This window comes from Kogia breviceps, chromosome 11, assembly GCF_026419965.1.
Source record: "Kogia breviceps isolate mKogBre1 chromosome 11, mKogBre1 haplotype 1, whole genome shotgun sequence".
Classification (NCBI taxonomy): Eukaryota; Metazoa; Chordata; class Mammalia; order Artiodactyla; family Physeteridae; genus Kogia; species Kogia breviceps.
The window spans coordinates 88,827,352-88,971,530 of record NC_081320.1 but is presented as its reverse complement, the minus strand read 5'-3'; the positions used below and the strand labels follow the sequence as shown (position 1 = coordinate 88,971,530).

The following is a 144,179-nucleotide window of genomic DNA, read 5'->3' as shown; positions in this document are numbered from 1 at the left end:
CACATAGTGAGAAGCTGGTTGCTTTTATGGGGCTCAAAAGGATACCTCCTAGGCCAGGTATGTCCAACAACGTAGCTGCAGCTCCCCAGCCAGGAAAGGCCAAGCTAAAACGCCGGGCCTCCCTCCCCAACCCAGAAATTGGAAACTCACTTGCCACATGAGCCTAGCAGAGCAGGATCTACTGCACTGACCCAGTGAGAGAACTAGGCCACCCACCGGGGGGCTCCCTGTGATTGGTACCTGCAGGGAAGCATTCCAAGCTGAGCCTCCCAAGACACACACTCTGTCTGCTCAGTCTCCTCGCCATTAACAAGCAGAGATTCCCCTAGGCTGGTCCTCACCGGGCTAAATGGGGAGGAGAAAGGCTGATTTCCCCGGACAAAGAAAGTCACTTTGTCCAGGAACTTGTCATAGCCAAAACGGGCCATCTCTCCTCTCTGGATTCTACGACCTGCCACTAAGATGTGCCAGGGGTGGTGAGAGAGAAGCGACACTGGAGTCCAGTATAGTCCAAGCCCAGGGAGTGGAGGGAGCCTGGTGGTCCACAAAGAATGCTTCAAACCGCAGAGGAGAAAGAGGACGCTCTCATGAAGACACAGGACCCCTCAGCTCTGCCTTAATCCTTGGGGCTTAGGGATACTCTGTAGCCATTTGGTTTTATTTTGTCTTGTCAAGGTAGGGATGGGGTAAGAATCAGAATGTCATCTATCACCATGTCCTTACAGGTGACCCACCCTGGTGGTTTTCAAACTATGCTTGAAGGAGCCCCGGGGTGCACAGGTCCTTTAAGGGGCGCTGAGGAGCAGACTGAAGGAGCAAGGTAGGGCCCTGCTACCCTCCACCCCACCTTAAAAGAGTAATTCCGAGCTTATCTATTCTATGTGTGGGGCTTTTCGATTGAAGAGAGGCTCTCACGGATCCTTAAAAATTTTTTTTTTTTTGGATACTTCTTGCTTTTTACAGGAGAAAATAAAACCAAGGCCCAAAGAGAGAATGGAATTGGCAAAGGCCACCGAATGGGATGTGATGATCTCCTGAGTGTCCAGCCAAAGTTCTTTTCATGCAATTCACCAAACTTCCCTTAAAGCGCTACTTTAAGGGGAAAGGCACGACACAGGAATATTGGAAGTGAGAGGTGGGGGGCAAGTACTCTCTAATTGTGGATCATAAGAAATGCAAATGGATGGGGGTTTTTTTCCCTGGACAGGAAGCACACACAATCCAGGCTTGAACAGAGCACCTGGGACCTGGGCAGGTACACGTGCTAGGTCGTTCCCAGGTCAGATTGATGACCTCCACATCATCAGGCCCAGTGTCAGGGCCGTCACAAAGCCCCGAAAATGCTTCACTTTCCTGAGCCTGTCCGTGAACTTGAGCATAGAGACAATCCTAGGGGATTTACCTGGCTCAGGTATGGAATCTTTCAAAGCCCCAGACGAGAAGGCCCCAGGCAGGGCCCCAGCAGGGCTGAGTCAGTGTCAGGAGGAGACATGGTGTCAGCGTCTAGCTAATGCGCAAATAGATCATGAATAATTTGCTGGAAGCAGCTGAAGGCCATACGCATTCTACAGCCATCAAATGTAGACTGTACATTGTTTTTAAACTTATTTCATTTTCTCTTTTGCCAAAAAAGGGGGGAAAAAAGACACAAGTTTTGGGCCATGAGATCAACCCACTTCATCTGCTCTATGTCCCTGTGTTTCTCCAGGCCTGGACTTTTATTGGTGTTTTGTCTGCAATGGGCTTTGGCCATGTAAATGCAAACAAAATGAGGTAACTCACACTTAAATCCTCTGGCTATATTGTGGCTGAAGGCTAGTGCCTCTGTTGGCAGAGATAGACACGCAGGCAGGCACCCCAGTCAGGTGGTGGCCATCAGGCCGGGAGCCAGCATGTTCCACAGATTAGGGGTTCAGACCAGTGGTCTGGGATGGGGAGGCTCGGGAAGGCAGGACAGGATGAACTTAGCTAAAGCCTGTGGGGTCTGCTTCGCGACACCGGGCACTGAGAGTCACTACGTCCTGAGCTACAAGTGGGGCCCCCAGGAATTCACTGCCCTGAATGGACCACACAACCCCTGGTAAGGAGAAATGGCCAAAAGGAGACCACAGCCCGTCCCCGCTCATTCTTGCAGAAGTGAAGGAAGAGAGAAGAGCAGGAGGGGGCCGGGCACGGGGGTGGTGCAGTGGGACACAAATAAGGAGAGAGGTTGGACGTCCAGCAACCGGGAGGCTGGGGACTGAGCCAAATTTGATTTAGAAAAATAAATGTGACATTTCTTACACCCAGATGACATGGATCAAATTCACACTGGTTATACCTGCTTTAAGTGTATCAAACGTAAAGTTTGCCAGCGGTCCACACCCACAGATACTAAGCACCCCTTTTTTTTTTTTTTTGTGGTACGCGGGCCTCTCACTGTTGTGGCCTCTCCCGTTGCGGAGCACAGGCTCCGGACGCGCAGGCTCAGCGGCCACAGCTCACGGGCCCAGCCGCTCCGCGGCATGTGGGATCTTCCCGGACTGGGGCACGAACCCGTGTCCCCTGCATCGGCCGGTGGATTCTCAACCACTGCGCCACCAGGGAAGCCCCCAGCACCCATTTTTTTATCAGCTCTTCTGCTGTGACTCTGCTCAGCCCCAGCAGATTCCCTACACACCCGGGCTCACTGACACTCCAGATCCTGCAACAGGGGATGGGCAGATTCTTTCTGCCACAAGGGAAATTTGGGGCCTGGCTGAGGCCTTTGCATTTAGAAAGCCATTGGTAAACACCTGAAATGCTCCCAGGTGAAGAGTAAACAGAACTCTCCCGAGATGAAGAGCGGACACAGTGGGTTTTTCCCTCCTTCCATGTATTCACCTATTCAACCCAAGTTTCTGGGGCCACTTCACTAGACACATCCAGTGCTCACCAGTGTCTGTTTCTTTTCTTCTTCCTGGAAGCAGAAGACCCTCTCACAGTTAGAGGGGGCGCCGCAATTAATTCTAGCCAATGGGCTGTAAACAGAGGTGATGAGTGTCACTTCGGGCTGGAGCATTAAGAGCGGTTGGGGGACCCTCCTTCATCCCCTTCTACCACAGCATCAAGAGAGACCATGCTCGGGCTTCCCTGGTGGCGCAGTGGTTGAGAGTCCGCCTGCCGATGCAGGGGACACGGGTTCGTGCCCCGGTCCGGGAGGATCCCACGTGCCGCGGAGCAACTAAGCCCGTGAGCCGTGGCCGCTGAGCCTGCGCGTCCGGAGCCTGTGCTCCGCAACGGGAGAGGCCACAGCAGTGAGAGGCCCGCGTACCACAGAAAAAAAACAAAAAAGAGAGACCATGCTCCAGACGATCTAGATACAAGTGACGGAGCTTCCGGAAGCTTAGGACTTTGAATGACTGCATGGAACAGAGTCTCTGCCCCTGACCTGTGGTGGACAGGAAGCATGAGCAAGACATAAAACACTGTATTAAACCACTGAGATTTCAAGGTTAATTTTTTTTTTTTTTTTTTTTTTGGCGGTACGCGGGCCTCTCACTGTTGTGGCCTCTCCCGTTGCGGAGCACAGACTCCGGACGCGCAGGCTCAGCGGCCGTGGCTCACGGGCCCAGCCGCTCCGCTGCACGTGGGATCTTCCCGGACCGGGGCACGAACCCGTGTCCCCCGCATCGGCAGGCAGACTCTCAACCACTGCGCCACCAGGGAAGCCCATCCAGGTTAATTTGCAAGCTAACCTAACCTAGCCTGACTACTACAATGGCCAACCCCATAAAACCTGTCCCCAAAACATGAGTTTTGGGGGGAGGGTCAGAAATCAGCAGGATGGAGAGAGAATGGAGAACACGGGGAGAAAAACCACAGGAAGCAGGGCCTGGGGGCTGCCAAGGGGAACTTTGCCAAGTTCACAGTCTCTGGAAGTCAATCCCGCCCTGTCCCATCTCAGCCAGCAACTATCCCCCACCACCTGGAAATGCCCTCTGCTGTGCCCCCGCCCCAGCCCTCCCTGGCCATCCATCAGAGCTGCGTGAGGGGTGGGAGGGACCACCTGGGGGTGGAGACATGAGCAGCTACATAATCCAGGGGGCCCGGCGGGAACTGAAATATGAGTCCTCTTGTTCAAAAGTTAGGAAGAGTTTCAAGATGGTGATGGTCTGAGGCCCTTCTAAGCGTGGACACCCACGGAGTGGGGAGGCCACAAGACAGAGGTACAGGCAGGGGCGAGAGCCTCACACGGGGTCTCCGAGCCACTGTGGCTGAGTCACAGCACCCTGTTCCTAAAACACCCCCAGGAAAAGCAGCAGCTCCTGGAGAAGCCCAATGGGACACACAGCCAGGGAATAGCACACATGCGCCCCCCGAGGCCAGGCCTCCCCCTGCACCCCGTGTCAGACGGGATGCTGGGGGAGCTGAAGCCCTGAGCTCAGCCCCGCGGAGGCCCCGGAGGTGCAGGCGTGAGGTTCAGACCCGCCGCCTCCCAGGGGCTGCCGCCATCAACAGGGTGAAGGAGGATGAGTCACTGTCACACGGCCAGGCCAGGAAAGAGGCCGCCGGGGCTGAGCTCTCTGGCAACCCCTGGGCAGCACTAGGACATCTCAGCAGCAGCGGGCTCAATGCCGGGGGCGGGCGGAGGAAGTCACAGGCTGGGACGGCACCCAAGGGCTCGGGAACCTTGCCCACCCAGAAGGACCACATCCCCACAAGCTCAGGGCACATTCCCACCCCTCGCTCCCCCCCTCTCTTTGGTCCAAAGCCGCCACCTGAGGTGGGGAAAGAGGTCTGGTCTCAGCCCCAAAGCCGACCTACTTCATGACCCTCGGCACGGCTCCCCTCTCTCTCCCAGCTTATTTCTTCCACAGTAAAATCCAAAACTGGGTTCTATGATCTCAGAGGCACTGCTGTCTCCAAAATCATGATTGTTCCTGAGAGAAGTCTTCCTCGAGTGGGACAAGTCCCGCTAGCCTTGGGGACTGAGTTCCAAGCCCCCCCTAAGAGCAGACGGGGAGACAGAGCTGCATGACTTTACCTCCCTCCCAGCTTTTCTGGAGCCAACCTCCTTGCGGGGTCCCGGGGCCCCTCTGCTCAGGCACAGGTCATGTGGTGCGATTTCACACCATGGGGGCACCCCAGGCAGGGGTTCTGCCGTGGAATCAGCCAGAAGCTGCCGTCCAGCTGGCAATGTGTGGGATCTCGGACAAAGGCCATGTGTAAATCACCCATAAAATCTCTCTCTTGCTCCCCACCGAGCTCTAATGGACCCCACAGAATAATTTATGAAGCCCAAGTGGGGAAAACTTCATCCCTCACCCAGGGCCATAAAGCATAGGGTCTCCTGCCTTCCCCAACAGTTCCACGGGCCCCAGGCTGGAAGAGGGGACCTCCCCTCATGCACGCGCTTCCAGCCCCAACCCAAGGGGGCTATTTCAGTCCTGTGAAGGCCCGGGTGTCACAGCCTCAGAATAAGGTCGTGGACAGAAGCACAGGGACCCCAGGGCTGTTTACCCCCATCGCTGCCCCCAGGATCTACAGCATACTCATGTGGAATTTCATAAATTTTTTCCAGATATCTATTTCATTATTAAAATCAAGGCGATGACTGTATAGAGTTAAAAAGTCAAATAGCGCAGAAATTTACACGATGAAAAGAAAAACCCCCATCTGACATTGAAATAATCATCTCACGAGTAGAATCTAGTCCCCTCTACAGATACAGAAACTGCAGGAAGAGAGAGCAAGTGGCTTGTCCAGGGTCACTCCGCTGGCCTGTAATGGAGCCCAGGCCCTCTGACCACCTGAGGTGACCGGTCCTTCGGGATGGCATTTGCTGCCCCTTCTGGAGCTGGGACGTTCAAGGTGCCTCCTGTCTAATGCCTGAGCCCCACACAGACCCGGATGCATGGCCGACCCTAAAGAAAGATGGGACTGAAGCTGGTTCCTGGTCCCTCCTGTGCGCGTGTGGAGCCTGGCGTCCGACGCCTCATCCACCAGCGGGCCCCTCTGCTCTCGGCTCGGCAGCCCCAGCTCCTCGTGGAGCTGGCTCCATCACGTCCCCGTGCACGGTTCACACTGAGAGGGTCTGAGCTGGGGCTGGAGGGACATGGGGAGCAAGAGGGAGGAATTGTCCAGCCTGGCACCCAGGGGATGGGGGCCCTAACCTTCAGAGCCGACTCCAGGGGAGGGTAAAACACAGACGGGTGGCTTGAATGAAGAATAAATGAATGAGTACCTCATTTGGGGACAAATAAACTTGCGGTACCGTCGGGCCCTGAGGTAAAAGTCCTGCAGGCCATGCGGAAGGCAGCCAGAGACCACCAGGGCCAGACCACGTGCTGGACGTGCAGGGCCCACCCCAGCTGTGGCAGGATGACAGTGTCCAGGGGGGCTCACATTCTGAGCAAGAAACCTGCGCCATCTGGGCCTGGCCCAGCCAGAGCTGTGTGATCTGGGACGAGTCCCAGAATCCTCTGAACGCCCCAAAGCACCCAGAAGTCCAGGGTACTGAATGTTAGGAGAGCCCAGGATAGAACGCTTTATGTCCTTAAACAGCATTGCAGAGAGGAGGAGAAAGTCATCTGTGATGGTAAACTTCTCCCCACCCCGGGACAGAGTCCTCTCCGCAGCCATCCTCACTCACCTTAAATACTTCCACCAAGGGTATTCACACCCATAGAAGTCTGCTCATTCCTTCGTTCAAATTTGTATTTTTTGAAAGTTTATTTTTATTTGTTATTAGACTAGAAACTGCCTTTTTGTAATTTCTGCTAACCAGCTCACGTCTAATCTCTTATAGCAGATCTTTGCCACATTTTCTTCCTCCATAACATGTAACTGCTGGCCTCCAAACGTGCCTCCTGGGCATTCACGCATGCGTTCGTGCAACACATTTAACTGAGCATCTACTAGGTGCCAGGCACTGGAGCAGAAGAGAGCATGAAAAAGACAAACCCCCCTGCCTCACAGACCCTATATTTATTACAGTATTGTTTATAATAATAATAAATAAAATACACAGTACGTCAAATGGAGATAAGGAGAAAAATAAACAAAGCAGGGAGGGGGGGTTAGTACTCAGGGTAAGGTTTTAGATAGAGTGGTAAAGAAGGCCACATGGAGTAAGGACCTAAAAGGGGGCAGGGAGCAAGCAAGTCATGCAGGGGGAGTGGTAGGTGCAAAGGCCCTGAGGCAGCAAAGGCTGGGGCACAGATGGGCTTCAGGACAGGCACGATTCTGCGGAGTCTGAGGAAAACTCCACCCTTAGCTCTCCACTCAACAAGGAAATGGGAAGGCTGGGGAATGAGAAGGACGTCTCAGAGATGCACCTTGAATCTGCTCTCATTTCTTTTATAACGTACATTCGTACTTTATTATTTGCAACAGATTATGCTGGCAACACACCTCACAGTAAAGATGACTCCTCAAGGCAGTGCCACACCGTGCTGAGGACGCTCTCCTAGCAACCGACACAACGAACACAGCCCTCTCCTCGGAGAAGAGAAGGGAGCTCACATCTCTCACTGTCCTGTCACCCTCCTGGACCCCCTCCAGCCAGTCTCGGTCAATCAATCAGTCTCCATCCTTCTTTAAATCACGATGTGCAGCTCACAACATGAAAGATGGAGAAAAGGCACACTGCGTATCCGTTCACACGCAACTCAGGTTGCCTTAACCCAGACGCGTGACCTCCATGTTGGGGAGTCCGCACACGGGCCCGCCCTCCCCCCGCATCCACGTCACCTCCAATACCAGAAACATGAATCACTCGGATCCTTTCCCTTTTTTTAAGATGTTCCCAGGAAAATCTGTATTTAATTTATGGGCAATTTATAATGGAAATAGACCATATAAAATGTATACAAATGTGTAGGACTGTATATAGGGCTTGGAAGGAGACAGTTGAGCTTAGCAATAATTAACGTGAAGGGTCTCTTCCCCGCTGCCAGGTAGACGTTTGGATTGCCTGTACTTTCATTAAACTTAAACCAGAAAGGGCTCAGGGGCCGAGGTCCAAACATTCCTCAACTCTACAGAGGACGTCAGGACACAGAGCCGACGACAATACATTTCACCAGGATTGCCAAAGCCTTGTTTAAGTTTAGAAGATGCCTGTATTGCATTACTTGGACAGAGAGAGCCAGCCTGTGCACCACAATCAATTTTCCGGAGAAACAAAACCATTTCCAACCAAACCAACCCCGAACCAATGGGAGGCCGCAAGGGTTTGCAAGGCAGGCAGCAGATACACACAGCACACCTGTCTTCTGTCCCCACTCTGGGCTCCTTGGCCTCCAAAGGCAAGACAGCTGCTGTTCCCAGCCTACGGCTGCCCTGCTCAAGGCAAAGAAGAGTTACAGAGAACTTCAGAGTTGCCAAAAGTTATTTCCAGGGGACTTTGATCAACTGATGCTGTAATCTCTGAAAGGAAACATACTTCATTTAGAAGGTATTCTTTGGTGTCATTCCCAAGGAGAAGGCATACTTGTTTTTGGAAGAACAGAGCACTTTCTCCCTCCCTCTCTCTCTCTCTCTCTCCTTCTTCTTCTTGTTAGCTCTCTCTCTCTCTCTCTCTCTCTCCTTCTTCTTCTTGTTCGCGCTCTCTCTCTCTCTCTCTCTCTCTCTCTCTCTCTCTCTCTCCTTCTTCTTCTTGTTCGCTCTCTCCCTCTCCCTCTCCCTCTGATGGTGCACAAACAACCTTGCTGAACACAGGGAAAGATCATAGAACATGCTGTCAGCCAGAAAAGCATGTTTTCAACAATGCCCCATCAGGAGCCAAAATCCTAGATGGCGGCAACACCACAGCCTAAGGGCCAAATCCCAGGCTCCAGCCTTTCTCACCCACCCCCTCGCTGGTCTCCTGCAGTCCCCACCCCCTGAGGATTCCTCCTCTCTGACCCCATTCGGGGTGAGACCCGAGTGTAATAGAGGCAGGCCCCCCTGGAACACATATGGGTCCCTCGAATCCTCTGGATGCCATGGTGAAGGGTGGTACATTTAAATAAGTTTTTCCTGGCATATTCTGACATGGCTTAGATCAACTGCCTCATTTTTCAACAATGAAAAGATGAGACAGTTGTTAAGAGTTATAATATGATTTAATATGCTATTACGCAGAGATGTAAACTATCAACGTTTAAGTTTCCAGAGAGAGACTTAAATATCAATTATATTTGAATCCAATTTGTACCCAGCTCCCCCCATGCCCCCATCCAGAAGCCCACATCACGGGCAGCTCCCTGACACTTCCATGGGCACACACAGCCCCTCCGAAAACAGCTTTGGAAATCCAGTTCCCGTGCGCTGCTTTCGTGAGAATCTGTCGCGGCCAGGGAAGCCAGGCTCAGGGAGTTCACGACGCTTTTTCTCCTTTAGATGGAGAACGATATCAAGTTGTGGAGACATTCTGGGGCTATGTCTCCGTGCTGAATGATGGGAAAGGACCGTTAAGGACCTGATTTGAAACCAGAGTAGGACTCTAGCTTCTGAACTCTCACTGGTTCGGTGCTGGCAACTTTTCAAAGTATTTTTGTTTGTTTGTTTTTTCCAAATTACCTTGTAAGGCAAAATGCAAAAACAAACAAACAAACAATTCTTTTCTGTTTCCTCTCCTTGCATTCACGTTTAAACATATGGGTTCTTCTGTCTCACTTTCCTCCCCCAAACCATTCAGCCTGAAAACCCGCAGCCCCTGCTATTGACATCTTCCCGATTCGCAGAGCCCCGTTTACGTAATGCATCACCAGCCATGCATCCTGCCTCAGTTCACCTCCAGGCCCCTGGACGGGTTCCCACACCGCGGGCCTCATCAGGAGGAAGCCTCCTGAACCCATTTTATCAATTGCAACTGCAAGATGGAAGGGAGGACAGACCCCGCGGCGGGAGCTCTGGGTCAGCTTTCACAGGACACACACGTGCCCTCACCTCCTGACTGTCTCTCTCCCTGTTTACTCCAACTAGAGCAGATCATAGCGGAAAGGCACCAGCAAGGCAGGCTCTTGACACCGCCCTGTGGTCCAACCAAGCCCCCTGTCCCGGCCAGACCCGCAGGCTCCCATCTCCCTCCATCGGACCCCGGGCAGCTTTAAAGATGATAAAGAAATCTGTGGATGGGGAAGCAGCACCGTCCTGCTCTTGACAAGCGTCTGGGGGAAGCGGCTGAAAGAACATGCGAGAAAATGTTTTGCAGGGTGACTATCTCCCGACCCCAAACTACTGCTGCCTAATATCCAGGAAACCAGGAAGTCCTTATCAAGGCAAGATTATGATTGCAATTATTTAAAAATGCACATTCCATGTTTTTCCAGGGGAAACCAGACCCCCCAAATTAACAGTAAATCAAAACGGAAAGCCATGCCCGTGCACTTAGCCGCTGATGCGTCTTAGAGGAGAGACTTTCCACGGCTGCTGTGTGTGCGTTTCTACCGTCAGTGCAGCGACTCTTCCCCAGTCGCCAAGTGTGAGGCCCTTGGGGCTGGTGAGACGCAGCCCAGGGACCTGGAAGCTTCCCGCCTCTCTGCCTGCTTCTCTCTCCAGCCTGCTGCAGAAGAGACTCGGGGTCCACTTCCTTTATGACTTGTTTGGCTCTCCAGTTGTGCTCCTGGACAGCTCGTGATGAGCAGGGAGGGGTCTCTGACCCTTTTCCTCATGTACCCCCAGCTGCCTGCACCTGCCGGGCCTCTGGCTCCAAAGGATGGGCCTGTATCTGGGTGAGAGGGAACCTCAGTGTATCAGTCACCGTGTCCCGAGCACTGTTGCCAGAGGCCAAGATGGGTTCTCGCCCCGTCCTGTTTCTGAAGTGTTGAGTCCCCTGCGCTGGGTCTGCAGCCGAAAAAGACTCTACCAAAGGCAGGGGCACAGGGTGGGGACAGCTGCAAGCACGGACAGAAGCCATCATCTGGGTCAGGCTCTGTCCTCCCTGAAAGGGGCCGTGACACACATCTCCGCTGAGGAAGGCAGACTCGCGTTCTGTTGAGAGCGAAAACTAAGTCAAAATGATCCGAATTCTGGTCTTTAGTCCCCCAGTCAGTTTCTACCACCTGAAAATCTTGTTTGGGGTCTGAAAAGGGGACCCCAGCAGAGGCAGATGAACTGTGGGCTCTGCCCCTGGAGAGGGGGGCCCTGGCCAGGCATCCTCAGCTTCACCGCCACCTGCCCAGGGCCTTGGGAGGGAAGCTGGAGGGCACCCCAGGCTGCAGACACCCGGGTTCCCGAGAAGCAATTCTCGGAGCTGTTTCTAGAAGTGACTGCTGGCTCCCCTCCTTACAAAGGGCATCCAGTTAGGCTGAGCAATGAACCGAGCAAATGCGGATTGTTCATTTAGAGGCATCGTGTAAAGAGATGGGATAAAACTGATGTTCTGCTAAAGAACGAGGCTATAAATATCATGCTGGAGGGTCTTTTCCCCCAAAGTCAGTGTCACGCCAGGAGCAGAGGTGATAGCAAGGCTCGCCTTCCCAGCCTGGCCGTTTGCACACAGAGCTGCTTCCCGAAAATCGAAGGGCGTAAGAAAAGAGGTGGGCAAAGGCGCCCCCAGTGCCTGAGTAAGCCCCGAATCCATGGGCCTTTGGAAAGACTCGAGGACCCTGCTCAGACCTAACACACCGCAGCTCCCAGGAAGCTTCCAGAATCCCCTGCAGTTAGGGGAGCGCTTCTCCTCTGCTCTTTATACCCAGGTATCACGATACCCTCGGCGACCTTTGAGGTCAACGTTAGCAGCCCCCGGGTTACAGGTGAGGAGACCGAGGTGAAAGGTCACACTGGCAGGAAGCGGTAGAGGACCAGCGCCATCCTCCTGCCGCAGCCACGCGTGTGTGCACACCACACTCTCACAAACGCACACGGCCACACACCTCACCACACTCACACTCACACACCCACCGGCACGTGCGTGCAGGGCTCTCCGAGGGACAGACCCTGGCACAGCTGGCGGCAGGTCTCCCACAGCCTCGGCTTCCAGAAGAACCAGGGCTCCCTCCGTGCTTTCTGGGCCGGGCGTGTGTGTGGGAGTGTAAGGGCTGGATCTGGGATCTGGATAATATAAATAACGGGCCACCACACTCAGATCGTCTTGTTTCCATGCAACCACAGTCCCATGACCCTCCATTACTCTCCAAGCCACTCTTGTCATATAATATATGAACTATGCATAAACATTTCTGGGTTATGATGGGTTTCCTAAAACTAAGAGAATTTCAGCCATAACACTGACATTTTGTTTCTGGAAATTAAAGCCTGGGAACAGTGGAAATAAAGTTCATCGATTTATGAATCGTGTTTCTGCACATAGCTCAGTTCCCAGCGCCTGTGGGGAAACAGAAACACGATCTCGTTTCGGACGGATGGCGTGGCCACTGAGGCCAGCAGGCCTGACTCTGCTCTGTTTTCCACTTCATACCAGGAAGCCGGACTCTCCAAATAAAGGCCCTGCTGAAACCCAAGTGAACTAATGCTTCAGGAAAGGACAGGGACACACCCAAGTAAGAGGGGCCTGTTCATTGCTCCTGGGACCCGGGCTTCCCCTGCCTCTGCCCGGCTGTGGCCCGAAGGGGACAACACTTCAGAGGTGCTGGGAGAGGAGACTGGGGCTTCATCTGGGCCGTTCCTCAGACACCAGGTCTGCACCCCGTTGTGAACCAGGCCTGGTGACACGGTGCGGGGACTGGTTGGTGTGTCGGCCTGTCCCCTGACCGTGACCTTCTGCAGATGGCGGACACGGACCCCCAACACCCAGCAAGCTGGAGGCCCGACCAGTGTTTGCAGAATGATCACTAAGGGAGGTTTGCAAATGGCTTCAGGGAGGCAAAGAGGGAGTGGTGCCTGGCGTGGAGGGAGGGCTGAGAGAAACCGGGGAAGCTTAACACACAAGGTGGGATCTGGGTCTGGACGCGAGGGTAGGATCTCATCAATGCCGGGAGAACAGACTAGGTGGGGGACCCCAGGGCAAAGCTAAGGGGTGGGGCCGGGGATGCAGAGGAAGAGCGGGAACGTTGCTTCGATGAGCGCTTTGGAGATGAGAAGGGAATCAGAGATGCAGCGGATGGGATAAAGAGATCCCTGTGATATCTAATAGATAGATGTCCTTTACAAGACTAAGGGAGTTCTGTTATATTCCTTGTGTGCTCAGGGATGTTTTATAATCATCATAAATGGTCATTTCATTTTATCATACTTTTATTAATTTATCAACATTGTACTGAAGGTACTAGCTAATGCATTTAAGAAGAATAAATAAAATATGTAAGCATTAAAAAAAAGAAAAGAGAGAGAGAGAGAGAGATCCATGGTGATGCTTCCGGGCTAGAAGGGCTCTGGAACAGCCGGGAGGGGCAGCCTGCCGCCTGCACGTCTCACTCCCACTCCTTCCTGGATGCTTCTGTCTGCAGGGTTTCCTCAGCCAGGATGGCCTCCCCACCCTTCCTCTAGGATACACCTATCCATCCCTCAAGGCCCTGCTCAAACTCCACCTCTTCCAGGAAGCCCTCCCTGCACTCCTCAAAAGGCAATAATGCTCTTCTTCCTCCCCAGTTCCTATTTCTACTGTGCACAGTATGTTCTGCCCAAGCCAGCCATCAGTTCAGGGCCGTGACAAGGCGGGGGAAGTATTTCAGGGCTCACAGTATTGCCGCAGTGGACAGTGCTCTTGTGGAAGAAGGGCTACCTCCTTCACCATCAGTTGCCCCCATGGGGTGACTTAGCCCAGGCCGAGCACACAGGACTGCAGAGAGGGACCTACCAATCCTGAGGGAGACTAGCTTGGGAGGGGGTGATCCAGCCAGCCTAGCCCCTCCCCACTTGCCCACCCTGCAGGGACGCTGCCTGCCTTCCCAGCCCTTGACCCAGGAACCAGGACTTCAAGGCTCCCATAGAAAGAGACTCCTGCACCCAGTTCAGGGGGCAGCCCAGCCTTCTGCACCTGCCCCCAGAACACCCAGCCACCCAACCTCACCAGCCCTCCACAGCTAGGGACCATAGTCAGCACTCATTCAAGCCAGGCAGTGTGGCCTGCCCGGTGCCAACACTTTCTGGCCACCATCATGTCCAGCCAGTCCAACTCCCAGGAGGGCAACTAGGCCTGCCGGCTGGCACCATCCACCCCCAGGGGCAACCTGTCTGGTCAGAGCAGCTGAAAACTGCCCTAGTTCAGTGAGCAATCCCACTGTTACAAGCTGGGGGAGGGGGAGGGAGGTGGGGGAGGGGGGAGGGGGGAGGGGGAGGGGAGGGGAGGGGGGAGGGGGAGGGGGGGGGAGAAGAGGCAGGAGGGCCGCAAGAGCTCTGGTTTTGGTCCTTCCCACTGAGGAGGAAGGTGGGAGACTGTCCCTTGCCTCTCCTGGCGGGGTGAGGAGTGGGCCTACAACAAGGGCTCCCACCTGCGAAGAAGCCAGAGCCCACCCCAGGCCTCTGGGTCCGCAGCACAGACACAGGCCCCAGGACCCTACCCTGGTCATAAGGAAGACACAGAACATGTTTCATGGATTATTTACGGGGCCAACACTCACATGACAGAATTTGTTTTTAGTCATTTTTATTGGGTATGGTTGTTTTACAATGTTGTGTTAGCCTCCACTGCACAACACAATGAATCAGCCATTGATGAGGATGATTATAATTTTTGTGACTTTCTGTTTGAATGAATTTTTGAAAAAAAACTTCAATTTTCTGCCTGACAAACCTTTCCAAGTACCTAAATAATTCTAAAAAGTCTAGTAAATTACTGAAAATGTCCTGACGAGATTATACACATATATGTAAATATGCATATACATAAACATATACTATATATATAAAACACATAGGAAAAAAAATGAATCAGCCATACACATCCAGATATCCCCTCCCTTTTGGAATTCTCTTCCGTTTAGGTTGCCACAGTGCAGTAGGTAGAGTTTCCTGTGCTATACAGTAGGTTCCCATCAGTTGTCTATTTTATACATAGTATCAATAATGTCTATGTGTCAATCCCAGTCTCCCAATTCCTCCCACCCCACCTCTTTCCCTCTTGGTATCCATACATTTGTTCTCTATGTCACATGACAAAATTATTCTTCATTCAACAAAGGGTCCTCTTAGGGAATTAACAAATTTTTCTCCAACACCTAAGTGCCCCTGGGAGAGCTAAGTAAGGCCTTACCCCAAATTCACACCACCGAGGTGTTAGTCACTCACCCTTTAGTATGAATCTTCTGCCTCTGGTAGAACTCAACTTCCTGAAAGAATGGATTCAGCGGAGGATGGATACAGGCTGGTCATTTTGGAGCAAGGGCCACAGTATGAGGCTGGGGAGAGCAAAGGAGAGAAAGGGGACCTTGTTCAGCCAGAGTGTCGAATAAGGAGGTAAAAGAAGAGCTGGCATCAGTCAGAGGCCCAGAAGGAAGAAATGAGGGTCTGAAACAGCCTCTCAGATTTGGGCGCTGCATTAGTGTGCTGGGGTGGCTGTGACAAAGTTCCACACACTGGGGGGCTTAAACAACAGAAGTTTCTCATCTGCCAGTTCTGGAGGCCAGGGTCCAAGATCAAGGTGTCTGCAGGGTTGGTTCTTTCTGGGGACTGTCAGGGAGAATCTGTTAGCTACTGGTGGTTTGCTGGGCACCTTTGGTGTCACTGGCGTGTAGAAGCACCTCCCTGACCTCTGCCTTCACCTTCACATGGCCTTCTTCCTGAGTGCTTGTCTGTGTCCAAATTTCCCCCTTTTATAAAGGACACCATCGTATTGGATCAGGGCCCCCTCCAGGCCAGTACGGCCTCATCTTAAGTAATGACATCTGTAACAGCGTATTTCTAAATAAGGTCGCATTCTGAAGTTTCTGGGGGTTAGGAATTCAACACATGAATTTGGGGGCACACGATTCAACCCATAAGAGGCACCTCTACCGTATGACCCAGCAATCCCACTATTGGACATATACCCAGAGAAAACCGTAGTTCAAAAAGACACATGCGGGCTTCCCTGGTGGCGCAGTGGTTGCGAGTCCGCCTGCCGATGCAGGGAACACGGGTTCGTGCCCCGGTCTGGGAAGATCCCACATGCCACAGAGCGGCTGGGCCCGTGAGCCATGGCCGCTGAGCTTCCGTGTCCGGAGCCTGTGCTCCGCAACGGGAGAGGCCACAACAGTGAGAGGCCCGCGTACTGCAAAAAAAAAAAAAAAAGACACATGCATCACAACACACTGCAACACTATTTACAATAGCCAGGTCATGGAAGCAACCTAAATGTCCACCAACAGACAAATGGATAAAGAAAATGTGGTACATATATACAATGGAATATTACTCAGCCATAAAAAGGAATGAAATTGGGCAAAGTAAGTCAGAAAGAGAAAAACAAATATAGTATATTAATGCATATATGTGGAATCTAGAAAAATGGTACTGATGAACTGGTTTGCAAGGCAGAAATAGAGATACGGATGTAGAGAACAAACGTATGGACACCAAGGGGAGAAATGGAGGTGGTGTGATGAAGTGGGAGATTGGGATTGACATATATACACTAATATGTATAAAATAGATAACAAGAACCTGCTGTATAGCACAGGCAACTCCACTTCACTGTACAATGGAAACTGTACACTGTAAAACACTGTAAAACAACTATACCCCAATTAAAAAAAAAAAAAAAAAAAAGAGGCACCTCTTCAAGGATGGAGCTGTGGTAGAAGGGAACTCAGCTGCGACCAGCTGAGAGAACTTGAACAAGGCATTCCCCTGCCTGACCCTCAGTCTACGGCATGTGGATGGTGGGTCCCTCCCACCTGCCTCCCAGCATGTTGAGAGGGTCCATGAGGACGGTCCTGTGCTCTGCAGGCACCAGGGCAGTGTCAAGGTCTCAGCAGAGCCTCGCCTGCCTAGATCTTCAAGGCCCTTCCTTCCATCCCTCAAAGAAGGTCATGGGCCTAGCTTCCAAGATTCCCAAGCCCCTGGGATGAGGGAGCTGGGACACTGCAGGTGCAAAAGTACGGCCTGACACCAAGTGCCCTGGAGACTTCTTAAATGGGTGAGCTCAAGGACCACAAGGCAGAGACTTCCACAGAAAAGGATTCTATGAACAATCCCAGTAAATTCCTGATGTTGCCTGCAGACAGCTTGTGCGACCAGGAAGGAATAGCACTATCTCTGCCCAAGTCAGGCCCACCCACTGCCTTCACAACAGAGCCAGATAAGGGAACACACCTCCCCAGCCCCTATCATTGGCCAGCACCTGGTAAGCCCTTAAGGAGCCTTCGACTGCAGGAGAGAAGACCCACTTGCGGAGCGAGGGCGACACCCAGTGGTCATTCAGAAAATGGCACGCTCAGGCCCAGTGGCCGGACAGGAGGGTGGGAAGCCGCGCCACCACGTTTACCCAAGCGGCTCTGCCAGATTTGCGTCCCACATCCTCCGGACTCCAAGCTGAGACGCCAAGTCCTAGGAGGGACAGCAAGGTCTCCTTCACCTTCACAGGGCCACCTGACCGCCTGCACAAATATTTAAAAGAACGAAACCAGGCACGAGAATGGGGCAGCTGAGCCCTCCTATTCCGACCACGCGTGCCAGCTGTGGACAGTCGAGCTGACCCTCTAACCGGGTTCTGTTCCCCAAGGGACACCCGCATCAGGGGCTCCCAGGCACCTCCCAGCAGGCCTGGAGTAAGGGAGCAGGGGGAACTCAGCGGCGACCGAGGCTCCAGGCCTGGCTCTGCACCAGGACCTGGGAAGCCCTCACCCCCGCCGGGACTCGCACATCTCATCCCTGAAGTGTGGGCGCAGCGGGGATACAGCAAAGCACCTCTGAGGGCATTTGCAGCTCATATGCCCTCTGGGTTGCTGGGAGCCACTTACTTTCAGACCCTGAACCTTGTTGGCATCAGGCAGCGCTGGGTTCAAATCCTGCCTCTGCCCTTAACCAGCTCTGTGGTCTTGGGCAAGTCACTTAACTCCTAAGAGCCCATTTCCTCGGATCTAAAATAGGCTCTTAAAAGAACTTGCCTCACAGGGTTACCAAGAAGATTCGATGATACAGTATATGGAAAGCACCCCACACTGTACCTTTCCCATAACTGCTGCTCTTACTATTTAAAATAAGGGTTCTTTTAAAAATATATATAACATAAAAAGAAAATAAGGGTTCTTCTTTTAGCCTCAGCTCTACGACACGTGTCGAAGACAGCTCAGTATGGAATTAAGTAATGGAAGATCAGAGAAGGCATCTACTTCCTCTGCCCTTCTGCAGAGCCTCTCAGCCACAGACCCCACCCAGCCCTGATCTCACACTCCCAACCCAACTCGAGGCCCAAGACCACTCACTGACTGCCTCAGGGTCAAGTCCACATTGATCCCACCTTGCATTCCATCCGGGAACCCCCTTCTGATGGGGTTGGGAGAGGGGTATTCCTGTTGGGCTGGGGGTTCTGCTCCTGCCCAAGTCCAGCCTCCCTGTGTGACTGGAGACCATCCCACACCCACACCAAATGTCAGCAACAGCCCTCCGAGCTCAGAGCTGGCCGCGGTCTGGGGTGAGCACAGAGGGTCTTTCAACTCAGTGATTTTAGATAAAGGAAAACAGTTGCCCAGAGCCAGTAAGTGGCAGAAGCAGGTGTAATTAAGTTGAAGTGCATTTAACTTGACCTAATCTATCCAAATATGTTATCTTTTCGACCCACAGTCACCATGAAATATAATTCATGAGATGTTTTACATTATTTTATTGGTACTAAGTTTTCAAAATCTGGTATATATTTAACACAGCACATTTCAATTTGGACACTAAATTTTCATCAAAACTACTTGATCTGTGAATCTGTTGTTCCAAACATCTTTTAAATTTTTCCAATAACTGAACTGAGTATTTTAAAATTTTAAGTTAATTCACAGAAAATTAAATAAACAGTTCCTCAGCAGCAATGACTTTTCAGGTGTTCAGTAGCCATACATGCTAGTCTACCAAGTTGGACAACACAGCTCTAGATCCTTTGAGTAATTCCTTTTTTTTTTCTGGCCACGCAGCTTGAGGGATCTTAGTTCCCTGACGAGAGATCAAACCTGTGCCCCTTGCACTGGAAGCATGGAGTCCTAACCACTAGACAGCCAGGGAATTCCCAAGTAATTCTTAAATGAATCCATACCCAGAGATACAGCCCTTCGAAATCCACGTCTTTTCTTTTTGCTCTGCCCGGGAACTCAGTGTTTCTGACCTTCATACATTATTGGGCTGGCTGTGTGTCCCAAACCCCTCCTGATGATTCATGGGTATGTGTAACAGTCAAAGTATCAAGGTCAGTATCCGTAGAATAGAAAGGAATATGGCGCAATTTCTGAGAAAGTAGCCAGGGCCCCAAAGAGTCCACACTTGTAAAGAATCAGAGGGATGGGCTTCCCTGGTGGCGCAGTGGTTGAGAGTCCGCCTGCCGATGCGGGGGACACGGGTTCGTGCCCCGGTCCGGGAAGATCCCACATGCCGCGGAGCGGCTGGGCCCGTGAGCCATGGCCGCCGAGCCTGCGCGTCCGGAGCCTGTGCTCCGCAACGGGAGAGGCCACGGCAGTGAGAGGCCCGCGTACCGCAAAAAAATTAAAAAAAAGAATCAGAGGGATAAGTCCAGCCTGCACATCTCACAGACTCGAGGGACCCAAGAGGAGGTGCCATCAGCTGCCACTCTGCTACTCAGACAGCTGTGCAGCAATGGAGGCCCACACAGAACAGTGGTCCAGACCACAGAGGCAGTAAGTGGCAGAGCCAGCACTGGAGCCCAGGTCCTCGAATGCTCAATTCTGAGCTAAGAGGTGAGACAACTTCACCAACTCCATTTCCTGCAACCTTAGGTTTCCCTAGGAAGGCTGAGTCCTCCACCCCGGGGGCACCTGGGGGGCAAACGTCCCACATGGTCTCTAGCCTGGGAGACAAGAGCCCCCTGAGGGGTGTTAGTTTCCTGGGGCTGCGGGAACAAAGGACCACATACTTGGCTTAAAACAACAGAATTTATTCAGAAGTCAGAAATCAAGGTGTCAGCAGGGACGCCTTGATGGCTCTAGGAGAGGTTCCTTCCTTGCCTCTTGCAGCTTCTGGGGGTTCCAGAAGCTCCTCAGTTGTAGCTTCATCACCCAAATCTCAGCCTACATCCACATGGTCTTCTCCTCTTCTCTGTCTCAAATCTCTCTCTGCTTTTCTCTTGAAAGAACACTTATCATTGGATTTAGGGTCCACTCAAATAATTCAGGATGCTCTCTTCATTTCACGATCCTTAACTTAATCACACCTGCCAAGATCCTTTTCCAAATAAGGTCATATTCATAGGTGCTGAGAGTTAGGTCTTAGGCATATTTGTAGCAGGGGGGTTCTGGACCAAATGAACTCCAGGGCTCACTCAGTTCTAAAACTCTGACACAAAAATGTCAAAGGGTAACTATTTGAATATCTCTAATGCATCCAGGTAGGCTTTTAAAAAAAATCAACATCCCAAGAGGTAAATGGACAATTTTTACATACAATTTGGAAGATACTCCAATTAGTAAGCAGCCATACATGGATGCTCTGCCTCCCTAATGTCAGAGAGATGCAAACCAAGACGAGTCTTAGATGTGTTTATTCTAAAAAAAATGCAAACCCAGTGCTGGCAAGGATATGATGAAACTGGGACTACACATGGACCCACCATTTCTTCCCAGGGAAAGAAAGGGAGGCACAAATTAAATTGAATTGAATTGCAGGTGGGTATGTAAATTTGCAAAACTCCTTGGGGGAAAAAGCGTGGCAACATATTCCAAGAACCTTGAAAATAAAGATGTCCATTGGCTGAAAATTCCACAGCTGAGAATTCACCCTAAGGAAATCATCCTTGTAAACAAATGTCTGTTTCACATTATTTACAAAATCTGAATATTGCAAACAACATACACTTTCAAGAGAATGGAACGAGTTTTGCATGGACACTCTGTAGCCACACACACAACTTTAAAACCAGGAAAGCAGCTAAGGCTAAGTGAATAAATCAGGATCACTGAGGATGAGGGAAAGGAGTCTTCAGAGATGCAAGCCGTGCAAGCCGTGTTTAGTTGTGGGTGATCAAGAGCGTGATGTGTCTGCTTTATGTCATAAACTGCATCTGTTTTAAGCATTTTTATACTTAAATCGCATTTTAGGATGGATGGATAGACAGATATATAGTTGTTTGGGGTTTTTTCATTTTGTTTTGTTTTGTTTTTCCTTTTTAAGAGGTAGATCCAAGAACTGTTAGGACACCAACTGCCCCAGAAGCGGAACTCCATCTCGGACAGAGCCTTGAGGGCTCCCAGAACTGGAAGATGAATCGGCAGCGATTTCTTTGTACTTCCATGAAGTCCATGGCTGTTGATACACACGGTCCTGAGTGACGATGAATGGAAGGAGGTCGCTAGGTTTTAGGTCCCAAGAGGTGAAAATGTCATGACCGCCACTCCCGGGCCACGCCCTCGCCTCCTAGGACGCGCCCCTCACCCTCCCGTGGGAAGCCAGGCGCGGGGAGCGGGCGTCGCTCTGCAGCCGAGGAGCCTCCCCCGCCGCATCACCCCGGGGGCGGCCGCGCGCGGAGCTGCAAGGCCAGTGGCACGCGACACGCGACACAACACCTGCCCCTCGGAGCCACCCATCCTCTCCCCGGCGATCGCCCCGCGCAGCCCACCCGGCTCACCGCAGCTGAGCGCGCAGCCCCTGCCCGCGCGGCCCTCCCGCCCAGGTCACCGTGCTCCCCGGGTAGGTGGCCCCACAGTTGCCCTGCCCCTTGCTCCTCGCCGCCCTCCCCACCTGCCCGCTTCTCTGCCACAGGCTGTCCTTGCTGTTCCGGACCTTCTCCCCACGGCTGGGCCTGGGGGAGCCCAAACCCACCTCTCTCTGCCCCCGGGTCAGTGGAAGATCGAATGGAAGTGCTCGCGCGGAGTTCCCGTAGGGGCAGCCGCCGGGCTCGCCTTTTCCAGCTGACCCTGCACGGGGTCTTCCCAAGCTGCTCCCCCAGAATCTTCTGAATGAGGCTGGCCCGGGCTTTCCGAAAAACAAAGCCTACCGCTTAGAACTTATTGGTGGGGGCTTTCCGGGGGCTTTCCGGGGGCTTCCCGGGGGCTTCCGGGGGGCTTCCGGGGGACTTCCCTGGTGGCACAGTGGTTAAGAATCCGCCTGCCAATGCAGAGAACACGAGTTCGAGCCCTGATCCGAGAAGATCCCACATGCCGCGGAGCAAACTAAGCCCGTGCACCACAACTACCGAGACTGCGCTCTAGAGCCCACGAGCCACAACTGCTGAGCCCAGTGCGCCACAACTGCTGAGCCCATTGCACCACAGCTACTGAGCCTGCGCGCCTAGAGCCTGTGCTCTGCAACAAGAGAAGCCACGCAATGAGAAGCCCGCGCACCGCGAGGAAGAGTAGCCCCCGCTCACTGCAACTAGAGAAAGCCAGCGCGCAGCAACAAAGACCCAACGCGACCAAAATTAAATAAGTTAATTTTTTTAAAAAAAGCACTTATTGGCGGAGAGGAAGGGCTCTTGCGGCTTCCTCTGTGGCCCCATGTCCCCAGAGCAACCTCCTGTCCCCCACTCCACCACCCTGACCAACAGGGTAAGGCTGGCCTGGCCGGGGACAGGGGAGGTAGTGAATTGAGGGGCCTCCCAGCGGAGCTGCCTTCCGGCATCGACTGTCCTTCCATCTGTGGGCCCTGCCCGCCCCCCTGACATGGAGGTGAGCCACCGGGGCCTGGGAAGCGTGAGCAACGCCAGTCAGAATGCGTGTCTCCAGGCCTGAAAATACTTCATTCATTCCTTCACTCTGTGAATGTGAGCCAGACTCAGTACTTACATGGAACACAGTCCCTTCGTATTTAAGCCTTATCAGCCATGAACTAGATCCTTTCCTGGAAGCAAGCTCTGACGAGGTCAGTCTTGGGTCCTCCCTCCAGGAGGGCGGCCAGTGCACCCACAGCCACTGCTCAGGGGCCTGGGCTTCAGAGACCGTGGGCGAGTTTCTCTTCATGGACACCTGTCAACGAGTAGGCTTCTTTATGTGGCAGGTACACACAAGGGGGAGCAAGGCTCGGAGAGGGTCCGCCGGATCCGCATCTCATGGGCCCTCCTGGCCTACGGTCATGCATCACCTTCACTGCAGGAACTGTGCGATCCACACACACCCCAGGACCCGGCCCAGCCAATACCCACACCCAGTTACATCTTCCAGAGCAGGGCATCTGCCCAAGGCCACGGGTCCGTCATAGGAATGGCCTTTCTTGTTGGGACCTAGATTCTCTTGAGACATCCTCACGGCTAAGGGCCTGGTTGGGGCACCGGCTTTGACCCCACCTCTGTGCCCCAGGCAACAGCAGGGCACCACCTGGCAGTAGTGACTGCATACAGCCTACCAACCTGCAGGCCTGGGTTCCTGCCATCTAACGCCTAGACCTAGACAGAAGTGGCTTCCAGACCCCAGGCGCCCAGGCTAGCAGACAACTCTAGAGGTCGAGGGCCAACATGCACGAGTTGCCAAATCTGCCTCTTCCGGTGAGGAAGCTGAACCCAGCCGTGGGGTGGGTCCCAGAATCTTTCCCTGCAGAGAACGCAAGCCCAGTTTGAGGTGGCTCTGAAGAACGCAGGCACATTAGAGGCTCCAGAAACCTCTCACAGAGTGTGTTCGCCCCTCTTCGGGCTTCATTCGTGAGTAGCCAGGCCTCTGGGCTCTCCAGCCATGTGGCCCCCTGCTCAGTGCTTCAGGAGGGCTCCTTGGCCTCCAGCAGCCTTGTGTCCCGTCTGCCCCGTGATCTCCGCCTGCCTCCTTCCACCTTCCAGCCCCGTCTTAGGCCTCCTGCTGGCTCGAATCTAAAGCCACGGCATCTGCTTCCGTCCTGAGTAAAGAAGACCTTGAGCGTCTGCCTTGGTGGAATCCCTTTCCAGACTCACTGATTTCTCACTTCCTCTGTGGAAGATGACTGAGACGGTCACAGCTCAAACTCGCCTCCTATCCCTTCCACACCTTTGTGAAAATCATCCCATCTCTTCCTATGTGAATTCTCGGGCTTCAGCATGCATTTCAAATGCTGCCTCTTCCACAAAGCCTTTCTGGTTCTCCCGTCCCTCTCCCCCAACCCTCCTTCCTTTAAATTCTTATGATCAGAGTCGTAACTATATTCTACACTGTGTGGTCATTTGTCCCTTATTGTTTGTCCCTATTTTCCTTTTCTAAATGGATTTCCTTGAAGGCAAGCAAGACCCATGATCTTTGCCTCTGGTAGCATTCAGGCTTGACATTCAACTCCTAAAATGTATGTGAAAATGAGTGAATTCGAATATTTTTCCACTCAGCCTAGGCCAATGCTATTCTGCTGCTACTTGGGTAAAGAAACACTAACGCAAGTGGGCAGGCATGGGGACAGGCCAAGGAGAAAGCTGTTCTGCCACCAGGGGGGCGGCCAGTGCACCTCCTCCTGGAGGTGGCTCAGTGGTGTTGCAGACCCAGATTAGAGGCCAGTGGGGGACCGAGGGAGAACTTTCCTTAAGTATTTCTACCTGGTTGCTCTAGGCTTGGCATTCTCACTCAGTAGGGCCTATGAGGGGGCAGAAAAACACTGGAGATGCAGACAAGGATGGCTAAAGGTGAGGGTATTCCAGGGTGTATTCTGGGGGGAGGAGGGCAGAGGAGAAAATTCTCCCTGAGTTCACCAAATGCTTCCCTTCCTAAGATGAACCCTTCACTGAGTTCCACATTGGGAAAATGACCCCCGTGAGTCAGATGTCAGAGTCGGGGTTCTTTGAGATGGAACTGATGAGCTTGGTGGATATCCCAGCAGAATTACCCCTGGGCAAGTGCTGGGTGTCGGTGTCACCAGAATTTGACACTGGAACACAGTGAAACATCATTGTAAATGGCAAGTGCCCTCAGCTAGAAGCTAAGAGGGCAGAACCAGAACCCCAGTCCTACCAGAGGTAACAGTCCAAGATTCTGTAAGGACACCTCATGCGACAGAGCAAGACCCCTAAAGTGGGGGACCTGATCTCCCCGTGGATCTTAGTGTCACCTGAGCCTACCTGAAAATTTTTCCAGCCCTTCTGTGCAGCTGCTCAGTCAGGATCTTCCCCGGACTTCCTAGCAGTTCCCTCCAGCCCCACGCAGGCTTCCTCGTGTGTAACAAGGGGCCAGAATGGGCTATAGGCAGATGGTGATGGACCCAAGTTTTCCCCAGAATGCCTCGCACTTTGTCTCCAAATTCTTCCTGGAAGCTGCAGGAAAGGAAGTAACCTGTCAGAGGTAGGCTTTTACCCTGTTTCCCAGAGTGAGGGAAGAGTCCTGTACCCCCTCACTGGTCAAGAGGCTGGTGGGGAAGCATGTGGCATCTGCACCCAAAGAGGTGACCTCTCGGAGGACCAGAAAGCACCAAACATGAATCTAGACTCCCAGTTACAGGGACAGTTTGGGGACACTGAGCAAAGTCTCTGGGAGCCCCGGGCCCCAAGTACTTTCTAGATTTGGGGGAAGAGATCGAGCTCACACATACTGCTTGGTGACTTGGCGTCAACGTGGAGGTCAAGTCCAACAAATGGTGACTACTAACCCAGGTTAAGCGTGGTGGGAACAGCCTGGCGTAAGTTGCACCTCTAGCTGATCCTCTGCTCGGCCAGCTGTTAGCGGGTGACCTGGACCAGTCATTTCTCCTTTTTGAACCTCCCTACCTTCCCTAGCAAAATAAAGGCTTGAACCTATGAGGTCACTGAAGACTTTCAAAGTGGTGGTAAAGCATCTAATTCATAGACATCCTGTTTGGGAGTCTCCACTGTTCCCCACTTCTGTTCTCATGAGTGTCTGCATTGCCTGGCCCGAGTCTGTCTACATTCCGACCCCTATAGGCACGTCCAGGCCAGTGTCCTGGGGAGGAGAGAAGAGGAGGTGAGAGCCAACCCCCACCGAGCTGTAGAGCAAGGACACTAACAAGTGCTGCCTATGAGCAGCTTCATCTCTCCTCCCGTTGCCCACGATGAGCTTGACCTTCTGACAACTGCCTCAAGGCCTGACCGACACACAAACTCGCCCTTCTGTCGAGCTCTCTGAATAGCACGCTGCGAATCACGGCTCCGTCTCAGCCGGGCCCATTTTGTTCACTCAGCCCAAGGAAGAGGCTTTGCCTACGGATCTGTGTGAGTTCTAAAGACTCTGGCCCAAACCACCTGGCCCTCACCCATCAAGCTTTTCTAGGGTCTGGCTATGCTCATTTTCAGGCATTTTATGAGACGTTTAACAAGTCTGGTTATCCTTCTAGAAGAAGGAAGTCCTGGAAGAAAGTCCACATGAGCCAAGAAACCTTAGTTTTCCTTGCCTCGGTGACTTCCCCTCTCTGCACGCACCTTGAACTTGGGCCAGGAAAGTGTACTTAACCTTATGGCCTGGGTTCTCAGTCAGGATCTTCCCCCGACTTCCTAGCAGTTCCCTCCAGCCCCACGCAGGCTTCCTCGTGTGTAACAGGGGGCCAGAATGGGCTGTAGGCAGATGTCAATGGACGCAAGTTTCTATGGGGCCAGAAAGTCAAGATCTGAGAGGGAACCTCAGGACACGTGTCACCTGCGACCCTGCCTTCTTCCTCCTCAGAGGGTGGCGCCCAGCGTTCCAGGCCGTGGTTCTGCCCGGCTGTCACAGAGGTAGCCACTGTTCTGGCGCTATCCAGGATGACCTATAAGTCATTCCGTAAATGTCAACAGGTTTCAAATTCCAAACGCCCTTAACCAAGGGCGTGTCAGCCCCCCCGCTGCCCTGACAGTGGTGTTTCAGTTCAGGGATCTTGCACCCTCCCTTAAAACAGGGAGAATTCTCAGCGCGCCACGGCAGGGGCCCTCCAAGCTTGTTACCTTAGGATTTGTTTTATGACATGAGATGAATGACCTCAGCCCGGTTGTCTGGTTTCCTGTCGGCAAAGAAAAAACGTTAGGGACGAGGATAATCGCCACATGCAGAGTCCTCCTGTGGAGAAGGCTGCTCAGTCACCAAGCTCCCCGCAAGCATTTTCAACAGCTCCAGTCGGTCTGTCCCCACTTTCTCACATGTCCTAAGCTGTTAGGAGCAGTTGTGGTCTCCATAGCAGCACGTGTGAGGCCCAGTTGCCCACTTCTCCAGGTAAGAGTGTTTTCCAGTGATGGCCACGTGGCCGTTTTCACCCACACGGGGACCAATATTAACCCCGCTGTGGGAGCTCACGGAACGCAGCCTGGCTTTGGAGGCCATCTTTGGCATGGCTCTTTCTCCCGCCACGCGTGATCCAATGGCCTCAGATGTAGGCCTACGGTTGTGGAGCCCGTCCTGGCCAGCCCTGCAGCAGCCTCTGAGGAGGGCAGCAAAAATGTTTCCCCTGGGCCCGGTTATGGAGCTTGTCTCCTTTCCAGAACATGCCGTAATGGACTGAGCCCTAAGCTCGGCCCATTCTCCCCTTCCTGGCCCCCATAATGGTCTCAGGTGGGCAATGTTTCTCACTGTAAAAATGGGAGGTCCGTCCTGTTAACCTAGCTGAATGTTATGGCTTGGCTAGCTTTAATGGCCCGGGTGGTGTGAGTGGAGTGTAGTTCTTGGCTTTGGTGACAAAGAGCCCTGACCACAGAGTCCCCGCTGGTGGCCAGACCCCTGCTGGGCCACAGACGCTGATTCTAGATGCTGGCTTCTCCCCACTGAGGACCTCAGGCCCGCAATTCATTATGAGGATTTTAGAAACACCAAGAGCATCAAAGAAAAGGAAGAATACAGTTTAAGTGTAAGTATTGGCTCACATAAAGGAGATCCTTAAAAGGGCCCCTAAGGAGACAGGATGTGCATGTAACCACTGACTAAAACTTGAACTGCTGTAAAAAGCAAAAGCCCCTAAGTAGCGTGTATAAACTGATGGGCGTAAGTGTTCAGAGAAGGGACAACAGCGCCGAGGAGAGTGAGAAAGTCTTCAGGAAGGAAGTGGCAACCCAGAGCCTTCTTGGAAGGGGAAGGGGCTCTGAACTTGAAGAGCAGAGGGTGTAGTGCGCCCGTAGGGTGGATGGTGGCCGTGAGTCAAGGCTGTTGCTGCCCGACTATTGGGAGTGAGAGGAAAGGCTTATTCCCCCACTCCTGATGCCTCCTTCCATGTGGGAAGAGCTCTAATAGCAGTGACACTCAACATTTCTCCACCCCCTTACCCATCCCTCCCCAGCCTGGGGTAAAGTGACCCCCCTTATTAGTGGGATAAAGAACCAAGCTGCATAGCTGGGACCCGGCCTCCCTTCCCTTCCTTCCTCTCCTGGGAGTAGCCTGGGTTTCAGAGTCTGTGCTTCTCTGGTTGCCTCCCGGCCATAAAGTCTTCCCTGGGCAGCAGCAGCAACCCACGTCTCCCCCAACGATGTGGCAGAGCGGCGGGGGGTGAATAAATTGCCCTAATGCTAAGTCACTGGTTGGAGGCTATAGCTTACGCCCTCTGTAAGCCCTACACGCTGGGCTTCCCGGAGAAGCCCGGCATCCCCGCTAAATGTGCCCGTCCGCACTACCAGTCGGTTCAAAGCCCAGTGCTACGTCCTTGGCCCCTCAAGACTGGGGGCAGCTGGCAAGGAGTGGCCACTCCCATCCTCCCTTCTCCCCAAGAGCGCATGTGAAGCTCGTTCTTGGATCCCATGAAACTTGTGTCCTTCAAATAAAGTCCCTTTTGACTTGAGTTGAATCTGAATACGTTTTTGACCCTTGCACCTAAATCTGTCGCAAGGTGGAAGTGGCAGGGATTGGCTTCCCCGGTGGCCGAGCCCCTACTCTTCCTGTTTGTCACCCTCTCGGTCTGGGCGGAAGCAGAACCAGGTGGATAGCGCCCCCTGCTGACCAGCGCTCCACAGTGAAGTGCAGCCTGACGGGGGCGGGCGGAGAAGCAGCCAGCTTGGGGCCATGGACCCTGTCCCACCTCTACCCCAAGGCAGGGATCTTCCCGCCCAGCTGATGGGCGCCTGGGAAGACAGGCCAGGCTCAGGCCCTGTGGTGCCAGGATGGCTCCTGCCAAGATGCCTGTTGCCTGGGGACAAAAAGAGGGAGAGTTAAGTTGACCCCAGACTGGGGGTGTTCCCAGGATGGTGGACTTCCCACCTCGAAACCAAGAAAGTCTTGGGCAAACCAGGGCAAGTTGGTCCCACTACAGGGAGCTTAGGTTCAAGGAAAAGAAGAACCTGGACTCCAGCCTAATTTACGTCAGGACTCACCCCTTTTGGTAAAACGGATATAATGTCAATCTTGAAGGGATATCATGAAGCTTAAATGAGAATGCAGGGAAGGTGGCAGGCGTTTACCTTACTGGAAGGTTCTCTAACTAGCGCCCGGCCCTACTCCCAGCAGGTTGCCTTGATTTCGTGTGAGATGACTGTTCTCCTTCCCAGACTCGCAAGTCAGATTATAACAGCATTGAGGTGGGTGGAAACCCCATTGGGTCTACATGCCCTTCTCTACCCTCCCGGAGCTCTTTGTACCAATTCCTTCCCTGCAGCGCCCCCCCCCCCCCAGCTAGGGGCCCACAGCTTACCTGTGCCTTGGGGCATCCTGTCTACCTCACAGGGTGTGATTTGGGTGCCTTTGTACATACTGCTTCCCTGCGCTCGTTTTCCAGGCCTTCGCACAGGGCGTCCCAGGGCTGGGCCTGTGGGGCTCCTGTTCTGGGCAAAGAAGTGGATCTGGAAGCAGGTCCGGGTTTGGATTCATGAAAATAAGTATAGACTGAGGTGCATCGCCCACTGGTAATCACTGTTATTCTTAAACGGAGGGTTCGGAAGGGCTGATCCGGGTTTATAGTTCTGTTGTTCACCAACTGCCTAACCTTGATGCCAGAACCTTCTCCTGTTTGTCTACAATGAATGAATAGGCAGAGCACAGAGGAATTTTTAGGGCAGTGAAAACACTCTGTATGATATTATAATGATGGATATATGTCACCATACATTTGCCCAAATGCATAGGATGTACACTACCAAGAGTGAACCTTAGGATAAACTAAGGATAAACTATGGGCTTTGGCTGATTAGGATGCGTCAATGCAGGTTCATCCATAGCAAAAGATGTACCACTCTGGGGAGGGATGCCGATAACGGGGAAGGCTGTGCATGTGTGAGGGTGGAAAGTATATAGGCAATCTCTGTAACGGCCTCTCAGTTTTGCTGTCAACCCAAAACTTCTCTAAAACATACAGTCTTTTAAATAAATAATAAACAAATAAGAATACAGGAGGAGATGATTTCTTCTAGCTCAAGTGTCATATGACTCTGATTAAAATGATAGTCCCATTAGGCAATTCAAAAGGAATTATGTCTAGAAATGTGAAAGCTAGCAGCCAGCCTGAGGAGGAAGAGCACTTAAGGAAACATTCTGGAACATCCTGCTCCCACCCGGGTCTGCTGGCTGTGGTGGTAAGTGACGGTGATGGGACACAGCAGTGTTTTATGAGAGCCCAGGAGTAGGGAGCCCAAGGAGGCTATACATTAGTCATGTCTGAAAATCCTCCTCGCTGATACTGTGTGCCAGAAGAGCTAGCCACCGCCACTTGCCCAGATGAGGGACTTAATTGATCCAGGGAAAGGAAGCTTCAGCCAGCACTGTTTTACTTGCTCAATGGCAATGGCTTTTTCCAGGGAGGAAAACCCACATAAAACTGTTGGAAGTAGAATTCTGGATCAAGTCAGGCCCTGATGTGTTATTAACCCATTATGCAAAATTACATGGTATCCATTTGGTCTCCAATTTGAGAGAAGCCGCTTAATGCCCTCCCCCCGCAAACTAAAATCCTAGAGAAACTCAGGAGAACAAAGGGAAATCTCCCTGCCTCTTCCCTTTCACCCTCTCGCCTCCTCTCCAGTCCCCACACGCTTGAATAGAGACACTGGTCGGTTACTCTGGACATCAGTCGTCCCATGCTTAGACCCGGGCTAAGTGCCAGAGAGACGTACAAACACTGCTCCTGTCCTCAGTGTCCCCAGCTTGAGGGGAAGGACAAACACACAGGAAGGGAAAGAGCATAATTAGATGCTGGACTGAATGATACAGACAAGTGGTTCGCAAATTCGAGTGTGCATCAGCGGCCCCCGGAGAAGGCTGGGCCCTACTCCCAGGGAGTCAGGTTCAGTGGGTGTGGGCTGGGGCCCAGATGTTACATTCTGACAAGTTCCTAGGTTATGCTGGCACTGCTGGTCCAGAAACCACACTCTGAGAACCAGCGAAACAGACCACCCTACACCTTGCTGTCCAGCCGAAGCACGTGGGGGGCTCATGAAAATGTAAACTCTGAGTCCGTAGGTCCAGCATAAGGCCTAGAACCTGCACTACTAGCAAGCTCCTAGGTGATGCCAACGCTGCTGGCCTGTGGACCACATTCAGTGGCAAAGGTGCTCTGTCTAGACCATCATGGAAAATGGGAGAACAAGGAGATGAGTTGGGGTTGATCTTGGCAGGGAAGGGTTAATGGGACTTGCTGGGACTTGAAGGAGGGGCAGGATTTAAATAAATGAGGGCAAGAGGGCATTCTGGGAGAGAATGCCAGAGTAGAAGCAGGGAGGTGGGAGTGAGAATAACCAGGGTAGAGAAGTGGCCCCAGGCCACTGTCACGTGCTGGCATCGGTGACAGATGGAGGCCTGGGGCTCCGCAAGAAGGCGCCTCGCTCCGCTCACCCTCCACCCCACCGTCCGCATCCAAGAGGCTGTTGCTATTCCAATAAGTCCACCAGCAGCTGGTCTTCATGATGGAAATGATTATTGTTCTGCAGGCCCCACTGACAGCTCCCAATCCTGCCAGCTTGGCCAACTTGGATGCCTGTCACCTGGCTTGTTGTAATGGCTTGTTGTTTGGCAGCCTGAAGGAACTCCCACTTTTCTTTTTCATTCTCAAGCCAGAGGAGCCTCTGTCCTCCAAGAGCTGAGTGTCTCAAAGGCACAGGGGGTGGTTAGGAACTTCTCAGCAGGCAGCCAGAGCCAACCAGCCTGTTTTGGTAGGGTGCTTACTCCTGGGTCCCTCTCCTGATTCAGTCAAGGTCATGACCAAATAAGGAAATAAGAGCCCTCTCTTTCCTCCCCTCCCTTGTTCTAACAAAACGTTCACCCTTTTCCCACAGAGCTGCATTTTGTGGGTGCAGGAACACGAAGGCATACGTGTAAAAAGTTTGGAAACAGAAATAATATTTACTGGGTACTCTTCATTTCCCCGGGGCTACCATAACCAAGTACCACAAACTGGATGGCTCATAAGAAATTTTTTCTCTTACAGTTCTGGACACTAAAAGTCTGAAATCCAGATGTCGGCAGGGCCATTCTCCCTCCAAAGCCTCCCGGGGAGGATCCTTCCTTGCCTCTTCCGGTTCTGGTAGCTCCAGGAGATCCCTGACTTGTGGCAGCATCACCCCAGTCTCTGTCTCCGTCTTCACATGGCCTTCTCCTCTGTGTCTGTCTGCATCCAAATTTCCTTCTTATGAGGACACCAGTCATACTGGATTAAGGGCCCACCCCTCTCCAATATGACCTCATCTTAACTAATTACATTGCAAAACCCCCAATAGGGTCATATTCTGAGGTACCAGTGGTTAAGACTTCAACATATCTTTGGGGGCAGGGGGGACGACACAATTCAGCCCGTAACAAGAAGCCCCTGTTATAAAGCCATATTAAAACATAAAGACCTTGCAGAATTTGACCTTGTCTCTTAGAGAGCTTTCGTCCTCTAAATTAAACTAGAACTATAAGCTGTTTTAAATACAATGAAAACAACTATAAATCAGGCCCTTTCTCAAGAACAACGTTGAAACAAGAGGTCAAACACCTGTCCACCCCATACCTAATAGCCAGGGATGAATCTGCAAGATCTAAACAGCAAGTCAATTGGCAGATTATGATCACTAATTCATCTATCCATTCAACATATTGGAGGCCCTTCTGTGGGCCAGGCACTGTTCTAGGTGCTGATGATACAGCAGTCCACGAAACAGACAGAAACCTCTGCCCTGGTATCGCTTTTTGCCCGGGGGCAAGAAGGCAAGCAGACCAAATCGATAAAAACGTGGTATTGGGTTGAGAGGGAAAAATAAAGTGAGATGAGGATTGGGATTTGCATTTTAAGCGGGGTGGTCAGAGGAGGGGACAGAGGCAAGCAAAGGCCTGAAGGACAGGAGGCTCTGGCCTTGGGGTGGGGGGTGCAGACAGCAAACAGCAAGTACAAAGTTCTTCAACAGAAGCTTTCGCGAGAACTCTGCTTCTTACTCTGTGATGAGCCACCGCATGCTTTCAAACACTCACATGACAAGTGTTTATTTAACTGAAGAACCACAGACCCACCAGGATGAGAGCCTTTGAGGCACTGAGTAGTTAGAGTCAATGAGGAAGGTCCCAGTTTTACCTGGGAATAAAGTTACTGGGTTAAACTCAAAACTGGTTAATGTCCTCCAGGCCATAAAAACCATCAAATTGGGGGTTATCACTTCTACCAGGCTAAAATCATTTGCATCTCCTCTGGACAAAAATCTTCAAGTTATGTGTAATCTCACAGAGTCCAGGCCCTAATCAAGAGTAAATAGGAAATAAAAGAAAGACGCAACCCTGGAGAATTTAAACAGATAGTGGGTAGGTCTGTTAGGCTGTGCTCAGTATGATACTGAAAGGCTATGCAATCCTCCTTTTGCCTTCTTCATAAATGTTGGACCCTTTTTCTTAACATAAGACACAAATTTACATATTGGCAGCTGTGGCTTTCAATTTTCCAAATGGAGTGTGCTATTAATATTAATCTGCTTTTCACCATCTTCTGTGTCTGTTTTCAGTCAGGCAGGAAAATTACCAACCAGCAATTCTAGAATTACAATAATGTTCCATTATAAAAACTAAGTATATTTTAATACTCTTTTGATACTCACCTTTATGGATACTAAAACTTTTTATGAGCAATTTAAATTTTGTATCAGGACACACACACAAAAAAAATCCACATATCTGCTTTGAGTTGAAGCCAGCAACAAAAAAACTAATTGACACTAACTGAACTGCGGTTTTGAATTTTATATGGATTTTGGGCATAACTTTGGGCAAGTTACTGAATTTCTTAGCCTCAGTTTCCTCCTCTGAAAAATAAAACCTTCATCGCTTCACTGTTGTACATGTGATTGTGCTGATAGACAGAGCTGGGATTATGCTGCTGTGTTTTCACTCTGTTAAATGCATATTCACAGGTCATAATTTCTGCTTTGGGGGCTTTCTTGTAGGTTTCTTCTTTTTATAATGTCTTTGGCTACATGGATGTGTCCTTTCATCTTCTTGTGATTGTAAAAAGTAAAAATCAGGTTTTTTAATCTTACCAATTGCTTTTTTTTTCCAAGGAAGAAAAAAAAGTTTTACTCATATTTCTCATCCTTCTATCCTTTTGTAAAGAATGAAATGGTGTTTTCTGAAGTACCCTCAACATTAGATGTGAAATTCAACAAATCTAAATCTCTTTCTCTCTCTCTCTCTCTCTCTCTCTCTCTATCTCCTCTCTGTCTCTAAATGCCATTTTTAACTGGAATCCCCTTCCCGTAATTTAGTGTCACATTTTTGAGAAATATAGAAAACAACACAACGTGCATTTATCTAGAAGCTGTTAAAATTACACACTTAGCTGATGTACCAACTGTTCTGTTAGCTCTTCACTAGGTTCTTGGAAAGTTACACCATATGTTTGTCAATAATTAGTTTTTTAAAATAACAACCTGTTCACCCAAACACGTTAAATAAATATGCCATAAGAAGTGAAAGTTCCACATCACGGCTTCAGGCAGAGATGCACCTCCCGTTTACTCCACACAAGTTTCTTGTCAGAGAACATGACGTGAGCCAAATTGGAATCATGCTACTTATTTGGATGGAAGCAGAAGAGGCAGCAGTTGTTAGCACTCTTCCTTCTGTGTTTGTGTGCTATTAGGTGTTTTGAAACACTCTCATGTTTAGCCTTTAATTTGCCCAAAAGTGTTATAACTTCATTAAGTGCATTCTGCATGCCAGAAGACCATGAGACCCGAATAGCTTGAAAAAGTTAAGACTGGTACAGAAACTCTGAATATACTTAAAAACCATCGAATTGTACACTCTGTATCTCAATAAAACTGTTTTTTTTTAATGGTACAGAAAAAACAATGAGTAAAGGAAGCATTCTTGCCATTACAGTTTATGTAACTGTTGTAATTATGTAATTCCAAATTATTACTTATATAAATTTGTCTTTATCAGTCAATTGATATATATATTTTAAAAATTTTATTGGAGTATAGTTGATTTACAATGTTGTGTTAGTTTCAAGAGTACAGCAAAGTGAATCAGTTATACATATACTTATATCCACTCTTTTTTAGATTCCTTTCCCGTATAGGCCATTACAGAGTATTGATTAGAGTTCCCTGTGCTTGACAGTAGGTCCTTATTAGTTATCTATTTTATATATAGTAGTGTGTATATGTCAATCCCAATCTCCTAATTTATCCCTCCCTCCCCTTACACCCTGGTAATCATAAGTTTGTTTTTACATCTGTAACTCTATTTCTGTTTTGTAAATAAGTTCATCTGTACCCTTTTTTAGATTCCACATATAAGCGATTTCACGTTTGTCCTTCTCTGTCTGACTTACTTCACTCAGTGTGACAATCTCTAGTCCCATCTATGTTGCTGCAAATGGCATTATTTCGTGATATATTTTTCCATCTGCAAAAAGTATTTGGGTATCTTGGGCTAAGATGGAATTTGTAATTTTTCCAATTAAAGTGAATGTAAAATGTTTCCATTTTATGGCTTTTCACTTAGCAGAAGCACTTTCAAGGACAAATTAAAGTTGTTAAGAAAGACAGGGGTTTAATTATTTGAAGCTTAGAGTTAGATGTTTAAGGGGGATTATACTTGGCAGAGATGGAGATATTGGGATGTGTTGGTGTATGCTGAATTGATCTGTGCTGAGTGGCAGGGCTGAAATATATTCTGCCCATTGAGAAAGACGAAGACCTGCAGAACAGCGGAGGGCTAAGACGATGTACAGTGTTGGCGGGGGAAGGGGTAGAGAGGCCAGTGAAAGGCAGAAAAACCAGAAAAAAGCTAGAAAAGGGCAAACAGATAATGACTAAAAGCTGACTTGGAAATTTCATTTGCTCATGCAACAGCTGGGCTGTGGTTTGCTATAAAGGAAGTCCACATGCTTCATTCAGTTCCAGATTTCAGACAAAAAAAACCTCCGTGCTTAAGAGTTAAAAGTTATTTTCTAAACTCAAAAGTAATTTACATCCATTTATTCTCTTTCTGCCTTGTTTGTAGAGAGAAAAAAACTGAAAAACAACATAGTTTGGGCACTGTTCTTGTAGAAAAAGAGCTCAACAAATACTGAAATGTGGGAAATATAAACAACAGCAAACGTAAAATAACGTCTTTTTTAAAAGGTACATAGCAGGACTTCCCTGGTGGTCCAGTGGTTAAGACTTCGCCTTCCAATGCAGGGGGTGCGGATTTGATCCCTGGTCGAGGAGCTCAGATCCCCGCCAAAAAACCAAAACATAAAACAGAAGCAGTATTGTAACAAATTCAATAAAGACTTTAAAAATGGTCCACGTCAAAAAAATCTTGGGCTTCCCTGGTGGCGCAGTGGTTGAGAGTCCGCCTGCCGATGCAAGGGACACGGGTTCGTGCCCAGGTCCGGGAAGATCCCACATGCCGCGGAGCGGCTGGGCCCGTGAGCCGTGGCCGCTGAGCCTGTGCGTCCGGAGCCTGTGCTCCGCAACGGGAGAGGCCACAACAGTGAGAGGCCCGCGTACCGCAAAAAAAAAAAAAAAAAAAAAAATCTTAAAAAGGAAAAAAAATTTTTTAAGGCAGATAGCAAAGGTATTAGTCAATCAGAAATTTAGAATCTGAATGTGTAATGTCGAAAGTTTTGAAGAAAACACATGAGGAAAATATATTATTCTTTAGTTATTTCCAGTAACTTGAGAAAAGTAAGTGTCTGGGTTCCAAATCAGCAAGTGCTGATTCTGAACTTCAGTGACTTTTTTCTGATAAAGGATGAAGAAACGTTGAATAATAAAACCCTACAAACCAAATTAAATTTTTAATAAGCTTTTTTTCATATTACATCTGATCCGTCAAGAGTAAAGAAAAGAGAATATAAGCCGAGAGAAAATAAAGTTATTGAGCATTTTTAAAGTATTTGATTTTCTGGAGAGACTGGCTTTAAACCTTCCCGAAGTCTACGGACTTTGCTTTTTATTTTACTTTTTTAATAAGTTGTAAAATAAGTTTTTAAAATAAGTTTTCTTAAGAGGAATTTTTCTACATTTTAATGCAACTTTATACATTCTTTTAAAGACATTTCCAACAAACAGAAAGATAAGTCATATTGGAAAATGTGAATCATTCCGGAAATAGAGATTTTAGTTTCCTTTCAAACTTCATTTCCTTTTAATATTCATTCACCTGCAGCCCCAATTCTTCATGTATTTTGCCAGATATTATTTATGAACTACAAACGAGGCAATTACGTCCTCTGCTTTATGAGATCACTTAAACTCAAACAAAACAAAACAAAACAAAACAAAACACCCTTTTGAGGGTGATGATGGTGATTGCATATGAGTAGGCCACAGTAGCTAAGCTAAGCCCTCCTCTGGAGACACTGGGCAAACATACTCTTTTCTCCTGATTAGGGCAATTTCCACCCCAGAACAGTTTTTTCCACAGCAATAATAAACTAGTTTGGGAGATCTCCAGATACAGGTTCTGAATCTTTGAAAGCCAAACCTCAACAATAAAAACACACACACACACAAATGTAGGTGAGACATGGTGACTCTGGCTCGTTTTCCCTTCAAATCCTTCCCAGCTCTTGAAAGCTTCATCATAGCCTAAACGTGCGTTGCAGCACCCAAATAAAATAGATTTTTTTAAAGCCTTCTGTTTACGAAGTGCTTTTTGTCAGTTTCTCACCTCTCTAATCACCCCCATTCCAGTCGCAATTTATTATACAGAGTGTGAACAGTTCTTGGCTTATAGTGAGTATTTAGTAAATGTCGATGATGGCTATTATTAGTGTCATTATCCAGAGACAAAAAACGATGCTCCATATTTAAATCTTAACTCCCTTATCAATGATTACTAGAGAAAATCAAGTGTAAGCTGAATTCTTTCAAATTGCTCTCATGCAAGACATGTGTTTATTTTTAAGCCCAAATGTTATGTCTCTCTAGCCTAGCTATATAAAATAGCTTTGCTCTCAAAGTGAATGCCATGGGGAGAAAATGGGCAGGGGACTCTTGTAGATTAAAAGAACACAAAGAGACTTAACAACAAAATGCAATGTAACTTGATTGACTCCAGATCCAGAAATAAAAATCTACACAAGACATTTTGGAAACAATTGGGGAATTCGAATATGGGCTGGGTATGGATGATATTATAGAATTATTAGTTTTATTAGGTATTATAACAGTATTGTGGCTATAAAGAAGGCTGTCTCTATTAGAAAATGCAGGCTGAAATATTTAGGAGTATTGTGATATCTGCGCAACTTAGTTTCAAGTGGCTCAGCAAAAAGTTATATATTTAAGTATAGAGAAAAAGCAAATGTGACACAATGTTAACAACTGGTGAATCTCAGTGAAAAGTTTGTGTTTATTGTACTATACTTCCAATTTTCTGTAGAGGTAAGTTTTTTCAATAAAATGTTGGGAATAAAAAAATAGCAAAATTAATAGTTTTACTGAAGAAAATACCATACATTTCTGTAAATATTTTACTGTAATGATATACAATTAAACATTCTTTTTTTTTTTTTTTGCGGTAACGGGCCTCTCGCTGTTGTGGCCTCTCCCGTTGCGGAGCACAGGCTCCGGACGCGCAGGCTCAGTGGCCATGGCTCACAGGACCAGCCGCTCCGCAGCATGTGGGATCCTCCCGGACCGGGGCACAAACCCGTGTCCCCTGCATTGGCAGGCGGACTCTCAACCACTGCGCCACCAGGGAAGCCCATACAATTATACATTCTTTTTACTTATTCACACTTCATAAAAGCATACCTACTCAACATACTCAATCTGAAATTAACTACCTTAAGTACATCATTTAACTTTCAGTGCTGATGCATGAATCTCTTTATCTTAAATATAAATCAAAATAGCTTAACACCAGCTTTAAATTAGAGACAATGTGATGCCAGGTGGATCATGAGTTAATATTTCAATTAAGTTTAAATTTTCAATAATTTCTTCTTTGCTTTTCTTTTTTGTCTAGAATAGTCTGTTTTAAGCTCAACATGGCATCTTGAAATCCAGGATTTAAGTCTAATACTTTCTTGAAATCTTCCAAGGCATCATCAAAGTATCCTGTACCAGAACCCAAAAAAATGGAAAAGAAAAAACACTGAGTATTTCTATATATTATTCATAGAAAAGTTTGGATACATATACTTTTGCTTTTATATTTACAAGCTTTCAACCACTCCAACTAAAGGAAAATTTTCCTCTTGATAATGATGTAGGGATGTTCGTATCACAGTAACTTTGTGTACCCTTACAGATTAATACACTTAAAATTAGTTATGGGTTTACGTACTGGGATTTAACAGGTACATAGCCTAAATCATCACAAAATTTCAACAAAATCATATTACCTATTTTATATAATTACAGTAAAATTAAGAAACAGGAAATTAATATTCTTTTTAACACTTTAATGAGAAACGATCCTAACCGTCCCTTTAGTCCAAGAATCTAAACCCCCTTCACTTTATATTGTCTTGTATGCCTTCAAAGATTTTAACTCCGAAAAGTTTCACAGGGGACCAGCAGCATTACCCCCATTCCACAGCTGGGACGCAGAGGCACAAAGTAACGGGACCACCCGCACTCCGGTGCCCAGGTCCAACTCCCTCCCCAGTGCCCCGCTGTGGTCTGTAACACCTACTGAAAGCCTAAAATAAATTCAGGTAGGCTTCCTTCGCTCCAGGCTCTAAACCTAAATTTCACATCACTTTCACACTGGATGATTATTACATTAGCGTTACAACATTTGAGAGCTCTGAATTCACAGAATACAGTCAAGGACAAAAGGGTAAAAAAATTTCTTACCCAGCCTATATAATATCAACCCTCTGTTGTAATATGGAACTTCAAAATTGGGTTGGACTTCTATGGCAGATGTGTAGTCATCCATGGCTTCATAAAAATCCACCCTGAAGTACTTGATTTGCCCCCTGTTGTTATATGCAATAGCCAAATCCTCAGGGCTGCATTTGCTTTAAACAAAAAGTTCACATTAAAAACACAGTGTTGCCAAATTCCTCTTGCTTCCCCTTTCATTCTCTTTTGGGTGTTGTCAAACTCATAGCCTATTAACATGCAGTATCTACACACTGAAAAACCAAGCGGAAGAAACAAAGTGCAAGGAAATAAAGCAGTGGAGTCAATTTTTGTTTAATCCTGTTTTCTACATGTGCAAGGTTATATAGCACTACAATGTCAATCTGAAAAGCACATTCAAAATTACTGTGCGTTCAAAGCCCCTGTTCATTGTCAACTTGTTTTGTTGAATATAATATGAAAATGTTTATTTTCTAAAACACATGCCAGTGAGGCAGAGAAGACAGCTCAGAATTGAATGCAGCAAGCAGGGAAAGCCAGCCCCAAAGTTCAAGGGTGCTACGGACATGTCATAAAGTGAATCCGTTTTATCCTCAAATTTTTAAATGATCTCAAAACACTGAGATTTTGAATCGTTTTCCACCAGTAAAGAAACAGAGGTTAACTCTAAGTGAAAAATCAACACGGTGATCCCTAGGGAGTGCTCTCTGGGGATAGAGTGGCCCTCCCCTCCAGCCTCGGCAGGTATCCCTCCCAAGGCCAGACTGGCTTCCTGCTAGTGGGACATCACGGCTCTGGTCCACAACGGGGGTCCTGTGTGCAGAAACGGCACTGCATCTGAGGGCTCCAGAGGTGGTCCAAGGAGCTCTGAGTGAGAAGACTCCTGCGAGTGGTTAGACATCCAGGCAGCTCTGACCAGCCACCAGCTCAACAGGACACACACACACACACACACACACACACACACACACACACAGCCTCTGCTGGACAAGAGACGATCAGTGGGATCTGCTCCATGTCAGAGATGATTGATTTCCTTTCTTCTTTTCAAGGAGGATTCTCAAATTTGAACCAAACAGGGAAGATGCAGGCTAAACTCAGCTGCCATTCTCTGTTATACTCCACAGTTCAAAGTCTAGGTCTCAGAAAATATTTGTGACTGCAGTCAGTGTTATTAAAAGTTACTTCTCCTAACATCTTGATCCTTGAGATCTCAGATAGGGACTGTGATTTCTGCTGTCAGGAGGGGCATGCACAGCCTAGGGGTCTCCTTCACGTTGAAGTGTCCTAACAATGGAAAGGAATCACTGCAACTTTAGAAAAGGTCTGTTTCTGTGAGCTAGTACTGAGAGAGACTGGGTACATGGACACTTCTAGATGCCACTAGCACCACCATTAAATCCTAGTGAACAAGAAGGGACACTCCGTTTATCTCTCTCTGTTATGATATAGCTGAACTGCTGCCCAGTAAAGAGTATTAAGGAAAATGCAGCCTCAGGACTCGGTAAGGCTTTAGTCATTAAATTTCTAAGCTTCAAAACTTTGTTATAAATGTCTTATTATCAGAGGATCATCAAATGTTTGATTTAGAATTAGATCTCATTACAACAAATTCTAAAAGCCTGTTCTCCATATGGAAATAGTTTCATATTTTAAAGACATGGGTTAACAGTTAAAGCCGAATTTTTTTAATATTGAGAATTTTGTAATGATAGTGTTTACTTGGATGGAATATAACCAAATCACCTAATCCAAAAGTAGACTTTTATCTTCTTTGCACTTGCTAACTTTAGCAAAGAAAAAAAAAATATTTGGAAATTAGGTTTATGGCTAAGGCTGCACTTTGGGATATTAAAAGAAAACATTATAAACCATTCAGAGTGGCAGGCATACAAAGATTGTGAATACTGTTTCAAAATGATTCACTGACCCATTGTTTTAAAAATAAACGAACCCTAAAAGATATATTTAAGGAAGAAAGTTGACATGACAGAATTCAGTTTAACCATGAGTTCCTAGAAGAATTTTAGAACGATACGGAAATTAGAAGGTTCATGCAGGCATGCTGAGTAACCTTCTGCTAAACTTCCACAGACTTTCTTTCCTATGCTGGTAAGGGGCAGAAATTACATTTGCCACACAACAAATTTGTGCTCTCGGGCTGAGATGAAAAAAGGAGGAGGAGTAAAAAGACTAGAGGCATCAATGCCTGTTGCTGATGAATCCTTTTTGAAACCTACTAGATAGGTCTAAAAAATATAACAAACTAGTGCATATAACAAACAAGAAGCAGACTCACAGATATAGAGAACAAACTAGTGGTTACCAGTGGGGAAGGAGGGAGGGGCAATACAGGGCTGGGGGATTAAGAGGTACAAAATATTAGGTATAAAATAAGCTACAAGGATATATTGTACAACACGGGGTATATAACCAATATATACTTTCACTCGAGGTGAAAGGCAGCCGGCGCCCCGGTGTCCGGACACCTTCATGGGTGTCCCAGAGGAACGCGCAGAGGGCTGCGTTCTAGGGTGCTCCCTCACTGCCTTTCTGGAAAGACAAACGTCTGCCCGCTGCGCGGATGAGCTCCGGAAACCCAGTAAACAGACTGCACGGGCCCTGCCGCCCACCTTGCAGAGGTCCCGCTGTGCCCACGTCTCGCGATAGTTACCTCCCGGGCGCCTCTCCCTCGGAGGCCGCACAGGCGTACTGCCGAACGTAAGCGGAGTACAGCGCTTCGGCCTCTGCGTACTCGCCCTTCTGGAAATGAGCTTGAGCAAGCGCTAGGGTCGCGAGGTTTTCTTGCCCTTGCTGCTCTTCCATAGCGGTCGGAGGCCTAGCTTTCCGTGTCGAAGTGGGGTTGATTTCTGAGCGATTAGAGGCGGCACGACAAAGCTACTTCTGCACCCCGGAATTTAACTTGACGGCAAAAACTTGGGCTCTAGCAAAGGGGGAAGTTTGTGCCTTCCGCGGACCCGTCGTCTCGCGGGATTAATGACGCTGCTGGTGGAGGGCGCAGGTGCTTCGGGAAAGCCTGGGCCGACAGACCCCTGTGAAGTGCACTTCTCTTGTTACTGCTGGTCTCGCCTGCCTGTCTCCAGAAAAGCAGTAGATCGATAGTCCCAAACTGGTTTCTAAGTCCGTGATTACATGTTGCAAGGAGTTTGCCCTTTGTTACAGTGAATGGTGGGGGCAGGGGGGCGGTGCTGGAAGCGGAAAAGATGTAGGTTTGTTTTATGAATGGCTAAATGACCCACGGATTTATTGTAACACTTTTCCGGTTCCTGCGTCCACCTGCTAGAGGTTGTTCTAAGTAGGCTGTGGTTACAGTGAGACATTTTATGTCGAAATCCCATGAGCTTAGTTGTCACATGGACCTGAGTCCAATTTCAAACACTACCATTTATTAACTCCAAGGCTCTAGACTGCAAACTTCTCAACCTTTTTGAACTTCTAGAATAGTGTAAGGATTAATCGAATAGTATTTTGTGTTAATAGTCTGTGGTCGAGGACGTCAGTTTACATTCCCCGGCCCTTTATGCCAAAGGGAAACCCATGTAGTAATGTATTAAGCACAATACATTTAATCCAAGTAAAAGTTACGTAAAATGAACAGTCCTGAGAGAACAGTTACATTTAACATAGCATCAAAAAGAATAAAATACTTAGGAATTAACCAAGGAGATGAAAGACTCGGTTAGATGAAAACTACAAAACATTGATTAAAGAAAGCCATAAATAGCCAAACCATGTTCGTACTAAAGCAATCTACAGATTCAATCGAATCCCTATCAAAACCCCAATGATGTTTTTACAGAAATATAAAACTCCGTCCTAGAAATCATAAGAAATTTCAAGGGATTCCAAATAGCCAAAACAATCTTGAAAAAGAACAAAGTTGGAGGACTTACACATCCTGATTTCAAAACTTAACTAAAGCACAGTAATCAAAACAGTGTGGTATTGGCATAAAGACAGTCTTTTCCATAAATGGTGGTGGGAAAACTGGATATCCACATGCAAAAGAACGAAGTGGGACCTAAATACCATATTAGAAAATTCACTCAAAATGGACTAAAGACCTAAACGTAAGAGCTAAAGATTAAAAATTCTTAAAAGAAAACATAAAGCAAAAGCTTCATGACATTGGATTTGGCAATGATTTCTTGGCTATGACACCAAAGAGACAGGCAACAAAAGAAAAAATAAACTGGACTTTATGAAAAGTAAAAACTTTTGTGCATTAAAAGACTATCCACAAAGTAAATAACCCAGAGAGTAAGAGAAAAATATCTGCAAATCATGTATCTGATACGGGTGGGAAATGCAAAGATGGAGGTTCTGTGGAGCAGGTTTGGGCTGGTGTGTCCAAGGGATCTGACATGGCGTCTCCATCACACTTGGGAAGCTCTGGTCTACAGGACACGGGAGGGCCCTGCCCCGTGACAGAGCTGCTGGGCCCAGGCTCAGTTGCTGTCCCTCTCCGACTCTCTTGGCCGTCTTCCACACAGTCCACATGCACTCGGTGCTTTGCCTGCAGGGTGGCATCATCAAGACTTCCCTCAGCCAGCTCAGCCAGCAACACAACTATAAGATGATCTGCTGAAAGCGTCATGCTCGCCTTTAACCCCACACTGTCATCTGCCTCAAGAAGTGTGGCTACAACAACAGCCTGTGCCCTGAGAAGAAAGTCAAATAAGACTCCTCCACGAGTTCCTCCTTCCTCTGCAGGGCAGCCCCTTGCCTGAGCCCCATGGCTAGGGGGCCTCAGTAAGGTTTCCCTGTCATTGACTGGGATAGTAAAAATAAATACTAAATAAATAAATTTTTAAAATATGTGTATACACACACATACACTATACATATATATTTCCAGAATATATAGAGAACGTCTAAAACTCAACTTTTCCAGAGTGGGTGTACTACTCTGCATTTCCCCCAGCAATGTATGAGGGTTTCAATTACTCCGTATCGTCACCAACATTTTGTCAGTTTCAATTCTAGCTTTTATAGTGGGTGTGTAGAGGTTTCTCATTTTTCTCTAAATTCCTCTATATTTTACTAACTAGAAATTTAAACTGTGCCAAATAAGAAATGAGTAGATAAAATAGAAACTCTAATGTCTACTTTTTCTTTTAATTTTTGAGAAATCTCTTAAAAACAAAGAGCTCTTATTATGAAGAAAACTTACAGAACAGCAATTTCTTCAGTTTCATCTCTTTTTTTTTTTTTTTTTTTCTGGCCACACAGCGGGGCTTGCGGGATTTTAGTTCCCCTACCAGGGATCGAACCTGCACCCTTGACAGTGAAAGCGTGGAGTCCTAACCACTGGACCACCAAGGAATTCCCATTTCACCTCATATTTTTCTTCTCCTAAATTCAACTAAAATATAAATTAATGTCTTTTATTTTTAAAAAGGTTATTAAGACTATTTTTACTTTCTCATCTATACTCTTTATGTACTTTGACATTTTCTCACATGAACATATGTTAGTTTTATACTCAAAAAGCAGTAAGTGGGACTTCCCTGGTGGCACAGTGGTTAAGAATCCGCCTGCCAATGCAGGGGACACGGGTTCCAGCCCTGGTCCAGGAAGATCCCACATGCTGCGGAGCAACTAAGCCTGTGCACCACAACTACTGAGCCTGCGCTCTAGAGCCCGCGAGCCACAACTACTGAGCCCACGTACCACAACTACTGAAGCCCGCACGCCTAGAGCCCGTGCTCCACAACAAGAGAAGCCACCGCAATGAGAAGCCTGTGCACTGCAACGAAGAGTAGCCCCCGCTCACCGCAACTAGAGAAAGCCTGCACGCAGCAACGAAGGCCCGATGCAGCCAATAAATAGATAAATAAATAAATAACTTTATTTTTTTTTAAAGTGTTAATTTCTTTTAAAAAATGAACTGAGAAAATGATAAGAATAGGCAGGAGGGGGCAACATAATATTGCTATTTTCATTTTAGAAACTCCGTCGCAATATTTTGGAGCTATAACATCATCAAATTAGGTACTCTTGATTTTCCATGAAAAATCTGGGAACAATGTTTCCCCCATTTCTAAATGTGAACTCTGTATGATCTCTAAGGAGTAATTAACTGCAACCTCCAGTCATCAGACATTTGCCTGGTATCTTTAATAAGTTGTTGTTGCTTTCCTGTAGGTAGCAAAAGTGATATTGTCCAACTACTGTACCTCCTGTCCCTGTCTCCCCTTATCCACTCTGGAGCCCAATACCCTTCGACCCAAGCCCCATCAAAATATTTAAATCAGGGCTTCCCTGGTGGCGCAGTGGTTGAGAGTCCGCCTGCCGATGCAGGAGACACGGGTTCGTGCCCTGGTCCGGGAAGATCCCACATGCCTCGGAGCAACTAAGCCCGTGAGCCATGGCCGCCAGGCCTGCGCGTCCGGAGCCTGTGCTCCGCAACGGGAGAGGCCACAACAGTGAGAGGCCCGCATACCGCAAAAAAAAAAAAAAAAAAAAAAAAAGAAAAATATTTAAATCAAAACAAGACGAATACCATGTTAGCATGAGTCATAGATAAAGAAAACAGGATAAATACAATTTTTACCTCAACATTTATTATTTTTATGTTTTTTCACTAATGCCACATAACATCTAAGATCTCAGCTCTTAGAATACAAAAAGATAATTTCAAAGTGTATGTTAGCAAAAACATGTATGTAATATGTATATAAAACGTATATAAAATAAAATTAGCATTTGTGCATGACAGCGGGTCAACAATGCTATGCTGCTTGTTACACACTGCTTATTTGTATAGCTTTGTCAATCAGTTCGATCATGTCAATAGTTCGGCCTACCATGCTACTCTGAAACCTAACATAATTCAGGCCAAATTTTATGATAAAGAAAAGCATTACTTAAAGGGAGTCAGCTCATGTTTATTACAAGAAGAGAACCACCTTTATTATAATGTCTTCAATATACTGCTTCATTCTGTCTATCTGAATTCTCTCCAAGTATTTGTTATATATAGACCATTTTGCTTCTCACTGCCCCTTTAATCAGGGGAGAGAATTTGTTGGTGTTGCTAACCTGAAATTTCCTTCATGTTGAATAAAACCAATTTTCAAGCAGGACAAAGGTCTGTCCCCAAGACATTATGACAGATCCCTAAAACATACACAGATTTAAATCCCAAATAGTCATAAGCTTTTACAGTAGCTGGAAAGATATATCTGTGTGTGTACACACACACACACACACACACACACACATATATATACACACATATATATGTGTGTATATGCATGTGGGTATGTGTATGTGTATAAGTATATATACATACATACACCCATATACATATGTGATAATCTAGGTCTGCAAGGTATGAGAGGTTGTTTTTAGAGATTCTGGCGTCCTGATTAAACTGAACAAGAAGTAGTGACAATAACTCGGGATCTATCTGAAATAATTAAGTTAGAGGAGAAATTCTAGCGCTCGGGTAGCAAAGAATTAGTGGCAAATGAGAAGGCTCCAAAAGAGAGTTCCCATAAGATACGTTAGGAAAAGTCTGAGGAGCCAACAGCTGATTTTGGAATTGAAGCAAATGGGAGTGTCATCAACAAGTAACAGTAAGGGCTAGAGAATGACAGTCTAACTTTGAGTTCTCAGCCGATTTCTGGGATGAGAAAAGGAAAGAAGAGATATTCAGGCATTAGACCATGGACCAAGAATCACAACTCTGAACATGCAGTCCTGCAGGAATTCCTAAACCTATATCCCTGAAAACTTCTCCCTCGTTGATGAAGCAGGGAATAGTTTCATTCCTGAAAAGAGAAAGTCTCGTGGGAAGAATGTAATTACGTTCAACAGGAGATATATTCCCTAGGGCTGATATCTCAGTTAGGATGTTGTTTTCTGATTTGGGGGAATACTGCGTTCTGTTACAGACAAAAACAAATGAGATAGATGAAATTCACTGTCTTAAACTTAGATAAGTTAGAAACTTATGAGACATGTTAGACAAAGTAAATAGAGCATATATGTGTGACTATACCTAATATTGACAAGGCAGTAAAACTACAAAAGGCAACCAAGGCGCTAACTATTCACGGCGCACTAGGTGCGCAGAAGCCTTATCAAGTGCTCGATGTGCGGGAGGTCTTAATTCAATTACCCACCGATGACACTTATTCTGGCCTGTCCTCTGCCCAGGAAATACAACTGAATCCACGGCTGCTCGGCAGGCTCACTGGCACCTACAGCCACGACCAGGTAAAACTGCCTTTTCTATGGAGCACATGTGCCTCGCTGGCCTCGGGCGCCCTCCGCTCGATCGGGTCCCCTGGCTCAAGTCTCAGCTCTGGTCCTCTTCCTAGCCACGCTGTCGGGGGAAGGTGATGAGGCAGAGTAAGAGTCAGGACATAAGAACAGTATATAACTCAGGAATCAGGAACTGTACTCTCTCTACCTGACTGGCATCCTATACGAATAGTGTTCATCTATCCCATCACTTTCTCCTTGTTCTCCACTGTACATTTCAAGTTGATTCAATAAACCATGTGATTTGAGCTTGTAACCCTTTCTGTTCCGTGACCTCTGGAATGGCTTGCTTGGTAGAGTATTTGGAGGCTACCATTACATCAAGATAACTTCCCACAAGGCACGTGAACACAGTCAGAGACTTTGAAGATTTCTGGTCTTCTCATTTTATTTAGGCACAGCAGCCTGCTATCTGTTATGAGCTCATTTAAGCTCTAAACCTCTTCTCATAGCTCACTATTCTCCATCTGCATCAGGCTTCACTTGGCTCTAAAGGACCAGAAACATATCACACTGAGAGAGTTAACTAACCTAAGTATTAAAGCTGCAATAACAACCTTGCCTATTTCTCTTTGTTGCCTCTCCTAAATATCAGCCAAACCTCAGCAAACAACCTTGACGGAATAGTGCTTAAGTCTGGCCTGAAACCATAAAATGAGAGGAAGTAAGATCGTGAGAAATGGAGGATATTATTAGCTATATAAAACAGGTAAGAAATTACCCATTACTGATAACAATTTTTCTTTTTTAAATTAATGACAGTAAGTCAAAACAGATGCATGTTGAGAATCACTCCCCACAACCCAAGAGTTGTTTAAAGAAAGGATCCAGCTTGGTGACAATGTTTCAAGTAAAACTACAGCTACAAGCTAGACATTTTTGTACAAATGTAAAGCATCATAAATACAGCCAAGGGTTTGGCGCAATAATATGAAGAGTGAAGTGCCAAATGCCATCTCTTAGATGAAACTAAAAGGGTAGATTAAAAAGGAAAAGCTATGTAAAACTTAAGCTATTAGAAACAATTCAAATTGTAAAAAAACTATGTCTTAAAATGCCTTCTCTTCACTTCTGAAAATAAAATAGAGAAGATGCTTATTTAATTAAACACAGAGACAGTGCTCATTTTGGTATTACAACTGTTTAACCTCCATCTAATACAGGTTATGTCAGTTCCCTAAATTCAACTTTGCCCCATTCCCATGTTTCCCCCATCCCTCCCTGCTACTAACCGTGATGCTGTGAGAAAAAATTTTCTTATTTGGAATATTTCCATAGTATCATATAACCAACCACAAGATAGATAAATAGATAGATAGATAGATAAATAGATAGATAAGACAGACAGGCAGATAATATGGTCCATTGCCATACATTTATATGACAATCAGCATCATTATTTCATGGTTGTATTTTACACAAAATTTTATATATGTATACATTATGTATTTTATATATATATAGAAAATTTTTATAAAAATACAACTGAAATAATGATGCTTATTTACATAAAGTCAACATTGTTATATAAACACTCCTATTATATGCAGTTTGTCATGTCTTCATCCCACTGCACTATGGCATAAGGGACAGAAGTTATAGTTACTTATTTCCTGAGCCAGGACACAGTGCCTGCACACGTTACATGTCCAGAATTGATATTCAGTGACCGGGTTTCCTGTGGCAACACATGTCGGCAGCTTCCCTTCCCCTCTGTAAAATAAGAGGGGACAATTATACTTTGAAACTTCTAATTCCTTAAAACTTCATCACACTATAAAAACTGAAGAATGAAAAGCATTTCAAGATAAGTTTCAAATAAAAAACTTTTCTTACAATGAGAAAATCAAATATTAATACACTTATAAGACTAAATTAAGTAGGGTATAATGTTAAGGTAGATTACTTCAAAATTTAGTGCTTTAATTATTATATTACACTATTTAGATATAAAAATCCAAGCTTCTAGTAAGGTGTTATAGAATGACATCTACTAGTTACATTTAGCCTACCCTTCAAGAAGGCTGTCCAATTCAGATTTTCTGTTATCCTTTGGAGTATGTTTGGTGAAGATTTCTAGAGCAAGATTTTCATATTGCTGTTTCTGTTCCGAACTGAGGGTCTCTAAAGATTCAAGTTTAATAAAAGCTTTTGAACAAGTGCCAAAAGCCCTACTGGCACATGCACAGAGTGCTAACAGAGAGTAGATCTCAACGGCAGGGATAATGTCTTCATAGTCTCTCAGGTGAAGAGCTAGGAAAGAGAAGACAATTTGGATTTTTTAAAGCAATCATGATATCTTGAACATGCATGGGAAAATATCTATGTTAAGCTATTTCAGTTTAACCTACATGAACTTTAGCAAACTTAAAGAAAACAATGGTTAGGTGCCCAGAGAACAAGTAGGAGGAAGGAGGCTCCATGATCTCCACATTCTGTAACTCCAGAGCTAACAGCTCAGGGCCTTTAAAAATAACCATCGTCAAATGATGCACATGGCTGGGCCACTTAGAAATATATACACAGACCAAAAATAATTGGTGTCAAAACACCCATCTTTTGTTGCATATAAATATGTTAGAATTTCTGTGGATTCTCAAGATATCATGTTTCTTTTTGTTAAAAAAGCAAAGTATGAAATCATATGTTTTCTCTTTGTGTTTCTTTGAACAGATTATTGCTTTTGTTTGTCTTACTGAAACAACAGAACTTTGAGAAAAAAAGAAGTGAAAATGAGACTGTAAGTTGTCAGTTCAGACAATTTATTTTGACAGCTACCATACCTTATTTTCAATTTTTCTATGCTGGAGATATCATCTCTTTCTTCAAAATGCACTGCACAATTAATATCAGATTGGTAACCAAATTGTATCTTTTTATTCTCTAGACCTCACAATCTTAAAAATGTCTTGTTATAGTATGATATTGGAAATTTCACAAAACAATTTAAAACAACATAATCATGTATTTTACAACTAGATTCCTATAAACTGGTGTTGGGGTCAAGTATTTACGACAAAGTTCAGTGGAAGAAATTTACAAAAAGGAAATTCATTGAGTTACAATAAAGCATACCCTCTAATTTCACAGGTTCACAGGCAATAATTTACAGAGTATACATTGTTTCAGATCATTTTATCACTGAACGACAACAATATTAAAGCATATGGATATCTTCACCCAGTAGGTAAAGAATCTCAAGTTAAAAGTCCAACTGATCTTGTAATATAGTAAGTCTAGATACTGTGCATAAATTATATAAAATACAACTATTTTAAACAGTGTATAACTTATATCACATATTAATCAGTTAAAATTAATCAGTTAAAAGTCCAACTGATCTTGTAATATAGTAAGTCTAGATACTGTGCATAAATTATATAAAATACAACTATTTTAAACAGTGTATAACTTATATCACATATTAATCAGTTAAAATTCAATGAAGGTAAGTTATAAACATACAAAAATAAAAATGATTCCTATGTATAGCTGATAATCAATTAGAAAAAAAAGGTACATTCCCCAGTGCTAACAATGACAAAAACAGGAATCAGCTACAAAAGAAATGTACAGAACATATAAGAAAACTACAGAACTTTAGAGAGAAACACAGATATATAAAAGGTTTTTAAAAATTGATGTTTCTGGATGAGAAAACTCAATATTATAAACATATCAATGATCCCAATATTAATACATTAAATTAATGCAATTCTAATTCAAAATCCACTAGGACTTCACTGAAACTCTTCCCACCTTCAAAAAGATTCTAAAGTTAATCTGAACAAACAAATGCAAGCGAATATCCATAAAAGAAGAGGAATGAAGGATAACAGAAATTCCAGATATTAAAATGTAAAAGTAAGGTAAATAAGAGAAAGTACAGACACAGAGATCCATGTCTAGAAAATAACAGCCTAGGAAGAGATTAACAAAATGTGTGAACTTAGTTTCATAAAGGTAGAATTTCAAATCCGTGAGGGGTGAATACGTTTTTAATAAATGGTTTTGTAATAAATAAGAAGTTAAAATAAAATACAATATTTAATAACCTTGAAGTGATGGACTTCCTGAGCATGACCCCTATCAAGACTGATTGATAGGACTTTGTAAAAAGCCACTGTCAATATCATCATCATGACTACCACTTCTCGAGGGCTCACAGTATCCAGGCACTATAATAAGTAGATTTTCTTTTCATAACTTGCTCGCTTAATCCTCAAAACAAACCTATGAAGAAGATCCTATTATCCCCACTTTTCACAAAAAGAAACTGAAGCTTAGAGAGGTTAAGTAACTGTAACTTATAAATGCCAGGGAAAATCAACAGATATGACAGAGGGTTACTATATATAATTTCTAAAGAGCTCTTACAAAAAATAATGAATAAAGAAAAAGAAAAGTCATCACTATAGAATTCCAGAAACATTCAAATAAAAGAATTTCTCTAAAAAGGTTTCTTTTAAAGATGATGCCATTATACTATAGATTGATGATGTACTGGGGTATGACGTGTGCTGGTGATGGCTATTTCACAGTGGCCCAACCAATGTGACCCAGGGTGGGTGGTGACAGTGCCGGCAGTGCTGTCATGGCCCATCTGAAAGTGCTGTAACGATTTAGTCATTCATATGCTTTGGTTTATAACATAATTCTCATAACTATGCTCTTTTGGAGTTAACCTATCTAAACTTGAAGATATTGTTAATCCAGAAATGAAGATCCTGATACTACATGTAAATAATCTTTTGTAAATTATAGTACATAAATACAATGGCACATTATATAGGTATTAAAAATGACAACATAGATCTACATTTATCAACGTGGAAAGATAACTGCAATATACTATTGAGGGTAAAAATCAAACTCAGGAGCAACATACATTGTGTGATATTATTTTAAATAAAACTGTATACAATTTTATAAGCTTGGAAAAAATGTCTAAAAGGAGGTTCACCCAAATGTTAGCAATGATTATCTCTGAATTATAAGATTATTTTATTTTTTTTTTGTATTTTTTTCTGTTTGGGTTGAAATTGTTATGTAAGTATCATTTTTATAAAAAACATTTAACATACAATTAAATGCTATAGAAATCTATCTACTAATATGGAAATATTTTACAATATATCATTATGGTTTTTTAAAAGTACACAAAAGTATGGTTTGTTATACTCTCAATATTGTAAAAAAAAATTATTTCTAAATATATATACTTATTTTTATTTAAATATATATTTTATATAATTATTATATATAATATAATATATATTACAGATATTAAATATGTAAATGTTTATAGTTTATATTATATATATATAATATACACATACACACACACACACACACACATACACAAAAGGATAGGAACTGGGCTATTAAGTGTTTAAGTGATAGTGAATGCTATAAATGTTCTTTTTGCTTATCTCAAACTTCTGGTTTTTCTGTGAACCGTATATATTGCTTTCCATGTATTAAAAAATAAAAAGAACTTCAAAAAGGGAATGTGAAAAACAGATCATAAACAGCAAATATATGCAAATAAATCCACGGGAAAAAAAGTATTATTGAAATTAATATAAGGGCAACTTGAAGGAGCTAGGCCTTCATTCACAATTTATGATTTTTTAGACATGTTATAAACATTAGGTAATTTGCCCACCTGTCTTCAATGCACTGTCAACACAGCCCTCGTAGAGCTGCCTCTGCGCCAGTAGGAAGAAGTGGTAAGCCTCAGCCCCTCTCCAAGCATTATCTGTGAAACGACTAGTTGTAGACAGCACTTCTTCTTCCAGCAAACCAGCCAAAGCAGAAGTGACCTGCACGTAAAGCAGACCCACATTTTCTGTCAGCACAACCGTAACAATGGTCCTTGCAACAGAGATGATTTCTGAAACTGGTATATCAATACATTAAAATGGCTCAACTAGCAGATTTTCTCATTATAAAACTCTCACTACAGGGCTTCCCTGGTGGCGCAGTGGTTGAGCGTCCGCCTGCCGATGCAGGAGACACGGGTTCGAGCCCTGGTCTGGGAAGATCCCACGTGCCGCGGAGCAACTGGGCCCGTGAGCCACAATTACTGAGCCTGCGCGTCTGGAGCCTGTGCTCCGCAACAAGAGCAGCCGCGATAGCGAGAGGCCCGCGCACCGCGATGAAGAGGGGCCCCCGCTTGCCGCAACCGGAGAAAGCCCTCGCGCGGAAGCGAAGACCCAACACAGCCATAAATAAATAAATAAATAAAAATTAAAAAAAAAAAAAAAAAAAACTGTCACTACAGACTTAATGTCTCCCTTATAATTCACATTTTGTTAAATTGATACGATCAAATTTTTTCTTCAGTTTTATTGAGGTATAATTGACAAATCAAATTGTAAGATATTTAAAGTGTACATCATGGTGATTTGTATACGGATACATTGTGAAAGGACTCTCCTCCCCATAGTAACATCAAATTTTTAAATATAATTGATTAAACTTTAAGTTAATATAAGGCTCATCTACACATTAAAATAATGTATATATTCTAGGAAAGTTTTTAAAACTCACTAATTAGAAAGGATTTACCAAGTAAGGAATTTAAGCAAAGATTACAGATTAGTAAACATATATAATTTTCAATATTTCCAAGTTGAAATGTCTAAATGTGAGCAGTAATTCCAAATCAGTCATTCCTTTTCCTCATATCATTTAAGAAAATAAATGCAAACAAGTAAATTAAATGGCCTGTCCATAAAGAGAAGTTTGATAGTACTTTTTTCCTTAAACACTTCAGATGACTTAATAATGTTACTTTATGTTCTACCTTACCTCTGAGCTCTTTCCTTTAACTTTTCCTCGTTGGGCATTTTTCATTTGTTCATGGTACTGCTCTATAAGTAAAGCTGATAGTACATAGAGCTTCTTAACACGTAAAGGTTTAGTTCTTTTCTTTGCCTCTTCATCTGCAATCTTTAAACATTTAAAGAATTGGGGGGAAATATTTCTTAATCTATACTTGTACAAATATTATCATTTCTGAAATATGATTCTCTAAAAAAAGGAGGAAAGTCAGTAGGGTGGAATATAAATACCACCCATTTTCTTTTCCATAGTCCTGATAAGTACTTAGTTCTTTCTTAGTATTTAGCCATTAGAGTTAGAACTCAAAACAATTTTAGAAAATAACAGATGCTGATACATAATTAAATCAAAATGAAGAAAGCTTTCATAGAATGGCTAGTATTTTATATAACAAAGAGATTTTTAAAATAATGTTCCAAGTACCCAGAGATAAGATGGCTTTAACATGGTACAACCTTCAGAAATTTAAATTTTTTAAAATGATTCGGAGGGAAATTTTTCCTCTGTCATTAAATCGAATGGGAAAAGTATAGACTAGAATGTAAAATTTGCATATACATTAATACTGTTACTAGTCATGTTCCCTCCAAATGCATATACTATGAAAAGTGTACTGTCGAGAGTGGGATTGACATATACACACTAATGTGTATAAAATAGATAACTAATAAGAACCTGCTGAATTTTTAAAAAGTGATATATAATAAAATCTTTCTTAAATTAAAAAAAAAACAGTGTGATGTCTTTAAAACTTGCACATTTAAAAGGACTTACAGTTTTGTTATCATCAGGATTTAAATTCCAGTTAAGGGAATTTGTACTTTATGGTCCCTGAAAATTCTATAATTCTCTGTTAACTTCGGTATTAAGTAAATATAAAACTGCTTAAGCATCAATAAGGTGCTAAAAGTAATAAACAGCCTTTTTACTAAAATGTAATAATACTAAGATAACACATAGTTATAGTAGTAATAAACGAGAGGGATTTTGCTATAAGAAATATTTGTTTCTAAAAAATGGAAAATGTGTCCTTGAGTTATAAGAAAACAGTGGTAACTAGGACAAGCCAAATACTCACCAAGATTATTACATTACCTTAAACATCAGCTTAGCAGCATCATAAAAGTAACTGGCTTTCCGATAGAGTTCTATGGCATCAAGAATTTTATTCTTTTCCAATAAATGAGATGCATACCTCGCTAACAGGGAACCAATTTCTTTCATATTATGACTTTTAGCCAATTCAACAGCTTTGTTCCACTGGGGAAAATATATATATAGCATACAATTACCCAAGCATTTATAGTCAGATATGTCTTAAAATACATACAATAAAGCTTTAAGTTTATACTAACAACTAACACTATATCAAAATAAAAAACTGGTATATGTTTTTAAAAATCACTTCAAATCAGAGCAATTATAAATTTTAGGAGTCAAACATGTCAAAATAATCAAATGATCTAAGACTGGTTTGCTTAAGAAGTACATCTAAAAAAGAAAGCGTCAAAGTTTATAATCACATTAATCTTATAATTCTAATTTTTCACAAACTATGAGCAAGAAAAAGATACATTTGTTTATAGTAAAAAAATACACAATTTCAGTTAAGAAAATGTCCTATCAGATTTAACATTTAAAAGTTATTTTTATAAAGCAAATGGAGCTTTATAAAATACTTCAAGAAAATACTTAAAAGAATACATTGATAGTCAACAATTTCAACAATTCTGCATTTTAATTTTAGTTAAATTCCGGCTCTTAAAAATATCAAGTATGTGTTTTCTATAAGGGGAAAGGAAAATAGATTTGCCAAAATAAATACTGATAAAGTAACTCAATTCCTTCCTCTTGCAATGACCATTAACTGGTCCTTCTTTGGAAACAAAACCCAACCCTAATAAAATGCAGAAAATTATGAAATTACTTGCAGACAAAAACTTGCCAGACTAAACGCACAGGGTTTGTTCAGGTTCCCATACTGAGTTAGTTATGAGTGGGTCACCCTTAATGGTAGCAATTCAAGAGGTAAATGTAAATTCCAACATTTTCTCAGTCCTCAACTAAGTAAAAGACTATCTGGCTCCTTTCACAAAATTCATCTCAAGCTCTCCAACCCTTACTGGCAACAGTCTTTAAAGCATCACCATGGTGACTTTAATTTTCAGTTCCTTACTCGGTTGAGATGTACACAGGTATCCACTGCTGCCTTTGGTTGATTACATTTCAGAAACGCAGTCACTGCTTGTTCACACATTCCAGCTCTCACAAACATTTGTGCTATTTCCTGTGGACAAGATAATACTATCGATCTCATAGAACAAGGAAATCACTTATATTTTAACTTATAAAACTCCATAGGGACATAAGAATATTAAATTTTCTGGTGGCTACAGTAATTTTTCTTTTAAATGGACGTAGGGGCAGGGGCTACAAACCAGAAGAGATGCTAAAACATCACCTCCTATAAAATCTGTGCTTCACTGGCTCACAGCACGGATCTTATTTTCAACCAGGTTCTGAAGATACTGCACTCTTACCTTCTCTCAGTGCAGTAGCTAGTTTACAGAAATACCAAGCTCCAAAACAAACCCCATGCTAGTAAGTAAAAAAAAAACCCTTTAAGGCAGTTGATGTTATACTCAATGTCAATCATTAATTAGAGGCTTAAGGGAAACCGGACACTCACAGGGCTCTCAAATACCTCTATAAAGCAATGCCCCAGACAAGTTGGCCATTCATCAGTTCAGGAAGCTGGACCAAAAACACAGGAGGAGAGCCACCACACCCACCGATCATAGCCCTTGGGCTGCACTTGCCATCTTCAAAATATCACCTTTTTTTCTTTCTTAATATCTAATTGGTCAGGGTTTTCTCACCCCATCTCTACTCCTAAAATATTTGGGGATATATCATAAAAGTACAATTTTGTACCCAACTATCTTTTTCAAAGTAATGCTTACATTTTCCTGATTGTAAAGTAATACATTCTTATGGTAAAAAAAAAAAAAAAATTAGAAAATATGAAAAAATAAAGGTACACATAATCTTATTCCCATAAGAAACCTCTCTCTATATTCTGGTGTAATTTCCTAACATCTGTGTCCTATGAATATATATGTATATGTGTGTTTGTGAATATATCGTAATCATATTATATATAGTTTTGTATCCTGTGCTGTGTTCCTCACTTAAATATTCTGTACGTTTTCCCATGTTATTAAAAAGTCCTCCAAAACTTGATTTAAAATTTGCAGTACTACTGAAAATTTTTAATTATTTTAAATATTTAATTATTATAGCTATAATTACTTAGTACTTAATCAGTAATATTACTGTCCTGGATACCGTACAGCAACATTTTTTTCTGCATCATCAGACACACCTAACAGGTGACAGTATAATGTCAGATACACAGTCCTTAATCCCAGGGTTGTAAGTAATTTCAGTTTTCCTACTCAAGTAAACATATAAGATTGAGAATAGGGGTGTGTAAAAATGCCATTATTACAGGAATAATTGCTCTAATTCACAATAGAGAAAAGAACTGAATTAACAGAATTCTATACTCATCTATTAAGTAACCGACAAAATTTTGTAGCAGAACCCACAACTGACATACGTCCAGACCCTGCAGTTGAGAGCTACTACCTCTCCAGGTCTTGTACAACTCAGTGATTTACCTTTCTGATAAAACAAATAAAAAACAAGCTCATTTACATTATTCAACAATTAATTTAAAAAGCCTTAAAAAGAAAATTTAGAACAAAGTTATAGAGAACTCTGCTTTTAGTTTCTCTTTTTTTCAACATTAAATCCTTTACTGTTAATATGACCTAATAAAAGTCAAGCTATCTTGACTTTTATTGCTAATATAACCTAATAAAAGTTTATTGTGAACCTAATAAAAGTTTAAGCTATCTTAAACTTTTCTTATAGCAAATTTCAAACATACATAGGCACACACTACTCCCCAGACCCACCTCAAATCATTGTGAAGCGAATCTCTGACAACATGTCATTTCATCTGTAAATATTTCATGTGTTCAGCTAATTTTTTAAAGCAAGTTTACAAAACTGACAAGCCTACACAAGACTGTGATCATGTTAAAATAGTAGGAAGATGACTGATTTCTTCCTCTCCAGTTTCAAGCATTCTGTAATACTGGTAAATTGTTTTAATAACTAAAGCATCATTCCATGCCTAAGAAACTGTAAAGTTTTAGTTAATTTTTAACTCTCTATATTGCAGAGGATATTTCCAGACTACGACATAAAAACCTTATAAAGTAACCTAACAACTCCGAAAACTGAAATTTATAATACCTACTGGAAGCAACTTGTGGTTTTCTGGAAGTGAATTGGCAAGATTCTCCAATCCCTCATAATCCTCTAACATATAATAACACTCAGCTAAGCGTTCCTGGTTCCGGCCTTGTACATAATATTGTACAGCATTCAACCTATGGAAAGCAAAAAAAAAAAAAAAACCTTTTAAAACTAATGTGAATCTGCTCATAAATAAGCACATTTACTAAAAATGTTTTCATTAGAATGCCAGCACTAGTATTATTCTAATCATCTTTAGTTACAGAATGTCTTTGAAGCATATAAATTGAACAAAAAACAAAACTAAAGACTGCATAGCATATTTTAGTTACAACATTCTTTGAATGTTCTTAAGAAATATGTTTTACTCTGATATACTGTTGTATTTCCAAACACTGACATAAATAAATAAGCATACTGATCAAAATAACACGAATAAAAGTCAATGATTTCTGAAAATAATCTATAATAACAAGAGAAAATATAAACCGTGGCCTCAAACAGTAGAAAGCTACCTGGACCTACAGTATAAGTCTTCTGGGTTTTGAAACTCCGAAGTCTTACAGTGCTTACCTAACAGCTTAAAGGATCTCTTGCTCCTCGATGTGAATCCAGAGCTGTGTGAACTTTGGGATCTGGAAGGATGGTCTTCCTTTCCCTAGCATTATTTCATAGGGAGGTACGCAGGCAGCTACAACTGTAAGTGCCAAATGAACGGATGAGGGGCCCAGACAGGTTACCTACCACTTTTGTCGATCAGCAAAGTAGTCTCCGATGGCATCGTGGGCTTGTTCAAGGACACTGTCATCCGCATCACCAGATCCAGTTTTCAGGAGTTGGAGTACTCGAAACCAATCTCCCAACTTCAGCCGGAGGCCAATAGCCAGATCTCTACAGAAAATGACATTCATTCAGTCATTCATTCAACAGGTCTCTATCAAGCGCCTACTATGTGCTAGGTTCAATTCTAGGGTACTGAGAATACACAACAATGAAGAGACAGATAAGGTAACTCCAAACATTTTAGAAATTTTGCCTCACCGGGTAAGAGGCAATGGGGAGAACCTGCAAAAGGAAAGAGGAAACAATTTCCTGCCTCTTGTTTTCCTAGACTTTCAATTTACTTGGCAAAATAATGACTTAAATAATAATCACTTCTTTTCATCAATTTCTTAAGACATAATCAGACTTATTTCATGTTTACATGTTTGGTTTTATATTTCTTTTCAGGGCTTGAGTTGTATTAGCAACCTCCTGAGAGTACAAATAATAAAAATTAGATATAATGTTCACAGCTGAAATAAAATTCATACAGTACTTTATATAAATAAAAATGAAATATAAAGAATAAATCTCAATCCCTAAATACCTTTGATTTTGATTTCATGCTCCTTGACAAGTGAAAATTAAATAATGGCCTAAACCAAAAAAGAGAACCCAAATAATGAGTGGTGTAATAAATGATAAAGCCTCCAGTCTCTGCAGTCATATGAATTTTTTTCCTACCAAGTGCAAAAACTCTCTCATGGCCAGTCATTAATATTACATAAAAACAGAGAAGAAAGCTGCCCCCAAATTACAAAGCATAAATTAATGAAAGTCATGTAGACTATCTAGGTTGTAATCCAAACTGAAATTATCTTCTGAAAGAGATGGTATGATACATTTAGTCTATTTTACAATCCTCATTTGTGAAAAAAAAAAAAAAAAAAAAAAATCACAAATTCTGTTAGTAGCCCGGATGCCTGCACCTTTATCACTTACCTTCTGTCCATATCGAGATACATCCTTTCAGCCTCTTCGAACCTGCCGAAGTAGGCAGCCACTTCCGCCTGCTTCATGGACTCGCTCTGCAGGTTACCCAGGCGCTTCACAAACTTAATGCCTTGGTAGTCTTTGCAACGCACAAACGCTTGCTCTGCGGTGTGCAAATTCAGCTTCTGAAGAGCTGCTTCAGCCAGCAGGCGCCTTTATTAAAAAGAGAAACAGAAAAGCCGATGGTGAATCAAGGGTAAACAAGTCTTGAATCAGAATTCAGTTATTACACCTATTGTTTCTAGTGAAACATGGTGGACAGTGATTAATACATTTATACGTTTCATATAATATTATGCTTATGTTGAATACTTCCGAATCTAAAATAAATTTCTAAATTTTAAAAAGAAGAAGAAGAACAGAGGCCTATTCCCATCAGGAGCCTAGTATGAGAGCAGGGGACGACAGAGCTGAGACTTTCCGCCTGAAAAGTTGAGAGGTCTTATTTATTTATTTTTAAATACCAAAGTCGGGGGTGTGGATTATCCTCTATGAATTGAGATGCATCCTCAATTCCAACCTTCTCAATCAGAGCTCGGCTATCTCTCAGGGACCGAATCTCAAAGTTAATGATATAATCCTTGTTTGGATATTCTGGATTCTAAAAGTAAAGATGAAAAGAAAGAAATTCAAATAGTTGCCTTTAGAGTATGTAATTTTTTTTTTACAGTAAAAACAGCAAACAAATAAACAACTGCATCATATTATGAGCAAAACTGGGAAAAAGAGAAATTGCCATGTGTGGGTCTTTTGAATTATCTGGAAAACACCCACAGTCCACAAGTGAAGTCCCTCCAGAGGCAATCAGGGGAAAAGGGGACAGTCGTCAAAGGGGTCCCTTACAATCATGCAGCCTTGTCTCCCTCGGCTCAAAATGTCTTTCCCCAGGAGCTACTCTCTTCCCATCCCAAGTGCCGCCAGCCTCCACTGGAGCAGAAAACACCATGTGCAGGGCCTCTACCCCTCACTCCTTAATCTACTCTTTCTTTCTATTATTGAAAAAAAAATTATAAACAGCAGCTGCTCTGACGGTGGGTATGGACACATTTACTGGGAAGAGGCATGCGGGAACTTTTCTAGCATGACAGTAATGTTCTGAATCTTGACAGGGGCTTGAATTGCACAACTGTATGCATTTGTCATAACTCACTGACTGGTACACTTAAGATCTGTGCATTTCATTGTATGCAAATTTTATTTCAAGTGAAAGAAAACTAGAAGCAAATACTGAACTTGAATTAGTAAACTTTAATTAATGATATGCATGCTAAAGTGTATACGCACTAACTCTGAAATATGTATATTAAAAAACAGGACTGATTAATGGACAGATAGAGAGCTGGACAGAAATATGACACGGCAAGTAGAGTAAAATGCTAAATAGAATTTAAGTGCTGCCCACACGCTGTTGGGCAGCAAAGTAATTATTTTTTTTAAAAAAAAAGAAAAAGGGCTGGTTTTCATCACTACTTTCCTCTTATAATTTAGCAGCCTGACAAAGAAAAAAAAAAAAAAATTTAAAGGCCGGTCTTGCAGGAAAGAACTAGCTAACAGCCAGAGAAAGAAAACAAACAGTTATAACGAACTCACCGATATTCTATATATTCTAAGTAACGAAAGAGTGAAGCATACAGGAAAATTAGAGCCCCTATGTGTAAAGGAGCAGTGGCTCCCGTGGACCAGAGTCTCCGAAAAGGTTAACTGAGCCCCACACACCCCTTCCCCGCCCTGCAACTGAACCCCTGTATCTAGAAACTGGAAAGTTCTTAGGGAACTACCGTACCAAGTCGGATGGAAACAGCATGAGGTTTGGACTCAAACAGCCCTTAGCTCAAATCCTAATTCCATCCCTTGCTGGTTATGCGGCAGCTCTTTCTAGAACCCGCCCTACCCCACTCCCTACCCACCCAGGAAGCCAGGGCCATCTTCCCCAAATATAAACCTAATCGTATCATTCTCCTGCATTACTCTACCACCGACTCCAGGATCAAGTCCAAACTCCACAGCAAGGCATACGAGGTCATTTATGACCTGGGCCCCCTACCCCATTACCTCTCCCCAGCCTTATTTCTGCCAGCACTACAGTTACATACACCAGCTCTGAAGCCAGAAAGCTTGGAGTCAAACCTTGCTTTTGCCTACTGCTAACCGGGTATCACTGGCAAATCAGCTTATTTCTCCAAGCCTCAGATTCTTCCTCTGAAAAAATGGAATAGTAATCCAACTTACTTCCTGGCATTGGGAGGATTAAGTGAGATAACACATATCAAACACTGAGCACAATGCCTAGCCGTGTTATTCACATTATTCACTGTCTCAGAACTGACCCAATGCTCTCTTGCTTCAGGCCTTTGAAGAGATACACCTACTGACTGCAACACAGCACCCCTGCCTCTCCTCCAGTTGCTGAAGCTCTTGTCTATTTCCCCAGCCCCTCTACTTGAAGCCAGGAACTGTCTTACTGGCTCTCAATAAATATTTGCTCAGTCAATGAACAGATGAACTTCGGGTAAATCATTTTCAGCCACTAAGAGCCTTCCTCACCTAAAACTGAGGTCTGTGTAATATCTACCAGGTACAGCTGTAATCACAAACAAACATCTCATACGAAGGAACTTTAGTGAACATTAATTCCCGTCCTTTTCCTTCTGCACTACCTTCTTCTCTAGTCCTCCAAGAGATTTCTCATGTTATTTCTTTTTCCTATTTTATTGAAATATAATTGGCATGTAACCCTGTATGAGTTTTAGGTGTACAACACTCATGTTGTTTCTTAAAACTGTGTGCTCGAAGGAATCCACAGTTCAGCTAAATACTTCCTGGGTCAGCTAGACCTCAGAGGGAACTAAGGTATGACAGTATTCTTTTCTTTACGGCTTTGCATGTAGTAAGTCAGAGAGATAACAAAATTGTCACACAGAACCCGGTTTTCCCTCACAGTTTAACAACGCCTGCCAGCAAACCAGGCAACAGTACTGTAGTTATTCTTTATCCTAGTATTAGATATGCATAAAATGTGTATCAAGAATTTTAAAGTACATCTAACCAGTTTAAATATGTGTTCTTAAAAATTCTTCATAAAAGTCAATATAATCATCAGAGCAACACATCACAGGCATTTTTAAGCATTCCAGAATTTAAGGCAGTCAGCAACTATGAGCCTTTCTTGAAAAAAATTATAATGATGACATCCAGCCAACTAAAAGATTAACCAAATTAAGAACTCATGTAAAGAGAAAATGTAGAAAAAGACTGGTAATAGCTTTCATTTAAATATAAGACTACATATGTGGAAAATTAGGGTTACAAAACAAAATGTAAATGTTCTAAATCCTGACAACATAAAAATAACAATGTGCCTAACAAAAAGAAGAGAGAAAGAGGGAGAAAATGTAAAAACACCATCTTTTAGAGTGGACAATCAATACTATTAAAAATTCAGATGTCGTTTAAAAGCAATGACCTCTTAGTTTTTCAGCTTTTTCTTAACCCAGAAAAACTGTCATTTGTGGTAAAAAAAAAATTAATGTTCTACAATTCCTTCAGATTCACTGTCACATTATTGAATTAAAATTAAACACTAAACAAGTAAATTGTACAGTGATGTCATTTTTATAAAATTACTTCTGTTTATTTATCTAATCTATCAAATCTATCTTTCCACATACTGGTTACAGCTATACCGAATAATGTTCTGATGTTTATCTAATGTTAATCATTAGGAGACCTAGATTGTAACAGAACTTCAGACCTTCCTTTTTGACTTTGACTGCTGATAGTTTTGAAGCCTCTCCCTTCCCCCTTCCCCTTCTGCCTCCCATCTGGACAAGATGATAAGAAAGTATAAGTGTTCCATCCTTTGGTGACGTTTGGTGAGTTTCAAACCACACATATCTCTACCTACCCATGGGAACCCTCACCCTAGGCCCACCCTCTAACTGCCCAAAAAACCCAAGCCAGTCTCCTTTCCCTGCTCTCAAATCAATTTTGGAGCAGCTTGGGAAGCCTATCCTTTCTCCCCTAAAAACTCATTAAGTTTGTAAGACCGTTTTACACCCTTTTGGTGTATCTGTGGTGTCGTCATCACTCTTTACATGCAAACCAAATTTTGGGTGGGGGCCATTCCTGCTGTGGCAGGGTGGTCATGACAGAAAACAAATGGTTCCCAATAAAAGAGCTGCAATTTACATGTCAAACCAAAATATGAAACCATGTTACAAAAGGCAACTAACTTCTGGAAATTTAAAATCCACTATTCGAATTCCAAAAGACATATGTAGTACATAGAAAAATAAATATTTTGGAGAAAAGGAAGGTAAACTTTCCATACATTCTTAGAGTAAAAAATTTTCAAAGAACGTTCAATGAAGGCCAAAGTAGGGATTCAAAAATTATCTGGAATTAGAAATAGATTATTTTATAAAACCTGAAAAATAAAATAGGAGAACAGTGGACCTCCAAATAAAAAAGTTACACAAATATCCTAGAACAAGAGAAAGACTACAGAAAATTATCAAATATTTCTTCAGTATCTCTGTTATTAATATAAAAATAATGAAAACAACTAACTACCATTTATGAGCTCTCAGTCATAGCACTGGGCTGTTTTTCACTCATTATCTTATAAAATAACAATCCTGTAAGACAGGTACTATTATTAGCCACATTTTATAGAGGTAAAAACAGGCTCATAAACAGGAAAGGAAAAATGAAACTTGAAAAGATGAAGGAACCTGTCTAAAGGTTGTATAAGTGATAGAGCAGGGCTGGAACTCCTCAATGCATACTCCTAACCAGGACACTACACTGCCTGGTACAAAAATGAATCCCAGTCAAGCCAGCGACAGAAATATAATTGTTTTTTAGTAAGAATTACCTTTAATATCTCATCCAAAAGAACAGATTTAATTTCTAAATCCTCAAAATTACAAATATATCCAGAAGTCTGAATGGGTTCCTTTAAAGACAAAAACAAATGTTATGTTTAACTGTACAAAATTTTCCTTCCTTACCATATCATGATTTTAACTTTTATTATCAAAATTTTCAAAACAACAAAAAAGGAGAATGTCATTAACACCCATATACACATCATCTAAATAATTATTAACATTTTAGAAATATGCTTCAGTCAATTTTTTGGCTAAGGTATTTTAAAGTAAAGTAAATTTAGACATGACATTTCACCCCTAACTATTGCATATCTCTAAAACATAAGGATGTTCTCTTACATGGCCCCATTACTATTATCACACCTTAACATAATCAGTATTAATTCCCTAATAGGATACAGTATCAGTTCAAATTTTCTGAATTAGTCCAAAACTGGTTTATACAGTTTGATAATTCTTATCAATTCCATGCAACATTAAATTTAATTCTTAATGAAACTGACAAACACTATATTTGTATCTAAGTACATATATCAAAGTCCCATCCCATACTGAAAAGTATGTCCTCTGTCACATTAGCCAGAGGGCATCCTTAATAGATTCATTTCCTACATAAGAAGATTTAATTTGCCAACATGGAAACACATGAGCCTGCTATATGTCTGTTTCTTGTCCTAGTGTTATACAGGCTTGTAGAAATAAAGTATGGTAAATGCACATTATAATGTAAAGTAGTTGTCCTAAATCCCTAGTAAAAGAAATACACTCCCAATATCCTTAATACCTCCAAGAACACTGTAAAACTAATAGGATAACGTTGCCTGATAATGAACATAACTCCAGAATGCAATTTTTTAAAATATGTGTGTGATGTCATAGTGAAATAGAAAGTAACCTAAATCCAAATGAAATAACATATCAAATTTATAACTCTGAAAGTTAGTGCTTCATATATATAATAGAAACTACAAAAATTATTATCATGGGAAAACACTAAAAAGATGAAAATAAGAAGTAAATACTGAATCATATTTAGTTTGCATTTAATATGTCTAAGTTTGATAATGAGGCTCTTGTAGGCATATTATATGTGTTTATTGGGTTTTTAACTGTATATTTTCTTTAAAAGGTAGAAATTGACTAAAACTATATGAGAAAATTTTATAAAATCCCTGAATTTCCTCAAAAAAATTATATTACATATAGGCAAACAGTATGCTTTTATGAACAGAAAAAAATCAGAATAAAATTTAATTCACAAAAAAAGCACATGTAACGAAATATTTCTTATAAATTATAGGGGCCTTTCATATACTTTATTTTGGTACTACATGTAAACTAAGTGTACCCTTATAAAAAGGTTAATCACTGGAAATTTTTTTATTTTTAGCTAGATAAGTTAACAAAGCAAGAGGGTCAAAAGATAAAGTCATAAAAGATGATCCGTGGATAAAAAATAATACCAAAAACAAAGAGAAAAGGAGAAATAGAAGGATAAGGAGAGAGATCGGGCAGCACCAAGATGGCACAGGGAGACCCTGAGCTCAATTCCTCCCACAAACACACCAAAACTACACCTACATATAGAACAGCTCTCTGTGAAGATGACTTGAAGACTAGCAGAATGGCTCTTCTACAACCAAGGGTGCAGAAAGAAAAAACACACCGAGTCTGGTAGGAGGGGAGGGGAAGTGATCTAGCCAAGACCCACACCCCTAGCAGGCAACCTAGAGATGGATGGGCTTATCACAAGCATGGGGATCTTCCCTAAGCAGCAAGGGGTTCACACCCCCCACTGAGCACCCCAGCCCTGGGGTCCAGCTCTGGGAAGACAAGCTCCCTTGGCTGATTTTTAAAACCAGTGGGGTTTAGACTCTGCTCTTAAAGGGTGCAAGCACAGTCTTGCTTGCAGAGGCAGCAGATTGAAAAGTGCCTGGAACCCTGACCCGCCTGCCAAGGCTGCACCAGCACAGTCTCCCAGCCTGCACTGGGCTGCAGCTCTAGCACCCCCCACAGAGGTGGCAACCACCAATGCACCACGGGAGAAGACATAGCATGCACTGGGCCCTGGCTGTAGCCCTTCCGGCTCCAGCCCCACCTTCTGCCAAGACAGCAGCCCCAGAAAGCCCCGGGAGAAGCCCCCACCTGTGCTGGGGTCCAGTTCTAGCCCCCTACTCCCCTCCCCAGCTCCAGCCCATCCATCCAAGGCAATGGCTCCAGCACACCCTAGAAAAAGTCCTGGCCTACACTCACTTCAGAAGCAGCTCTCCCACCAAAGCGACTGGGCACACACAGACTGCATACAGATGTTCTCACATAAGGACACACCTTAAAGGATGGGATAGGTAATTGTTTCACCTAATTTCATAGAGCCAAAAAGAGAAAGTAAAACAAAATGAGAAGATAGAGGAATATGTTCCAAATGAAAGAACAACATAAAATCCCAGGGAAAAACCCTCACGAAACAAAAATAAGTAATTTACCTGATAAAAGAGTTCAAAACAATGGTCTTAAGAGTGCTCACCGGAATGTGGGAAAAGAATAGAGGAAGACAGTGAGAACTTCAACAAAGAATTAGAAAATATGAAAAAGAACCAATCAGAACTGAAGAACACAATAACTGAAATGAAAGCTACAGGAGAAGGAATCAACAACAGATTAGATGATATAGAAGTATGCATGAGCGACCTGGAAGACAGAATAGTGAAAATCACCAAGAAATAAGAAAATATAGGAAGGGAAAAAAAACTCACTGGTAAAGGCAAATATATAGTATAGGCAGTGGATCAATCACTTTAAAAAGCTAGTATGAAGGTTAAAAAACAAAACATTGTAAAATCAACTATAACTACAAAAAACAGTTAAGGGATATACATAAATATGTAAAATATCCAAAACATAAAACGTGGGGGGGTGAAAAAATGTAGAGCTTTCAAAGTGCAATTGAACTTAAATGACTATCAGTTTAAAATAAATAGATATATGGACATATAAATATAGATATAGATATAGAAATGTCATATATATATGAACTTCATGGCATCCACAAACCAAAAACCTACAATAGATACACAAAAACAAAGAGACAGGAACCCAAATATAACACTAAAGAAGATCATCAGACCAAAAGGAAAGAGACTAAAAGAAGTAAAGAACGGAGAAGAAATACAAAAACAACCAGAAAACAAGTAACAAAATGGCAATAAGTACTGTACATATCTATCAATAATCACTTTAACTGTAAATGGATTAAATGCTCTCATCGAAAGACATAGTGTGGCTGAATGGATTAAAAAAACAAGACCCATCTATATGCTGCCTACAAGAGACTCACTTCAGAGCTAAAGACACTCACAGACTGAAAGTGAAAGGATGGAAAAAGATATTACATGCATAAAAATGAAAAGAAAGCTGGGGTAGCAATACTCATATCAGACAAAATAGACTTTAAAACAAAGAGGAGGACTTTAAATGAAGAAGAGGATATGACATTCATAAACATATATGCACCTAACATAGGATCACCTAAAAATATAAAGCAAATATTAACAGACATAAAGGGAGAAATTGACAGTAATACAATAATATTAGGGAACTTTATTCCCTACTTACATCAATGGAAAGATCATCCAGACAGAAAATCAATGAGAAAACAGTGGCCTTAAATGACATATTAGACCAAATGGACTTAATAGATATCTACAGGACACAAACACAGCAGAATATACATTCTTTTCAAGTGTTCATGGAACATTCTCCAGGAGAGATCACATGCCAGGCCATAAATCAAATCTCAGTAAATTTTAAAAGACTGAAAAGATTTCAAGCATCTCTTCTGACCACAACAGTATAAAACTAGAAATCAATTATAGTAAGAAAACTGGAAAAAAAAACAAACACATGGAAACTAAACAACATCTAAACTAAAAAAATCAACGGGTCAACAAAGAAATCGAAGAATCAGTACCTTCAGAGGGTCAATGGAGATGAAAATGATCAAGCAGGGAATATCAACATTAAATACCCATTTCCTGGGCTTCCCTGGTGGCGCAGTGGTTGAGAGTCCGCCTGCCGATGCAGGGGACGCGGGTTAGTGCCCCGGTCCGGGAAGATCCCACGTGCCGCGGAGTGGCTGGGCCCGTGAGCCGTGGCCGCTGAGCCTGCGCTCCGCAACGGGAGAGGCCACAACAGTGAGGCCCGCATACCACAAAAAAAAAAAAAAAAAAATACCCATTTCCTAATTCTCAAGGAAAATATGCTTTATCAGTGAATTAGAATTTTGCACACAAATGGAACCCTTTTCTGTCACATCATCTGAAGAAAGGTCTACAATTTAAGGAAAGGTATGAAACTAGAATTCATAATAACACTCAAACGTATAAAAATGTATTCAGTATCAACCATCAAACAACAGTTTACCTCCTGAATAATAACACAGAATACTATGTCCTAAAGGAGTTCTAGTAAGTTCAGTTTTGAAGAGTATGACCTCACATGCTAGGGGAGGGACTAGCAGAGGAACTAACCAAACAGGGACCACAGGCAGGGTCCTCATGAGTGAAAAGAACAGCACAGCATGGTTTATAAAGAAATCCAGTCAATGGCGATGTCATAAGAAATTCACCTACCTCTAAATCTAATAGAAATTGAAGTCCTTGCCAAGCCAGACAACAAACTCCAAAACTAAATAAATAAAAGGTTGTTCTTTTAAAACTACTTAAGAAACACTTTCCACCAGGCAAAGATTTCCCTTAGTGCTAGACTGACCATGTGTGCTATACACACATTATGAACAGCCAGGCATAATCCTCTCACTTCTCCAGGCACATATGATTCTGGAATTAATACAAGTAGGGCCAAGGATGGAAAAAGGACGCTAACACTCAAAAAGTATTTTACTTCCATCCTCAAGTTTATCCCACGGTTACCTGTCAAATTTCCACACTTGTTTTGTACCAAGGGTCAACTTTTCTTTGAAGCCTTGAAAGAAGTCCATGCTTATGTACGTCAAATGCAGCAGCCCTGAATGCCCTTCCTTTGAGCCATTACTCAGGGCCTGAAAATTACAAAGATCCTTAAGACTCCTAAAAGCTTTAACAAAGCCTGTGAGAACAATTTACATCAGGTCATTGACCAACCCAAACATCCTGAGTAGGGCTCAAACGGGGAAATGTAAAAATAATTTAGGATATTAAAGATGTGTAGTCTACCACTAAATAATTACAGAAGATCTTCAGTAGCTCAGGCCACCCGGCATGTAATTTCTTCCCAAGAAGGAAACTACAGGTCCAAACAAACATCAATTAATGACATGAAGCATTTATCAAGTCATCTCTTATTATTTCCACTAGTGGAGTATTGAAAATTCCAAATTGAAAATCCACTGATAACTCAAAAATTGTTTAAAAGATTTATCTTCTTAATGATGTTTTGATTAGGCTACCACTCAAATTATTTTGAGTTCCCAAACACAACAGCCAACAGTTGATACACAGCAGACTGAAAGGAAAATTCTGAGCCTAAAAATTAGCTGATGTGAGCCACAAGGAGAAAATAAAAATGTAACTTTAAAATCAGTGAGAAAGCAGCTTTCTGACATCCCAGAGAGAGAAGATTATTAATCACAGTCCACATCTGCCTGTTCATAAGATTATCAGGATGAGAAAGAACATGGATTACTAGGTGATAAGGTTCATGTAAATATACATAAGACAAAGGTAAGCACAGAATAAGCACGGAACAGGCAAAAGAGAACGAAAGGGCAAGGCAATTCCAAAACCACATTTTTTTGGCTGGTTGTTTTAAGCAATTTTGGTAAATAAGACTAGTTTATTTGTTTTAAACTTTGACAAGGAAAGAAATAAAGACTATATAGTTAGTGAGCATGGTTCCATGTTTTAAAAAGAATAGATAAATGCTTAGGAAGTGCCTTTCAGTGAAAGTGGAGAATATTTAAAGGATAAATATTAATCCCACTTAAGACCAAATTTTTTTTTTTTTTTTTTTTTGTTTTTTGTTTTTTGTTTTTTTTTTTTTTTTTTGGTGGTACGTGGGCCTCTCACTGTTGTGGCCTCTCCCATTGCGGAGCGCAGGCTCCGGACGCGCAGGCTCAGCGGCCATGGCTCACGGGCGCGGCCGCTCTGCTGCATGTGGGATCTTCCCGGGCCGGGGCACGAACCCGTGTCCTCTGCATCGGCAGGCGGACTCTCAACCACTGCGCCACCAGGGAAGCCCAAGACCAAATATTTTTAAACTCCACAGAAATGTTTCCATTTATTTTCAGAATTCATGCAGCCAACACCAACAAACTTCTTGAAGAAACAAAGGGGAAATGTCCAGGTTTGGGTATTTGGCTCATTATTTATGTACTGTTAATGCTCATTTCTCGTTTTTACCTCAGGATCCAAGTTTCTGAAAACATACATTCTTGTCTTCTCCATCATTGCAAACAAATCAGGATTATCTTTGGCCCACTTCATATCCCAGACATCTTTTCGCTCCAATTTTAACAACTCGCCAATAACTTGCTGTCCTGTGCTGTCTGTTACCCGAGCATCCAAGTCAAAGAAGGTCAGAACTCCTGAGATGTCTATGATAGCAAGACGACTACAAATAATGAAATTGGAGAAGGGGAAAAAAATTGTAAAAGTACCACCTGCGTTCATGAATATAATTATTTATCACCATTCTTCAAAATAAGTTCATCAGAACCCGGGAATAAGGTAGAAATGGCTTTAAATAAATAACTGGCTTTAAACTAACATGTATAAATTTGATAGAAGACATGGGCTGCTTTCCATTTTGCTTCCTTGTGAAAAAAAGTATCCAAAGGGATTGAAGCAACTGGTATGCAAATGATTTTTTAAAAATTACTCTAGAATTTCTATATTTTGCCCAATGAGAGAAAGACATCTAGACCCAGTATAGTAAATATAATATTTAAATACAAATATACTATAGTAAAACCACACTGAACTGTAAGACAAGTTTAAAACAAACCCAAGTCTTTGCGTTTATTACATACATACAACAAGCCCAATGGATGACTTCTAAGTCTAACAGGGACGTGAGGAAAGCTTTCAGACTTACCTGGAGTTGCAGTTCAAGGATAACTGGTAGGCTCGACAATTAAGGGAGTATTTTTGAATCAAACCAACATTAGGAAGACTGTATCTCTGAATGGTGCCAGATTCACGACTCTACAGAAAATATTTTTGATTACTAAAGCATATTTACCATAATAATATTATAATTACAACTACAGGTCTCTCTAAATGTTCATACATTTGTTTCAAAACCAAAGTGACGGTGTCATAGTGAATTCTCAGTTCTGATCCTGATCATGTTCTGAGTACAAATTTACCTCATAATTTAATTAAAACCTTTTTAAAGTGGCTGAAGGTGATCTAATTCTTTTTCATGTCATATTCAAGAAAGAAGTCAGAAACCTAGCTCTTTAATAATACACAAAGTCTTACATCACAAGGAAGATGTATCTAGGGTTATTTACAGTTGTCTAGGTTAACATTCGGGGTACATTAAAGGCTAAAATATAAAGCACTTATTGAACTAAATTTCATATATGTGAAAAATCAATATAAGATCACCGTAGGAAACAGCTGTTACTGAAAGTCTATGTTTTTAGCCAGTAGCCACCCATCTATGTGATACCAGTTTGTGGCAAAGGGAGATGATCAGAAAGCAGTGATACAATGAGTATTAGTTTAAATGTGCTTGAAAAGAAAACAGAATATAAGTTTCTATGCGAGTCTGTGCAAGCCTGAAGGCTGACAGATCAACAGCTAGAGCAACAGACAGGAGAGAGCTGTGATTTTCAAACCCCGCTGTGCCTCCGGCCACAGCCATGGGGAGAAAGCAGAAGGCTGCACTCAGCCCATCGTTCCCTGTCCCCTTTCTAAGGGGAGCAGCTCTGCCCTCCCAGCATGCTTCTCCAGAGAGGCCTATCAGAAAGGCTGGGGAGGGCAAGAGAGCGGTGAGGAGGGCGGATAGTTTTTAATGTATAAAAAGGAGGTATAGGCTTTAAAAGCTTATATTGAAGTACACAATAAGATTTTGTTTTTGAAAAAGTGGGTCCTGGGGCTTTAAAAGTTTGAAAAAGGCATGGTTCTAAAAGCTGTTTATATTTCAACAGTGGAAAGTTTTAAACGCAGAAGATACCTTTCCCATTAAAATTTTTGGCTGGTATTAAAACTATTTGAGTGTCTCTTATAGGTAGACTCTCATTTAGGAATTAAGTCAATTTTTGTAACTGATCTGACCTGCATTTTTTTTTTAATTTTTCCTGCAAATGTCAGAAACACAACTAACACAACCAAAAACCTGCTGTATAGCAAAGAATCTAAAAAGAAAACAAGAGACTCCACAGACCTGACTGTAAGACAAACTGCCTTAAAACATATACCAAATTTATTTGGTGAGGAAAAATGAATACTATGTTCTTAAGATTTTTTTCCCCCATAAACTTAGCTAATGTCTAAAGAATGTAACTAGAACTGGAAATATACACATGCAAGGATCTATTTACATAAGTCGAATTTAATGACTCTCCCAGCATTACTATATTAAACATTTATTTCTAAAATTAATATTTTCAAATGTCAGAGCTCAAGAAAAGGCACAACATTGATACATTGATTTTATTTGAAAAATTCAGCAAAAATTTGCCACAGCCTTCTTTATTTTACTGGCTACCAAGCACACTACCTCTTCACTCTAATTCTTATGGAAGCAGCTGAGCCAAAGCACTTTCTCCAATTTGAAAAAGCAGGCCACACAGAGGAGGAAACTTTCCAAGACCTACTACCACCATCCATCTGTCCACATCCGCCAACCTCTATAGGGCTCATTCAACCCAGCCTCCAACTCTCCCCAGCTGGCCACGATTCTACCGCTTTCACAAAGTTATTTTTGGCAAATGATTAACAATTTGTGAGGCAATCTTTAAAACTTTCTTATTTCTTTTGTTGGACCTAGTAAAACTTGAGGTGCCCACAAGATGATATTCAAATCCAGAACATGTTGCTTTATTCTATTTTTAACAAGTTAAACAATTATTATTCATAGAATAAGTTTTTCTTTTAACAACTTACCACAATCAATGTCTTATCAGATGCAGTTATGGCACAAATTGGATCCCTTGTGCCCTAAAATAAATCAGCATTACTCTTTAACAAATATTTATTGACTGGCTAATCTGGTACAAAGTAGTATACGATTCACTAAGAAGAATACTCTAACTATATATTTATTAACTTAACCAACATTTACTTACTGAGCACCTACTATATGCCAGACATTGAACTAAGCACTGGAGATACTCGGATAAAATCTTTGCCCTTGGGGATTACTCAGAAGTCTACTGGGAAAGACAGTGGAACCAGCACCTAATGACAGTACAGTATGATCAGAGTAGAGGTAAACCACAGGAGTTATAAGTGCACAGAGGGAGGAGCATGAACTTATACCAAAATGGGAAGAGAAACAAAAACTTGAGCTTAGCTGTAAAAGATGAACATTCAGCAAAAGGACCAGTGCGCACCAAAATAAAGAAGGGGACAAAGGGCATGGCACTGCTACAACCTGCATGGATTATTTTTTTAAGCCAGTCTCAAAAGATGACATGCTATTACATGCTATATGATTCCATTCGTAAAACATTCTCAGAGTGACAAAACTATAGAGATGGAAGCAGATGAGTGATTGCCAGAGGACAAGGATGGGGGTAGAGAGTAGGTGTGAAAATGAAGAAGTAGCACGAGGCAATTCCTTTACGGTGGTGCAGTTACATAAAACTACATGTAAAAACTAGTGAAAACTGAATAGGAATTGGGTCGTAGTCTAGTTCACAGCATCACTACCAATGTCAATTCCCTGATTTTGAAATTACACTATAGTTATGTAAGATGTCACCACTGAGGGAAGCTGGGTAAAGAAGTTCTATGTGCTATTTTTGCAACTTCCTGTGAGCCTATGATCATGTCAAAATAAACTATTTTTCAAAATCAAAAGAAGAAAAAACAGATCTAGATCGAAATTTTTAAAAGAATTACTAGAATAAAATGCTATTCATTGGAAACAAATTTTTTTCAGGTCTCAAAATAAAATTACAGTATTTCCAAATCTATGGATATTAACATTTGCTGGCAATAATAAAATCACCTACTTGAATGGCTTTACTATAATCAAGCACACCATCCACCGATCCAGAAGGAGTATCATCAACATGATAAATTCTGAAAAAAAAAATTTTAATTTCAATGATAGTATAAGTAAGGTTTATACTATCTCATGATCTCTAGAATAATTAAAGGATTGGATGACACCGATGAATACTGTTATTTAATATTACTGTCCTGATTATTTTAAAGAGTTCTTGACACAGCTCAATCTTACAAAGGCAGAAACTACCTACCTTGTGTTTACTAGTTATGCAAGTGCCGTGTTCCTGAGAGCTATGCCGAAACTGTATCTGGACACTGAATCATATTTCCAACGAATTTCGGTAAGCCCCAAGAGATATCTTCCGTTACTCTCCCAATGAACATCAGTCAGGAACAACTTCTAAAGCACCGTGTTTCTCTGTTGTTTCTCCATAATTTCCCTTCTAACGATATGCTTAATAAAGGTAAAACTTAAGTGTATTTGGGAAGCTCTAATTAATGGAATTCTTGTTGTGAAGTAAAGAACCCTCCCCTATGCCTACTGTGTTACGAAGATGCACCACTTCTGGTGTTCCATCTCTCGGATGCCTCTACTGTAACACTTATTCACACCACAGTACTGCTGCTAGTTTCCTTGTCTCTCCCACTAGGCGGAGATTTTCCTAGAGGCAAAGACTGCATCTCCAGTGCCTGCCACACATCGTCAGGCGCTCTATAATGTCTGCTGAAGAAGGCATTAGAATGAATGGAGGTGAACAGAGAAGACACATCACTGAGTAGCTACGAGGCCCTGGGCAAGTTATTTAACTTCTCTGAGCCTCAAGTTCTTCATCTGTAAAAGAAGGCTAACAATTCCCCCTTTGCAGGATTTTTGAAAGGCATAAATAAAATGATGTTTGCAAAGCACACGTGCACAGAGCCTGATACATAAAAGGAGTTCAAGACATTGCAGCTGTAATATAATCACGGGAAAATTAAGCCATTTTGCATCTTTAAAATATCATGAAATTTTTATCATTGTTAAATTGAAGTCATATTTGTACTTTCACCAATATAATAAGGAGATCAAATGTTAAAGAAATGTATTAAATGCAGAAAGGTATACTAATTTAGAGGTACCATGTTTCTGCTTTCTAATACATTTTTATTAAGTACATACAGTCAATATTTCTACTTAGTTATCACAAAATAAAAGTCAAAAGTTAGAATAGGAGGTCTCTCAAGAGATCATTTGACCCAAATCCCTTTCTTAAAACAAGTAGGGTACTACAAGAAAGGCCAATCTGAGTAAAGGGGCTCAGAGCCAGATAAACCTGGCATTGTGTCCCATCTCCTCTTATCAACTGGGAACCTCTGGCAAATAATTTACACCGTGTGTCTCAGTCTCCTCCTGTGAAACAGGAATAATACGAGTACTGACTAGACTTCCCGGTGTCTGGCAAACAAGAAGTACTCCATCAATGTTGGTTCCTATCAACATCATCAACGGTATTTTACAGATGACGAAACTGAAGTTCAGAGAGAACTGGCCCAAAGTCATTAAAACTAGTAAGTATACCCCAGACAGAAATATAAGGAAAGGATGCCTTCTTTATTTAAACAGAAGCCAGAATCTCTCTAGCTGGTTCACAGAGCACAGTCACTCCACGGAGAGGCTAGACTTTTCCTGCCCCAAACTTGTCCTAAGATCCACCTTCTCGCCACAGACTGCAGGTCTCTTGTTACTAGTGCTACCACTGCCACATGCTGTCCTCAAAGAGGCCAAAGGTTCTTCCCACTGGGTCTCTCAGAACTACAGAGAATACAAGATACAGTATTTTTTTCTACTTCTTTTTTTCCCTGCTTCCACATGAGTTCAGGTATCCAAAATACTTTTACTGGGGTTATATCACCTACCTTAGTACATGAGCGAGTCTTAAAGGGAGGGGAAGACTGCAGTAAGATCTCAAGTATGTGTGAAGGACAATGATTTGAAGAAAGCAACCTGAGATTCCTGACATGACTCATCGCTTCCTACCACCACCAACACAGGCCTGTGCCCTCATTAACAATCATTAGGTTAAAATGACTCAACCAAATGCTTTGCTTAAAGCCTTAGGATGACCACAGAAGGGCAGCAAACATGGACTATCACTAACAGAGACGATATAACTTACAAAACACAGTAAATGCACTGCTATACTATAAAGAATATAAAGAATCCCTCCATCCTGGCTCCTAATTTCTCCACCTGGTAGAGTCATCTTTACCCCCAGTTATCAGAAATAGTTCCAACCCCAAAACCCCTGGAATCCAGGGCAAGACAAAGAAGGCAAGTGACCAATTCTCCCCACCTAGAGACCTCCTCCGTGTCTGTGTCTAAGGACCTGCCTCACCTGTGATGATTATGATACTAGAGTCACCCCACCGTCCTGGAAAGACCTCTACCTCTAACCCATAGGAATGAAGTTTTGGTTAGACAATCATATGTCAGTGTAGCATTATAACTCTAATAGGGCGGGAGTAGGTAAGTGAGAATAGCCATCCCTTATAAAAACATAGGTTTCCAGTCTTTAACTCTAAAGGCTTTTCTTTTGTTACACCATGCTACCTCTCTTTTATTTTGATAAATTTAAACACATAAATCTGAAAGATATTCAAATTAATGGAAAATTATTTCTAGTAATCAAAACAATTTACAGTTCTCGAGCATGACAATTTGTAAATAGCTACGTCCGATTTAAATGTGATATGGTTGAGCTACTAAAAAATGTTCATCAAAAGATATACCTTTCTCTCCCTTCTTTTCGAGACCGGGTGATCTGATTAATTTCCAATGCTGTGAGCTTCTTTGCCACACGATACTGCCAGGTATAAAATGCTTCTTTTGAAGCTGCTATCACATGGGTTTTGGTCATTGTAACAAACAATGGTACTATTTAAAAGAACATTAAGGCAATTAGGTTACAATTAGACAGAACCACAAAATGTGCTGCAGAAGACTTCAGTGATCACTGAGTTCAACCTCACATCTTATAGACAATATACCCTAAAAACAGTCTGAGAACTCAGAAGAGTCAAAAGTTTGTAGGACCATACAGAAATATCAACTCAAAATGAATCAAACGTAAGTATAGAACTCTTAGAAGAAAACTTATGTGTAAACCTACGTGACATTGGGTTAGGCGATGATTTCTTAAATAGGACACCAAAACCGCAAGCAAGAAAAGAAAAAGTAGATAAACTGGACTTCATCAAAATTAAAAACATTTGTGTGTCAAAGGACACCATCAAAAAAGTGAAAAAGCAATCCACAAATGGAAGAAAATATTTGAAAATCATGTACATGATAGGGAATTACATCTAGAATGTATAAACAACCCTTGTGACTCAATAATAAAAAGACAGATAGCCCATTTTAAAATTGTGCAAAGCATCTGAGCAGACATTTTTCCAATAAAGATATACAAACGACTACTAAGCAAATGAAAAGTTGCAAAACATTATTAGCCACCAGGCAAATGCAAATCAAAATCACAATGAGATAACACTTCACACCTACTAGCATGGCTAGAATCAAGAAGTCAGACAATAATGAGTATTTGCAAAAATGTGGAGAAATGGTAGGAATGTAAAGTGGTGCATCCACTTTGGAAAACAGCTCGGTAGTTCTTCAAATGTTAAATATATCACTAGAATTACCACATGCCCTAGCAATTCCACTCCTAGGTATATACCCAAGAGAAATGAAAACATATGTCTACCCAAAAACTCGTACACAAATATTCAGAACAGCATTCATGAGAGTCAAAAAAATAGAAACAGCCCAAATGTCCAAATGGATAAATAAAATCCCACTCGTTCCTGCCCTCCCCACTACCATTACGGCTTGGTTCAGGCCTTTATCCTTCCCTCTGATCTCATATGTCTTATATTTCCTCATTAATCTAGAAAATGAAATTCTCCAAAGTTCCTTCCAATTTAGGAATATAGTCTCTTAAACATTTTTTTCATCTGTTCCATTTCTTAGAGAATATTTAATGAAATTCCTACTGTGTACCCTTTGATGAAGTAGTCTCATCAAATCCATCTTACAGGTAAAGAAACAGAGGATTAAAGATGTAAAATAACTTGCCCAAGGTCACAAACAACATAAACAATATAAAATTAAACACACACATTCACAAAAATATAGAAAAACAAAAAGCTCTTTCATAAAAGATCATTTTAGTAGCTAATTTCTAAATTCACAATTCAAATGGTACAAAACATATTGTTCTATCCAAAACTACTGTACAAAGTAATCATTAATACAGTCAGAATAAAGGGACAGTGTTAATAACAGCTACCATTTACGGAGTTCTGGCCACAGTCCCAAGAAAGGACATTTAGGGCAGTAAGAGACTTAGGAACTAAACAAAGAATTAGAAACTAGACTGATGGTATAGTGTTAACTGAACAGATTAACAAGTCGAGATTCAAACACAAGAATTTTTATATGCTAAACAAATAACTCAGTATAGTTGAATCATATTAAAAAGTTTTTTTTTTCATTACAGTTGCCAAGATTTCTCTATTCAAAGTGTGTACCACTACCAAACTCTAGAGGGAGTGAGAAGCCTTCCTGTAGGGAACAGCTGGTTGGAAGGCAGTCCTGAGAATGATGGCAGAGCCCAATTCAGGGGGAGCCCTGAGTGGGACCAATGAGCAGGCCAGGCCTAGGCTTTGCTGAGCTTTTGCTGATCCCATCGGCACTAAATCATAAGACATTTGCTAAATATTCAGTAAATTCTACCATAGGTACTCTGATGCTGGTAACTATTATGCCTTTAGTGTGATGTGAAGTAAGTTCACACACCTTAACTGCTTTCTAATAAAGCAGTTTTTCCTAAGCATATAAAAGCATTTTTCTAACCAATGTTTAGCTACAATTATACATTATACTCATGTTTCCTTTTTCTTTTGATGCATCCTAAATAATCACAAGTTTATTATCAGCCTAATTAACTCAAAATTTAAAAGTTAGTGGTTCATAGCAAGTCAGACTTCTTGTTTTTACATCACAGGCACTTGCTAACTCTGTGGCCTTAGATAAATTACTTATTCTCTCTGAACCTCTGTTTGCTTACTGTAAATTGAAGATAATAATAATATTACCAACCTTATAGAGCTACTTTAAGGATTAAGAGAGATAACAAATATAAACCATAGTACAGTACCTGGCATAGAATAAATACTTAATAATAATAATTTTAAATGCCAGTATTTATTGAATTTTTTACATTATATGTCAGGCATTTTTATATAATTATATAGTTATGATATATAATTATATTAATATATAATTAATGCATTACATACATAACTAATACCTACCCTATAAGGCAAGCACTATTATTACCCCCATTTAGCAGATGAAGAAACTGAAGGATGGAAAGGTTAAATAACTCACTGAAGTTGCACAGCTAGAAAGCGGTAGAAGCTGGGACACAAAGACAGTCAATCTGGTTCCAGAATCTGTGCTCTTAACCACTATGGCAGACTGCTTCTCATTAAGGGTTAATAACTGTTAGGTGTGGTTGCTATTATTTTTTGCTTTTTATAATAAAATGATATATAAATTCACTAGTCAATACAAAAAACAAATACAATATATATGAAACATGTTCTTTTGAATCAGTATGGCAGTAATTTTGGCAAATTCATATGGGTAGATAATCCTATCTACATAAATTATGCTAGATCATTATTTATTATCTATCCCATCCAGGTGGTTTAGTTCTTAGTTTGCTAGAACTAAACCTCTAGTAAAAAGTTAGAAGACCAAATTTTAACAGACTGAATATTTTAGGAAAAAAACATAACCAGGAAAAAAGCAGTCCATGTCCTTCTCAACTATGCAGTATCCAGAAAGAAAAAATTAGAAATATCTAGAAAGATCATTGGGAAAAAATTGTAAAGAAAGTAATTATGCTTCCATTAATTGAAACTTGTAACACTGATAGGTAATAGTTACTAGCTAAGCAAGGATGTAAAATAATTTAAGACAATCTAGGAATTCACATATAAGTAAAACCTGCTTGTAATATTTTAATGCTGAGGCCTGAAATAGATGTCTACGTCTGTAATGTTCCCCCACTTTTCTACCTATTTCTCAGTCCTTTAAAGAGCTGGTAAACTGAAATTGCACTGAACTGTTTTCATCAAATCACCTCTCTCTGGCCTATATGGAAGACAGTGCAAATGCTACCGGCCACCATTAGAAAGCTCCTACGTGCTCCCCACAAAATGGCTGCAGCACAGGCACCCGGGACTTTTCAGGCACTTTTCATGCCTTCATTCCCTGCAAATGCTGTTTTCTCTCCTTAAAATGTTACCTGAAGAAATACTTATCCTTCAGAACTCAGCTCAAATGAAACCTTCTCTAAGCAGAAAAAATGTCCCTGACATCCTTATGCACCGATATCTACTTATCTAGCACCTAGCACACAGCAGGGGAGCAACTGTCATTGTTCAACAGAATAACTATATTTTAATTATCTGTTTAGACATTCTACAGGAAATGTCAGAGTTAATTTCTTATCACTCCCAGTACTGTACCTGAAACAGTATATACTCATTGATGGTTTGCTAAATAAATAGATTTTATTTTAAATATTTTCATACATTCAGTAAACATTTGTTATGGGGCAAGCACAGTGTTAGGCAGTGGGGATACAGAAATTAATAAACATAGTTAGACCTTTAAGAAGCTCAAAATCTTGGAGGGAAGGTAGATAAGAAAATCAATCATCACAGTGCAGAGTAAGTACTTTGGATAGAAGCACACCAAACGTATACTGAGGGCTCAAAGGAAGAGGTCCCCAAAATGGACCCTAACTCTTACATGTACAGTACAACAGAGCCTCACAAAGTTACCTTCTGTAATAATACATAATGTTCTTTTTTAAAGTTTCTCTAGAGAGTTCCAGGAAGAGCAAATGACAAATCATGTTTCCTAGAACACTCTCAGTTATATACTTTTTTTGCTTTAGCCTCCAGTCCTCATGAAAATTTGGCATAGAAACTTTAAAAAGGAATGTTACAGGATATGTGTGAAGCAAAAATGTTGACTCTCTGGCTGAGTTTACTGCAGACCAGTGAAAGAACTGTTTGTTAAAATTTCAGCCAGTGAGACCGCAAAAAAAAAAGTTTCAAGACTCAGAACTACAAATAATCATGCCCTCAAGCATTTGCCATTTTATGAAGGTAAAGGATTTACATCTGGCTTTATTAAAACATAGACTGCATGTGATTATGATTACTTTGAGGCTATAACCCTGTCATCATTATGATATTATGATAAAACTTTTGATATTAAAAGAAAAAGCATAGAATCTGAAGACTGACAGAATTCTTCCCTTAGATTTAAGACTATTATATTTCTAATAAATAGAAGATATTCATGTGATAAGTATAATAATTTTAAGCTAAGGAATATTAACATTAACAAAGAACACTAACATTTATGTACATATATAAATAGAGAGAGAGAAACACATAGACATACCTAACACTGAACATAAGACAAGAAGTTGAAAAGTTTCAATGTTTAAAAGTGAGTTACCAAGACCCTAAACATAGAGTATAAAATATTTGAGGCCAGTAAGTATTCTTCACATTTGCTTGTATCACCCAAAGACCTTAGCAAAATACTTGGAAGGCACACTTTAACATTTAATTGTTAAGGCTGAATGTGAAATCTAAAAACAAAAAAGGCTAGTCCTCAGATTCAGAAAATAATTCAATGGGTTTTCAATTTTTGAAACCTACTATTTTTTCTAACACCATATCCAATAAACTAATAAACACTTTAAAAGAAAATCATTATTTTGGAAGTTATAGTGAAATGGCAACAAAATATTTGGTAACAATTTTTGACAAAATACTAAGAATAAGATTTGCAATTTTTTATGGTTACCTTCGTAGCTATTGGATAGAGGGAAGAGTAAATCTAAAGAAACAAATGCCTTTTGAAAACAAAAACGTCAGGAATTTTTTTAAGTTGTCCCTATTAATAAACTAATTTCATCAGAAAAATCTGGACAGGGCAAACTCACTTTAACAAGCAGCTAAAGTGTTTTTTGTGGAAGAGAGGTACTTGGCAGTTTATTAATAATAAAAGTGGTTTCACGGCAAAATTCTTTCTATAATCCTCAGCATATTACATACTAATCATTACAATGGATACCAATTCTCATACAATTATATTTCCCATTTAAAGCAAATGATGGCAGTATAGCAGTCGTGAGATTATTGTGAATTTTAGATAGAGTAAACTTAAAAGTTATTGTATTAAGCAGGATCCTTCTGAGAGTGAAATGGGGCATTACTAATAATTTTACCATGACAACAAGCATAGACTGGTACTGAACCTGAACCTGGCAAACCAGGAAGTATGTTCATCCTTGTTTTAGAGAATACCATTCTAATTAACAATACCATTGTTACATTTTAAAATTAGTTTACAAATTAAGACTTGATTAAAGAGGGAGCAAATATTAACATTTCCTTACCAAGATCAATGTACTTGGGATCCAGAGGTGTGCCAATAGAATTACAAAGAACTAGCACAAACTGTGAACAAATAAAACAGAAAGTATCAAAACTCCTGCTTATGTACTCTAAAAGAAATAATGTTTAACATACCACGCTTATCTCTTTTTCAAGTATCACTAACATGGAAAGAATTGATAAAATTAAATACAAAGAACAGCAAAGATAATCTACAGCACAAAAGTAAAGAAATATGAACTAAAATTAAACTAAGGCTGATTTCTCAATATAGTGGAACACTGGTTTTTAAGAGACCATTTAGGAAACACAAGTACACTGGCTACTTTTCGTTTTTATACTTCTAAAATTCCTGGTCAGCTATAACCTCAAAACTCATTTTTATCCTATAACCAGCTATGTAAGAGCTAACAATTTGTTACCGTTGCACCAAATGTTTCCATCTCGTTCTCCTCCTTGGAAGCAATATATAAATGACATGAGAAATTCAGAAAAATTCAGTTAATTCAGAAAAAAACATAACCCAACCCAATGAAAATAACTTAAAATGCCCAGTGGTTAACACAAACACAATTAGCAATGATTAATATTAGGAAAAATAATCGAACATAATGCACACTTTACATCAGATTATTCTAATGATAATTTCATTTGTTTTTGCTGTTAGTCACCTTCTCTATATCTAATACTAAGAATAATATTTTACATAGATGTTTTCCTGATTAGAATAATAATTCCAAATAAACCAATTCTCAATGTACTATTTACACAGACTTCTTCTTTTCTCAGTATCTCAAGTAAAACTTGTTTAATTTCATAAATGTAAACTAAATGTAAATATCAGTAAAATATCAGAATGTACTCTTCCACTACTTAAAACAAGCTTATTTACTGCCACAAAATACAAATGTTTTACATACTTATTATTCACATGCTCAGAGCTTAAAGATTCAAGTGAGACATCTTTCTAAAAATAGAAGTCCCCCAACTTCCCATTTCTTGCTCCCTAGAGTAATTACTTTCAGCCCCTGTAATTCATTCTTTTGCCATTTACCTCCACAAATGTAAGTAACATGTTTACAATGCTACTTCTCGGTTCTGTTTGCTTTCAATTCAGGACATCATGTAACCATTACTTTCACCCCTCCTTCCCAGCCTCCCATTACACAGCACACTCCCATCACTCCGCCTTTCCACTACAGTCTTGTTAAATCAGAATTTAAGTTTTTAAATGTTATTATAGTTCAATTTTTAAACATTTTTAATTTTTTAAAAAATCTAGTGACTACATCATTTTGACTCTAAATGCTATTCACAGCCGAGGCAAGTATAACATCATTTATTTTCCTTTCAAGCATGCTTTAAAGCTTTCCCTGGCCTTTATTTTTTTCTCTTTGCTTAGTTTTCTCTGTGTTTATTACTAACTCGAGTCCCCAGTTGTCTCCCAGTTATCTATGTCTCCCCTCAGGAGGTCAACCACATTAACGCTTCTACTAATTTCATCTTGAATTTCTTTTGGAGCCACCTGGGCTGCTCTCATTTGATGACTCACTCCCTAGGCATGTGCACAACTGCCAGCTGGTACCACTCCACACCACTGTTGTCAGGTTACCTTGTTTCTTCCTCTTTCTTAGTTTATGCTTCGTTTTGGTTAAACCATATCCCGAAGTAACTTCCTAAGTTAAGAAAGCTCGGAAGGTAAAATTTTGGTGATCTCGTACATCTAAAAATGTCTTTATACTACCCTCATAGTCAATGAATAGTTTGCTTAAGGTGTGCAATTCAAGGTGGGAAATCATTTCCCCTCAGAATTTTGAAAGCAATTCTCCAAAGTATTGAGGTTGACAAGTCAAATGCCATTATGATACCTGATCCCAGGAAATCTGTTCTGGAACCAAGTGGGAAATGAAGACTGCGGTAACGTGAATTTAACTGCCCTGTTTTCAGCAAGAGTTCCTCACCCTTCCCTGTGCTTGGTGCCCTCCAGTGCAGGGACTCTATATCCTCTCTGGAGGGTAAACCGGTCTCCCTCGTGGTTAGAAGGGCAGCTGCCCACAGGCTCAGTAGGGGGAGGGAATCTAGAAATCTGCTCCTTTATATGACCCTTTTCTTTTTCCCAAAGTATTCTCCTGCCTGCATAATCTCTGGTACTTCCAAATCGCTTTTCTGTTCACTTCTTTCTCCCACCAGGTATCACCACCAAGTCCTGTGTTTCTGGGATTCTGTGATATAAACTCATTGCTTCTTTCCTTTCTCCACTGATGGCGGAGGGTTCCATTTTCTTGGGTCTGCTAGGGTAATTACCACTAATCTCCCTACTCTCTAAACTCCAAAATTATGTTGCTCTTTTCTCTCCCTTTCTGATCCCTATGGGCTTACAGCTTTTTAAAAAATACCTTTCCTGTTGTTTCAGTGAGTTTCAAGAGAGAACAGAGCCAAATGTGGCTGCTCAAATGGCCACCTTAAACTAAAAATTCTATACTTTTTAATGGGATAAAATAATTTATAACACAGCCAAAGACATTGGTAGGCCTTTTTTGAAAAATTTGCATACTTCTGCAAATATTTAAATTGTTAGCAGACGTTTTTAAAGGGCATTATTCATATTATTTATAGTATGTTATGAGACATTGACTTTTAAAGCAAACTAAGTCCACATAAAAGTACATTTCTGAATGTCAAAGCTACCCAAATTGTTATAAATGGCCATTGTTACATAATTTCTTGAGCGTTTGTACTAGACATCTGATTATTCATTTCTACTTATGGAATTTTAAATTGGAAAAGAATTGTGGCATTTTAAACGTATTTCAGAGACAAAAAGCTTCAGTTCCGGTCAATATAAACTGCCAATGGATTAACTAATTGGAGAAAAAAATCACGGGACACAGAACCAATGGGGTCATATAACTTTCCAAACAGAGGTCTAGACAGACACGGCCAATAAACCCAATACTTTTCTGTACCTGCCAGTACAGAGGCCGTGCTTGAGAAGACGGAGAACTATAGCCCAATTCTGCCAAGTAGCTAACCCATCTAAGTTTTCAGATATCAAGGAACACCTACCTGAGGATGATTTTCATCAGCTTTTGTAGCCAAAATGCAGAAATCTCCACAAGTTGTAACAGAAATGAGACTCTTCACATACTTAACATATTTCTCGTTGTTTTTTGTATCCCAAAATATAACACAGTACTCTGGACGATCAGGTCTGGTATAAGCATAAACTACAGTGTTTGAGCAATAACCCCACTAGGAAGAAAAGAAGAAGGAAAGGGAGGGAACAGAAGGAGGGAGGGAGGGAGGAGAGAGAGAGAAAGAAAGAAAGAAAAAGAAAGAAAGAAAGAGAAAGAAAGAGAGAAAGAAAATGCAAGCAATTAACATTGGGAAAGTCATATTATTATATTTTTCTTCTAGAAATACTGCAGATATGTGGTTTATCAGTGCTGACAAAATAAATTCTTTAGAAATGGAAGAGAGAAGGACTGAATATTCAGTTTAATCTCTTTTCTCACTAAAATAACAAATCTAAAAGTAATAAAGACGGTTAAAAAAATGTACTGCAAAAATAAATTTGGTTTAACTTTCCTTATTTTAATTTGTAAGATTTAAGCTTCAGTGGTGAAAATTTCAGATTTTTCAATAGTCAGTAACACCTGCTCGGGGGACAACAGCAAGAGAGATCCCTGCCAAAGTTCAATTCTGAGTCCTGAAGCCAAAATTCAGAAATAGCGGCTTTGCCTTTTTTCTCCCATCCACGTTTTTATATATTTGTTTTTATCAGAGTAACGTATGCACATAGTTTATAGTCAAATAATTCTACATGGCTTATTTAACACAAAAACAAAATGCAGGACCACCCTGCCTAATTTCCTCCTTGGGGTAGCCATTTACCACTCTTTTAGCTGTATCTGTTTTGGTATTGATTTCCATATCACATGTGGATTGATTACAGAACTTAGAGCTTTCCCTCTCCCAACAAATTTACACGTAATTTTGAATAAATCAATATTCAATGTCTACATTATTAACACTGTGTTCACTCTTCTATTTTGCGGGGGGATGGGGGGGGCGTGCTGTGGGGCATGTGAGATCCCAGCTCCCTGACCAGGGATCGAACCCACGCCCTGCCACAGTGGAAGCACAGAGTCCCAACCACTGGACCACCTGGGGAGTCTCCAATGTTTACTCTTCAAAATAATACGGTGATTACTTTCTAAAATAAACTTTTTAACTCTAAAGTAATTTTAGATTTACACAAAAGTTGCAAAACTAATATAGTGTTCCCTATACCCTTTACTCATTCTCCCCTGTTGTTAACATCCTACATTATTACCACAGGACATCTGTCACAACTAAGAAACCAACACTGATACGTTACTATTAACAGAACTCCAAACTCAATTTGGACTTCATTTGTTTTTCCCTAATATCCTTTTTCTAATCCAGAATCCCCTCTGGAACACATTATTATATTTAGTCGTCGTGTCTCCTTAGGCTTCTCTGGGCTACGATGGTTTCTCAGTCTTCCCAGGTTTTTGATGACCTTGACAGTGTTGAGGAGTCCTGGTCAGGCAGTGTGTAGAATGTGCCTCAATTCACGTTAGTCTGATGTTTTGCTCAGGCTTAGACTGGGGTTACCAGTTTTTAGGAAGATCGTCGCACAGGTGAAGACCTCTTCTCATCACACCACATCAGGGGGTAGTGAGAGCCATGTGACGTCACTGATGATGCTAACCTCGATCGCCTGGACCAGGGGGTGTTCTCCAGGTCTCTCCACTGTAAAGTCACTTTCTTTTTTTCCCCTTTTTTTCCATACTCCACTCGTTGGAAGTAAGTCACTAAATGCAGCCCACACTCAAGTTGGGGGAACGAGGTAGGGGACTTTGCTCCACCTCCTGGCAGGGTGGTGTCTAGCAAATTAGAATGCTTCTGTAAGGAAGATCTGTTTCTTCTCCCCCATTGGTTTATTTAAACAATTTATTGATATCAGTTTGTACTCATGGACATTTACTGTATAATGTGGGTTACAATCCAACGTTACCATCATTTATTTTGTTGCTCCAGTTGTTCCAGCCTTGGCCACTGCGAGCTCTTTCAGGCTGGCTCCCTTGTCCCTTTGGCGTACCCCATCCTTTTGTTTTTTGAGCACTTCCTTACTTTCTGGCACTATAAGATGCTCCAGGCTTATCTTGCATTTTCCCTGCCCTAGTCCTAGAATCAGTCATTTCTCCAAGGTGCTTGACCTTTAAAAATTAGATATATAAGTCTTCTCACAACAACTATCCTTAGTAGTTCACCAGCTCAGTCTCATACTTCACAGCTTGTTTGGGGTCAAATGTTAAATTGAAGGCAAAACATTGATTAGTCATTATGCTGTGTAGTTTCATTTTCCCCTTCGGATCCATTCTCCGCCCTTCTCTGTCTTGCTCCGTGCCCTGGAGGCTGACTTCTATGATCCATTACCAGGACTACCTTGCCTTCTGCTTTCCAGTTGGGCTTGGCCAATAGAAGGCACCAGCAGGTGGTGACATGGGCTGACCTATTTACTCCCCAAGGCTGTCTCCGCCCGGCCAGCTAGCAGTGGCTGTGCCCCTATGGGGTAGCCCCTCTTGCGTAGCCACAGAGCTGGTGGGTTCCAGGAACAATACTTCCTTCTCTTGCCCACTGCTGCTAGTCTCTGGGTGCTTGCTTTGTCATCCCTTTCTGGTCCCCTTAACTCCGCTCATTCCTCTGTAATAAACCCTTCATCGATCTCTCTTCAGTTCCTCCTTTGTGCCATCTGTTTCCTGCTGAGACCCTGACACTGTTGGAGCAATTTTACTAATTAAATATAGTATTCCAGGAACATTTACCAGTTCTAAAAAAGCCTGAAAAAGCCTCCTTTCAACTGGTTTCTAAAACAATGTGGCTATGAATATATGCAAGAAACACCCATTACACTTTCAGCTATAACAAAATTATATCATAAGAACATCTTTTTTTTTTTTTACAACTGCTCTAAATACTCACCTTATAATCGGGTCGAATATTTGCAAAATATATAAAAGAATCAACAGCTAGTGCAATTTTCAGTCCACCTCCTTCCCAAGATACTGCAGACATCTGCTTTCCAGGAATCTTCAAAGTACCCAGATGCTGAAAAAGGTAATTATATTTAACCTAAAGTATCACAATTAAATAAAATACCACCAATCACTTCACAGAGATCAAAAGTGGTACAAAAATTATTTTATGAAAGGTTGCTACAAACTTCAAATCATTTCCCTTCAATTTTTATAATGTAAAGCAAACATATGAGAGGAGAAATTTACAAACTATAGCCAAAGAATTCAGTAACAAATTTCATCAAATCTAAGAGGCCAGAGATTTAAATAGGTATCTTTATTTTTATGTACAACTTAGGAAAGAAAAACACACTGCTAGCTAAAAATAGGACAACTTTGATTTTAAGATGCACCCCAATTTAGGGTCGTAAAGAATTGTGCTTCTTAGAATCGATGAAATACTGGAGTAACAAACTCAATCCATAAAGTCTTGCCTCTCGTTCATGCCCCATCCCACCCCCAAGAGCCAACCAGATGCCAAGCGTTTTGCTTTCCCTCCTTTCTATCCTCCACTACAATTGCCTTCTTTCTTGACTGAACTATGGTGACAGCCTCCTAACTGCAATTTTTACCTTTCGTCTCTTTTCTCATTCCTGCCCTTCCAATTCAATCTCCACTCTACTGCCATGATTATCATTCTAGAACACATATCTAATCATGTCCTACTCTGCTTTTTAAAAATGTTTAATAATTTTTAAAAATCAATAGCTCCCCACCAGTACGTTCTCTAGAATAGTCTACGGTGACTTTCACCACTTGCCCAAAACTCTGTGGCTCGATACCTTACGAGTTAGCTGTAATTACTGTGTTCTCCTCATGAGGGAATTACTGTGCCTCCATTCCTTTGGCCCATATAATATCTCTTCTGCCTGAAATCCTCCTTTCCTTTTCCCCAAGAATCCCTCATCCTACTATTCCTTGTCCTCCAGGAGCACTCCTATTCGTCCGTCAAGAAACAACCTAAATATTACTTCCTGCCTTCTTCCCTTCCTCTACAGTTCCAAAGAATTTAGACAATGAGCTACTTGAGAGCACTAACTTTATCATATTCACATTTATTTCCCTATCCCTTAATAGATTCCTTGGTAAACAAGTACTCAAAAAAATATCAAGTAAATAAATGTATCATGCCTTCAAATAAATTTCTTCTTATACTAACAGTATATTTAATGGCTAAATTAGCCAATGAATAAATGAATACAAAGACTTTTTTAATGTGCACAAAGAAAGAAAACATTTTTAATCTATGTTTATTTGACAAAACAGTATAATCCCAAGAATTTTAATAAATTATACTGGTATCCCTCGTTCTTAAGCAGATATGCTCTAAAATCAAACTTAATATATTAAACTCCACTTTGCCAGGGAAACCAATGGGGAAAAAAAAAAAAGTTGTAACCTAGGAGGGTCCACTCTATCTGTCCTGCTGCCTGTACGAAACCAGAAGGAAAAAGCAGGGTCTCACAACATCACTCTTGGTACTGACAACCCATACTAGGAGAATAAGGCCATCTTCTAACTCTGCGAAACACGCCAGGCGGTGGCAGCAGCAGGGAAAGAACACTGTAGACATGCCCCCAGGGTTACCTCCTTTGATTTTTACAACAGTGCCGTGAGGTGTTACCTTTATTTCAGGAAATAAGATAACTGAGTCTCAGAGGTTAAATAACTTCTCTAAGTGAAACCACACTATAGGACGGGAATTCAAAGCCAAAGCCAGGTCAACCAGACTACAAACCCCATGCTGTCATCCCCTCCCATGGCTAAGACCACACCGAGAAAACTAGAAGACCCCAGCCCTCAGAACCAAAAGTAAATCCTTCCCTGAGGTTTTCCTGAAGTTTAAATCTTTAGTTAATTTCCTCCCAAGTTCTTTCTAATAACATAGATCCAAAAATAAATATCCCATATATTCACTCATTCAAAAAATACTATTACTAAATACCCCAGGACCTATGCTAGATACCTTTAATTACAACTATACCAAAAACCACTTACAGTTTTCAATTTAACACATAACAGTTGATTTGCAAGATAAAGCAAATAGGCCTTTGAATGCATGTTTTTATACTTGGAGAATGGCAACAAACAAAAATAACAAATAAAGAACATAAATTTAAAAGAAAGCTATAGAGGGCTTCCCTGGTGGCGCAGTGGTTGAGAGTCCGCCTGCCGATGCAGGGGACGCGGGTTCGTGCCCCGGTCCGGGAAGATCCCACATGCCGCGGAGCGGCTGGGCCCATGAGCCATGGCCCCTGGGCCTGCGCGTCCGGAGCCTGTCTCCGCAAAGGGAGAGGCCACAACAGTGAGAGGCCCGCGTACCGCAAAAAATAAAAAATAAAAATAAATAATAAAAGAAAGCTATAAACATCGAGATAACTAGAATTCAGATTTTAATTATATAGGAACCTTGAGAACTATACTTTTGTTTTTTCTTAGCTTTTACATGTACCAGAAATATTATTAGTTGACAAAGTACAGAGACTACATACTCTCCAGAGCACCTTCTGCTGGGTAACTTTCAGCATCAGCTGACACCATTACTTACCCTTACAGAATTTACTAAAATATATTAAAAAACATTAACGTAGTGAAACTACTGGTATAGGTTTTTGTGTAGCCAAAAATAAATATTATTGAATTCTAAGGTGAATTTATAAAAACCAACAGGATATCCAAAAGAGACTGAATATAGTCTAAAGTTAGAAAATAAAATAGGTAAAAATTATTAAGCTTAGTTACTAATAAGTTCTCATTTTCTAAATTCTTTAAAATGCACAACATATTAATTCTCCTATTTTATATTTTCCACTGCTGCTTCAAGAAAATTCTTTTCAAAAATTAAATTTATTAATAATACTATTGAGAAGGATACCATATGTATTTACGAAAAAATATTTATATTTTAACGTAGCATCACCTAAGATTAATTATAAAGAGATTTTCTTAAAATAATCTATTATTCCACAACAAATTGAAACAATTAGAAGTTTGGGAAAAGGACAGACAGCACATTTAATTTATCATATTAAGACCCCCCCCAAAGTTAATCTGAAACAGCTAAATTATACTAAAAACAACTCAAAAATCAGCTGTAAAGAGATGCATATTCAGATCACAGAGAAAATACTCTCAATAACTACTCCCTAATGATTTCTTATATGAAACATCTGGTTTTCTAAATGTAAAGATTATAAAATAAATTCCACAATAAAATGAAGGCTTATAATATAAGGATATTATTCAAAGACATACACCTGATAGTTCATCATTTTTACTTAAAAGGTCCGTTTTAAAAAATGTGACAAGTTTATACCCCTTCCTCCATTCTTCTTTCCCCTACCTTATTCATTGCATATTTAAATGGAAAGAAAGACAAAACCTTTAATACATTTACCTCACCAAATGGAGTGTAAAACTGCACAGTGTTTACATCTTTGTCCTGAGTGATGGCCTTCTGGGAGCCTGCCACAGCTAACACGCTGCCCGTGTGGTTCCACTGGATACTTACTACATACATGCCACTATCAATTAAAACCGGATCTAGTCAACAACAAAAAAAAGTAATTGTGGTAAAATATTTAGCCTAGAGAACTTTATAATCTTAAGAATAATTTTACAATATTTTTTTAATTCTCCACATTAAAAAAAAAGAAAAAAATACATACTTTGGTCATTCTCATGTCTCATTATTTGGCATCTGCCATTGTCAAAGCAAATCGCAAGGCAGGGGCAATGTGCCTCCACATAGCCTTCTGTGCCATGGTACCAGTGAATTCCAGCAATACTGATCGCTCCAGTGACATTCACCAAACAATTCAGTTTCATTTTCATCTAAATAAAATCAGTTAGTTAGTATTTTACAACAGGGATTAGTATGAATAGAGTATTATGGAAAGACACTGAAAATAGGATTTAAAAATCTGGTTTTGAATACAAGCCCCATCACTTACTGCTTCACCAACCATGGACAAATCACTTCACCTGAGTTTCAGTTTTCCCCATTTGTAAAGGGAGGATTTCAAAAATGCTCATAGAGTTTTTATGAGACTCAAATGATCAAAGGTATACAAAATTACTCTGAAAATAGCAAAGTGTCATCTAAAAGTTGGTTACTATCACTTCCACCAACGAGTGAGTGGGTTCATGTGACGTCTTAACCCTCACTAAAAATAAAACCGTCCCATAAGTAAGATCAGAGGTCTATCATAGCTAGATCTCATCACAAAGCTACAGTTTTTCTTGAGATTCTGCTACCTAAGCCTATTCTATTTTGCCTTCTTTCCAGGACCTGATTTTTGTCCCTTACTGTTTAAATCTTCCATCCTTTTTATAATCTAGTACCTTGCTACAAAAACCTTTGGTATCTCATGTCACCTTTGGCTTCAGGTATTAGAAGACACAAAGATCAAACTGCACATTATCCTACCCATAATCCCTCAGCTTCGATACACTGAAGCCTTGTACTGAAAAGCCTGTCCTTCCCAGCTACCAGGAAATCAGAACTAAGGGCATTAATTTACCTTGAAGCAACCCAGAAGGGTTTTTTTAATAAAATGAATGTTTAGACAACTGGAAAAAAACACCTGAATTGAAGACCTTCTTGATTACACAAACTATCATGATAAATGAATGTGTATACATATACGAATGATATATAAAATAATCATACAAAGTTGTATAAATAAAAGTAAGGAATGTATGTACTTACTATAAAATTCCCTTGATTATCATAAATGTGTATTTCTCCATTTGCCATTCCAAAAAGTAAGATTTTACTATCTGCGGACCATGCTACATGACATAACTGTGTACCCTTCAGATCTTTTCCCCAAATGCGATTCCCTAAAACAAACATAAAACATAATTATTTCCTTAAAAGTTCGAGGTCATGATTCTCTAACAAGTGTTCTAGAAATCTTTGTTTCCCTAAAGAGCTCTCACATTCTTCACAGTATTCATGCATTTGTTCAATTTATTCAGTCATTAAATATTTACTGAGCACCTACTATGTGCCAAACACACACTAAGCATTTGAAATAGCAGCTGTTTCCAACTTTCTCCCTTCTCTTCTAAATTCTCACTCAGGACCTCACTCCCAAATAGTGGATGAATTAATTCATCTTTTACTTTGGAAAGAAAATAAAAGCTTTCAAAAAAGAAATCCCCCATTCCCACTTTCAAACATTCAGAACATAACTGAATCCACACTTATCCTTTCTGCTTTGCCCCGTAATACAAAGGAAGAGGTATGTCCCCAACCAGACACCAATCTAAAGCTCATCCCTCTACCTATTCTCTGATCTAATCCCTTCTGAGCTTTGCAAAGATCTCCCTCTACTGATTATTCACATTTTCTCTCTCTGTATTTTTTTGTTTTGGGTTTTGGGTGTTTTTGGCCTCACAGCGTGGCTTGTGGGATCTTAGTTCCCCCACCAGGGATCGAATCCAGGCCTGGCAGTGAAAGCACCCGGTCCTAACCACTGGACGGCCAGGGAATTCCCCTTCTCTTTCTCTTTAAACTCTTCTCTCCAGGCCCTTTCTTATAAGCATTTAAACATACTCAGATCGATTCCTTTTCAAAACTACCACCTCAGATAAAAACAAACAAGAAACACTTCCATCAACCTTAAGTTCCCTACTAACTACCGCCCTATTTCTACCTTTCCTTTCCCAGCCCAACTTCTTGAAAGAGTTATCCACACTGTAATCTACTTCCTCACCTCACACTCAACCCTCAACCCAACAGTCTGGCTTCTGCCCTGTAACTCCACTGTGGGGAAGATGACACTGCCTTCGTGGAAGTCACTATGGCCTCTTGATAAATCCAATGGATGCTTTTTTCTTTTTCTTTCCTTTTTTTTTTAAGTACTTAAATTATTTTATTTCATTTTTTTTTATTGGAGTCTAATTGCTTTACAATGTGTTAGTTTCTGCTGTAGAACAAAGTAAATCAGCTATAAGTGTGCATATATCCCCTCTCTCTTGAGCCTCCCTCCCACCCCCCTCCCTTTTTTTTTGTTTTGTTTTGACCACCTCTTCCTTCCTTCTTGGTGTCTATGACATCTCCAAGACTTCTACTTTTCAGTATCCTTTATGGAATTCTCTTCTCCTATCCATCCATTAAATGTGCTGGTTCTCACTCTACAGATGGCCCCTGGGTTTTTCATCTATTCCAATGGTTTAAATTACCATCCCTATGCTGGTGATGCCCAAAATTATGCCTTCAACCCAGATATTTCTAAGCTGCAGGCATATATATCTAACTGTGGTCTAGACATATTTACTTGGATGTCCTATGGGATGACAAAATCAACATGGTGAAAACTGAAATCTCCTCTCAAAACCAGTCTTTTCCCACATCCCTTATTTCAATGCAAGGTACCACCATCCTTCCAGTGGCAAAGCTAAGAACCTGGAAATCACTCTAGACACTTCCATCCTCTCATCCCCAACCCAATCAATAACAAGGTCCTATCTGTTCTACTATCTAAGTATCTCTAGAATATGTCTACTTACTTCCATCCTCTTTGTCATCACCCTGGTTCGGGCTACCATCCACCATCATCTATCACCTGAATTACCATAGTAATTTCCTAACTGGTACACCTGCCCCCATCTTTCTTCCCTTTCTCCTTTCTTCATATTGCAAACATAGATATGTTCCTAAAGAACAAATCTAACCACATTGCTCCCATTCTTAAAACCTTTCATTGGACAAAAAACCAAAACAAAACAAAACAAAATCCTTTCATTGGCTTCCCAATGCTCTTAGAGTTAAGTCCAAACTCCTTGTATAACTTATAATCTGCATGATCTGGCCTCTGCTTATCTTTCTAATTTCATCACATACAGCTCTTCTTCCTTTAGTATTATACCATACTGATTCTCAAAATTGTTTCAATATCCCAAAACATGGCTAAGTTCAACTCCTCTGGACCTCCTCAAATGCTATCTCTTAGGCCTAGGACATTCTACACACCAACCTTCTTTGTGGCTAATGCCTCAGCACAGATATCATTTCCTTTAGGATGCCTTCCCTGGTCCCTCTAAGTCTAGGTTACATAATTCTTCTACATGTTGCTGTCTTTTCCCTGTCTTAGTACCTATCACAACGCATTGTAATTGCTTGGTTACTTATCCATCTCTCCTGATCTAGATCTGGAATATTTTTTTGTTGTATCTAGTGCCTAGAACTACAGCTGTCACTTTGCAGACTCTCAGAAACAGAATTTTTTTATGCCAAAAAAATTTTTTTAATAAATTCTTTCTTTAATAGAGAGAACTTCACACTAAAACAAAGGTACAGACTCTCAGAAGGCCCAGTGGTATCTACGAACTAGAATTTTAAACACATAGGTTTGAAGGCTACAAAACACAACAAACAATGACATGCTCAGTTCTATTTAAAAAAGACTAGATCATTTCACAATATATAAAAATACTGAATCATTATGTTGTACACCTGAAACTACTGTTATGTGTCAATTTTATCTCAATTTTTAAAAAGTGATAGATCTCTATATACTTTTTGAAACTAAAATCTACATATTTACAATACAGTCTAACAAGTGTAAAGATAAATCAGATAATTAGGTAGACATATTTAAAATAACTCTGAGAATTTAATTCATTTTTTTCCAGTCCTACTGTAGAAAAAAAAAATTTTAATAGATTTTTTTACTTGAATATACTTAAAAATAAGTAATTCTTAAATGTCATCAAATTGTACAGTAACTATTTTCTCTTTTAATGTTTATTTTTCTGTCAGAATGCTAACATATGATCATTAATTTCAACCTCTAAAGATTAAAAATGTCAGCTAAATCTTGATCTTAGCTCTGGGCGCAAAAATGCGTTACCATCCACTGAACCAACTATCACAGCCCCATCCTCGTATACAATGCAGATCTTCTGTCCGTCAGAATTCCAGCTCATGCTTCGAACCACTGATTTATTTCTATTGTTGATCATCTCCTCATACCAAGAGCCTGTTTTCACAAAGAAAAACAAATGACAAGTCAAAACTTTCCCATCTAATAAATGGTACTTCAGAGTTGAAACATTCCATAAAATACACTGTGGGATAAATAACTGCAAAGCTTTCTACAACCTGAGACATTAAACTATGAAATCTTCAAATCCAACAGAACAAGATGAAAAAATAACTTAGGCCTTGACTAATACTTGCTTCAAAGATTATCACAGAAAACATAATAAATGCCCATCTTTTTTTTTCTCTTTCTCTCTTTCTTTCTTTCTTCCTTTTTTTCTGTCAATTAAAAAACAAAACTTCATTTGCTTCTGAAGCCCGAAACAACTGATTTTTCTCAAAGTCTGACTTTTCCCACTTGAGTACACCTCAGATAATAACCAAAGAAAGAACAAAATAAGCACAATTACTTCATAAGTATGCACAAACTCTCCAATGATTAAATATAATCATTGGAGATTATATATAATATATATATATATAATATATATATATAATATATATAATATTATATATATATAATATATATATTATATATATAATATATATATAATATATATATAATATATATTATATATTATATATATAATATATATAATATATATATTATATATTATATATATAATATATATTATATATATTATATATAATATATATTATATATATAATATATATTATTATATATATATAATAATATATATAATATAATATATTATTATATATTATATATAATATAAATTATATTAAATATAAGCATACTATGTAAAAGCTCTAAGACTGCTTGAAAAAGTTCTTAAACAGTTCATATCCCATTAGTGGTATCACATCACTAATGCTGAGTGACAAAAATGTTCACGTACATGGGGTTGGCGTGAGATGTGACTTGTCTCAAGGTGTAACCAAATGTGAGGCAAATCACAGGGCTCTTCTGTTTTCTGTTTGTTTTTTAAAAGGCTTTACTACATTCTGGTACAGGGAATTCTGGCCTGAAGCCAAGCAAGGAATCATGTAACATGGAATAACTAGTCAGAGCAGGGTATTATCCATCAAGACCGAGGCTCAGAGAAGACTCTGGAAAAAGACAGTTTAATCTCCTCTATTTTCACATTCTGCTCACCACACATATACACAGACATAAACTTTAAAAATAAATAAATGAGTTTGTTTACTACAGCATGTTTTAATTAAGAATTTTTCAAAGGTATACACCGTAAATGTTTTTAAAACAACACACATAAACTAAGGTACCCTATTCATTTAAAGATGATGGCTACAGGCCCCAAGAGAACATGTTTTATGAGTTATTTTTCTGGTAATAGTGATGCACCTAAATTAATCCCTCTCTTGTTCTCTCTTGTAGGCAAAAGACACAAATTGTGAGCCAGTAGTCAGAGCTGAGATAAAATCTATATCCAAGAAGGAAAAGGAAGCTAACTGACTCATTAAAGGAAATTAATTATTGCTTTTGACATCTTCATAAATGTGTTTTTATCTGCTGAACTAACTCCAGCCACTGACCACAGAGAAACTAATCTTACTGGAAAGCTGAAAAAAAGAGCTATCTCAAGCAGGAACGATTCTGCCAAGAGCCTAAGTTCAGTTTCAAGATAACCAACAGTCACATAACTCACTTTCTTAATGCAAGGTCACAGTTCAAAGGAAATAAGGTTAAAGGGAAAAGGAGGAAGCCGTAAACCCAGAAATGCCACCCCTGTGAACTCCTGCTACCAGTTAAAAAGGGGCTATTTCAAAGATGTTATTTCCCCATTCAAATACTGTAATCCAGACTCCAATTTGGGAAAGATTAAATAAGCTCCCCTAAGATACCTTTATATAACATCCAAACAATGATAAGACCATTTTGATCACTGGTGGTCAACTTCTGATATTGTTCATTCCATGTTACAACTTGAACAGAACCTAAAAAATTATAAGACAATTTAGAAACTAAAAAAAAGCTACAATTAATTTCAAATTTATATTTTTTATAATAAACAGCAAGAGCATGTTAAAATCAATACTGTTCCTGGGCAACAAACAGCAATTAACAGTCTTTAATATTACTCAGAAATGTTCATAGCATGCAGTTACTATTATCACTCATTTCTACAATAATGCATAATACTAATTTCCATGTTTATTCCTATTTCATGCCAGCTAAGGTACCAATTATGATCAGCTGCAAGAGCTGCCAGATATCTGATGACCGAAACAAAGGTAAGTAAGATCTACCCAATTTGCCTGACTCCCCAAGATTATTATGCCCAAAGGACATCATACTAAGTACTTGTTTTGGGGGGAAGATCTGTCATTAATATGTCCCCTAATCTCTCCCCCTGCACCACACCTTGTTTTCCATTCTAGTAGTAACACACTCTTGAGCAGCTCTTAAACCTCTGGGTTATAAGAACAAATGTGTTTTTTTTAGTTTTTTTAATCCTTAAATACTTTATTGTATATTTCCTAAGAACAAGGACATTCTCTTGCAAAACTATTTTACAAATTAGAAATTTTAACCCTGATACATTATCTCCAACCCACAGTCCACATTTAAGTTTTATCAATTGTCCAAATAATGTCCTTTATAGATACTTGTTTTTCCCATTTCAAGATCCAGTCTAGGATCATCTAGTACATTCAGTTGTCAGGTCCCTTTAGTCTACTTTTATCATAAAACAGACTCTAAAAAAGGATTATATCCTATCCATAGACAGATAACAGTATTTTTAATATTTAAAATTACAGCTACTTTTTTTCATATCTATTGAAGATGTTATTTAATCATGTGAAAGTTGTTGAATGATTCTAGGCTGTGTTAATTATGGCTAAATAGAAATGATTACTTTAAATATTACCATCATTTAAAATGATGACATTTTTGCATTAATTAGATGGTTTCTAAATACCTAAAGATAATACTATTCAAATATGATTTTAAAATTTACATGACTCACCACTATGACCTTCAAGAGTCTGATTCATAGAAAGGTTACTAGGGGCTGCAAGACCCCTCAATTTTGCATCATCTAGAACAAAAACAAAAACAAAAAATACTATGGAAAATATATAAAAGTGACAGATGATAAGATTTTGACATTTCTTGCTTTTTTTGAAAGGAGTTCCTATTCCTGGATAATATTAGAAAGATTTTTTTTTAAGCATGCCTTATCCTGATCTGTTTTTCTCAACATGGACAATAACACCTACCCCTCTGCAAAGATGTTATTCTGGTAAAATAAAGCAAAACATATAAAAGAACATTGTTTATTCAGTATGCTGAATATATTAGTAATTATTATTGCTACTTATTCCTTCCCAAAAGATAACAAATAGAAGTATTTACGACATATAGATTGAAAATTCTAAAGCATGAGACGGATCAAAAAGCAAAGACTTTGGAAACTAGTTTTTACTAGATTTTGCAGAATCTTATATTCATTCGTTCATTCATTCATTCATTCAACAAATATTTATTGAATGTCTACACGCTTCTATGCACTGTGGAAGACTCTGAAAATAAATGATGAACAAAAGCCCTCTGCCCTCAGAGAGCTTGTAGTCTACTAAGGGGACAGATATTAAATACACACACACCCACAAAAATATATATGCATATATATATATATAGTTATAAACTGGGGAAGTAAAGGCATAATAGGAGACAGTAACAGAAGGGGATTAATTTAGACTGAAGGGACAACCAGGGAAGGATTTCTGAAGAAATGATACCTAAACTGAGACTGAAGGAGAAACTGGGAAAAGCCAAGCCAGGTAGGGGGGAAAGTATTCCAGGCTAGGAAACAGCAAGTGCAAAGGCCCCTGGGTAGAAGTATAGAGCCTTCGGCAAACTGAAAGAAGGCCTATGTGGTTGAATTAGTGGAGAATGGCATAAGTTAAGGCAGAAGTGATAGGCACAGAAAAAATTATAAAGTCTTTGCAGGAAGTGATAAAAATTTTAGATTTTATCCAAAGTGTAATGTAAGCCTTTAAAGACTGTTTTTTATTTAAAGTGACTTATTCTCCTTGATTACTAATCATACTATAGAGAAGAATACAATAATATAAAATGTCATCTCAGTAAATTAATCTTCACTTAGAAAATCTGATTGTTACATGTAAAATATAACATTAAAACATTCATTTAAAAATACAGATTTATTAAAATCTTAAGAATTTGTGAGAGTGGGAATTATAAAAGTTGATGCTGAAGAAAATTCTCCTTTCAGATAACATGTATCTTAAAAAATTATGAAAAATATTCTTTATTCTGAAAACAATCTCAGGAAAAAAAAAAATACCTGAGTTCCTCTGAAACCATTAGCTCTAATTATCCAGTTACTGTCTTGGTAACATTAACAATAATACACATATCTAACATCACAATCATCTGTCAAACAATTAGGATAGAATAAATGTTGTTGACATACATGTTAGGTTGAACATTATTTTTTTAACAGAGGGTTCTTTCACCCATTGACTCTTTTAAAGATTGTACTACACACTTAAGCCTTATTCTACTCTTCTAAAACAAAATTTGATACAAACATTCTTCTTAACTTATAGCACTGAAAATCCATTCTAATGCCTATGGTCATAGTCACTGTAACCAAGTAAAATTAGTGATATGTGATTCCAAGGGTTTGCAGGACCTAAACATATTTGAAAGTGTGATGAAGTAGTTCCATCTTTCCATTTGTTTCTATGGTCTGAATTCACAATTCTGCACAGCGGGTATGTTTTCTCTTTGTTAAGCCACTAAGTACAGGACTCTTGACAAAATCCATTCTGACCGATGACAATAAGCTTTTGAAATTCTACTTGACATGGTGAACAAACAGCATCTACATCTGAACACTGTCTTTTGCTGGCAGCAACTCCAGAACTTGATCATGCAGAAAATATCTGCAAAACCTACCTGAAAGTTCTGATGTCCAAAAAAAAAAAAAAAGTCAAAAGTTTTCAGTGAGGTGGAGTAAAGCCACCAAGATCCCAAGACTCCACTGAGTTACATTAAACTCCCCATGGCCAATAAACAAACCAAACTGGCATGGTATGTGCTTCTAAAAGCACATACCAATAATCCTTGGATTTAAAAGGCATGATGAAAGGAGGCACCAATAAAAGAAGGCATCTGAAACCCATGAAGAGGGATTTCGGAATAAAATCAGTAATTCCAACCATCCAAAGTATCTCCCAGAAGCTCAAAAAGTCCAAAGGATTTAAAAAGACTAAACCGTCATAAAGTGACTGAGGATGAGAGATACAACAAAGGAGAACAGAAGACCCTGCTCAGAAGTTCACCAGTAACCAAGCACACTAAATCTCTAAGCACCTTCATCTTCGGAAAACCCGGCTGACATTCATAAATATCAGTTTTTACCTTTTGCATTCATAAAACTTGTTAGCTTTTATTTGCATCCATAAAAGTTGTTAGCAGCCCAGTTCCAAGAGAAATTCCTGTTATGTGCTGCATAGTAAGTTTGACAAGCAGGATCAAAATATATGGAAGACATTTTGGTGACACTTGAAGAGAGGGTGGGATTCTGAGAAGGAGCTGCTATGGGTTCTCCAGACTCCCTGGCGGGATCACCCGACTGCCTTGCTTCTCTGCGTGATCGGCTACAAGTGACTATGTGCACACCCACGGGTACAGCTATGGACACCTGACCTGATATTTCTGGAGCTTGGGTTTTCAGCACATTCCTTTGAGGTACGGAGTTGGTGTGGATTTTATGAACATCTCTAGAACAAAGGCAAGAAGCTTCGCACATCCGTCTCGCTGCGTGGGCACGTCGGAAGGCTGAGGGGCTATGCAGGTGGCTACAGTTGGCTTGCATGGTCTCGGAGCACTGTTTCTCTGACCCGAATGTTTGCTTTAGGGTGACGCCTCGTCTAATGAAGATGCGCAGACTGCACCCTCTGCAGCAGCGGCGGGAAGAGCAAGAGATGCCGTCTCTAGTCAGGGCCGTTACCCTCAAACCCTACCGCAAGCAACTCTGGCCCAAGTGGGAAGCCCTTTAGATACTTTTAGCAGGGAAATTACATGATCTGGTTCTTTTTTTTTTTTAAGATCACAATAGCTGGAGTGTGAAGAATAGACAAGAAAGAGGCAAGAAACAATGAAGGGAGGGAGGCTGATTCTCACAGCAGTCTAGGTGAGAGCTGACAGTTGCTGGGACTAGAGAGGTAGCACGGGACAAAGGAAAAGGATGGATTCTGATACTCTTTGGAGACAGAAGCCTAGGGTTGTTGATGAAGGTGATGTTAAGTGGGAAGAAAGGGGCTTCTAGCTTGAGCAAATGGGTGAAATTTAAGATATTTATTGAAATGGAGAGAAATGAAAGAAGATATATGGGAGAAGGTCAAGAGTTCCGTTTTAGACAAAGTAAGTATGAGATGCCTGTGAAAGATTCTTGCGGAGATGTCCAAGTCTGAAAAGTCAGAACTGGGATACAGATATATATTTAGGAATCGTCACCCCATAGATGGCATTTAAAGCCAAGGGAATGAAAGAACAAGTCTAAAGAGAAAGTAAAACGAAGAGAGCCCAGTACCAAGTTCTCAGGAATTCGAACAGTTAGAGGAGAATCTAGTGAAGAGAACTTACCAGAAAGGAGAGGAGGGGAAAGCAATATGTATAAATATAACAATAATTTAAAACATTTCTATTCTCCTTTTGTCTTGAAAAATAATGGTTCAAGACAGAAGGAAAGGTCAAATGCTGATAAGAACCCCAAAAAGCCGTCCATGAGATTTGGAAAATGAAAGTCACTGGTGAGGGAGAAAAAAGAGGGAGAAAGCAGACTGATACTCCAAGGATAGAGAGAGGATGAAAAAGTGATGAGGTCCCTGAGAAGGTGTGAGGAGGTGGGCTCCAGCAAAACCTGTGGAAGTTGGCCTGTGAGAGAAGGATACTGCCTCCCCATCTTAACCTGATGTAAGAAGCTGGGCCAAACGCTGATTCTAGTTCCTTTCCTTCTAAGGCAAGGGAGTGAAAACTGGGAATGCCACCACAGGGGATGCAAAGTAGTGCTTCAAATGTACTTGGCATGCAATATCTGGTGATTGTTACTGGACGGATCTGTTGCATCACAACTATTATTATTTTTTTTTTTTTTTTTTTTTTTTTTTTTTTTTGCGGTATGCGGGCCTCTCACTGTTGTGGCCTCTCCCGTTGCGGAGCACAGGCTCCGGACGCACAGGCTCAGCGGCCACGGCTCACGGGCTTAGTTGCTCCGCGGCATGTGGGATCTTCCCGGACCAGGGCACGAACCCGTGTCTCCTGCATCGGCAGGCGGATTCTCAACCACTGCGCCACCAGGGAAGCCCCACAACTATTATTATTAAATACAATAGACTGACCTTTTAAGAATCATCCAACAATATTTCTCATATTTATCTCTTTCAACATGACTTACACCCATTAAGTTCCAAAACAAATAATTTACTCCATATTCCAAGCCTCTCAAGAAACTATTTTCCATCTTGCTCACTAATTTCAAAGAACACTCTAACCACACTTCATCAAAAATGCAGAACAGGGACTTCCCTGGTGGCGCAGTGGATAAGACTATGTGTTCCCAGTGCAGGGGGCCAGGGTTCGATCCCTGGTCAGGGAACTAGATCCCACATGCATGCCACAACTAAGAAGCCCGCGTGCTGCAACTAAGGACCCGGCGAGCCACAACTAAGGAGCCAATGAGCCACAACTAAGAAGTCCGCCTGCTGCAACTAAGACCTGGTGCAACCAAATAAATAAATAAATAAAAATACCAATTAAAAAAGCATATATATATATATTTTTTTTTAAGTGCAGAACAGGAAATGAAGTAATTTTTTTTCTTGAAAAACCTTCAATATTAAACATAATAAATGCATTTCTTAATGTAACTAAAACTTCCTACATATTTTAAGGAAAAAAATGTATATGTACAAATACTTATATATATTTGAGAAATATAACAGAGACAAAAATTTTCTTTCAACATAGTTAGGAAAACTAAAGTGCTGAGAGATTAAATTACTAAGCATCAGAAGCCAAACTCTGATTGGTACATAAGTATCTACCTTGCAAATTTGCCTTTTCTTTCATATAGTTAATCTAGCACATCAAAACAATTATTCTCTCTTTGCTTAGGCTGCCATGAGCCGTCCACATAGTGGGTAAAAACAAGGCTTTGAACGTGAAACAAACTAAGTTTTGATGGAAGAAATTTTCACATATTGAAGTATGGGGAAGTCATTCTGGCTTACATATTATTAAACTTTATGCTAATTAGAACAGTCTGTTTTGTAGCCTATCACACATATCTTGTTTATGTGCTTTAACCATTAAAGAAAAGTGTGCATTGTCCAGAAGTAAAGAATGTCCATTCTCGAGACAGAGATCAATGCCTCCCTTCCTGGGACCTCAATGCTAGTACTCCTTCAATGATAAGGCTCCCTTCCCAGGTGCCAAAGCCATACTGACTTGCTGTGTAGGAAGCAAATATATTCCTTGAAGGAATGTACCCCTGTCGTGTTTGATGTTCTTTGCTCTGACAAGAGATAAAACCATGCTGAAAACCATCTTCTTCGGAAAGTTCCTCAGAGCTGTCTGAGAGGCTGCCTCCCCAGCTATAGTCCTCAGTTTGGCTCAAATAAAATTCTTTTCTATTCCTATTACTTCAAATCTTAGCTGTGTCACTTATTTCCTGTGTGACCTTGGGAAAGTTATTAACTGATCAGCACCTAGTTTTCTCATCTGGAATACCTACCTCTCAAGATTATTGTGAAGTCAAATTAGATAGTGAAGGTTAAACACCCCAGACATAGGAAGTGCTCAATAAATATTTATAACTACCACTTCAAAGCTGTAAAGCAGTGTTACCCAAAGTGCGGTCTGAGAGTCAGCAACACCAGCATCACTAGAAATGCAAATTCTCAGACCGAATTCCAGATCTACTCTGGGGCTTGGGTCCAGAAATCTGTTTTAACAAACTCTTCAGATGATTCTTATGCCTGATAAAGCTTGAGAAGCAATGCTGTAAGGAATCCAAAACGTAATTTAGTTCAACCCTTTATTTTACAAAAGACTGAACTAAAACCCAAATATACTCAGCAACTTGCTGAAAGACATTCAGAAGTCTTATGGCAGAGCTGAGGTTCCAATTCCAATCTCCTTATCTAAATCTCCAATCTAGATTGGGAATTGTCTAGCTCTTGGACCTAGAGCAACACTAGATAATAAAGAAACGCGAAACTGTTTGCTATGGTTCCAGAGAACTAGAAAAAGAGAAATCAAGCTGTAAAACACAAGAGACTTATTACTAAAAATGTATTTTTTAATGCCATTTTCTGTTCTTGAGAACTCGGTGCATAATTATTAACACATCTGAAAAGTGGAAAGGACAACGTAGGCCTGTAAATAATCTACCAAAACGTGAGATTTTTGTGACCTTACTGAAATGCTGATTCACATCATTTTTATTTTATTTATTTTAGACTCCTACTTATATAGCACAACCAATACACATAGCATAAAACAACACAGTGACTTCGTTTTCATTCTTCATTCATTTTCATTTGCCATCAGTAATTTCAGCAAAAGCCACCTGATGTTTACATTCAATATTTTCTGAACTTTGTTACAAAAATACTCTAGAAAAACACCCCAAAATGTTTGGGGTTTTGTTCTTTTTCCTTTTGAAAGAATTAGAATTGCATACTGACAAGTACCATGAGCAAATCTCTCTGACCAAATGATTTTCCATCAAGTTCAAACATTTGGGCTTGCATTCATTTACCTGTCTGTGTCTCTAATTTCAAAACCTTCAGTAATCCGTCTTCACCACCACATGCTATGAATCCTTGGTCCTTGTTCCAAGATATACATTTCAGCTTCACATTATTGGGAACGGCAATCTGAAAAGCAACCACACCCACTCTCACAGCTTTTCACCAAAGGATTGGGAATGAGTCTACAGGAAACGAAGCCTGAAGAAGAAAAACGGCCAGTCTTGCAGGAATGTGAGCCGTTATGAAAATGAGCATAGTCCCCTGAACTGCCCTGGGCCCATTTGGGAAAGAGAGAAAGGGCTGCCCACAAAGAGAAGGGCAGTGACTGCAAAGGAACCCCATGGGGAGTGACCTGACGGATTTTTAAAAGGGGGGAGGGGGACTTCCCTGGTGATCCAGTGGTTAAGACTCCCCGCTCCCAATTCAGGGGGCCTGAGTTCAATCCCTGGTCAAGGAACTATAGTGATCCCATATGCCGCAACTAAAGATCCCGCATGCCGCAAACAAAAGATCCCGCAGGCATCAATGAAGATCCCACGTGCTGCACCTGAGACCCTGCGCAGCCAAATAAATATTTTTTTAAAAAATAAATAAAAGGGGGTAGGGATGACGGAAATATAAATCTATATCATCAATTCATATTCCCTTTCTGCATACACTTTGGCTACCTTTTTACTACTTTTCTCCTGCCCAGAGGCCTGTGATGATCCAAAGAGTTTAAATCACCTGGATAAGCAACAGGTGAAGGAGGAAAGATAGGGAAGCACGAAGTGATCAGCCCTGCAGGCCCCCCAAAAGGACCTAACCAGGGGCAGGAATGGGAAAGAATCATGCGAGAGGGCTACTGTCTCCGCCAAGGACTATTTGGGTCTTGGAGACCATCAGACGGAGGTTCGAGGCTGGACCATGCAGGAAGGTAGGCGGAGGGATGTCGAAGCCAGGACCACCACTCATGGCCTTTCCGGCAGGATGCGGGAATCGCCCGCAGATCGAGAGACCAGAGGAGGAGCGAGGGCGAACCCCGGGAAACTCACTTTCTTGCTCAAGTAAAAGAACATCCTGGGAACCCCGAGAGGACGACGCCAGCAGATAAAGCCCGGCACAGGAAACTTCTTCTAAGCCGCCAATCGCTAGTACCCGCGGCTCTTGGAAGCTCCGGTCGCCCTAGCAACCGCCGCCGCTGGGTCGCATCCGGGGCGCCGAGGGACACTTCCGGCGTCGTCCTCGCCTCGCCGGGCGTCGTACGCCTGCGCGGACGTCGCGGGGCTGCTAGACCCGCTGTCGCGGGTAGGACTTGGTCGCTTTGCTTCTGGGCTTTTCTGCCCAGCGCCCTGGCTCGTAGCCTCAGCTGCCCTCCGACTGGGCGGGCTTCGAGGACCGGCCACACCTCGGACGGTCGCGGCGGAACTCGACTGAGGTGTCAGAACCAAGTCAGTAAGGGCTCCCATTAAAATGAGGTCGTAAAGATGAGGTGTTCTGTAAGCCCCGAAGTTCCAATATTGTGAAAGGGAAAAGGTATTTACTGTATTTGGTAGCCTGGCGCCGTTGGCTAAATGAAGGTACAAACGTGCATTTTCAGAGCGTGTGCAAACCTTCCTTTGTGCCTTTGGGGATGGGAGAGCGCCCTGGAGCAATTTGGGGGTAGGAGATTTTGTTAATTCTGTTTGGTTTAGTACTTTTTAACAACTTGTTTAAGCTGTTACTGCAGCCCAAGGGTCCTTATAAAAAGAATAAGTGTGTACACTTGAAACTAACACAACATTGTAAATTACCTACACTTCCATTTTTTTTTTTTAATTTTATAAAGAGAAAAAAATATGTGTGAGCTGTGGGCTGTTACAGCATATAATTGCCATTGGGGCATAGCCTCCCATTTTTAAGTACTTGAGGTGTTTGGTATTTTCTTGCCTGTGGTCCACTGTATTCTTTTTCTGCCTTATTTCTTTCTTCAGTTCTCCTTGTCCTTTCTGAATGCTTGGAGAGTAACAGACCACCACAGTTTTAGACACACCGCAGAAACTCCTATGAAATTATTCAGTCTCATCTTTTTAACTTGTCTCTGGTTTTACCTTTTACCATATTTGCGGCTACGACTGTTGATTTGTATCATCTAGTGTGTACTTTATGCAACGGTAGCTAATTTCCCCACCTAGAGTCTTTGCCCATCTCAGGCAAATAACGTTCAAATCCTTTGACCCAAGTCTCTTGCCTCACCCAGCATACTAGAAAATTGACGATGGTCCTAGCCTTTCCTATTAAATCTAAACCCGAGCTAAAATCAGATCTTCCTTCGGTCTTAAAATTGTTTTACTTTGGTGCCCCCACTTTAAGCAAGCCAATATGCTTTTTTTTAGTCCCACTATTCCTGTGTGCTTCCAAGGCCATTTTATATATCCTGTGATATTCCTGCTTCCTTGGCCAATTGCGCCTACCCAAACGCACACATCAGGTCTCCCTGAGAAATCCTTCCCAAACTTAAGCCGATCCCATTCAGATAATATGTTTGTTTTCAAATGAATGTGTATCTTTTTCAGCACCAACTACATCCCTAAGATATGTTTGTTGGCACCAGATCACGGGCTCCCTATACTGGACTCAAGAAAAAAATCAGTTACCTAAGCCAGGGGATTCCAGTCAACTGGTTAAGCTTCAGACGTGATTAGTTCAAGCTACTGATGGTCACACTCTTGAAAATTTGTCTCTCTTTAAATACCTTTCCCTAGTTCTTGCACATGAGCTCTCATTTATTCCTCCTATAACACCATTTCTTTGTGATATATTAATATAACTGACTGTATGCTCAGATAAGTTTGGAAAATAATACTTGCTGTATGTCAGGTGCTTTCAAAAATGTTAAGCAATAACAATATATGTTTCATATAATATTTACTGCCTTTGATGTGTTCATTTTTCATTTCTTCCCTTTACAGTTTATATTTTAGATTTTTTACTGTTTCTGGGTTTGCATCTGTAGGTTATGTTTTCTTTTCAAGTACATATATTAATGTACCCTCATCATTATTTTATCTGAATTTATGTAACTTTGTTTTATTCCCTCTCCCACAACATTCTTGATTAAAGCCTTTCTGTTTAACCTGAACTTAAATTTTTAATTTTAAGAGCATGAGATTAAATTACAGGAAGAGTCACAATATTGTGTCCTTTGACAAGAAACTGTTTCATTCAAAATAACTGTAATTCAGCTTAATTTAAGAAAATATGTTAATAGACAAAGTTGATATGAGTTACCAAAAAAAAGCATGACAATATATAAAGATATTGACATTTTTATTATACCAAACACAACATAAACCAAGAAAAGAATGAGTAGTATACAATTTAAAGAACTATTTTTTTCTAAAAGTTATAAACATAAAAGCTGAAAAAAAATTTATCAAATATGTAAGTGAAAAAAAGAGTTAGGCTTATCATTAACATTTTAAAAGACGTTAGGTTTTGTTACTTATTATACCAGTATTTATAAATATATAATTTTATTGACTGGATCCTAGAGTAAAACATTAAAGTAAATTTAGGGTTTTTTGTCCTTGGTAAAAAGTTTAACACTTAATTCACAACTAGTTGTGTGTTTCTTTCTAACATCAGAATGAATTCAAAATGACATTTAACTGAACTGTTAACTGTTTAACTTAATCTGTATTAACTATATTTAGGTATGTGTATTACAATCTCCTGATCACAGCTTCAACAATACTCTGGCAAAAAATGAGAAAAAAACAAAAAGTGATAAAGATACAGTTCTAAATTGTATTCATCTCAATTTAATTATATGAACTTTTTATGTGTAAATACCCTGTACAATTTACACTCTAAAGTAACAAGACTGGTTTACACTATAAATACTATCAAGAAAACAGATCAAAAGTTCGCATTTTAAGCCTGGTTATCTTACTAATATAAACATTTCAAAATTAAATGGCTACAATTAGTAAAGAAAGAAAGAAATTATGAAACTTTTCATTCTGTTTCCTACCATTTCACAGTCATAGCTTAGAGACACTAAAATTTGCTCTGAATAAGGGACATTTATTTCCTTAGAAAAATGATACACATTCTCCAGAAGATCGTCATACTATTTATCCAGTAACATTAAAGCATTGGTAATGGCAGATTACTAGCAGGAACACTGGAGTATGCCAAAGTATTAAATACACCAAATGCTTCATATTTCCAGGTAAAAAATGTGAGGAATTTAACGATGTATTTGTCCATATTCATTTGCTTGCAACTTCTCCAAAATGTCATCAAGTGGCTAGTTGTTAAGGCTAACACCATACAAACACACTTTCAAACACTTCAATACAAGATAAATATATATATATATATATATATTTAAGTTCTATTTTGAACAAAAAGAGTGAAATTGTTTTCTCACCAAAAATCTAATCTATCTAAAACTCAGATATTCTCTTCTTTAGCGAGCATGATATAAACCAGTGGTCTTCAAATGTTTTTCGTTCATATGTCCCCTAAAATAATTTTGACAAATAAGTGATATCTTGTGCATATTTAGATTACATGAAAATTTTCATAAGTTTTAGTTGCAAATATGCAGTTTCTGCTATATTATAAATATTGATGCTTTAAAACAAAAGTTAAATCAGTCTTTTAAATGTATCCCATGTAATATTAATACCATACTGAATTGTTACTACTGTTGTTCTTCTAAAATAAAATATTGCCTTGAATTTGTATTTCCTTTCTACTTCCTCCACAGTTTTATTCTACTTTGAATCTTGGAAATCTGTTCTTTATCACTCTATTATACTTCTCTGATGTAAACTTTATACAAACAACAAGCACATACACATTTATATTGAAATTACCTTTGAATTAATTTTCTTTGACCATGTGGTGCTAAATTTTTTTAATCATCTCAGTTGAGTTACCATTACAACTATTATGGGGCCACAGTTGATCCAAACAACGAATAAGTCACAAGTTTTGACATAAAATCATTAAAAATAAAAGGTAAAGTTTAATTAGCAAGGTATCTCCTAATGGGATGAATTGGGGGAGATGTGTTTATGAAGGCTTAATTTTAAAAACTGTTAAACTGGCCCTTTATTTGGCTCTCTGGAGATTTTACCTTTCCAAGAAATTCACCTTAGTAAAGTTCAGGGTAAGTAAGAGGTATGCCTTTCTTGTATAAATATAGGAGAATGGTGACACTGAAGTGAGAGATGGGAAAAGAGAATGCCAACTGACCCCAAGTTGCATTGTAGGCAGATCGATTTAAGGAAGTGAAGGATTTGGAAATTGATTCCTTTAAAATTTCCTGTGTCCCCACATACCCCTGGAAAGTCTCTGCATACCCCTAAGGTAGCGCTATCACAGACTGAATACCATGCCTCTAAGATCCCTAGGAAGGGTGGTGTTAACTTGAACTATGCTAAGAAAAAGTACTTTTCCTGAATTACTCCTTTGGCTAAAAAACTGATTTTTGAAAGTTTCTGAGGTAGTACCTTGTTACATTTTGAAATCTGCTTTTTGACCACTTGGCTAGACAAAGCACACAGCTATGTGCTGTCTGAACTATCACACTCCATTAATCAGCTGACTCGTTTTGTACATGTACAGATTCTGAATAAGAAAGTCATATTAAGGAATCAGGATAATAGCACTGTCAAATAGAGCTCAATTAGGAGCTTATACTGCTATGGAGAAGCACTAGAAAAATACATAATTAACACAGCTCTTACATGTAAATAAGAATGGGTGTAACAGTCTTAAAACATTTTAAAAGGACTCTAAATTTTAAAAATTAAAGCTTTGTATTACTATGGCTCATCTTAAAACTTAATGAATAAGGCACTTATCTTGTGGAATGCCCTAAAATGTCAGCTCAATTGTAGTACCTAGGCTGGCTTCAAGCAGAAGCAGAAAACCTTCCAGAAAGGATATGCTTGGTGTTCAGTCTCTGCAGATACGAGCTGACCTTATCCTGGAATGCCAGTGTGGCTTCACATGCACAAGCATCTTCTGTGGAGATGAGTCTTCGTGCTTCTGCAATGGCTGAAGACAATAACAATACACAAAATGTTATCGCTAATTAGAAATCATAGCAGATCAGGAAATATGTGATTCAATACTTACATTTTTAATTCTTACCTAAATGCATTTTCTAGGAGATAAAAGAATATAAGAGCACATGGAAAGAGGAGAAAGTACTGTGGACTCTGTCACCCGAGAAACTGAGTTAGAGATGTTGAGGAAAAGTTTACAATTGTCAAAGCTGGGTGATGGTTATATGAGAGTTCATTCTTTTGTTCTCTATACTTCTGTAATTGTCTGAAATTTTCCATGATATAAAGTAAATGTTTAAGTTGATGCAGGGAGAAGCCAAGAATGCAGAGATAAGACAATCCCTTGTGATACTGTGTACTCATTACGAAATGAAAATGTTCACTATGGAGAACAGTGTGAGGTTCCTTTAAAAAACAAAAATAGACCTACCATATGATCCTGCAGTCCCACTCCTGAGCAAATATCTGGAGAAAACCCTAATTTGAAAAGATACATGCACCCCAATGTTCACAGCACTATTCACAATAGCCAAGATGAAGAAACAACTTAAATGTCCATTGACAGATGAATGGATAAAGAAGATATATATATATACATATGTATATGTATATACATATGTATATATATATATATATATATATACATACACACAATGGAATACTATTCTGCCATAAATAGAATGAAATAATGCCATTTGCAGCAACATGGATGGACCTAGAGGTTGTCATACTAAGTAAAGTAAGTCAGACAGAGAAAGACAAATATATACCACTTACATGTAGAATCTAAAAAAGTGATACAAATGAACTTATTTACAAAACAGAAATAGACTCACAGACATAGAAAACAGACTTATGGTTACCAAAGGGGATTGGGGGAAGGCGGAAGATAAATTAGGAGTTTGGGATTAAGACATATCCCTACTATATATAAAATAGTTAAACAACAAGGACCTACTGTATAGTACAGGGAACTATACTCAGTATCTTGTAATAACCTATCATTTAAGAGAATCTGAAAAGTTATATATATATATTTTATATATATATGTACATAGTACTGAATCACTTTGCTGTATACTTGACACTAACACAACATTGTAAAGTTAATTCTATACTTCAATTTTAAAAAATGAAAATGAGGAAAACAGCCCTCTGTTTGTGTGGCCAAAACATCTCAAGGTTTAAAACTAGATAATTCCTGGTTTCCTATACAGACTATTATTCTAGTGAATGGTTTGAACTGAGAATTCTAGTTCTTACCCATAAATACTGTGGAACTAAAAATTCAGGTTCGTATTGACATTTAAGCAAAGAACGTGGGAGAATGATCATTCTAACTCCAATTTCTTTCTGTAATTCAGTGAGGCAGCTATTCCTACTCAGTATCATAGCCCCTAAAGTTGCCTAACAGAAATAAGAGTAACTTCCAGTTCTGAAGACTGATGAATAAGCTTCCAACTGAGTAGTAGTACTGCTTGGGGACAAAGTGTAGTCCTTTGCTCTTGCATTTTCTCCCACATTCTATCCATAAAATGTTACAGAAAAACCCGAATGAACTTTTTGGTCAACCCAATAGAAAGATAAGATACAGGGCTGGAGGACCATAGATTCACTTGATTAATCTATCTAGCTGTCTAAATCCTATTGAAACTTTTAGGGACAGCCAGCTCAAATCCCCATCTCAATCGGTAAATTAATTAGTAAGCCAAAAAAGTATCCACTGAATATCAAGTACATGCCCATCACCCCTGTACAGAGTATAAAATTTGTACCTATGATACTTCTGCAGTATATCTTGCCTGATAGCCTATAAGCTCTATGAGGGTAGGGGCTCAGTGTAATATTCTCATTAAAACACCCCATAGAAAACCGGAAAACTGGGATATTGCACAATTGAAAGTTGAGAGATGGATCCATTCACACTGGCAGCAAAAAGAATAAAGTATTTAGGAATAAATTTAACAAAAGTAGTGCAAGACTTGCACAGTGCAAACCGCAAAACGTTCATCTGTCTCCAGTTCCTTCCTCGGGACCTAACAGAGTACTCAATATAGAACAGAAGTTCCATGAATAGTTGCTGAACAAATAAATAAGCGAATGGCTAAACAAATGAGGTCAGAGCCTAAGCCATTATAAACCATTCTGGAATCCTCACCCTCCAGGAGAAGAAAAAATGCCCACGACTGAGTTTTCTGAAGATTAAACACTTAAGAAGGAAGAAAGTACCCAGAAATACTCACATTCTAAAAGGAAGCTGCCCCTTATCATCCTCCCCCTCCCCGAGAAACTGATCCACACTTTACTTCAAATGAAGAGGTATCTGCTGAGTAACTGTCAGATGTTATGGTAGATGCTAAGAGTACAGAAAAAAATCCACTACCCGTGGTGGTTGGGGTCTACAGGAGCATAAACACACAAGTCCAAAACTTGCATTTCCTTCCCCAAATCTGCTTCACTCTCAGTCCCCTCAGTAAAGACATCCCATCCTTCCAGCTGCTCAAGTGGAATAGGAAAGCCATCCTACTCCTCCCCCATCCAGTTTATCACCAAGCCCCGTTCATCCTACCTTCAAAACATGTCTGGAATCAGTTTACTTCTATCACATTGTCACCATCCTAGCCCAACTGCAATAGCCCCCGAACCGGTCTTCTTCTGATATTCAGCCTCTTCAATCCGCTGTCCACACAGCAGCTAGAGTGACTTTTTTTTTTTTTTTGCGGTACGTGGGCCTCTCCCGTTGCGGAGCACAGGCTCCGGACACGCAGGCTCAGCGGCCGTGGCTCACGGGCCCAGCCGCTCCGCGGCACGTGGGATCTTCCCGGACCGGGGCACGAACCCGCGTCCCCTGCATCGGCAGGCGGACTCTCAACCACTGCGCCACCAGGGAAGCCCTAGAGTGACTTTTAAAAATATCAACAGCATCGTGCCGCTCCACTGCTAAAAACCCTCCGTGACTTCCCATCTCTCATAGAACGTCCCATGCCCCAGAGCAGCAGCATGATTTGACCCCGCCCAACTCTCCAAACTGCCACACCCCACCCTTATCCCTGGCTGGTCATGCTTCCATCACACGGGCGGCCTTGCACTTCCTCTCCCCACTAAAGCCACCACTCGGGGCCTGGCATCGCTCTCCCTCCTTCCGCCAGCACTCCAATCTCAACCTACCTGCCGCTGATGCACAGCATTCAAATGTCACTTCCTCAGAGAGCCCCTCCCAACCTGAAATAGCTTCCCCAGCCCCCATTCTGTTCTCTTCCATCACTGCTCTTATTTACTTTATAAATGTGTTATGTACTTGTCTTTTCCCCCTGGACTGTTACCAAAGACCATACCTGTTTTGTTCATGATTGTATACCTAGTGCCTAGAACATAGCAGATGCTATATTTATTGATTGGATGAAGGAATGATTGAAGGAACCACACAAGTAACCACAGCACAAGGCATCCAGTGCTGAAAAAGAGGATACAGTTCCATGGAAGAATAAGGGGAATTCTGGTAGAGGGGGTAAAAACTGAACTAGCCCTGGAAATTAAACAAACACACAAAATTTTGTAACATTTGATTCACAAAAAGTAATTTATAGCACACTGATGTAAGTTATGATGCATAATAAAGACAAATGCCTCATAAGGCATAAAAACGAATGCATGATAAACCCACTGCACAACTTAAGAATTAAAACATAACGAGGGCTTCCCTGGTGGCGCAGTGGTTGGGAGTCCGCCTGCCGATGCGGGGGACACAGGTTCGTGCCCTGGTCCGGGGGGATCCCGCGTGCCGCGGAGCAACTAAGCCCGTGAGCCATGGCCGCTCAGCCTGTGCGTCCAGAGCCTATGCCAGAGCCTGTGCTCCGCGATGGAGGAGGCCACGGCAGTGAGAGGCCCGTGTACCGCAAAAACAAACAAACAAACAAAAAAAACCCATAACGAATGTTGTTGCAGAGATGTCATTTAAGAAGTGGAAATATAAACACTATCTAGGAGAAGATATCTGCCACACATAAAAAAAACAATGAATTTATATCCAGACATGTGACGAGTTGTTATGATAGGTAAGAAAAATATAAATAACCCAACAGAAAAATAAAGGCATAAATAGCTTTTCCAGATAAGAGACTGAAGTGACAAACATAAGAAGAGAAGCTTAGGGCTTCCCTGGTGGCGCAGTGGTTGAGAATCCGCCTGCCGATGCAGGAGACGCGGGTTCGTGCCCCGGTCCGGGAAGATCCCACATGCCGCGGAGCAACTAAGCCCGTGAGCCATGGCCGCTGAGCCTGTGCGTCCGGAGCCTGTGCTCCGCAACGGGAGAGGCCACAACAGTGAGAGGCCCGCATACAGAAAAAAAAAAAAAAAAAAAGAGAAGCTTAGCCTCTTTAGTAACCAGGAAATGGGGAAAGAAAGACTACAGGGAGATACTCCTTTACACCTACCAGACCGACAAAAGTTTAATCCAACAAAACCAAGCGCTGGCAAGGATGTGGTTCTTGGATTTTGACAAGCAGGAGAGGCAAGGGAAGCAGATCACAGTAAAGGAGGGAGACAGGTGAGTACCAGGCGTGCTCCGGGAATATGAGACAGCCCACGTGGCTGGATCGCAGGTCTTGGAGAGAAGGAGTGAATCTGGGGCCAAATGTAGTGACAAGACGAAAAGGAGTGGTTACCAGGGGTAGGGAGAGTAGAATGGGGAGGTTTTGTTTGACGGGTACAGAGCTTTAGTTGGGGATGATAAACAAAGATCTGGAGACAGTGGGATAGTTGCACAACAATGTGAATGTACTTAACGCCACTGGACCACACTTAAAACGGTCAACATGCTCAATTTTATGTCATGTATATTTTACTGTAATTTTTTAAAAACCTGGACTTAGGGAGAGACTTTAATTAGGAAAAAAAAAAAAAAATGGAATCAGACCATGGAGGGAAGGATGCCTGGTGGAAAGGTAGAATTATTTCATTCTGAAGACATTTGGGAACCACTGGAGCATTCTGACCCAGGAGCAAGACTCAGAAGCGTGCTTCAGACTTGGAGACAGGAAAGCTCACTCCTAAGGCTGTCCTAGCACATGAATTAGGCTCACAGGGACAGTCTTTACCTGAACATGTCTTCTTGTCTTCATTCAAGGTGTAGCCAGTATAACAATCGCAGTGGTAAGCCGCGGCCCCGTCATTCACACAGATGTGCTGGCACCCATGCGAGCCCAGTGCACACTGGTTACGAACTGACCAGGAATGGCGCAGGAAAGAGAATGTTCACAAATTACAACTGGAACCTAAACGCAGACTTCCGGGAGAAAGAAGCTTTGGTTCGGGGCCAACAAGTGCAGCAAATGAATCCTACAGTCGGCAGCAACGCGTCGCCCACGTTTCAGAAGGAGAGAGCCTCTTTTCCCGTTCCCTGTCCCACACCCCTTTCCTTGCTATCTCTTGCAGCTATCTCGGTGCCTTCTCTTTTCTGCTATCCGCATTCCTGGGGCTGCACTGAGTCTTGATTCTATTCCAGAACTTATCTCCAGCCTTTTCTGATGACCGTGAATGCCTCCAACCTCTCTAGCTATACACAGATCATCTTCACCATCACCAAAAATAACTTATTAGGGACCTACCTGCATATGGAGTTACATTTGATGCTGCACAAAAACTATGTTGACCCAGGGTCTGCCTTTGATGCTTAAAGTGGGACAGAAAACACTGGCCTGCACACACACACACACACACACACACACACACACACACATATACATAGAGGAAACATGATAACGATGCTGCTGATGATGGTGGTGATGGTGTGTATGACTGGATAGGGAAGTATCTGTGTCTGTCACAAGTAAATACATTACAAGGAACAAGGGCTTCCTGGGATACATAGGTTCTTCCTCGGCCATTGCAGAAGCCAAACTACTTTATTTGTTCTCCTCTAACTCTCCTCTTAAGTGTCATTTTATGCTCACAAACCTTCCATGGCTCACTATTGCCTATAAAACAGCTGTTCATGAAGCATAAGGCCCTAGGTAATCTATCCATAGGGTCTCTCCAACTTTCACACTGATATCCCCCTTCACTACTACAGTTCAGACGTTTCCAGCAAAATGCCTACTAGCAGAACATTTTGTTTTCCCCTCAGCCCAGCTTAGCAGCGACTCGAGCAGTAACAAGTGGAGGTGCCTTCAGCCCCTGGCCCATGATCTGGGGCTCCACATTTAATTTACAGGCCTTCCCACTGCCTAGCAAGGTGAAGGCAGGCCGTTAGAGGGGATCTGACCCATGTCATGTACCCCAGTTTTAGAATGGCATCCATTATTGCTGTAAAATATATAAATACCAACGTCCCACCATCTCGTCTTTTTCTTCTATCTCCTTTGCTGTCCTGTGCTTTGCACCACGAGACGTGTAGCTTAGTGTTTGAGAGCATATGTAACCACCAGAGCAAGGGCCCAAGGGCCTGGGTTCAAATCCTGACTCTGCTATCACTAGGCAAGTGACCCCAGGCAAGTTACTTTGTCTGTGCCTCAGTTTCCGAGTAAAGCTGCTGTGAGCAGTAAATGTGTGACTGTGCCTAAAATGCCTAGAACCGTGCCTGGTACCCAGTAGGCACTGAAGAATGTTGGCAAACCGTTATCTGGAAGTGTGGCCTGGAGTAGTCTACCTTAACTGAAAATCTCCTTTGATTTCTTTTTTTTAATAAAATGGTCCATTTTATGCCATAATATCTGTTAGCTTACATGTAAATGTGTTTTTTTTTTTTCCTTTTCCCAGGTCTTCAGATTAAAGGTCCTGCTTTAAGTACCAACAAGAGGGATACCTGTAACGGTTTGAGAAGTGCAGCCTCGAGTCCCTTCCACCCAACTGACTTAGTCCCACCCCCTGAACAAACCAACGCAAGCCACTCCCCTTGCCCTTTGCCCTCTCCACTCCTCCGCGTAAGCCTCATCCGCCCTCCTGCCGAGGCCCACCTCCAGTCCCAGCCCTCTGTGTCCATCCCAGACTTCCTGCCTCCCAGCCCCTCCGGCCCTTAGTTACTGTTGGTCCCTCCCCCTGGCGAAGAGTCCCTGCTTTCTTAAGGTGCTGGTTCTCTTTGCACCCGGGCTGTACATAGCTCAGAGGCAGAAGCTGATGCTTCCTTACAACCCCACAGTGCTTACCAGAGTCCTGGGAACAAAACAGGTGCTCCGTACTCTTTTATTGATCTCATTTTTTTTTTTTTTTTTTTTTTTTTTTTTTTTGCGGTATGCGGGCCTCTCACTGTTGTGGCCTCTCCCGTTGCGGGGCACAGGCTCCGGACACGCAGGCCCAGCGGCCATGGTTCAGGGCCCAGCCGCTCCGCCGCATGTGGGATCTTCCCGGACCGGGGCACGAACCCGCGTCTCCCGCATCGGCAGGCGGACTCTCAACCACTGCGCCACCAGGGAAGCCCTGATCTCATTTTTTTTTTAAAAAGGGGGAATTAGTGATATGCCACTTCCTTTAATCTCTCTTGAAAAGGTCACACATTACATCTCAAGGAAGAGGAAAACGTACATAAAATCTAAAAAAATATTGAATATGCCAAAACTAAACACCACCTGGAGAGCTAGGAATTTCTCTTAGGAGTGTTTTTACATTATAAATGCCACTCTGTTCTGCCAATGAGTTTAAATCAAATTAAGGAGGATTAGCAGTTCTGGCACGGGCTTCCTCACCAAGTTATAAGTCTCAGATTCACCCAAGACTGATCGTCTAGAATCTGTCAGGGAAGGACTTGCTTCAAACTTACTGGAAGATCTGTGTGGGTCTATTTCAGTCATTTACAAAGCCTCCTTTACTAAAACGATCTGGCTTTAAGATTAACACTGCAGAAAAGTTCCAGGCCAAGCTTTAATTGGAAAAAGATCAGTTCAGCCTATCACACCAAATAGTTACTGTCCAGCTGACTTCCTCTAAAGTTTCCTATTTGCTTTACAAAGCTATAAAATTGTCCTGGATTAGGACCGTACATTCAATTAGCTTTTCTTATATCCCCCACTCCCTACCCATTACCCAGTCATTTTCTCAAGTGAGCTATGTTTGCAAATCCTAGTGAGCTCACTGCCTCCTGAGCAATGTTTACCTTGGTCTGAAAAGAATGGTAGAATGTCTGAAGCCCAATTCCTTACATTACCTTTAAGAATCTCTCTCTTGGTGAAATGCAAGTTGGTTTCAGTGCAGTAGAAAGAGCCCCGGATGAAAGAATTTACTGAGTGGACCTTTTACCTGAACATGTTTTTTTATCTTCATTCAGAGTGTAGCCCTCGTAGCATTCACAGTGATGAGACCCAGCTCTGTCATTCACACAAATGTGCTGACAGCTGTGTGTGCCCAAAGCACACTGATCTTGAGCTGCCAACACAAGTCCAGAAGAAAAGATATTAAACGTGGAAAAGTCTTTTATCAGCCATATATAGAAATCTTCTTATTTGCAGCTAGCAATGCAGAAGAGGAAAACTTATTAGAAACCACTCAAAGCCATCAGTAATATCTGTTCTCGCTAGGAATTAGCTGAGTAAAACAAACTCCTACACACACAATACTTATGCTTCTATTTCTCCCCACCCCTTTTCAGAATCATCTATACTGAGCTTTTATAATCGAAGTATCTCATGAATACTTTCTAAAGCGTTCCTTTTAGATTTGTTGTATTTATGCTGAATCAGAGGGATTCTAAGAGCTGTGGGACGAATTATACTAGAATCAGAAAGACATAGAATTAAGAGTTTGAAGAAACTGTAGCTCGACTCTCTCCTGTAATAAATGAGGAAACCGAGTCCAAAGGAGACCAAATGCCTCAGAGCAGCATCAGAATTCAAGACCCAAACTGCTACTCAATGTATTTTTCTCTGTACTGACATGGTATTTTTTAACTATTTTTTTTTAATCTTTGAGCTTTTTGTTTTGAAATCACTTCAGGCTTATGAAAAAGTTTCAAAAATAGTGCAAAAAATCCAGTACTTCACCCCGTTTCCCCAAATGTTAACATCCTATACAAGCACAGTGTAATTACCAAAACCAGGAAACTAATACTGATACAATGCCATTCACTAACCTACAGACCTTATTCAAATTTTGCCAATGGTTCCACCACTAATGTCCTTTTTCTGGTCCAGGATCCAATCCAGGATCACACATTGCATTAAGTTGTCACATCTCCTTAGTTTCCACCAATCTGGGATATTTCTTTAGTCTGTCTTTGCCTTTCATGACGGTGACGCTTTTGAAAATTACTGAAAAATTAGTTTGTAGAATGTCTCTCAATTTGGGTTTGTCTGAGGTTTCCTCATGATTCTGAATTTTTAGCAACAATACCACAGAAGTGCTACTGTGCCCTCAGAACATCATGTCAGGAGATGCGTGACGTCACCGTGTGTTATTGCTGGTGATGTTAAGTCTGATGTCTTGGTTGAAGTGGTGTCTGCCAGGTTTCTCCACTATGGAATGACTGCTTTTCTCTCTGTAAGCAGTAAGTACCTTGTGGGCTGTTATTTGCTTTTCACATACTAAATTGTCTTTAGATTCTGGAAAGGACTCTTAGGGCTGGGTACAGAGGCGGAAATAAACAACACACTCATACATGTGGGTCATGAGACACACATGCTGCCATTTATAACTTTTCTAATAAGAAAGGAGAAAAGCCCAAGATGGCAAGAGAGGAAAAGAGACCGAGCTCCCAGTCGATGTGACCCCCGCCAAACACTGACTAGGGAGATAGGTAAACAGGGAGGCAACAGTAAAGCCTCTGCCCCCACTTACCCGAACATGTTTTCCTGTCTTCATTTAAGGTATAACCTTCATAGCACTCACAATGATAAGAGCCAGTTCTGTCGTTCACACAGATGTGTTCACAGCCGTGAGTGTTAAGAGCACACTTATCAATAACTATCAAAAGATGATCAGGACAAATGTCAGCACATGGAAAACATGGTAAATAAATAACTACGGGCCACACACACACACACACACACACACACAGTGCTAATGAAATGGGACAGCTTGGCACGGGTCTTGGATCTTTCACTGACAGACCCCATGACATGGGTAGGTAAGTCTTCTCCCTTCTTGTGGAGGTCTCAATTTCATTTTCTATAAAATGAGCAGGTTGAATTAAATGATCTCTAAGTTTTCTTCCTCTCAAAAATTTTTTTCTAGGATTTAACAAATTGGACCTAATTCCCACTCTTCATTGATTGTACGTGAGTATTCATACGGCAGATGAGTGAGAACCTCCCTAGATTTTCTTCCACTTCTAGATTCCATGAATGTTCTACGGTCACAGAGAGGTAAGAGGAGCTTGTATTTAATTAAATAAAACCCAGGGGAAAAAAAATCCAAAACCTCAAAAGGACGAAGAGTTTTGGCCCCCTTCCTCACTAGCCCTTTTCCCTACTAACCCTTCTCTCTAAACCTAGTAATAAGTACTGTAATAGGCTGTTTTAGGTATTACCTCACTTTTCTCCTCATGTTCCTTTTCAAGGAAAGTCTTTGATAACAGTAAATCCACCACAGGGCAGTTAGGAAAAAACCATAAGGCCAGTCCAAAGCCTGGGGTGAGTCCCCAAATAAGTTTCCATCAGCCACCACCCCTTAAGCAGCCTCACCTGAACACGTCTTCTTATCGGCATTCAAGGAGTATCCTTGGCTGCACTCACAGTGGTGCTTTCCTTCCCCGTCACTGACACACACATGCTGGCACTGGTGTGTGCCCAGCGCGCATGGGTCCAGAGCTGCGCAAAGGAAATTTACAACAGTCAGCGTCGACCTGTAAGAAGCATTTCAGATACCTCCTCCTGTGTCAAAACAACATCACTCTCCAGGTTCCTCTCTGATTCTATCTTTAGTTCACTCTAAAAATTGGCTACTTGTTTCCTGCCCCTGGCTTATTATAAATACCACTCTTAGTAATGTTTAAATTAGTAACTAATTTAAAATCATGGATCTTGCGGTTGACTTTCTCAAAAAAGAAAGGGAATTTTGAACTTGGAGCTGAAGCAAACACTTTACATGAATCAGGCAATTCGATATTTTGTTCAATGTATCCACCTAGCCCGAAAAAATAACTTTTGCTTCCCAACAGAAAGAAGGGAACAGTAATGTACTTCCTGGAGTTCTTTGAGCTCGTGGTCCCACTGCCACCAGAACCCAGTTTCCAAGGGTTCTACAGTTTGTGTCTAAACAGAATTCACACCCAGGCTTTCCTCTAGGCCTGGAACCCACTCCCTCTTGGGCAGCAATACATGTTTGAAAATGCAAATTGTGGAGGGCAACGTAGGTAACTGCCTTCTGAATATGCGGCATGGGTTCCTGAGCCCAGATGTATATGCATGCGACTCTCATATCTGCCAGGAGAATAAACTTACATGCTATATACAAACCAGTAAAAAGAAAAGGAAGAATACAGCAAATCAGATTACATTAGCTAAACTGCATCCTCATCTTTTTGCTCCTGGAGCCATTTTTAATCTCAGATTTTTTTCCCCCAGTGACATGTTTTGATAAAAGAATCAATGAATTTAGTCATTTCTGAGAAACCAAGGAGGCCTGTTGCAGGAGGCTGGCACCCCTGTGGCAGGTCACCCAGCCTCCACTGTTTTGGCAACAGGACAGGTTAATATTTTCCCAAGAAGGGCCTTCTCATGGAATAATCTTTCCAGCTCGTTGACTACAACGGCTGCCCCTCAGTCTTTTTTCCACAGAGAGGATATTTTCCCCCAGAACAAGCAGATCTTTCGTACCAGAATGAAAAGATGGCCACTCACCACTTGTTACTTTATGTCCTTCAAGCCCAAACCCAGGTGCTATCTTTGAGACCCAGCATTGCCATAGACCAGCATCTTTATGGAAAAGTTCTCACCCACAAACACAGGATGGTTTCCTGGGAGAAAGAAAGCTATTTTCTTTTGGGAAACCAATGAATGCTGAGTCAGTGCCACCAAAGCCAAGGACAGCTTGTGAAGACCCAGTGTCCTAGGGCAGGAAAGATAAGGGGTCCGTGGCCAGGTCTGGTTGAGATGAGCCCAGACTTTGCTCCAGACCGAGACTTCATCTCTCATTTCCTGACAAATGGTTGATCGCTGAGTTTCACATTCATTTATATATAAAGTCTCCTTGAAATTTACTATTGTAATTATTGGTTCACTTGTTTGTCTCATCCCCAGCCGCAGACTGTTGCTTGATGGTAGGGAGGACTACTTTATCTTTGTATCATCAGTGATCAATAAACACATGTTGAAAAAACAAATGTGAAGTAGATTATATAGCAAAAGGTATCTACATTTTAAAATTCACCTGAACTAGAAATTTGTCCACACCTGCTTAGATAATTCCACAGAGGGCTTTGAAAGATTATCTCCAAATGATAAAAAATAAAGCATGACTATAGAAAGAAAGAAACAAAGGAAGATAGAAATTTTTAAAAGAAAAACAAAAATAAATTTAAAAGTGAAAATTAAAAAGTTTGAGTCCCACAAATTCATAATTCTGGTCGGTGACTACAGATAAACCCGAGCCTTGAATGGATTCATATTCATGGCTTTGGCCGATTCATGCTAAAAATTCTAATTAAATCAGCATGTTCGGATTTAAACTCCATCCTAAAGGAAGAAAGGAGAAGAACAGTAACAGAATAATTTAAAAATTTAAATAAAAAACCAAAAAACACCCTGCTTCTTGCTATCTCACAAGTGAGCTGAAATCCTAAGCTTCCTGGTCCCTAATCCTCTCCCTCCACAAGGAATAATTAGACACCAAGCTGAATCTGAAAACTGGAGTGTTCACTAAGTGTACACACTGACTGACAGGTACACTGGATCTTTCCACAGACAGACACAGTCCCCGTCTTCTGCCCCAAGACAAGCAGAGTTCTGTTAAATCTAGAGATGGAAAAACTAAAGAAAATATCTGGAAAAACTGTGGTGGGCAGAGGGGAGAAGAGAGGTGCCTGGAGATTTTTTTATTTGTATTTTTTTCTGACCCCATCAGGGAAGAGCAGGATCATGTACCCTGGATATTTCCAGAACTTCACATTTCTAACGCACACACGAAGGTTTTTATGAGCAAACCAAGTTATATATAAGGCAGCTCTATATTTCTAAACCAACAAAGTATGTTTAAGTTGGTAAAAAAAAAAAAAAAGAAATACATAGGAAAAAGCATTGCTTATATTTAAGTTTTCCATAAATTTCCACCAAAAAAAAAAAAAGAATAAATCTCTTTTTCTTTGGATACACAATGTCTGACTACATAACACCTTTTCTAGTTGGAAGCAAAGACTTACCGCAAAAGGTTTCCTGGAATCTAGAGGAAAGTTTCTCAATGACCCCATAGGTCTCCACATAGAAAACGTGCTCGTCCAGGGGCTCACTGGCCATCATCCTGAGAGACTCCATGTCTGCCCGGTCCACGCCCACGGCGTACAGCTCAATACCGGATGCCTGGGCCCGAGCCGCCACCTCGTTCACCTGATCCTGGGGCCGCCCATCTGTCACGATGATGGCCACCTTAGGGATGTGGGAAGCGGGTCCCCGAGCTCCTGCCTCCACTGTGAAGGCTTCGTCCATCGCTGTCTGGATGGCCAGGCCCGACATGGTGCCTGTGGACAAGGGTGTGATCCGCGCCACGGCCTGTTTCAGGGACTGCTTATCCGAGTGGGTCTGGAGATGGAACTCGATCTTCACGGTGCTGGCATAGTTGACCACTGCCACCCGCGTGTCCGCCGGCCCGATGTCCAGAGTGTCAATTACCCGCGAGACAAAGGTTTTTACTTTGCTGAACTCCGGAGGCCGCACACTACGAGAACTATCAATGATGAACACCAAGTCCAAGGGCATGCTCTTGCAAACACCTGCAAAGAAGGGTGTGGGAGACAGACATGACTAAGCGACGAGCAGACCACAGTCAGAAACGGGGCAGTTCTGGGACTTCCCTGACAGTCCAGTGGTTCGGACTCCACGCTTCCACAGCAGGCAGCGAGGGCTGATCCCTGGTCCGGGAACTAAGATCCCGCATGCCATGCTGCCGGGCCAAAACAAACAAACAAACAAACCAGAAAGAAGTGGGGGCAGTTCTCCCACCCAGAGAGCTCTGGCCAGCATCCCTTGATCCCAAATACCCCACTGTCTGCTGTCTTCCCCAAGACCACCCTCCCTTTGGATGTTGAAAGCTCTGAGGCCTTCAGGATTCCCTAGAGAGAATTCACATAGAGGTGTGACGTTTCCCCAACTATCTCCCCTACGGGCTGGCTGAGTCCTGAAATGTCACTGGGAACTGTATCCCTCTGCTTAAAGTGTTCTTCAAAGGTTCCTCTAGACTCCCAGGAATGAATGGATTCCAGACCTCTCTTGGGCACCTTGGCCATCAGAGGCAATGGGACAGTGACCCTGAATCGTGTGAAAGGTGAACTCAGGGCACCCTCACTGCACCCTCCCCTGCCTGCCCAGGCCTCAGAGCCCCTCGGGCGATGGCAGAGTGTGAGGTAAGGTACACTGGTGCTCTCGGGCTGGCCTCCTTCTTTTACTCCACTTCCAAGGCGGTGAAAACTGCTCCAGAGTAGCCCTAAATTCTCCCTCCATCTGGTCATTCACTCACGTTTAGCGAACTTTGAGGTGCAACTAGCCCTGAGTTACAGTTTGAAAGTGGAAAGAACAATAACAGCTTAATCTGGTGCATGTTGACTTCCATCTTTGGCAGCATGTCTCGTTTCAAGAAGCAGAGATTTTGACTTAGTATCTGTCCTACTGCCCCCACCAAAGTGTCTTAGTCACCTCTCTTTCATTTTTTCATTCACCAAACATATATTTTTTGAGAGCCGACCATGGGATAAGCCATGGGGCTACAAAAGCAAATAAGCCAGATTCCCTGCCCTCAAGAAACTTGTATCGTTCCCACACAAAAGTACCTGACACATTGCAGCAACACAATACATTTTTGTTTCCAGCACATCCTTCTTATCCTTTTTTCCTCTAATCTCGTTCTCTACTCCTCCCTCTCCTAGCCACCCAAATCAAATCCGAAAGTCAGGACTAGCTAAGAAAGAAGCCATTCCTCTTCTTTCAACACACACACACACACACACACACACACACACACACACACACACACACACCCCAAGCCCTGAATGGAAATGAGATCCTTGGGCGTGAAGTGTCATTCAGGGTTCTTTTCTTTCCTAATAGGGGGCTGGAAATTGATGCAACTCTAAGAAGGCAATTTACTCAGTGTGTAGAGGGAAAGGGTGTAGGTATTTATTCATTCAAAATAAATTCCTAAGCTAAGCAGTTGATGACAGAAAAAGCCCAGTCTGGAACAGGAATTATGCCTCTGTATAGTTTTCTTTTAAAAACTGGAAAGTATCCTCTTGGTTTCAGCCTGATTCCTAGAGGTATTAACTAAAACAATAAATAATATCCTACTTTCAATAACACTTTAGAGATCACAGGATTCCAACACAACAACCCTGTGAAGTTAGAGATGCAGAGGTTGTCTTTATACCCATTTTACAGGCGAGAAAACTGAGTCTCAGGAAGCTGTAAGAGCTAGAAAGTGGTAGAAAATAGCGGTAGATTGCACTCCAGGTTTCCTGACTCCCAGCCCAAAGGGACTTTGCATTTCATGGTTGCCTCTCTCTGAAGGAACATTTTCTACTACCCAAATTAACATTACCTCATGTACCTAGTAAACATCCTGCTTGGTGACTTTGAGCCACCAGCCTGAAATATGCCATGCATCATGTATTTAGCTAGGTCAAAAGGAATTAATTCTTTAAAAAAAAAAAAAAAAAAAAAACCTCCAGAATTTCATTTCATCCCTGATTACCATGCATTGAGAGCAAAGAAGAAGAAAATCCTTCCAGGAGTTGGATCTTTTTGCATAATTTGAGTAAAGGGAAAACTACATGTAATACGAACCCATATCTGACAATGCTGTCACTAACACCCAAGTGGTGTCCTTACTAATATCGAGGCTATGTTCCTGTAAGTAAACATGCAGGATTCCTTCCTTCTTCACCTGATTTTTCACATGGAATCATCTATGGGAGGTCACAGGGGTGTGGTGGGCAGGATAATGCCCCCCAAAGATGTCCATATCCTAATCCCCAGAACCTGTAATTATGATAATTTACATGGTATAGGAGACTTTGCATGTGTGATTAAAGACTTGAGATTGAGGATGCTGTCCTGGATTATTCTGGTGGGTCCAATGTAATTACAACAGCCCCCAGAGTGGAAGAGAGAGGCAGAAGAGGAGATCTGAGAGATGACATGTGAGGACTCATTCTGCTTTTGGCGGTTTTGAAAATGGAGGGAAAAGGCCAGGAGCCAAGGCATGAGGGCAGCCTCTACAAGCTGAAAAAGGCAAAGAAACAGATTCTCCTCTAAGATCTTTCCAAAAGGAACATGTCCCTGCTGACACCTTAATTTAGTCCAGCGAGACTAGCGTCAGACTTCTGAGCCACAGAACTCTTAGATAATAAATGCGTGTTGTTTTAAGCCACTAAGTTCATGGTAATTTATTACAGCAGGAATAGAAAATACAGGGGGCTTGACTCAGATGGCAGGACAGTCTGTGAGCATCTGCTTACTTCCTGATTCAGACCCCCTCATCATTAATTGTTTTTGAATCTCACTCCCCTTTACTAGATAACAGCACTTTGATTCTCTGAAACCAAGAAAATGAGAATCTGAATTTCCTAAAATGTTTCCTTACTCACAATCATTGTCCATTTCTGATAGCTCTGCTAGAAATAAAAGCCCATAGCAAAGCTTAGCAGTTTCTGGGTACAAAAAGAAGTGAATTTGAAAAAGGGTGGAATGTTGTGTTTGTTAAAGAATTATCGGGGCTTCCCTGGGGGCGCAGTGGTTGAGAGTCCGCCTGCCGATGCAGGGGACACAGGTTCGTGCCCCGGTCCGGGAGGATCCCGCGCGCGTGCCGCGGAGCAGCTGGGCCCGTGAGCCATGGCCGCTGAGCCTGCGCGTCCGGAGCCTGTGCTCCGCAACGGGAGAGGCCACAGCAGTGGGAGGCCCACGTACCGCAAAAAAAAAAAAAAAAAAAAAAAAAAAAAAAGAATTATCGTTCAATATTGGTTTGGGTTCCAGGTAATCAAGGACCAGTACTGCTTAGGAGGAACACTGACCACCCCATGCAGAATCCCTCCTCTCCCTCCCAGATGCTTCCCCAAGGGAGGCCGATCGGGACCAGAGGTAAAATTAACTTCTGGGAGAAAGGCTTCTCCCCCATCCCCATTCCTGGCCTGGAGCAACCACCTGGTAACTCACTGAATTTAACCGTTGTGAAGCCTGGCACCCCCTGTCTCAGTGACACTGCTCTCGCCATATCAAATCCAGCCACTGGAGCCGATGCAGGAAAGAATCCTCTGTGCTCTTTCCTCAACATTATCCAGGAAGGTGCGAGAGGGGTAGACCACACAGATCAACCTGGCCCATGAAGCATCCCTGGCCAGACGAGACTGGACATCCAGAAAATGGTTTGATGCAGCCTCTCTCTAAAGCAGGACTTTAACAAGTCTGACGCTGGACTTTTTGGTAATGAAGATAAAATCTTACGTAAACCATATTGAGAGCTTGGTAGCTTGAAGCAGTGGAAAGATCCATGCTTGGGATATCTGAGCCCTGAGTTTTATTCTGGGCTCTGACACTGATTTGCTGGGTCCCTTCCCCTTGACAAGCCTCGGCTTCCCTATATGTGCTGTCAGGGGCTGTGTCAGATGATCGTCCAGCTCTGCTGCTCTAGGAGCCTTGCTCAGCCAGAGAACTAAGAGCAGAATCTCAGGAAAGGTTTACTGAGCTGAACCAGAGGTGGGTCTGGGACAGAGAGCTGAGAGGCACCTGGTGTTCCCACAGCTGCCCCATCCTCCCTGCCCAAATCTCAGGGGGCACTTGCTGGAGTTTGACCTTCAGGAGACCCAAAGTCTAGCCCTGACTATGAGTGACCTTGGGCATCTCTCCCTTCCCTTCTCTGGACCTCAGTATTCCCACAAGATTCATCGGGGAGGGGATCTTTCTCCTGCACCACAGTCTGGCTCCGACTGGGATGGAGGGAATACCTGGTGGATGACGGAGGCTCTTCCTCCTCATTCAACGCCCGATGCCCCTGCCCACCCATCCATCCCGCCCGGCCCCGGCCCGGGATCTCCCTCCTTCCTGGAGGGTGTCCCTCCCTGGGGCCCTCTCAGTTCCCTCTCGGCCTGGGGTCCCTCTCCCGTCCCCGCCCAAGCCGTGTACCTGCGCCGCGGGCCCCGCCGAGCTGGCCGGCCCCAGAATTGGGCGTGCCGGTGGGGGCGGCCGGAGCGGGACGGCGTCCGGGGCTACCCCCTGGGCCGCGGGTCCCCAACCTCAGGAAGCCGGGGCGGTCCAGAGGGCCGGGGACGGCGGGGGGTGGCAGCAGCAGCAGCTGCCAGAGCAGCAGGAGCAGTCCCGGCAGATAGCGCAGCATTGTGGGCTTGGCGCTGCTGCCCGTGTCCGTCGGTGGGTCGTCGCTCCCTCGCTGGCTGGGTCAGTCGTGGGCCCTTGCGCCGTTCGCGGGCGGCCAATTTAAAGGTCCCGCGGCCGTGGGCCCCGCCCCGCAGCCTTGGGTCCCGCCCCTCGGCCGTAGGCCCCGCCCAGCGAACCCGTACCGGGCGGCGCGCCGCCTGCTCATTGCATTCCCGCGGCTGGCGTGGAATGTCTGGGGCCCCTCGGCCAGCGGCGCGGTGCCCGACTCCGGCCCGCCGCCGCCGCCGCCGACCGCCCGCCCCTGCCCTGCGCCGTCCCGGCCTCGTCTGGGTGGGCTCGGCCCGGTGCCTCCCGGCCGGGCTCTACCTCCCTCGAAACTTCTGCCTCGCTGTACACCCGGGGCCTGGCCGACCCCCACTCGTCTGGCCAGGGCCCCAGGCTCCCGGTTCAGGAGGCCCGAGCTTTGCCGTCCAGATCCGTTCAGGTTTGCCTGCCTCAAGGTTTCACCTCCATCCTCACACTACATTCCTTTCCCCTACCAAGTAACCCAGGTTTTTCTGTGGGCTCTCTGTAAAAAATAAAGTAAAATTAAAAAGGCTCACAGATTCTACCAGCATGAATAGACATGCTTTCATCGCAGCTTCAAAAATCCATAAACATTTGAACTTATATTACTGGGACTAGAAAGTCAAACACATTCCCCAGAGAGCCCCCTGTGAGCTGGAAGGACAGCCTGTACCACAGGCTTCAAAGGCTCTCCCTCTATCCCACTTCCTCCCCAGAAGAGTGATGGTGGCAGCACAGGACTGGAGGCTGCCCAGGGGACCCTCCAGGAACTCACAGTCTACTGGCAGAAAAAGAAGCATAAATGATGTACCTGTCTCAGGGAACACACTGAATTCAAGGAGAGACTGGCTCTGCCTGAGGAAACCTGTAAGGCTTCTAAAGGTAGGTCACCTCTGAGCTGGGTCATCAAACATGACAATGAACATGAGTTCCAACAGATCCTGTCTGGTCTTCCTGCTTTCAGACTACTGCCTTGTAAAAGCTACACTCCACACAGTAACCTTAAAATCACTTCTCTTCTTAAACCTGGCAACTTCACTTCCAGTAAAATCTGACCTCCTTTTCATGGCCACCCCGTCTACTGAACTGACCACATCTGGAACTGTACTCTGCTCTCCATGCGTCAACCGCACTAGCCTTCCCCTGTCCTGGGGGACACCAAGCTTGTTCCCACCTTGTGGCCTTGGTACCTGTTTGTCCCACTTCCTATCTGCCATCTTCTCCCCCGACCCTAACACACCCGTCTCCCTCTCGTCACTTCAGAGCAGTGGGTCTCAAACAATTTCTCATCTCATCAAACCTCACAGAATCTACACACTCCATCAGTATCCATGGGAGCATCTTATTAGGACATTGAGAGTCATAAGGAGGGAAAACGTCTCTCAGCTCCCAGTAAGAATTCACCAATTTCAAAGGATCTTAGAAGAAGCTAGAATGTAATCATAATGGGAAAGGGACACTAAGAAGATTGAAAGAAGTTGTGCCAAAGTGAGAAGGGCTTTGCCAAACACAATGTCTGCCAGCTCTATGGACATATGTCGTTTGTCAGTCGTCATTCTCTTTGGATGATTCTCAAAGCCTTTGAACACTCTTACTGAACTTGAGGATTCCAACTTTATGAGTCAGCACCTCCCCAGGTAGAATCCAGCAACTTGCTTCCCAGCATCTCTTGCAGCTATATATGCAAGGGACTCAGACTTCATTGACCAGATGAGCTCAGCCATTCTGTTTCAGCAGCTAGTGGTGAAAAGAAGCAAGCACTTCGTAGACTTCATTCTTACAAGGGTGGGGAGACAGCTAGCTTTCAAAGCAGCCATGAGACGGTAAAGCTGAATTCAGTGCCTGGGGAAAGCAGGGTGAGCTCTGTTGTCTGTGCCCAGCAGCGGTAGCTGTAGATGTCCCCTAGAACTGACCTGCAATATCATCTGGGAGTGTTTCATGACTGTGTGATCATGAGTCTATTAAGTGTTTGAGAATAAGCAGAAAATGTGGGAATTAAGTTTAAACTTCATGTTCTAATGTCTGTGCAGTTTTTAATGCCAGCTTCCTTGCTACATGAGAGTTGCTTGAAGGCCATGTTGGCTACTCTGGAAAAGAAGAGGACTACTTTTGAAACTTAGGTAGCACATTTGTATCATTGCCAATAAGTTCTGAAGAGGTCTTTTAATGACCTACTGCTATTAATTAACATGTAGAACTCAAGATGTATTTCCATTCAAAACAATTGAATTAATATTTGAAAAGAGCAAGTCACAGCAGTTTCGCTTCCTTTAATAAAAGATTGGCATTGATTTTTATTGTTTCATTTTATAGGTATAAGCATGAGTATTAAGTTTCATTACTTAATTTTAAAAGTGTCAACCAGGGCTTCCCTGGTGGCGCAGTGGTTGAGAGTCCGCCTGCCAATGCAGGAGACACGGGTTCGTGCCCTGGTCCGGGAGGATCCCACGTGCCGCGGAGCAACTAAGCCCGTGAGCCATGGCCGCTAGGCCTGCGCGTCCGGAGCCTGTGCTCCGCAATGGGAGAGGCCACAACAGTGAGAGGCCCGCATACCGCAAAAAAAAAAAAAAAAAAAAAAAAAAAAAGTGTCAACCAATTCATTAGTCATCAGTGTAATGTCTTCCTCTTCGGAGCACTCTTTCCTGAGGCCATATCTTAATTAGTTTTTTCAAACTTATTTTTACCACTATCTACTATAACAACTACATATTATATCATGAATCAGGAGCTACATAAATATACAATAGGGATATATATACAACAGAAATAGTAATTTCCTGAAACAAGTTACCCTTACCACATGTAACATACTCTAATGTCTTCTGTTTTATTCATGTCCATTCAGTTCTATTTCATTCTTTTTTTTTAATCTGGTCATCAACATCTAAACAGAGTTAATGATTCACTAATGTTTCCCAGTCAGCAGTTTGAAAACTGTTTTAAATAGATTCTTTCCTAGTGTCTCTTCCTTTCCAATCTATTACAGTATCCTGTGTGTTTCTTTTATATATTTTTAAAAAATATTATATGTATTTATTTCTAAACCCCACTAGACTGAAGGCTCTGGGAGCGCAGAGCTGACACGCCTGTGTTGTCCGCTGCTGAATTCCTGTAAATTCTCCCTCACTGCATGCAAGTTCACGGTCTATGGTGGGACCAGGACTTCAGGAAATGAAAGCTCATAGAACAGGGCTGATATTTAGCTGTGCCTTGGCAGGACAGTAAACAGGCATGACAGATTGCTTGTAGAAGAAATTAATTGGCATTACTTTTCCAAGAGTCAAATGATGCTGAGGAAATGGCTTTTCTCAGATTCACTCCAGGGCCTGACAAGAGCCGGCTCTGTGCTGGGCATGGGCCCCGCAGCCAGGCCCTTCCTCTGGCCTCCTCTAGCGGGGGAGTTGGGGCTCCGCCACCACAGGCTCCTTCTCTGAAGAAATGCAGGGGGAGAAGCAACGTGAAGCATAATGGTCTGTTTCAGCACATTCGCATGTAGGCATATGTAGAAATTAAAACCATTTCGCTTTTGAGAAAGAGGTCTAAACTGTTTCGGCTAGTGAATAAATTATGGGTAACTTTCTTTAAAAGTTCGTCAATACTGCTATTTTGTGGTACAATTCTAAAAGACTGTTTCTTTATCATTCAGCTCTAGCTAGGTTATGCTCTGATAACTAATGACTCCAAAATCTCGGGGTCTTACAGCAACACAGATTTACTTCTTGCTCTGTTATGTGTCTTTCATATGGCTACATCTTCATTCTGGCACACAGACTTAAGGGGCAGCCTCAATCTGGAATATGCTGGTCTTGTGACAAAGGGAAGAAATGAGAGACGGGAGAACCAGATGACAGATCTTAACGTTTTTGCAAGGAAGTGGCTTCTGTTAATTCCACTCACATGTTACCCCAAGTTAATGAACCCCAAACCAAAACCCCATCACATGGGTAAGCCTGATGTCAGCGGGTGGGGAATAATAAGCCTTTTACAAGAGGTATACCAAATTGCTAAAAAGCCATAATGCAAACTAGCACAATGGATTTATACATCTTTTATAATGCGATGGATGGGTACCCCCTGGGGTTTCCTCTCTTGGTTCAGTAAGAACTTTGGGGTTCTTTATCCAGATCAGTCTCTCATCAAGAGGCCCCTGGCTTGGGCTGATCTAACCACTTTCTAACAGCTTTTCGGCTCCAGAGCGAGAGAGCCTCCATGGATTGGTCTCCATGTTCTTGCCACTTGGTGACTGGTCAGTAAGGGAGCTGCACCAGCTCCCCTGCCCAGGCCAGTTGGGAAAGTAACTGAAAGCCTTGTCATCACTCCCACGGGCCAAGCCCTTTCCTTCTGGTCATGTGCTGCTGCCCAGCTTCAAAGGCTCCCAGGACACATGCAAGGCTGTGGTGTCGGCTGGACTCCGAGAGATATTTTCTCCATATTCTGGACTTACTGATTTATGACAGAAATGCCCAGTTGTGCTATTTAGAGAAATTCTCAGGTTCAGTCCTCTCTGACTCTGCTGGAAACCTAGAGAAGTAGGCCTGTTGAACACACAACCTAACCCATGCATAAGAATCACTCGGGAGACTTTTAAAGGCAGAGTCCTGGGTCCCTACCCCAGATATTCTGATTCAGATGGTTTCGGAATCAGCCAGGAATCTGCATTTAACAACCTCTGGAGACAACTGCCACACTAAGGGAGTCTGCAGCATGGTGGTTCTAAAGATCTCGGCAACAAGCCTGGATGGAGACCCACTGCAGGGGCAGGGGTAAGAAAATAGCCACCCAGCATGGAGGGTGCATGGTGGGACCGCGTTCCCGCACCAAATGGGCCTTACCAAGGGAACAGCTCTGTGGTCATGAGACCTCTTGGACCAGGGAGTGAGTGCCCTCTCTCCTCCTTGTCTCCACACTTCTCAAGAGCAGTCACTGATGACTTGGATCACCAAATGCAAAGCCTCTTGGGAGAGTTCAGACAGTTCCACTTTGGCCGATGCTCCAGTTTCAGCCCCTTCCTGCCGGGCTGGGGTATGACCCCGATTCTGTACCAAGGGTCTATTTCCTTCACCACTTCCTTTTCTGCCTTCCATACTCTATACGGTCTGGAAATCCACAGGCTTTTTTCTAGGTACTTAAAAAAAATCATAATAGGTGTTTTAACTTGTTGTAAAAGTAATATAACACTGTATAGAATCTAGGAAATGTAGGTAAGCAAAAATAAGAAAAAAAAAATCCATGACACTACCACCCCAAAGATACACTATGGGGTATTATCTCTTTTTCTCTGCTTATATATTCATCTACTTTATTTAAAATGAGATCATACTGTATATATGTTTTTTTTTTCTTTGCGTTACGCGGGCCTCTCACTGTTGTGGCCTCTCCCGTTGCAGAGCACAGGCTCCGGACGCGCAGGCTCAGCAGCCATGGCTTGCGGGCCCAGCCACTCCGCAGCATGAGGGATCTTCCCGGACCGGGGCACGAACCCGTGTCCGCTACATCGGCAGGCGGATTCTCAACCACTGCGCCACCAGGGAAGCCCGATCATACTCTATATTGTGGTCTTGTAACTTGCTTTCTGTACTTAATGTATTGTGAACAATTTTCCATTATAAATATTCTTCTAAGACATCATTTTTAATGACTATACTGTATCCCATTGTATATTCCATTTATTTAACCAATTCTCCATTGTGGGACATTTAGTTTCTACTTGTTTTTAAATTATAAACGATGCTTCAATGAATCTCCTTTAATGAATTGTTGTGAATTATTGTTCTTTCCCTAGAATAACTTGCTCGAAGTGGAACGTCTGAATGACCAAGGCTTCTTTGGTTCTTTGTGTACCATCTATGTCAGGAATTTCATCTGATGTTGTTTCAGCTACCACTCCTCTGCTGGTAATTACAAAATCTAAGTCTCTTGTCCCAATCCTGCTCCTGGACAGTAGACCTCCATTAATAACCCTGGCTGTTGTACTCTCTATTCACAGGTCACAAAAGCACTCCAATTCAACCTCTTCCTCTTTAATGAACTCCCTCTCCTTTATTCTCATTTCTGCCAGTGGTACCGGTATTCTCCCAGCCACATAGGCATGAGGTCGGTGTCCTCTTTCCTCTCTTCAGCCCTTTTTATTAAATAACTTACGAACGGGAATTCCCTGGCGGTCCAGTGATTAGGACTCCATGCTTTCACTGCCGAAGGCCTGGGTTCAATCCCTGGTCAAAGAGCTAAGATCCTGGAACAAGCTGTTTAGCACAGCCAAAAAATTTTAATAAATAAATAAAGTTACCAAGTCTTCTACCCACATCATCACCTGTTCAGATCTGTCCAATTCTCAAGGCTTATCTCTAATCACCTAATTGTAGGAAGTATATTCTTATCTTTCCAGCCAGACATGAGCCCCAAAGGAGAGGAAGGAGAAGACAAGAAGAAATATTTGAAGAAATGGCTGAAAAAATTTCCAAACCTGATGAAACCTATAAATCCACAGATCCAAGGTCAATGAACCCCAGCCACAAGAAACCCACAAACACAGAACATTAAAAATGTACATAATGTAAAAACTGTACAAATCAAAATGTACAATCAAGGAACATCATAAAAAGCTGCTCAAAACCAGTGACAGAGAAAAACTTTTAATCACCTGAAAAAAAAAAAAAAGAATTTCCATACAGAAGAACAAAATTAAGCAAGACAGAAAATTTCTCAATGTAAACAATGTGTGCAGAAAAACAGTGCAGCAACATCTTTAAAGCACTGAGTGAAAAAAACCTGACAACCTAGAATTCCATATCCTGGGAAAATATCTTTTGAAAACAAAGGTAAATTAAAGACATTTTCAGACATGCAAAAGCCAAAAGAATCCAGTAACAGCAGAACCACACTACAAAAAAATGTTAAAACACGTCCTCTGCCTTAAAAAACTAAAAATAGAATTACCATACGACCCAGCAATCCCACTACTGAGCATGTACCCAAAGAAAACCACAATTCAAAAAGACACATGCACCCCAATGTTCACTGCAGCACTATTTACAATAGCCAGGTCATGGAAGCAACCTAAATGTCCATTGACAGATGAATGGATAAAGATGTGGCACATAAATACAATGGACTATTACTCAGCCATAGAAAGGAACGAAATTGGGTCATTTGTAGAGACGTGGATGGATCTAGAGACAGTCATACAGAGTGAAGTAAGTCAGAAAAACAAATATCGTATATTAACGCATATTATGTGGAACCTCGAAAAACGGTACTGATGAACCCATGTGCAGGGCAGAAATAGACACAGATGTAGAGAACAAACACATGGACAGCAAGGGGGGAAAGTGGCAGTGGTGGTGGTGGTGTGATGAATTGGGATATTGGGATTGACATGTATACACTGATATGTATAAAATAGATGACTAATAAGAACCTGCTGTAAAAAACATAAAATTCAAAAATTCAAAAAAACCCAATAAACCGTCCTCTGGCTGAAGAATGTTAACAGATGGAAATGTGGATCTACAAAAGGAATGAAAGCACCAGAAATGGTAGCTAAATGGGTATATATGTAGGTTTTTATAAATTATTATTTATTATTGGCTGCATTGGGTCTTCACTGATGCGTGTGGGTCTCTCCAGTTGCGAAGAGTGGACACTCCTCGTTGCGGAGCGTGGGCCTCATTGCGGCGGCCTCTCCTGTTGCAGAGCTCGGGCTCTAGGTGTGCGGGCTTCAGTAGTTGTGGCACACAGGCTCAGTAGTTGTGGCTCGTGGGCACTAGAGCGCAGGCTCAGTAGTTGTGGCGCATGGGCTTAGTTGCTCCACGGCATGTGGGATCTTCCCAGACCAGGGCTCGAGCCCGTGTCCCCTGCGTTGGCAGGTGGACTCTTAACCACTGCGCCACCAGGGAAGCCCTAGGTTTTTAAATTATTTTTCTCTTTAAAAGATAATTAACGGTTTAACCAAAAATAAGAGTCACAGAGGTCAGAGGAAGAAGGAATCTTGGCAGCCACTTGTTTGCAGAGTTATTTACTAATTATCATTCAACTGATGGGAGGGCCAGGAATATGAATCAGGTTTCCGGATGCCTTATCCAGATTTTCAGCTACTTAACTGAATGATGACAGATACAAAGCTCCTTTCCAACAGACCAGAAAACAGTTACTCTTTTTCTGGTTTCCAGGACAAATACTTTTCTTCTTCCTTTTCAGACCTTCCTCTAGCCATTCTTGCTCACACACCCCCTCATGATAATATTTGCATAGGGCTTGATAGCTGCCAACCCTCCCACGTCTGTTCCCTCACTTGATCCTAAGAACAACTCGAAGAAGTCTGTAGGCCAGGAATTTGCATCTTCTGGATTTTACAGATGAAGAAACTGAAGCTCAGACCCCAGTGAAATTTCCCAAGATGAGGGAATATCTTGGTGAAACTAGGTACTGAATTTCAATCTTCTGTCTCCAGATCTTGTGCTCATTCCACCAGCACCATTCTTCATCTCTCATGTGCCCGAATTTCATGTTATTTGACAGCATTCACCTTGCTCTTATTTTCTCATACTTCAAGTCATGACTTTTCTAGAAAAACAAAGCAACCTCAGAAAAGCAAAGGCACAACTTTTTCTTTCAGTCAACTCTTGGGCTTATTTATAACATATGCCTTCTCTGAAAGCAAAAGGAGACCTGAAAATGGCATTTGCCTACAAGGAACATTGGAACAAATGGACTTAGAACAAACTAAGTTCCACAATGACTGAACAAATTAGCCTGGAAAACAGAGAGATTAGTACACCATCAAACAGAAGGAACAAAATGTATAGTTTAACAAGGGAAAGTCTCTTGGTTTCATATTGTCAGACCCTTTAAATGTAGGTAGGCTGTACCCCACATTTAGATGATAACCCAATTTATACTGAAAATAATCTATTAGCAGTGAAAATTTTGTGGCGACTAGTTGTTTCATTCAGTAAACATTTACTACCGCCAACCCTATGCCCCCGGTTTGCATAAGTCATTGAACTAAATGCTGTGGATGGAAAAAAAAAGAGGCCCTTATTTCCAAGTTGTCCACTAACAGGGACACAGATACAATATAACATGAGCTATAATGGAGGTAGGTGCTGGAGGAGAGGAAAGGAAGCAGCCCAATTCACCAAATCATTCTCCAAAGCCAATTCACTGAAAGTCCATTCGTCAAATGATCAGAGGAGAGAATGACCAATTTACAGAATTTACCATTTAGTAAAATCTTCTTTTAAGTAGTATTTTTAAAATATTTCAGTATATAAAAATGTATTCTTCTGAGTACTTACTACAAGTCTGCCCTTGTACTAAACACTGTACACACTGGCTTTATCTTAGGAAGTTATTGTATGAATTAAAGCTCACAGAAGTAACGTAACTTGGCCACACTTACATGGTAAATTAAATCAGTGGCAAAACTGGGGTTTAAAACCAAGTTTGTCTGAATCCATCATCTGATTTCTCAGCAACTCCCTATACAGTCTGTCTTACAGCAGCTACTGATTTTTGGTTATGTACTAGGCACTGTACTAGGGTAGGTACATGAATTACAGCATTTATTTACAACTCTGTGAGTTATGAGTCCTTTTCCAGATGAGAGACTCCGAGAAGCTGTATAATTCATTTCAGGACTCTCACCTGTTTGAAACCCGTCGCTTCCTGTCCACTAAGACACTCATGAGGGACTTCCCTGGTGGCGCAGTGGTTAAAAATCCAGCTGCCAATGCAGGGGACACGGGTTCGAGCCCTGGTCCGGGAAGATCCCACATGCCGCGGAGCAACTAAACCCATGCATCACAGCTCCTGAGCCTGCACTCAGCCCGCGGGCCACAACTACTGAGCCTGTGCACCTTCAGCCCGTGCTCTGCAACGAGAAGCTCACGCACCGCAACCAAGGGTGGCCCCCGCTCGCCGCAACTAGCGAAAGCCCTCGCACAGCAACGAAGACCCAACACAGACAAAAATAAATAAAAAGACAGTCATCATACTGACCTACAATGGCCAATTCAAAACCTCTCTGAACTGTCTCCCATCATTCCCCACTCTCCTCCCTCTCCACTCACCAAGTTATTTTTTGAACATACCTGGAGTGCTCCTGCAGGTGCCTTGGCCTGGGATATCCTTCCTTCCTCATTCTCCAGGTCTTACTCACATGTCACCTTCAAAGTGTGGCCTTTGCTGACACCGTTTAAAACTGCACCCTCCCCCCTCCCCTTTCCTTGTTTCTTTTTTTTCTCCATAGCTCTATCACTAACTTACTACACAGGTTATTTTAAATCATCTGCCTCTCCCCACTAAAATAAGACCAGGGAATTTTTTTTTTTTTTTTTTTTTTTACATTTTGCCCATCCCTACATTTCTTGCACCTGGAACAAAGTACATGCTCAAAACTTATTGAACTGCATTAAACTTTTGCTCAAGATTAAATAGAAGTGAGAAGTGGGTATTGAACCCGATAGAGGACACCCGAGAGAATGTACATTCTGGTGAGCTCAATTTTGGGAGCAAGGGCCTCGTGGGACCCTTGCGTTGACAGATCTCGGAAACACTTGGAACTTTACAGAGCTTTTGCAGCTACACAGTGTAAGTAAAAGTTGAGAAAGTGAAGCAAGATGGCCAAAACCACACTACAGAGTGGCACGGACAAGTGCAGATGTGGGTGAAGAAAGCTAGAAAAGAAAACTGAATAATTAAAAAGACAGGCAAACCTCAATACAATATTTTGAAGGCCAGAAGAGTGACTCTGAAGGTTAGGTAGTTGGTAACATTGAATGATTTTAAAAAAAAATGAAGTTAGAAAGGAT

The 144,179-nt window shown here is 41.9% G+C and overlaps 3 protein-coding genes and 1 pseudogene across 9 annotated transcripts; all 4 read right to left on the bottom strand.

Moving 5' to 3' along the window:
* Positions 1–38,632: 38,632 nt before the first annotated feature.
* TTC32 (tetratricopeptide repeat domain 32) lies at positions 38,633–42,979 on the bottom strand. Its single transcript, XM_059078613.2, has 3 exons — positions 42,705–42,979; positions 40,019–40,185; positions 38,633–39,274 (listed from the first exon to the last, which is right to left on the bottom strand). The coding sequence occupies exons 1-3, from the start codon at positions 42,854–42,856 to the stop codon at positions 39,147–39,149; spliced, it is 447 nt and encodes a 148-aa protein (XP_058934596.1). The 5' UTR covers positions 42,857–42,979; the 3' UTR covers positions 38,633–39,146.
* Positions 42,980–46,596: 3,617 nt separating this feature from the next.
* On the bottom strand, positions 46,597–110,006 carry WDR35 (WD repeat domain 35). 7 transcript variants are annotated; one of them, XM_067008053.1, is made up of 29 exons: positions 109,835–109,992; positions 108,809–108,926; positions 101,978–102,049; positions 100,851–100,943; positions 98,893–99,021; positions 95,742–95,875; positions 94,699–94,864; positions 94,428–94,573; positions 90,936–91,061; positions 87,990–88,175; positions 85,346–85,378; positions 84,926–84,986; positions 79,161–79,305; positions 76,394–76,463; positions 75,321–75,374; positions 73,300–73,409; positions 72,606–72,816; positions 66,195–66,275; positions 61,783–61,919; positions 61,268–61,471; positions 60,248–60,394; positions 59,505–59,637; positions 57,351–57,461; positions 56,270–56,434; positions 55,142–55,282; positions 53,994–54,150; positions 50,338–50,578; positions 49,932–50,038; positions 46,597–48,386 (listed from the first exon to the last, which is right to left on the bottom strand). In XM_067008053.1, exons 1-29 carry the CDS (start codon positions 109,856–109,858, stop codon positions 48,262–48,264), a joined length of 3,627 nt encoding a protein of 1,208 aa, XP_066864154.1. In that variant the 5' UTR covers positions 109,859–109,992; the 3' UTR covers positions 46,597–48,261. The 7 variants fall into 7 exon arrangements, with proteins under 7 accessions (XP_066864154.1, XP_066864155.1, XP_066864156.1 ...); XM_067008054.1 differs by having other exon boundaries at positions 75,324–75,374; XM_067008055.1 differs by lacking the exon at positions 85,346–85,378 and having other exon boundaries at positions 109,835–110,006.
* Positions 103,602–104,860, bottom strand: LOC131765146 (E3 ubiquitin-protein ligase RNFT1 pseudogene; annotated as a pseudogene).
* A 4,684-nt stretch (positions 110,007–114,690) lies between the features above and the next one.
* Positions 114,691–133,419, bottom strand: MATN3 (matrilin 3). Its single transcript, XM_059078611.2, has 7 exons — positions 133,093–133,419; positions 128,130–128,696; positions 125,455–125,580; positions 124,610–124,735; positions 123,077–123,202; positions 119,944–120,069; positions 114,691–114,836 (listed from the first exon to the last, which is right to left on the bottom strand). The coding sequence occupies exons 1-7, from the start codon at positions 133,301–133,303 to the stop codon at positions 114,691–114,693; spliced, it is 1,428 nt and encodes a 475-aa protein (XP_058934594.2). The 5' UTR covers positions 133,304–133,419.
* Positions 133,420–144,179: the final 10,760 nt, after the last annotated feature.

Bases quoted from the DNA above. Each gene is read 5' to 3' on its own strand.
- WDR35 (XM_067008053.1), bottom strand. From the start codon at position 109,858: ATGTTCTTTTACTTGAGCAAGAAA. The intron at 91,062-94,427 runs GTAAATGTATTA...TACCTTTTTCAG, and splicing joins TTTACACTCCATTTGGTGAG to CATCTGGGTACTTTGAAGAT. The intron at 59,638-60,247 runs GTAGGTAACCTG...TGCTTTCCATAG, and splicing joins TTTGCTGATCGACAAAAGTG to GTTGAATGCTGTACAATATT.
- MATN3 (XM_059078611.2), bottom strand. From the start codon at position 133,303: ATGCTGCGCTATCTGCCGGGACTGCTCCTGCTGCTCTGGCAGCTGCTG. The intron at 124,736-125,454 runs GTGAGGCTGCTT...ATCTTTTGATAG, and splicing joins CGATAAGAAGACGTGTTCAG to TTATTGATAAGTGTGCTCTT. The intron at 120,070-123,076 runs GTAAAAGGTCCA...ATTCCTGGTCAG, and splicing joins AGATAAAAAAACATGTTCAG to TTCGTAACCAGTGTGCACTG.
- TTC32 (XM_059078613.2), bottom strand. From the start codon at position 42,856: ATGGAAGAGCAGCAAGGGCAAGAAAACCTCGCGACCCTAGCGCTTGCT. The intron at 40,186-42,704 runs GTAACTATCGCG...TTTTGTTTAAAG, and splicing joins GAGGGAGAGGCGCCCGGGAG to CAAATGCAGCCCTGAGGATT. The intron at 39,275-40,018 runs GTAAGAAATTTT...GTTCTGGTACAG, and splicing joins GTTGATATTATATAGGCTGG to GATACTTTGATGATGCCTTG.